This window comes from Cibotium barometz, chromosome 63, assembly GCF_041138505.1.
Source record: "Cibotium barometz isolate CiBa-2024 chromosome 63, ASM4113850v1, whole genome shotgun sequence".
Classification (NCBI taxonomy): Eukaryota; Viridiplantae; Streptophyta; class Polypodiopsida; order Cyatheales; family Cibotiaceae; genus Cibotium; species Cibotium barometz.
The window spans coordinates 12,282,643-12,426,821 of record NC_141108.1 but is presented as its reverse complement, the minus strand read 5'-3'; the positions used below and the strand labels follow the sequence as shown (position 1 = coordinate 12,426,821).

At 43.4% G+C, this 144,179-nt stretch overlaps 2 protein-coding genes across 5 annotated transcripts; both read left to right on the top strand.

Annotated features, from left to right (window-relative positions):
- The first annotated feature begins 55,673 nt into the window (after positions 1–55,673).
- Positions 55,674–65,449, top strand: LOC147603700 (fatty acid amide hydrolase-like). Of its 3 annotated transcripts, XM_086796150.1 has the most exons (20): positions 55,674–55,850; positions 56,199–56,308; positions 56,385–56,445; positions 56,619–56,806; positions 56,915–57,044; positions 58,304–58,381; positions 58,636–58,783; positions 59,141–59,253; positions 59,369–59,444; positions 59,617–59,688; positions 59,787–59,838; positions 60,132–60,221; positions 63,119–63,199; positions 63,295–63,398; positions 63,481–63,573; positions 63,755–63,823; positions 63,934–63,998; positions 64,307–64,368; positions 64,496–64,591; positions 65,196–65,449. In XM_086796150.1, exons 1-20 carry the CDS (start codon positions 55,760–55,762, stop codon positions 65,250–65,252), a joined length of 1,836 nt encoding a protein of 611 aa, XP_086652276.1. In that variant the 5' UTR covers positions 55,674–55,759; the 3' UTR covers positions 65,253–65,449. The 3 variants fall into 3 exon arrangements, 1 of the variants encoding a protein (XP_086652276.1); XR_015265555.1 differs by lacking the exon at positions 63,934–63,998 and having other exon boundaries at positions 65,196–65,238; XR_015265554.1 differs by lacking the exon at positions 63,934–63,998 and having other exon boundaries at positions 64,307–64,591; positions 65,196–65,247.
- A 17,104-nt stretch (positions 65,450–82,553) lies between these two features.
- Positions 82,554–143,942, top strand: LOC147603699 (fatty acid amide hydrolase-like). Of its 2 annotated transcripts, XM_086796477.1 has the most exons (21): positions 82,647–82,689; positions 82,734–82,841; positions 83,225–83,334; positions 83,423–83,483; positions 83,654–83,844; positions 83,957–84,086; positions 85,250–85,327; positions 85,598–85,745; positions 86,092–86,204; positions 86,362–86,437; positions 86,608–86,679; positions 86,784–86,835; positions 87,084–87,173; positions 128,851–128,931; positions 129,044–129,147; positions 129,241–129,333; positions 129,520–129,588; positions 129,683–129,747; positions 130,034–130,095; positions 130,219–130,314; positions 143,557–143,942. In XM_086796477.1, exons 2-21 carry the CDS (start codon positions 82,751–82,753, stop codon positions 143,611–143,613), a joined length of 1,839 nt encoding a protein of 612 aa, XP_086652603.1. In that variant the 5' UTR covers positions 82,647–82,689; positions 82,734–82,750; the 3' UTR covers positions 143,614–143,942. The 2 variants fall into 2 exon arrangements, with proteins under 2 accessions (XP_086652604.1, XP_086652603.1); XM_086796478.1 differs by lacking the exon at positions 83,225–83,334 and having other exon boundaries at positions 82,554–82,841.
- Positions 143,943–144,179: the final 237 nt, after the last annotated feature.

The following is a 144,179-nucleotide window of genomic DNA, read 5'->3' as shown; positions in this document are numbered from 1 at the left end:
GTTTCTAGCTGAGCTGTGTCCTAAAATACATTTCCTAATAAATACCTAATAAAGAGGGTATTTTAAAATTTTACAAAGTCAATTTAAAAAAACCGCTTGCATAACACTGCTAGCCTCACACTCTCATAATAGATAAGAGCAGAAGAAGCACTCTACTGCATAAGCATATAAGGAATCTCTCTCTCAATCATACACACAACCATACTTAGCACACAATGAGAACATTATTACATAAGAGAGAATTATTACACTTAGCACACAATGAGAGCATTATTACACAATGAGAGCATTACTACACAAGAGATCAATAGAGTATACTCTAGTTTAGGTAATGGGATGGTCTCCCTTCTCATTATAAACATGTATTATATACATGATCACCTTTTTACATGTCGTCACCCATGTATTATATACATCACCACATTTTTACATGTATACATGTATTATATATATGACCACCTTTTTACATGTATACATGACCACCTTTTTACATGTAGTCGCGCATGTGTCTAGGGTGCACGTGGTCTAAAATTACTATTTTTACAAGGTGATTCAAGCCTCAAATGTCAAGCCTCTATAACCATTTTCTCCTAAACATGAAGCAAGTGTAGGAAAATACATAAGTACCTTTAAAAAAAATAAGCCCATGGCCCAAAACTACTATTTACAAGGTGGTTCAAGCTCATAGATTTATATCTTCAAGCCTCAAATGCACTTAGTGTAGGAGAATACATAAGTGTACCAAAAATAAGGCCGTGACACCAAAAAATTGGTAATGTTAACCATAGTAGTGACATACTCCCCCTTCTTACTCAATTTTTTATCCTCAAAATCAATTAGAGTTGAAGTAGTTGAAGCACAAGGTTCTTTAGGTCAATGAGTTGTGTGGATCTATTTTGAAATAAGGAATTGAGGACCAAAAATGTGTCTCAAAATGTCTTCAATTTCATAAACAATGTCCAACCAAGAATCTTAGTTTGTAGAAATAATCTATTACTTAGGATCTTTGTTGAGATCGTACACTATATAATTTATTTTTGGTCTTCTTACTTGTGTGTGAGTGACTACCTTACAAATTAGATTGAAGAACCTAATATTTGCTTGTACTATTAGATCTAGGACAAGCATGAAGAAGTTGATAAAATTCAACATTGGCTTTGACATCTTATGTTCTTTAACTTTCTAAGACATGTTCAAGGCTCATGGGAGATTAAAAACCACACTAGGATTCTTTTATCTTAATTCACTAAATTCCTTCCAACTCTATTCCCTTGGAATTGTCATAAATGTTGGATTGATGTCCATTTATCTAGGAGCGTTATATGGGCAAGCCAATTCCTATATCCCTTAAACTGTTTCTTACACCACTTGAGTTTCAGGTCATCATAGGGCTTCTTAATGGGATTATTCATTATGCTATCAAGTCTATGGTATCCACCACCTCTATTCTCCTTTAAGGATGTCGATGCCACCAATGGAAAAAGAACCTATTGTGAATGGCCTTTGAAACCATGCATATATCGAGCACCTTGGATCGAATATTTTACACAATCTCTAAACTCCCAAGGACGTCCATTGTTAAGTGGATCATAACACTCAATATCAACACCCTATGGTGGATTTGTTTCCTTATCCTCATCACGTGGAGTATCTTCATTGTGGGGTCAAGAATGTCTACTTGCTTAGTGAGCCTTGGTAGTGGCACTTTCTCTTCTTTTACATCCTGATTGACACAACTGGGGGAATAGGAGTGATGAGGAGCTACATAAACTTAGCTCCCTCTCACTCTACCACTAAGTGGGAGGGGGCTAAGTAGTAGTAGTGAAGAGCTACATAAACTTAGCTCCCTACCACTCTATCATTGAGTGCAAGGGAGTTAAGTAGTAGTAGTGAGGAGCTACACAAACTTAGCTCCCTACCACTCTATCACTGAGTGGGAGGGAGCTAAGTAATAATTGTGAGAAGCTACATAAATGTAGCCTTCTCACTCTAAAATGAGGGAACAGTAGTGCCAAATATGAAAATCTAAGAGGTGATCACATGTCTACCAATATATTTCATTGTGGTCCAACGTATGTTGCAAGGCTAACTCATAGTCCGTGCCACTCAATCATCGCCTGATCTACAAACTTCACCTATGGCATCACACATAATTAATCGGATCCACTCCTGCATTAGATTCACTCACAATGTCTTTACACGCGTCGCATGTGTCTTAGAGTTAATCGAAATCGGGCATTTTCTAGCGAGTGCTTTTTGGGAATCGGGCAAGCAGATTCACAAAAGATACCCCCCATCAAGAGAGAGAGGAGCAAAGAGAGTTGGAGAGAGTTTCATGACATAATCATTTGAGATGGAGAGGGCGATAGAGAGCTAGAGGGATCTAAAATAGAAAAACATGACAACAGCACATCTTCTACATCAAGGTTATTGCTTCAAACTGAAAATAAAACCAAATTCATTCATGTACAGCTTCCAAATACAGAAATGTGAAAACCATCATCTTTACTGCTTTGGGCGCCTCACTTGTCCTCCGGGGTGAAGGCACAAAGTAAGCGAACTGTGTTCGTACCCTTCCACACTTCCTCTAACAAGACACACTCAGACGATTCATCAATAAAACCATAGGCTGGCCATATCGCAATTAAGCCCACCACTTTGGCCTTCACTTAAAAATAGCATCATCATTACCAAAGGAAGTGGAAAGAATGTGAGACCTTTCCATGCTTATGCACCATCTATGGTCTTTTGGTTGACCTCCACATTGGTGGCCTCTCTTTGGATAGACGCAGCAACAACTTCAATGCTAATATTTGATGAGACCATCACAAACAATACGAAGGAGGGTTTAGGGTGGTGTACTCTACTAACAAGGCTTGGTGGCAATGGTGATTAACAAAGGGCTTTGGAGCTTATCTCTATATTTATAGTAGTGGGAGACGTGTACTCTACTTTTGCAACAATAAACAAAATAAAAAACACATTTTGTCTTTTTTAATGTCAATAATAAAGGCATCTTTCCTCGAATTTCTACACCACAATAATAAAGGCATCTTTTGTACTGGGGAAGAGCAAGTATGTATTGGAATTTTTTTAATACATGCAATTTCAGATAAGGGGTTGTGTGTTTTGTGGAGCACCTTGACCCTCTCTCTTCTCTCTCTAGCTCATCATTCCCCTCTCATTTTCGTAAGATTTTGAACCAATGAATGGTCGTAACGTGAATACCATTCATCAATACATGACCACATTCTACAATACCATACCTACTTGCCCATAGCGAGAGAGGGGGGGAGGGAGAAAGATATTACACAATTGAACCCTCTACGATGAGGTTGCTTTCACAGAGGTTACAAAAGTCCCCAAATACTATAGGTCAACCAATAATTCATAAATTCAATTGTCTAAATTAGGGTAGGTTCTCCTACGAGACAAGGCATTGTAAAGCTCAAGGTCCGATAGGATAGGTTGGTGGACTCATATGGTGGTTCTTTGGAGGTTGCAGTTTTGTAAAGAACCTTGAAGCCCCACCACTACTCAGTGGGGTGGGCATAACACCTTCTTCATTCTTGCTCTCCACTTGGCATCCACCTTCCCATAATGAATATACCTCCTCGTCTATGAGGTTAGTTCCTATAGCAACTGGCCATATCTTCGGTGGTGGATTGGGCTTTGAGTCTATGTTGGTGTCTACAATATAGCAATGAAGCACGTGGTCAGGATAGAACTACATCCATTGTCTAATGAGACCATTAGAGTGCTTGCAATAGCCTGCAAATATGTGTAGGCACACCCTTCGCAGGTCTGGGCTATGTGTTGCGCACACCTCTTACCCCCACAAGGCGTTCCACTGCATTTGACTTTGATGCCAATGCATGTCCTTCAGATATCTCACATTGCTTCATTCACCTTGCGCTCAATGACACTACACTCTTTGACTTCCACTGTTCTTTCTAGAGTCCTGTATCATGCTCCTTAAAAACGATCTTCCGTGGCCTCGTAGCATACTTGTGGTCTCGTACATGTGCGTTATACTCTAGTCGATGTGTGGCCTCATCATCAATATCAATGACTACAACGGAGGTGGTCTTTTGTGACATGCACTTTCTTTGTCATCTCGGTGAGAGGGATAGGCACCTTATACATGGGTGTCCCTTCAATTGCCTGATCAACTGTTCGGACCACTTGGGCTGGGCTTGTAGACAATCGTTCTTTTAGTTTCTGCAAGCTTGGTCCTCTTCCTATGTGCTTGCCTTGAGAATAAGAGGAGACTGCCGTAGTGCTTTACAAAATTGCATTTTCCATATCGGTAGTACATGCATCGTAAAGAGAAATCTTATGTCTATATCCTTCCCCTGCAAGCCAACTTCCATGCTTGCTTTCTACTAGGTTTGTTCTTGGGGTTTACTTCTCTCTATTATTGTCTCTGATGAGACTGAACCCAATGTGTTATGTGCACCTCCCACCAGCTCAACCGAGTCCATTTGCTGATATATTCTTATCCATCACACATGACCATTGTGCCACCATTAATGTATCAATCGAGCCTCCACTAATGTAGCTTCACTGTTAGGAGCCATGCGCTAGTTCTCGCACATTGCTTTGTGCTCTCCTTGAGATGTAATGCACACATGCTTTGTTGTGTGGGAAACCATGCTCTTCTCCCAATGAAATAGGCAAGACCTCTCCCTATCTATCAGGACATTATTTTTCCCACCATTGAACACATGTCAAACTGCATTCCAGTTAGCCTAAGCCACGTCTTCCATGAAACCAAAGAAATATGCCCTTTCACAACCATGGTTTGCCATCACTTCATTAATACATCCCAGAACAAACATTAGGCCTCCATATCCTCCTCTTTCATTTCACATGTCACAATTGTTAGAAGATCCTACATGCTGCGTGGAAACTCTAGTCATTTATGATGTAACACACTTGACCAGCTCTAACTACTTTTATACTCTACATTCGTAGTATGCTACCTTGGAAACTCTAGTCATTTATGATGTAACACACTTGACCAGCTCTAACTACTTTTATACTCTACATTCGTAGTATGCTACCTTGGATCATACACATGACAAGCCATGGTCACCCAATGTGATGTTCTTCGAGTGTGGTCGAACTGTATCCATGCATGTCGCAGGCCACCCGAGCCGGTCCGTTACATTCAATTCACCAAATCTAACCCTAAAGCGGGTCCAATGGTGGATGGGGGATTTTTTTTGGCGAGAAAATTTGGGTGAGCAATTTCCCAAATATGGAACAGTACATCATTTTATCTCTCTCTCTCTCACTCTTTATTTATGTCTCTCTTATCTACCTCTCTCAATAGCAGAATAAAATTACTCTAATAAAATGATACATCCCAATAAAATGATACAATCTCTGAAAATAAAATTACTCCATGAAAATTGTTCTAATATAATGATAGCCCATAACATTTTTGCACATCCCATACATCTCTAAAGTTAAATTATGAACATGAGTTATCCACTAAACTAAATCAGGGTAAGTTTGTTCTCTACGTAGACATTTGGTCACCTCCCTTTCTATCAAAATTGATTGGTGAATAAACATATTTTCACTTTGGCTCAATCCCATGACTCTCATGTACTTGAAACACCAAGTTTAGAAGATTGAAACACCTGCACTTGTGTAACTTGTGCATTAATATCTAGTGCTTTCTTGATCCTTTTTGCAGCTTCTTTTGAAATGCATGTTCTGTATCTTGTGTGACGGCCATCTCGTGACATATCATTTCTGAATGTGTTTATGTCTTCTCTAGGCAATGGATTGTCATCAATGCAATGGTTTATCCTACAATGCAATGGCTTATCCTACACACCCCTAGAAAGTTGACATTCGATGTAGTTGCCTTTGTCCACATGTGACCATCATACTTATGAATCCATGCCTGCTTGAGAATTTACGGTGGCAGGAAACTCAAATATTACATCCCCATCATAGAATCTAGGAAGCTCGTTCACCTGAAACAACTGTGGTAAACGTCTCACTAGCTTTGTCAAAGTGTTCTCCTTCCTCATGTTCAATAAGAACTCTACAGTGCTTTTTGATTTCAAGGGTGAAAGTACTTCATGGTGGTCAGGTAATTGGGTGTATAGAGGCACTGCATCTAACACAAGTGTCTTCTATAGAGCAGATTATCATCAAAATTTGTTGAACTTTCAATATTCACATAATTAGAGGTACCAATTGATGTATTGGATTTTGAGCTTATAGATACCTCATATGTAAGAGATATGAGGTCATCAAGGAGGTAGAGGTCCTTACCTTCTATATCTTGTAGTAGTGAGACAAGGGTAACACGTGTCTCTTTATCTGCTGTGATTGATTGTAATCGCCTCTAAACCCTTGAACTGTGATGGTAAACATTTTCGAATAAAAAAATCCTTGTTCAATCACAAAGACTTTACCATTGCTCAAAGGCACCCTCATCTCACCTATTTCATTGTTGGGGAAAATAAGGTGCCATGGCCTCCATAATATATATATATATATATATATATATATATATATATATATATATATATATATATATATATATATATATATATATAGAGAGAGAGAGAGAGAGAGAGAGAGAGAGAGAGAGAGAGAGAGAGAGAGAGAGAGAGAGAGAGATGTGTGTGTGAGAGACAGATAAGAGGGATGTGTGCGTGTGTGAGAGATAGAGAGAGAGAGAGAGAGAGAGAGAGAGAGAGAGAGAGAGAATAACTTGATAGGAAGTCTTAAATAAATGACTATCAAATATCTCATATGTTATCGTTTGTATTAAGGTTAGGGTTAGGGTTAGTGCTAACCAATCTTACTTCCATTACGATGACAAATAAAGAGAACCTTTGGTAGAGCTACATGCATGCATGGGTGTGCATGCACAAGCATGTGCACACATGTGCACTTAGTGTAAAATAAAAAAACCATTATCTCCACAAGGGAGAAGAGCACATTGCTCATTTTATGGATCTAGATATAGAGGAAAGGCCTAAACATGTTTTTAAAGCCTAAAAAATATAAGCCTTGGTCCAGAGTTTTTTTACAAGTCATGGATGCAGGCACCCTCAAGTGCGCCCTCGGGACTCTTCTTTTGTATATGCATATGGCATGCATAAAGAGCCCTATGCATATGCATAAAGAGCCCTATGCATATGGCATTATTATCTCTTTATACATCTCTTTATTCATAACGTCTTGCATTTACCTATTTGCATAGCTGCTTGCATAGAGCTTAGGCACACCTTATGATAATGCCTATGTTTTTTAGATAGCCTATGCGTATATTTCAGCATAGGCTAGGCTTGTGCATATACATATGCTTATGTCTATGGACAGTCTTGTTCATATAAATATGCATAGACTAATGCTATGCATATGCATAAGTATAGCCTATGCATAAGCTTAAGCATAGCCTATACATACATTTAAGCATAGGCTAGGCTTATGCATGTGCATAAACATAGGCTAATATTCTACATAAGTTTATGCATGGCCTATGCATATGCATAAGCTTAAGCATAGCCTATACATATGCCTAGTTTCTATGCATATGCTTATATACACAAGTATTTACATATTTGATTAGTATTTATTTAAAGATGTCTTCTTTAGATGGTGTCAATGATGCCTACTCCTACAGGATTGATGACAATGGGGCATTATACAAAATGAGAAGGGTATTATGAAGGCGGCACGACACTGTGCAAGGGGGGGTGTCCGTGATTAGATGAGTGATCCTCCTATTATAGCGAGGGTTACTTTTTGGTTTATAGATATAGGGTACCGTTATGGGATAATGAACCATTTATAAGGGACTTTTTGGTTTATAGATATAGGGTACCGTTATGGGATAATGAACCATTTATAAGGGACTTTGGGGGTCATAGATCTAGGGTACCATCATGGGATAATCAACCATTTATAAGGGACTTTCCCCAAGCAGAGCCTACCCATATGGGTGCCCAAACCCCACCCCCTATGCCACACCTGGGGCACCGCAATTGGGTGGCTAGGTGGTGGAAATGCTGAGGGGCTCGGAGGCACTCTGACCTACAAGACACGCGAACCCCATGCGCGCCAGCCAAACTGGGATCTCTAGCAGAAGCTTGCTCAGCTTTCGATGCGTCCACACTACGTTGCCATGCCCCCCTTGTGAATTCAGCCTCGGTGCCAGCTCCACGGAAGTACACATTAGGCACTTCCTCAAAACATCGCGCTTGTACATCCAAGCACTACCTTTGCAGAAGTAGAGCAAGGTGACAAAGTAGTCGTTGCTTGCAGAAGTAGGGCAAGATGATGAGGTGCTTCCCTTCATAGCCAATCACCCATCAGGTGCTTCAACTATGGGCGATGCGTTCGACAAGGCAATCAAACGCTTCTTGTGAGGAACATTGTTGAGCAGGCTCTTTGGTGCGTGAAAGTCATTCATTGTCATGATGATGACCTAATTAAAAATGTTTTTACTTTTTTTATTTTTTAAAATACTTCCTTAGCTAAAAATACTTTTTAAATTTTAAATTTTAAAATTTTTAAAAAATATTCCTCATACTTACAATGACTAGTCATTTATATTTTTAATAGTAATGGCTTAGGATCCTTATGTTTTTTTATTACTATGATTTCAGTGCTAGTTTTGGATATGTATTCCTATGTTTTTTTTCATTATAAATGATTTATATGCATAAAAAAAATTCTTTCATGATAAAAGAGTGATTTTCAACATAAAGGATTTTTATGATGATAAAAGTGTGACTTTCATCAGAATTGAATTTTATGCATAATTAGATGCATATAGAATCTTTATAATTAAATAAGGGATCTCCTTAATCCTCTGTTTAATTTTCATAAAAATTGAAAAAACGAATAAGTAGATAATGTGTGAGAAGAAATGCTACCATTTCATATTCACTACGATGGTAATGAGAAAATTTAATTAAACTATCGAAGTCGGAGATCGAGATAAATGATTATTTTATTCCTCATAAGAAATTCATGTTTTAGAACTCTGTAAGTAAATATTCGTCGAACAAAATTTAGAAAAAGAGAAATTGAAATAGTACCTTTCGAGAAAGATAGTTTAGGAAGAACCTTTCCAAACCCAAACTCTAATTCAGACTATTGACCAAGACCTAATTCCTTCGTCAATTTCAATCAATGACGAGGTGCCAAGTTCAAGAAAAATGTACTCAAATCCCCCACCGAATCTGAAACTAAGTATCTTTTATGCATATGTTTATGCATAAAAATCATTTATGATGAAAATCACACTTTTAATAAAAAATATATTCTTTTATGCATATTTTTATGCATAGAATTTAATAATGATAAAAGTAACACTTTTATAATAAAAAAATATTCTTTTATGCATACTTTTATGCATAGAAATCAATAATGATAAAAGTAACACTTTTATAATAAAAAAATATTCTTTTATGCATACTTTTATGCATAGAATTTAATAATGATAAAAGAAACACTTTTTAAATTTTAAAAAAATATTCTTCTATGCATAAAAATCAATAATGATAAAAGCAACACTTTTATAATTAAAAAATATTCTTCTATGCATAAAAATCAATAATGATAAAAGTAATACTTTTATAATAAAAAAATTATTCTTTTATGCATACTTTTATGCATAGAAATCAATAATGATAAAAGTAACACTTTTATAATAAAAAAATATTCTTTTATGCATACTTTTATGCATAAAAATCAATAATGATAAAAGTAACACTTTTATAATTAAAAAATATTCTTCTATGCATAAAAATCAATAATGATAAAAGTAATACTTTTATAATAAAAAAATTATTCTTTTATGCATAGAAATCAATAATGATAAAAGTAACACTTTTATAATTAAAAAATATTCTTTTATGCATAAAAATCAATATGATGAAAGTAACTCTTTTATAATTTAAAAAAATACTTTTATGCATAAAAATCCATAATGAAGAAAGTAACACTTTCATTAGGGTGAACATGATGGATTTTCCCATCAACTTTGCCAAGCTGCCAACTCAACAAAGTTGAGAGAAATTATACCATGACCAAAAGAGAAGGGTTAGCCATTGTCTACACTGTTAAGAAGTTTTGCCATTATCTTATAGCGACCAAATTCATCTTCTTTGTAGACCATCAAGCTCGTCTATACCTGGTACACAAGCCCTTACGACACAAAGGATCACTAGGTGGCTACTTATCTTGCTTGAGTTTGACTTCACTGTTATAGTGTGAGGAAAGGCTCACAACATATCTTCGCAGACATGTCAAGAATCCCTAACGGCAAGCCGCCCGTGGGAGTAGATGATGACTTACTAGATGCTGCCCTATTTCAACTATGCTTAATTCCAAAGTGGGGCAAGGAGGTAGCACACTTTCTAGCTAACGCTTACCAGTGGTCCCCCTCCTAAACAAGGATCATGCCCGTCGCCTAATTAAATAGGCAATCCCCTACCAACAACTCATTGCAAGCCAACTCTATAGGCAGAGGAAAGATAAGATTCTTAGACATTGTGTCATGAAGACGAATATGTCTTCCTTCTAGAACAAGCTCACTCTGCCTGTGCTGGTGGGCACTTTGCAGTAGAGCAAATATCACTGCACATAAAGTCCTCACAGTCGGGTTATGGTGGCCCACCTTAATGTGGCAGATGCAGCACAGAATATGTCAAACGATACGGATGAATGCCAACATGTGGCAATTCCCCACTTTAAGGACAGCATGCCCCTGAACCCTGTAGTGTCCTTGTAATCATTTGAAAAGTGGGGCATCAACTTCATTGGGCCCATCAGTCCAGCAGAAGCCAGATAAAAAGTCGCTACCACAAACTATTGCACTCGGGCTACCCACCGTGAAGCTGATGTGCGATCGACTGCGAAATTTCTATATGAGTCAGTCCATCACACGCTTCAGTTGCCCCCCCTAGCGAGACAATGTAACACATTTCATTAACAATTTCATTAACAAGGTAATCCAATTCCTCTTACAAGAGTTCCTTGTCACTCATAGAAAGTCCTCGCCCTATTACCCTCAAGCGAATGGCCAAGCAAAAAGCATGAACAAAGTTTTGTGTGCCATTCTAACTAAAAATGTGGAGGCCAGCCATAAAACGATTGGGAACAAAAGTTGCCGCCGGCGGCAGCTATAGAACAAGGAAAAAAATAGGGGCGAATAATAGCCCATTGGCGAATATTTCTCTTATAGAGTTTTAGGGTGGGCGAATGGTATGGTTAAGGAGCTCATATTTGATAGCCCAAAAAACCTTAAGTTCTAATGTTTCAACATATCATTTCGCCCTCTCCATTGCTATTTCTCCTCCCCATCGTTTCCATCATTCGCCTTCTGAGCTGTGGGAGCCACCCGATCTCTTCTTGGAGGATCGCCCATCCTCCTCATGATGCTACTACATTACCACCACTCCTCGCCCCATCTCCACATTACCACCACTCCTTGCCCCATCTTCTTTCTTGCAATAATGAGGAGAGCGTATGGGCAGAACCCCTCTGGAGTCCGTTGGCGGAACCACTCCCTCTTTTGGGGAACTTACTGCATATATTTTGAAAGCCTTCCAGACTACCAGTGCGCCTTCTATGCTGTTGCCTGTATCGATTCTCCTTGCTTGCACTTTTGCCTATGCAAGCTTACTCTCGCAACTTCATCAAATAGTTTCTCAGTCGATCAACAATCAGTCAATTAGTTGTATTCCGGTCATCTTAACGTGCATCTGGATTCTGACGAGCTTGCAAATTCTTGACGTGCATCTGGATTCAAGATGGGGACATGTTCCAGCAACAAGGAGAGGAAGGGAAGAAAGCTTGTTTGAGGCAAAGGCAGCTCGCTCACAACCAGTAGCTGTCTCTCTCCAGGTACGTTTCGATTCCTTGCCCTGGCCGTGAGTTTTACAACCATTCTCTGTGGTGGCTTTGCTGCCTTTCAAGTGAGTATTGCTCAGTGTCTCTGCTCGGTCAGGTCCCTGCGAACATATATTGGTCTCATATTATGAAGTGGATATTTTTTGATTGAGTCCCGGACCAGGGCGTGTGCCGGTTGTCTGATGTGGTGTGATTTTGTGGGCCTGGTACGATTGCTTGAAATAGCTTCTATTTAATTGTGTTGCAGGTTGTTATCTGTGGTTTGGAATGGCGCCAAAAATGAAATGTGGAGTCCCTTTGTCATCTACCAGAGGACGTCTCACAGAATTTTTTCCTAGCTCAAATCCTAAGTCAGCCTCTTTAGAAGAGAATATGACCGAAATCTTTGATGCTACACCTCCGGTTGGTGGTGGTGCTTCTATTGTGCCCTCCACCTCACAGTCAATTCATGATAGCTTCTCACCATCTTCTTCTCATCAACTTGAAGAGGGGATACAAGCCCCTTGTCTGGATAATGAATCCAAGATAAAAGACAAGAAGAGGAAGAGGGGCCAATGGGTTATTGGAAGAGTGTTCCAATTGGAGTGGGTATCGAGGTTTCCATTTATTGAACCTGTGAAATCTAAGAATGATGAACCTCCAAAGTTTGCTAATTGTATAGCTTGCAGTTGGAAATTGGGTCGGGAGCTAACAATGCAATTGAAACTTGATACCATAGAGAAACACATAGGCAAGGTCTATGAGAAAGAGGAGGTTGATGGAGAGGTTATTAATATTGTAAAATGGAAGACTGCAAAGGAATGCCGCCATGTGCGATATATGGCTTTATATGAAGCCCATTTGTTACATTTGGAACAAGACAAGAAGGCTGGAGGGTTGATTCGACATTTGTATGAGAAGAAAATTGTTAAGGATGGACAATCTACAATTGCACAATTTGTGATTGTGCTACATATACTATCGATGGGGAAGCCTATTTGGCAGATTATCCTAAGTGGCGGCAACCTCTTAGTTTCCTTGGAATCCATGTCCCTGAATTCCCTACACATTATTGGAATGAGCCAAGTGGATGGGAATTTGCGAAGTTCCTTGGAGAAGTCATCAAGGGGAACTTGCAACAAAGGATAGCAGCTGCTACATTCATTGCGGTATCACTTGATGAAGTGACTGCTCGTGATAACACTTCGTGGGCATGCATTAACATTTATTTTGTGGAGAAGCATATAAGGCAAGTATGCTATCTTGGTATCTTCAAGTTGAAAAGAAGTGCAACATCAGATATTTTGACAAAATTGGTTATTGACGGCTTGAAAACACTTGGTTGCATGACTTTGGAGGAGATATCTAGAAAAGTTGTTTGTGTGGGAGTGGATGGTGCTTCAGTGATGCATGGGTGTCGAGCGGGACTATGTATCCAATTACAAACATCCTTTGCTCCTTACATGCTGGGCATCCATTGTATGGCCCATCGTACAAACCTAGCTTACAAGATACTTTCAAAATTTGGTGCTGTAAAAAAAGTGGACAATTTGGTGCGTAAAGCCTATGCCTTCTTTTCTAAGAGTCCAAAACGGTACAATGAATTTAAGATGTTTGCTGAGGGCATAACCCAAGGTCGGAAGTTGTTGAAACAGGTCAATACAAGGTGGATTTCTCTTATTGGTCCAGTGCAACGGCTCTTTGAGGAATACATGTCTGTTTTACGGGGGTTGTTTATGAGCTTGCCCAGAAAAAGGGAAAAGGCCAAGATAAAGCAAGGAGGTTGTTAGATCTTCTTAACGATGCAGAAACATTTCTATATTTGGGGGGTTTGTTGCCTATGTTGCATGAGATGAATGTTTTGATTAAGATTGCTCAAAAGAGGGAGTGCTACGTTATGGAATATACAACTGCACGAAGGTTGGCATGCCTTCAATTAAATACTTTGTATGGAGAAAGCTCAAGCTTTACTGCCGAGCAATTCGGGAAATGGAGATCTGTTTTAAATGTTGGCAGTCAAGATAGTTATTTAAAATACGATGATAATGGTAATCTGTGCATGGAAGTCAAAGGCAAGTTAATAATGCTTCACGTCAAGAGAACAGTGAATGGAGTTTACAAGTATCGGAGAGTTAAAGAATCAAATTTTCCAAATGTGATTGACTTCGTCAAGAAGAACCTGGTCTCCATTTGTGACACTTTGACAAATGAGATTCGAGAAAGGTTTCCAAGAGATGAACTTCTGGAGTCTATGGCTATCGTTCATCCTATGTATTGGAACAACACAAAAGACAAGCAAAATTTGTTATCTGATTTCACTAGCAAGGTGCGTATCATTTCGGAGCATTTTGGAAAAAGTGTGGAGTTGCATGGTGTTAAGCTAGATGGAATTTTAAATCCGAATGAGTTGGTTCAGCAATCTGGTGTATTTGGCCAAACCATGTGGGAACAATATAGTCTTTTTGATGAACCCTCAAAGCCTGAAGCAATGACTAGGTTATGGAATAAATTGAGTATGAGTGTATACTTGCAAGATCGAATGTCAGAATACTTCAAACTTGCAGATTTATGTCAAACGATGATACTTGGATCAATTGAGGATGAACGAGTATTTAGTAGCTTGACCTTCATAAAGAATAACCTGCGAAACAAGCTTGAGAAGAATCTAGACTCTTGTCTACGATTGTATGCTGCAAAGCCAAATTTAGAGACATTCCCATTTGAGGAGGCTTATGCTTTGTGGGATTCATATTGCCATAGAAGGGGTGGGAATGATGCATCACATACAAGTGCTGATGGTGCAAGTACATCATTTGATTTACAAAGCTTTCAAATTCCTTCTCTTTAGTATGGTAAGCATTTATCTCTTTTGTTTTTCTTTTGTTTCAATATTTTTTGAGCAAAACTATTTGTTCCTTGACCACATCTTTGTGTTGTTAGTTTTTAGAGACAATGAGGATGAGAGTCCCATTCATCTGTTTCAGAATTGTGTGTGCACCAGGTCCATGTGGGGGATGGTGGAAAAGCGGCTAAGGGGGGGATGTCTCCCCTTATTATCAGGTATAGTCATCTTTCAAAAGTTTTTTAGGTTTGACCTTGATGTGAAGAAAATGGTTTATTTATGTGTACTGAGCGAAATCTAGAGGGCTCTCTTTAACTACATTTCTTACATAATCCTCACCTGCCTATAAAGAATTGCTTATTTTTTCATCAGTTTTACATTATATAAAGCTTCACTTATGTATGATGCCTAGTTGGAGTTGTGCTACATAGGTTGATTGCATCTGATGCTTCACATACATATTATGCTTCACTTAGATATGATTAATCACTCAAATATGATGCTTCACGACATTCACATGCTTCTTTGATGAGAATGCATGCATTGATGAGAATACATGCTTAATATATGTTTCATATGTGGACTTAGTCATGCTCACTTGGTCCCTTTTTTTGTAAATGTAGTTGGGATTCATGGGGGTAGTTCTACTAATGATATGCTACATTTTTTTCTGCCATATAATAAACAGAGATGGTGTGCTGATGCTTCCTGCCATGGTTTCTTTTCTTCGTAGACATGCTAATGTTTGAAAACCATTTGTTTTTGCAGAAGCATTATTTGTATGATGCCCAGTGTTTGCATTTGGACCGTATTGCATTACTCCAGCTACAGGTTAGACAAGCCAAAGCGCAACTATCATGCAGCCCGTTATCTGGCTTCCTTGTGCACTATGCCATTTTCTATCTGGTATTTTGTGTAATAGGATAGAATTATTGTAATTTTGATAAAACTTTTCATGTTCATAAAGCTTTAGTAAGCTTTTGCAAATGTGGATAGACTTAACTATCTCAAAAACTAATGGTCTAATACAAACTACATATAGACTAGTTGGCTTCTTCCAGTTTAAAGTTTTGCTGTCCTTTTTTACTGAGACGAGCTTGAATAGAATGAGCTATAATGGGCTGTAACTTGCTGTAGTAAGAATGCTTGCAAGATCTAGAAAGAACATATGCTTTTTGGGATGTAAAATATTTTGTCCTCCTGGAATCATGGTCCATGGACTATTGTAAGAATTCTTGCAAGTTTTGGAAAGAACATATGCTTTTTGGGATGTAGTTTCTTAGCTTCACTATGTTTTCAGTTACTCCTTTTATGCATATGAGAAGGATTGGATATAGAAATATGATGCATAAAAATTAAAAGTCAGTAGAAAATGGGTTAAAGCTTGTGACCTGAAGGATAGCTTCCTGTAATCTTGACTTAGAGTTGATCCTTCCTAACACTTGATCATAGGGGCATAAAATTAAATTTTGGACTCATTTTTTGAGGCATGACTTGTAAAAGCGCATGTATACTGACTATAAGTTTGTCTTATTCGAGTTGTGGATTCTGAAAATCTATTGTGCCTCTATCTTGATGCATATAACATCAATACCTTTATCTTTTCTAAGAAGTGGACATGTTAATGTTCAATGTGGGTAGTCTATAAGATATTTTGGATTGTCTTCAATAAGAGTTTTGGAATGATTATTAACACATAATGCTTATGTTCTCATACACAAGAATATATATTTCAGACTTGTGTTGTGCTTACATGTTTTTATTAGCTTACTTTTGAATAATGAATTGCTTTGTTGAAGGTTTTGTATTCAATAGAATCTTAAGAGCTCCTTTTTTGTTAATGTCTTTTCACTTTGAGGATATATGGTCTCTTCAGAGATGGCATGCCTTTTCTACAAGCTCATGAGGGAAGGAACTTAGAAGAAATCTATAGTCAAATTGTCAGAAATATGCCATTCCTTAACTTTACACTTGAATCATGCAAAAAGAAACATAATTCATGTATGTTTCGTCATAGAAGAATGTTTGAAAATCGTCATAGGCTAGGATTTAGCTTCCTCATTTTACAAATCATAACATTGTACATCAAATAAAATTGCGTTATGTTTTGCTTATTTTTTAATCTTGAATTGCAACAAGGGAATCTTAGCAACAATTCTAAGAGATCAAAATGGTACCATTAGCATTTACATATCCACCATCAGCCTCAATACTTTCATCATCAATTATACTCTTAATAATCTTCTAATGTTAGAATTTATTATACTCTTAATAATCTTCTAACAATCACCATGTCACATGTAAGTATAATGAAATTTTGTATGTGCCTTATGTCCTTTGGAAACAATTGAAAATCGCCAATCAAGTTATATTGAGTTTTGAAAATTTTAAAATTCGCCAAATCCACTGTAATCTTTTTAATTTATTATCATGCATTCGCCAACCAAGTTATATTTTGAGTTTCAAAAATATTCAAAATTCGCCAAACCAATTATATTTATCTTTACAAAAAAAAAAAATAGCCCATTCATATATGTTTTATGAATGGATGTATGTCCTTAATTTTTTCCTTGCTATAGAACTTCCTACAAGGCAACTACCAATGCCACCCCCTTCAGTTTGACTTATGGTAATGAATTAGTCATGCCAATGGAGTTCTTGGTCTCAGCTTGTACATCGCTCTACAAGAAAATCTCTCAGGAAATGTCTTAGGCTATCGCCTTTTCGAGCTTGAAAAGTTCGATGAAACACACCTTCTAGCTGTATAGAGCATGATTGTCAAAAAGCTAAGGCGTAAACAATGGTTCGATGACCAACTAAAAGACAAACAAATGAATGATGTCAACATGGTCCTCCTATTTAGCATGAAGACACACAAAAAGAAACTTAAGATCAAAGGCTTAGGACCCTTCCTAGTCACTGAGATAACCCCACTCGCCCTTACCAATGATATACCCTCAACGTCAACAACTCCTCCACCCGTTATTCTCAGGCTACCTCTCAGAGTACTCCAAAGCCACCATCAACCTCTTCAGTTTCAGGTACTCCCTTGTCATCAGCCTCTGCATCTCCCTAGGAATCAAACGTACCCACCTCGCCATCACCTAATTGGAACCGACTACTCACTTTGGTGAATTGGACACACAATCAGTACAAAACCTGCAATGGGGTGCTAGCAGCATAGCCTAAGGGTACAAAACCTTACTCAGGGTGCCCCCCCCCAAAAAAACTATGCCCACGGCCATACCATTCGCATCCCCCTTTTGCCAAACCATTCACAACTTCAAATATGCCATGGCCGCACCATTCAGAAGTGCAAATTTGCCCCTGTCGTTCCAAAGTTGCCATGGCCATACCAACATCTAAGTGAAATGCCACGATTGTCCCATTTAGCATTCATGATGCCACGTCCGTTCCGCATGTGCCACGGCTGTTCCAACTTTTCCAACAGTTGCCACGATCGTACCTTCAGGTTGCCATGGCCGTGTCCTTATGAAAAAGTATATATATGGGCCCCACCCCCTCATTTCCTCATTTCAGCTCTCAGTGTAATGAAACTCTTGCCAATTTTTCTCACAAGTCTTCCTGTGCTCCCATCCTCTATCATACCCATGGCCGACACCTCGGACTCCTCCATGGAGGTCCTCCACCACCCTACCCTCAAGAAGAAGTGCCCTGACAAGGGGACACTTTGACGAATATGCCCGCCACCCCACACACCTTTCACATTTGGGGGAGCCACTCATGAAGCAGGTCAGTGGCCATACCGTGCACTCCCTGATGAATAACAACCATAAAGTCAAGCACAAGCTCCTTTACTTTACAGGGCCATGTTACAAGGTAGTTTTGGAGCAAACCCTATAGTAGTAACATGTCTGAAGCAAGGGCTAGGAGGCCTACCAACTATGGAGCCATGGGGGCCAAACCTATATAATTGCCTCTATTTTATAGAAAATTATGATGCTAACCTGCACACACGGGAGGTGGTCGACAATGAGGGGTAGCCATAGAGAGTGCACTTGAGTGTGGAATTGATCAGAGATGCCTTCTAGCTCCCATGGACCAGCCTTACATACGGCTAACCAATGCCCCAAGTTGACCAAGGGCACTTCCAGGGGTGCAACAAACAAAGGCGGAGTCAAATGGGCCAACATCACACAGGAGGAGCTAGTAATGCTAGCAAGGGTCCTGCAATTTCTTTTGACAACCCGATGGACAGACGGCTTCAGTCTGCTGCTGTGCAGCATGTCTACATTGGCCAAGGTACACCAAGGGCAGCCCATGAATTGGGTAGAATATCTACACAAGGAGCTCCATGAAGTTTTCTCCAACCCTCAGGGGAAGCTCACAACAGCCGCACTCCTCACCAACGTTCTCTATACCATGCTGCGAGTGGGAGGAGCTTCCTAGGGCCATCCAGCTTAGTGGGCCAGATGCCATCCCAATTTCCATGCCTCCAATGCCATCCTCTCCCCAACCACCACCAACAAAGCGCCCTCACCCAAACCCAAGGCAAAGAGCCAGTTCCCCCACCGCCCCCACCAATCAAGGCCCTACACAAGAGGAGCAGGATGCTGAACCAAAGTTCTCTACCATGCTGCCGGGTGGGAGGAGCTTCTCGTCGGGGCCATCCAGCTTAGTGGGCCAGATGCCATCCCAATTTCCATGCCTCCGCCACCATCCTCTCCCTAACCTCCACCAGGAAAGCGCCATCACCCAAAACCCAAGGGCAAAGAGCCAGTTCCCCCACCACCCAGTCAAGGCCCTACACAAGAGGAGTAGGAAGCTGAAGAGGCAAAATGCAAGGTTGCTAAGGAGGAGAGGTAGAAGCTCGCCTTTTTTTATCTAAATATTTTTTAAACCCCACCCTCGGATAGCTCAATTGACTTCCCTCCTCACTACACTGAAGCAAGGCCTCACTCTACTCACTTCAACATGCTAGAGACTCTTCGATGGGCCAGAAGAGGGAGCTTTTGGTCAAGCCAAGCATATGCCGAAAGTGTGCATGTGGCCCAAGGAGCAGTACCAAAATTTACACTGGGATTTTCTCACATGACCAGGGAGCTCATTACTCAAATGACCGATTGTATATTCCACCAGCAGGAGGTGGCAGTTGTGGCCTAATGAGAGATGTTACTACCAAAGCGAGGAGAGGCAAATCTCTGAAGATTTGTACACCCTCTCCACCATCACAGAACTCCAGCAACAACAACTCTAGCAAGCTCATGAAGCCACACAAAGGGCCCAAAACAACCTATCTTTAGCACAGGCCGTCGCCAAAGACTCCTAGAACCGAGCCACTGTTGCAGAAGAGGCACTCACAAAGACCCAACTCAATTTCCAGCGTTACAGGGAAATCTTGAAGGAGACACTCCTTGAGATGGAGGCCCCGCCCTGGATGCAGCCGAGGCCAAAGCAGCACACCCCCACCAACACCTTATGCCCCTTCCTCCAATGCAACAGAAAAGAAGGTGGATGCGCTTATGGATATGGCAATGGAGCTGCCCCTACTCGCCCTACCACCACAGAATCCCTTCCAGCTCCTCGACCTCCACTACTAGAGTGTCCAACTTAAACCTGCTCCAACACAAAATTTTTCTGGACGAGCCACTCTCCCACATGACCTATAACTATCTCCTCACCAAGCTCTCCCTCTCCAGCATTGCCCTCCTACCTCTATTTTTCTTCCAAGGGCTTATCTCTTTCACCTACCCCCAGATCTTCTACAAGCTTCCTGCCCACCCTCTCCAAGCCACCCTCATCAGCTAGTGTCACCTCCTCCGATTCGACCAACCAACAAAACTAGCTGATCTCATTGACCTCTCAATTCTCAATGGCTTGTGTCCATACCCCTACTCCTCACTCACAACGGACCGCCGATGCTCTCCAACATCTCCACCATAGGGGTTGGCACATAGTCAATTCTACATATCGCTCCCTCTGTGCGACAAACTCCCTCCATACTCTGTAGAGCAGGCCTTCTTATCCTCTACCAACGGTGCCATGTGCAAATGGAAGTAATGGAAGCCATGGGCATCATCCAGTTTGATGACTCACATGTGGCCTTCCCAATGGACTATACACCTGAGGAAGCTGCGGAGGCGAGAGCATTTTTCCGATCGCATGACCCCACCACCCTCATCTCCCCCACATCAACCGCCATCCCCTAGTCCCTCTCATTCAAGCACCAATGCTGATGGATTGGAGATGAAACGGAGAGCAACAGAGAGAGAGAACACACAGTTTGGTGGATTCTCAATCACCCTTATCTTTAGGCTATTCACTATATGAATGAATGGTACATCCAACTATACATGGGGTCTTGACCACATGGGCTATTCACTATATGAATGAATGGTACATCCAACTGTACATGGTGTCCTGACCACATGGACCTTTAACTCCAACAACCTCCCACTTAAAGGCCAATGTGCCTTTAAGGGAGAAAACCCAGTGGACATGCTATCCGATGCCCATCAACAGTCTACAATGTGCAAACTGCTCACAGAATAAAATCTTCGTAATAAGAAGATCTGCAGGGTTATCATCTGTATAAACCTTGACAAGCCTAATGCGCTTGTCCTCAAGCACCTCTCTGATGAAGTGATACTTCACCTCAATATGCTTTGTCTTAGCATGAAGGACATGATTCTGTGCCAACTAGATGGCACTCTGACTATCACTATGCAAAACTGGAACCTCTCTTGTAATGCTCAAGTCTCCCACTAGACGTGTAACCCATATAGCTTCCTTGCATGCCTCACTGGCTGCTGCAACATACTCTGCCTCAGTGGTAGACAAAGCCGTACAAGGCTACAAATGAGAGACCCATGAAACTGCACCTCCAATGAATGTAAAAACATATCCTGTCTCGTAGACCTTCTATTGTCTACATTCCCTGCAAAATCTACATCTACATAACCAAGGACAGATGTATCCTTCCTCCCAAAGCAAATGCACAAGTCTTTTGTACAATCAAATATCTCAAGATACTCTTCACTGCCTCCCAATGCTTCTTGCCAGGATTAGCCATATATGAGTAGACTTCTCGGCAATTAGCATATCATCCGCATAAAGGATCAAAATTAGAAGGTTGCCATCCAATGCCTTCTTAGTGTAGAGGCAATGATCTGTCTCACTCCTTGTATATCCCTAGGATCGCATAAAAGCATCAAACTTATGGTACCACTCCGGAGCTTATTTCAACCCATAAAGGCTATTCTGAAGCTTACATGCCATCCATTCCTTGTCCTACACAACAAACCCCTTTGGCTGCTACATATAGATGTCCTCATGAAGATCCCCATGCAAGAAAGTTGTCTTGACATCCATTTGGACAAGCTCCATATCCTCTCTGGCAACCAATGCAAGCATTGTACGAAGGGTAGTCATCTTCACCACTGGTGAGAAGATCTCATCAAAATCAATGCCCTTCTCCTGCTTAAAATCCTTGGCAACCAATCTTGCCTTATACTTAGGTAATGCATCTGCTGGAGACATCTTCAACTTATACACCCATTTGCATGGCAATGCATGCTTGCCTTTGGGCAATGAAACCAAATCCCAAGTTGCATTCTTCATCAAGGAGTCCATCTTTGACTTCATGGCCTTCTCCCACTTATGCTTGTCATCCCGAGACATAGCATCTATATAGCATGAAGGCTCACCACAATCTATCAACATGACATAGTCAAGAGACGGTGTGTAAACCTCTGTGGAGGACATGAGACTCTAGAAGATCGTCTCAACAGTGGCTCAACCTGAGCTCTTGGCTATCCCAATTGCATATCCTGCATAATCTGAGGTTGTTCACTTGGCTGTGGCTCTCCCACCTCACGATCTATGGATTGTCCATGCCTTGCATCATGTGGAACAGGCTGTTCATGCCTCGCATATGGTGTTGTCTATGAAACACCACTCTGCGTATCAAAACAGTCTTCTCTGACTTCTTGTGCATCTTGTCCTCATTGAAGATAACATCATGGCTGCGTACTATCTTCTTGGCCTCTGGATCCCACAATCGATATCCCATCTCGCTTGAATCACCATATCCAAGAAAAATGCACTTCGTTGACTTGGGATCAAGCTTGCTGCATTTTTCCTTAGTGATATGAACATAAGCTTCATAGCCAAATACACGAAAATGCCCATGAGATGGTGGCTTGCCTGACCAAGCCTCTTTTGGCACTTGCCCATCTAGTGTCTTGGTAGGAGATCTATTGATAAGATGCACTGCTATCTTGATAGACTCAGCGCAAAAGCCATGAGGTAGACCGACATTAGAAAGCATGTTTATATTCCTTTCTTGAATAGTTCTATTCATCTTCTCACAGCAACCCCATTCTGAGGAGGATTCTTAGGAGTAGTCAACTCTCGCTTGATGCCACGTAGCTCACAAAAATTCTTAAATGCATGAGAGATATACTCTCCTCCATTATCAGTACGCAGGCATTTGAGCTTCTTGCTCAACTGACTTTCAGCAAATGCTAAGAACTTCTGAAATGCATCAAAGACATCACTCTTCTTCCAAAGAGGATAGACCCACACTTTCCGTGTAGCATCATCAATGGAAGTAGCAAAGTAAGAAGCACCACCCAATGAGGTAGTAGGTCCACACACACCAACTCCAATGGTTCAAGCCTCTTCTTGATTAAAGATTTTATATGTGAAGACCGTGTTTGCTTCCCATACATGCAATGGTCACACATGCTAAAATCTGAAAAATTAAACACAGGAACATATTGCAAACCAGAAAGTATCTTCATTCCTATCATGCTCATGTGTCCCAACTGGAAATGCCACAATGAAACAGATGGCTGCTCAGTTACAACAATCACATGATCCTTAACACCAGACACATGCAAAGAGTACAAAGTTTCGGACTTGGAACCTCTAGCAACTACAAGAGACCCTTTGTTGATTTTCCATGAGTGATTGCCAAAGAAAACATGGTAACCACTATCATCCAATTGTCTAATGCTGATCAAGCTCTTCTTAAGCATAGGCACATGCGTACATTCATGAGCACAAGAGCTGAGTCATTTGCAAGTGAAAGATGCACATCTCCCACTCCAACAATGTCACAGGCATAATCATTTCCCAACCGCACACATCCTTTCCTTCCTGCATCATAAGAGGCAAACCACTCCTTGTGTGGAGTAACATGAAAGGATGCTCCAGAGTCAATAATCCAGTCTTGTGACATACCATCATCCGTGGTAACCAGAAATGCATCTGAGAAAATAGAGGTATACAAGACATCACCGTCATCACCATCACTGAGAATGGTGTTGACCTCCTCTATCCTTGCCTTAGGCTTCTCTTCCTTCTTGGCATCATCTTTCTAATTATTGCTCTTGCCTTTGCCTTTTTCCTTTTTCCACTTGTAGCAATCTGTAATAAAGTAGGAACTTTATTCAATAGGGTTAATAATGGGACAAGTCCATGTATAAAAGAGGGGACTTGGACCATGGTTGTAACTTTTGATGATCATTTTTAGAAATGGAAATTTATGTTTCTTGGAGCTCATGGCTTCTCTCTTGGCTTGTGGAAGGCTATTTCCATTCTCTTGGTGAGAGACTAAACACACTTAGGCATCATGTTTACATGGTGATTACTCATATTTTTCATGCATTACATCCCTTCATTCCAATTGGTATCAGAGCTCTTGATTTTGATCATGGGCATGCATGGGTTGTTGGGAAAATTTGCTTGAAAATTTGAGTTTCTTTTAATTTTTTTTCTCATTTTCTTGTAATCCTTGAGTGATTCTTGACAAATCTTCTCTAATCTTGCTTAATCTCATGGATATGGTGAGCATTTCATGAAAATTGCTTGAATTTTGAGTGATTTTGGCCAATTTTGCCATTTTTGGACCAAATTTTGGGCCTCTGGACCAAAAATTTGGGACAGTCGGGCCAAAACTTAAGGCAAGTGACTAATTGCAATTAACTTTTCTGCTAATCACGTTTAGTAATCATCTTCTTCTTCCTCAAGCTTTCCATAGCCATGGGATGCTCTTCCTTTACCCGTTTTGATGCCAAACCTTAGGGTTTTTGTAGAGCTTCTTGAGATCTTTCATTTGAGCCTCTTTCTTGCAAATTTTTTTCTCAAGATTTGGGAGCTTGTGAACCTTTCTCCATGGCTGAAAGTTGAGCTTTCATTGCCAAGTTCTACTCAACATAGATGGCTGCAAGCATCATATTATGGTGATTTCTTCTCTCAATGAGCATGGAGACTAGCAATGGGGCTGAATTTTCACTTCCACGTTGAATTTTGGGGCTGATTTTCGCTGATTTTCGTCGCCTCTTCCATGCCTCCTCCAAGCTATGAAGCTTAGCCACAAGCTTCATGAAGGATTGCTAAGTGTTTTAGCCCTTTTTGGTGAGATTTTGGGGAGCATTTCATGGCCAATGGAGAGGGAGAAATGGTGTTCTTTGGCTGCAAATCAGGGAGCAAAAAGAGGCTACGTTTTTCTTCAACAAGAGGCTTCTTCAACATTTTCTACCATTGAAGCTTTCCGGATGACATTGGTGAGTGGTTTGATCAATTTCTTGCAAGTTTGAAGCATTTGGTGGAGCTTGGGAATGGATTAGGGTTGGACACATTCAAACTCCCCTGATTTTTAAAAATTAACCATTAAAGCTTGACCATTCACATGCCAATATTGCTTCTCCATGCATTATTGATGGCAATGGTGAAAGGAATTGATTCCACATGAGCTTGGCCAATTCATAGATCACATTTTGGGGGATTTTCTTCATTATGTCTCATTTGGCATGCCATTGATGGAATAGCAAGCTTATGCAATGTTTTTGGAGTCCCTCATGCTCATCTTGATGCCATATGGACACTATGGATGCTATACATAGCCATGCCAATGCTATGTTTTACACATGGGCATAAGAGAGCATAAGTTTTGGAAGCATGCATTTGTCAATATGATGTGAAAGGGATTGTTGGAATGCAATTGCAAATGCCTTGATTGTGGTTAACAAATGCTTATGCAAATGCCATGGTGAGGGCATTGTGAATTGTTGGTTTGTGTTGGAGCTTTTGGATGATGGATTGAGGCATGAGTCCATGCTTTATTGATGAGTTCTAAATTGTAAAAGGGCATGAGTCATGCTCAATACTTGTAAGCCAACAAACTTGTTCTATCATTTGATATTATCCACATCATTTTGTACCTACACTCACCATTGCTACCACTTCAAGTTTCTATAGAATCTAGCAATGTGTGAGGGTACCTTGGCATTGGTTGGAGAGGCCAAGGGGAGAATGGCTTGAACTCTTTGTGCCGTGATTGCTTGGTAAAGCGGTACAAAGGGGGATTAGGTACACCGGTGTGAAGAAATGGCCTCAACCTTCACCTTGGAGGAAAATTTCTCAAGGGACACAAGCGACGGTTAACCATGACACCCTCATGCAAATGCTTGTACAACGGTTGGAGACCTTAGACTCCAAGCTTGATTCTCATTTTGAAACATTATCCTCACGGATTGGTGTGATGGAGGACAAGTTTGGGAAGTCTCAAGCACAAGAAAAGCATGGGAATTATGGTGACTATGAGCAAAGAAAAGGCAAGGGCATCTTGAATGAGGATTCCATGAAGGCCGTACAAGAGGATCCATTGGGAGCATCCACTCGGGGATTCATGGCGGATGCACGGAGACCTCTTGTCAAGGACATGTTTCCTCCTCCTTTTCATTCGGGTTTGTCTCACCTCAATGCATCAAAGGGTCCTACCTTTTCTAGGGCAATGCATTCAAGGGAAGAGGATGAGGTGTTTGTGAATGATGAGGAGATTGCACTCGATTGGAATCAAATGTCCTTTGCCCAAAGACAAAGGGATGCTCACGAGAAGTGGATGGAATTGTCGAATATCATCAAGAGGGATTACAAAGACTTTGCACAATTTATGGAGTCATACTCAAAGATGCAAAGATTCAAGCCCTCTACCCAACATGATAACCCATCCCACATATCTTCCAAGGATGTCAAAGACAAAATCTCACTATCAAAGTTCAAAGGTGACGGGTCATCTCCGCAAGAGTTGGAGGAGTGGGCTACCAAGCTTGACACCTATTTCCAACTTTACCCAAAAAGTGAGCGTGATATGGTACAATTTTCCTCCTTACATCTTGAAGATTATGCTCATCAATGGTGGAGGCACTTGGTCAAACAAGGGAACACGCCATCAACTTGGGAAGGATTGAAGCGGGAGATGAACTTGGCCTTCATTTCACCCTTAGTGCTCGACCGATACCATGAAGAATGGTATGAGCTTTCTCAAAAGGGGATGATGGTGAGAGGTTACATCAAGAGATTTTTGAAGCTTTCAATGTACGTGGAAGGCTTGAGTGAAGACATGAAGATGAAAAAGTTTGTGCATGGGCTTGAACACTTCATCAAGGCGGATGTGTCGGCTCAAAGGCCTAGCTCTCTCAAAGAAGCTATGAGGTTAGCCGAACTCTATGAGCCAAAGTACAAGAGGCCTCAGCCCATGACCTTCACCAAAGACACACTCAAACCAACCACTACTTCTTACAATTTTGGGAAAGGTCCTACCTCTACATTACCATCCTCTAATCCAAGAACTCCTACATCATTTGGGGGTGGACAACCAAAGAATGGGATACATCAATTTGATGCCAAAAAGAGTAGTGACTTCATGAAGAAGAAGCCCTTTCAACCCTTCAAGAAGACTCAAAGAATGGATGATCCAAAGATTGAGGAGTTGAGAAGCAAAGGGCTATGTTTCAAGTGCAAAGAGAGGTAGTCACCCGGGCATGTGTGCAAATCAAAGAAGATTGTGGCCACTATGATCCTCATGGATGAGGAAGAGAACAAGGATGACTCTCATGACATTGAGGAATGGGAGGATTGCAATGAAGAAGCACATGAGGAGTCACTTGAAGACCATTCTTTCATCACGGAGGATGGTGAGTTTCCGTTTGATCCGGGAGGTGGAGTTAAGGAAAGCCTTGTGGACGGAGACATGCCTACCAATGCAGAAATTTCAGCTTGCATATGCTCTATCTCACAAGAGTTGTTGGCGGGTTGCAAGAACCCAAGCACACTAAGGTTGGTGGGGACCATCAATGGGAGGGTTGCACATATTCTTGTGGATTCCGGGAGCACTCATAGCTTCATCAACTCTAAATCCATCAACTCTCTCAAACTCAACACAAAGAAGACACCTACAACGTTCCAAGTGCAAGTGGCAAATGGGGAAAGTGAGAAAACTAGCTTGGTTTGCCCTTCTACAAAAGGGTGTGATTGGTTGGCTTCACTTGGTGACATTCACATGAACCTTCAACAAGGTTTCATGAGTTTTCTACATCATGGGCAACAAGTGGTACTTGCTGCAAATGCACCTAAGAAGCTCTCTTTGATCACTCCAAGGCGACTCAAGAAAGAGATTAAGGCTTTTGGCACTATCTATGTGTTACATGTTACCCAAGAGGGGATGGAAGGCAGTGGACAGCACATAGATGAGGAAATGGCAACTCTTCTTAAGGAGTATGAAGATATTTTGCAAGTGCCAAAGAGTCTACCACCTAAGAGGGAGATTGACCATGCCATAGTACTTGAACCGAATACAAAGGTTGTCAACATAGTCACAGGGGACGGCGGGGACGGCGCCTAGGAACGCGGGGACGCCGTCACGGTACGGCGCAGGGACGGGGACGGACGGGGACGGACGGACGTCCCCTGTCTGGCGTTTCAAACCGGGGACGGCGCAGGGGACGCCGTAGGGACGGGGAACGGCTGTCGGGGGACGGCAGATAGCCGTTGCGCCGGCCCGTTTCTGGCCGTTGCGCCCGTTTCTGGCCGTTGCGCCTGCGTGCCGCGTGCCTGCCCCACTGTAGCCGTTTATGGCTGTTGGGCTTGGGCTCTACTAGCCGTTTATGGCTGTTGGGCCTTGGCCCTCTCTCTCTCTTGCCTATCTATATAAGAGCCCACAAGGCTACAAGCTGCCACACACAAGTTCATTGCTCATTGCTCATTGCTCAAGCTTCTTGAATCTTCTCAAGTTCTCTCGAGTCTCTTCCAACTTCCAAGTTCCAAGCTCTAGGGACTCGGGGTAGAGCGTGCCAATGACCTTGTCTTCGTCAGCGCGAACTTGCGAATGCTTTGCAAGAGCATGACCAAGAAGGCAGATTCCTTCACCGAGTGGGAGATGAGTCAACAAGAAGAGCAACGGGAGGATGAGGTGCAGGAGCAGCATGCCAGTGAGGATGAGACTGAGGATGAGCTTGATGCTTCTTTGGCAGCCGCACAAGCTACCCATGACCATGAGGCGAGCACTTCACGTGGATGATCATTCATGGATCATGATTCATGGGCCTTACTACTTAGCTCTAGCCTCTAGCCTCTAGCCTCCAGTCTTCAGCACTTTTTTGTCATTGACTCATTTGAGTCCGTCCTTGTATTTTCATTTTGCCTCCTTAAGGCTCCTGAGTCCTGACTCTTGAGTCATGACTCATTTTGTATCAGATATCTACTTAATTATTATCTTTGACTCAAAATCTTAGCATTTTAGTGTAAACTTGTGCTCATTTTGATGTGCTTCCAAAGTAGAATAAGTGCAGAGTAGAAAATTTTTTTAAAAAAATATTTTTTGAGTGCCGTTCCCTCCCCCGTCCCCGTTCCCTACTTATGGCCGTCCCCCGTCCCGTCCCCGTCCCCGTCCCCCGTCACCGTCCCCCGTCCCTTGTGACTATGGTTGTCAACAAGCCTCCTTACCGTTTGTCTAAGGTAGAAAGAGAGGAAGTGGCTAAGCAAGAGCAAGATTTGCTTGCTATGGGTCTTATTCAACCTTCACAATCTCCATTTGCATCTCCCGTTCTCTTGGTGAAGAAGAAGGATGGATCCTTTCGCAAGGTGAGATCATTTATGAGCCGGAGAGGGTTATTGGCAAGAGGACAAGAGAGTTGAGGAATCGGAATATTGATGAATACCTTGTCAAATGGAAGCAATTACCCATGGATGAGGCTACTTGGCAATCATTGGAGTATGTTCAACAACATGGCTTACTTGTGGATGACTTTCCGTACATGCTGTAATTTCTGGACAGCTTTGGGAAACTTTCAGGCAAAGTGAAGCAGAAACATTGCTTTCACTAAGTCATCAAAAGGCAATCTTTTGTGAAGACAGCTGGCTGAAAATGGTATTTAATCATTCAAGTGATTGGACATAAATGTCCCCTCTTCCATACGAAGATCAATGAGTTTCTTTAGCCAGTACACCTCGGAAGCAGCACTCTACTTCTCATAAAGATCGCAAAGCTTTTGCCATACACCATAAGCTCCTCCTGCAATATCCTTGACATTGAAGTACACTAACTTGGAGAGCGTCAGCATAATGGTAGAGTGAGCAAGCTTATTCAATTCAGCCCAGTCATTGGCATCCATATCCTCTGCCTTTACACCTTTGCATCTAATAGGCTTAACCTGCTTCTTTTGCACCAAGACATTATAGATTTGCTCCTTCTAGTAAGAGAAGTTTGTACCATCCAACTTCTCAATTTGAAGAGCGCATTCTCTGATGATGAAGCCATCACAACAGATGTAGGTGCAAACCACGAAGCAAACCAAAAAATGCAAACTGAGTGGCCAAACAAAGTTCTGGAATTATGTTGTCTGCAATGACTTTTCTTTGTTTTTGACAGCAAATAACTTCTGAACAGTAGCTCCAATGCAAATACTGTCAAGAGCAATATTGTAGCTCACAGATATCTCTACAACTTCTCTCTTGACTGCAGGTCCAAAATCTCTACAGATTCTCTGCTACCTGCTCACTTTGTTCTGCTATTACAACAGTCTGCAACAACTTTTTCTGTTTTGAACAAACAATATCTCTTCAACCGTAGCTCGGTTGGCAACGCTGTGAACAACAAAGTTGTAGCCAGAACATAGATCTACAAATCTCTTGTTTGCTGTGGAGACAAAATCCTCAAGGATTTTCTGATATCTGCTGTTGAAAAAACAACAGTCTGCAGCTCTCTGTCAGGGCATAGTAACTTCTGTCACCTGCATAAAGGCATCAATCACTGTTGTGCATCCAACTGAGAGCATCAAACAAATACACTGCAGGCATTAATTGCATCAAGTGCCTTATCACACCATTGGCAATTGACTGTGACACACCTGTAATAAAAGATATGCTCGTGTATACCACTTACTAGATAGAGAGAGCAGAGCTCTGTGAGACGAGGGTATGAAAGGGCCAGGGGGCGTCGCTTGTATGTATGAATGCAGGGGAGGTATGTTGGAGAATGTCGTTGAAGCCACAAATCTGCAATGTGTCGACTATAACTTTTTCTGTTTTTGCAGCTTTCAATGCATAATCCAGATGCAAACTCTTCCAAAAGAGAAATTGTAGCCTGTCCATTATCTCCAACTTTCCAGTTTAGCTCAAAGCTCGATTTTGTACGGGCTGGGAGATATTCGCTCTGTAAAATGACTGTTTGCAATAAACAAAAGAAAAAACAACAGCAACAAGCTGAAGCTTCTACTCACTGAATTGCTGAAATAGTAGGTTGTTTTTGCTCCTTAATGGTATATGCAGGTCCTCCCCTACTCAAGCCGAGCAGTAAATGCTCCGAAAGGAGAGGGCATCATGTTCTACTGGGTCCAAATAGTAAAAACGGGCTGTTTTTTTTGGCAAAATACAGCTCCCACGGGCAACCTACGGACAAGAGAAACCTCCCTATAGCAAAAACGCGGCAAACGAAAGCTTTTTGGGCAAGGGAGAAGCTAGGGGACCTGATGTAGAGGCTTCCCGGGGGGTAGATAAGAGAAGCAAGCTATGCCAGCAGGATCGTGATTGCTTTGATACCAGTTGATAAATTGGAGATGTAACGGAGAGCAACAGAGAGAGAGAGAGAAAACACAGTTTGGTGGGTGCTCAATCACCCTTATCTTCAGGCTATTCACTATATGAATGAATGGTATATCCAACTGTACATAGGGTCCCGGCCACATGGGCCTTTAACCCTTACAAGCACCCCACCACCACCACCCCTACCCCCATCTGGCACCTTAACCCTACCCCTCTTCGGAGCTCTTCCCCTCCTTATCATCTCCACCACTATGTTTTCCCACCCCACGTCCCTCACCTCCCGTCTTATCCTTAAATTTGGGCATGCACACCTCCATCTGGCACCTTAACCCTACCCCTCTTCCCCTCCCAATCATCTCTGCCACTACGTTTTCCCACCCCACCTCCCTCACCAACCCCACCCTCACCTCCCTTCTTATCCTTGAATTTAGGCATGCACACCTCCCTTGTTGTGATATACCTTCAACATCAGCAAAGCCTCCCCCCATGCTTCATGCCAACCTCGCCACGGGAGCCTCTTCATCGCCTACCCCTCCACCCTCGTTCACTAACTAATCACCCCTCTCCCCCACCCTTGGAAGAAGGTGAAATTATGTCACAGCCACTCAAGCATGAGGAAGTCGACCCTCCACTTAATCCATTCAAGCGGGACCCTCTCGATAGAAGGGTCCTGCCATCCAAATCCTACTTGGTCGACAACTCTAGGCGGCGCCAATCACCCGTGTCACAGATTGCATGGACATTCATGTCCTGCGTTTGCATTGCACATGGCGGCAAGAGCACCCACCCCGACAGCGTGGAGGCTACCATCGGCCACCTGCCTGCTCGCCCCATAACTTTCGATCTCATGGGCGAGCAGCCGGCCTGGAGGTGCCCTTTTCTACTTAAGCTCTTCATTTGGTAGATCTACTGCAAGGCGCCGCGTCCCCTTCGCATCAACCTAGAGTACCTGCCAATCTAAAGAAGGCGGGCTTGGAACCTCTTCCATGAGGACCCAAGCTGTAGTTCAACTTTCCATGGTTCGCTCCTCCGATGCCCTAGTAGCCCTGCACGGAAGAGACCATGATCAAGTACTTCCACAAGTTCATACGAAGATATGATTAGGTTTTAGACCCAGCCATGATAGCAATGATCAAATTCTTCAACTTGATCATCACACTGCTGGAGGCCTTCCCTAACTGGGACCACCACCATGATAGCAACGATCAAATTCTTCAACTTGATCATCACGCTGCTGGAGGCCTTCCCTAATTGGGACCACTACCACGAAGGCACACAGGGCTTGGCCTTCGACATCAACAAAGCGCTGACACTCAAGCAAATTTTTGGCTATTACAAGCACATCATGTGGCTGCTCGCTTGGTGCCTCCAAACGTTCGAAGACATGAGGGAGACAACATTTTGGACAAGCTATCGAGTCTTCCATCGGGCATCCCCTACTCCTACCTCACGCCACGACCTTATCCACACCTATTCGATCTACTACTACTAGATCCGGCCACAGCTCCAAGGACAGACCTAAATTAGGGAAGGGGGTATGTTAAACCACTCTGGTTAACATTACTTTTCAAGCACAGCCACGCTCATTGTAACTCATCTTTTGTAACCACACAAAGCGCTTAATGTAAAAGGGACATGGGATGACCGAGCTTATGGCTTGTTTTATGTCTGTCATAGGAAAGAGTTGTACATAGAGCTAGGAAGGCTCGTCTTGGTTGATAATCATAACTGCCTTCCTAGAGTGCCTCTTTGTCACCTCCTTGCAAACACAAAAATCCGTACAAATGAGCATCCATCGAGGGGTTAATTAAAAGAATGGAAGAGAGTATATACCACTTATAATGGCAGTGTCATTGTCTCTAAGGGATTCCCTAACCAAGAGCACTTTCCATTCAACCGTTAAAGTGCAATCAATCATGACCTATTATTGTCAGTAGAGTTTGACATGATACTAGAGAAGATGGAAGGATGACAACACATGGTTGGGAAGATGTTTGTTGTTTGGGATGGCAACCATCGTCTCAAAGCATGGCAAGAATGTGCAAAAACCAATCGAGTTGAAAGAGTTAAGGTTCCCAAGGTGATTTGTAGAGTGGTTCGATTCCTTGAGGAGGAGGCCGAGTTCTTGTTGGCGTTGTGCATGATAAACAAGTAAGTGGATTGTATCTTTTTTTTTGTGATTAAAATGAACAAACATCTTATATGTCATCATTTACCTTATTTTATATGCATGCAAAATTTCTGAGGTCACTACTACCATTCATGTGCCGGAACACAACGGCACATGATATATTTATGATGCAGAGTGTGTGGGCCTTTGCCGATCCATAATCATTGTTATCAAAGTAATTTCTGAGGTCACTACCATTCATGTGCCAGAACACAACGGCACATGATATATTTATGATGCAGAGTGTGTGGGCCTTTTGCCGATCCATAATCATTGTTGTCAAAGTTCAATAACACAAATCGCGCATGGACCGAGAAAGCTATTACTCATTGAGGACCTAACATATCAAAGTGGCTGAAGCTTCCCATGGCACTCCTCTCACACAATTGGTTTTAAGGTATGTGTGTGCCTCATTCTCAGACCACAAAAAAACCATGTTTTGATTTTGAAATATGTTTCTAAAACATAAATGCATTGCAGTCGGAGTTTTATGCCATGTACCAAGCCAAGGTCAATGGCTTCCCTAGGCGAGGGAGGAGAGAATACCTTTTGAATGTAGAAATGTTCAACAAGAGTTACAAAATGGCCCTAAACGAGACGGAGGCGCTATTTACTAAGAGGGGACATGGACTGGCACAAATTGCCAACCCCGACTGTGGCAAAGAGTTTCTCAAGAAAGTGATCTCGTACCAAGGTTGGGGTGAAAAGGCTAGCAAATTCACTACTCCTAAGCTAGCAGAGATTGCTCGAGCACATATTCCAGATGGAGAGTAAGATCTCTAACTCTCTCGGCACATTAAAATATTTTTTATACATAGGTAGAAACATAACACTGGTTCATAATGTAGGAAATGCAGGCTCTTTTTAACATATTAGCGGGTGGCGACTTTGCTATATGAGGGATGCCTAGATTCCACCATCCAACAGAGTGTTCTTCATGTGGATCCATCGTCACGTGTACTGGTTCTAATTGACCGAGTACACACTACAATTGTATGCAAAGTTGGAGATAGGTCACCCACCGCGTAGTTGGCATACACGAGAGAGCCGTAAACAAACTCTGGGGTAGGTATCATGGATGCCCTCAAATCTTATATGAAGACTCACTTTGAGAAGGTGTTCGTAAGGTGGAAAGGGAAAATGCGTGCCACCTTGGATCCTGACTAGTAACCACACCTATCATGCACGACACAACGCCTCTTGTACAGGTATGTAGTAGCATGCCACAATACTATTATTGTTATTTTATCGCATTAGGTGGTGGAGTTGTTATTGTTATTTTATTTGTTTGTTAGAGAATTTTAATGTTTCTGTATTAGGTGGTGAAGAAGTAGTGTGTATAATCGGGTATATATTCCCGAGCACCCTTCAGATATGCAGGGGTGCAGTTCGAGACAGAGGAGACGAGATTGTACCTCGAGGAGTGGATCGACGAGCTACAGGGTAAGGACACTTGGATACTATGCCCATGGTGGATAAACTACCCAGAGGGGGAGTTTCCTCCAGAGGTAGCTGAGCAGTTTCAGAGTACGTTTCATTGTGTAGGGTAGCACATTCGTATGAACTATGAAGCTTGTTTTTTGGGAGTTTAAAGTTCCTATGTTGGTTGAATGCAAGAGAGAATAAAAGGGCAAGAAGCCTGGAACTGAGCATCAATCAGCCCTCGAGAAGAAGAAGGGCAAGAAATCAACAAACGAGGAGCCTCCATCAGCCCCCACAACCGTGACAGCAATGCCCAAAAAGAGGTCACGGCTAGAGTGGGAAGGGAATGACATTGATGAGGATGTTGAGAATAGCCACTCTATGGATGATGAGTATGAGTCCCATGCACAAAGCGATGAGCAGGTGAGCCTGCATGGTGAGAGAAAAGAGCAGGGGTCAGAGAGTTCAAAAGAAGATGAAGCAACCCTCTTGGGATCCAGTAAGTGAACTTAACATGTTTGAACATTCATTAGTTCATTTATTAAACAACAGTAATAACATGTATTTGGTCTTATCTAAATGAAGACTACTGTCTACATGTGGTGGACCCTATGTGCACTTAGTTCTTAGGTCCAACATTGATCACCTCCATCTCACACTTTTGGGAAAGCAAAAACATAGGTATGATCTCTAACCCATGCTAGTGACTCTCTCCACTCGTCGTCATTATATCATTTGCAGTTCACTTATATACTTTGTTGTTCCAAGAATCTTGTAGTATTGTAAAAATGATTCATGGGATCTCTGACGAGGTGGGGAAGCATGGACGCCTTCGTTAGCCTTGGATGCCTATGCTTGGTGTGGGCCAATTTTCTAACAAATCTCTCTCTCTCTACAAGGATGAGGTTGTGGTTCCTCAATGGAATGTTTTTAGGGAGGTACTTGTAGATTCGGCTTTTGTACTTTTGTTACTGCAGAGTTCCTATAGGCCGATGGCACTATGGTGTGCACTCTACGTGCAAAGCACCTGGGGATTGTTGTGTGAGAGACAAGAACTTGGAACTTCACATTGTGAAAGATACTTGTATGCCATGTCAGAAGATGGCCAAGAAGAGGTGAGTGAAGGAGTGAGTGGTTTTTATTAAAGTGAAGCTCAATGATTTCCCTAGTGTACTTACTAGTGTGTTTATGTAGGTCACTGTTTTGGTCATCGCAATCTTCACACACCCCAGTGAGAGTACGTCCAGTCGTCCAAAGTATTATAGGCAGGGAGACAAGGTAGCTACATATTATTCAAGTTTCGAGGTGGAGGACGATATTGTAAGATTCCTCCCCAACCCCTCAAGATGTCCAGTATCTTCCCCTGTATAATCAATCCCCTTTTTAGAATAATAAAAGATCTTGTTTCTACCTGTTTTGACCTAGAGAGAGAAAAATATTTTAGAGAGAGATAATTCAATTTTTAGATATCTTTGGATGAAAAAATATCCTTTCTTATTAAAATAAATTCCCCCGAAACAGAAGTTTAAAAAGAAATTCCTAAGGTGCATTAGAAATAAATTATAATCTGCTCAAAAGACCTTAGCCTAAGGGTCCAGATTTTCTGAAAATTTTGGATTAAGGTTCTGAGGGACCAATAAGATTAATCCAAATGTAAGGAGGAGATGAATTGAAGAATAAAAGAAAAAACTCCCAAAAATGAGTAAATGCTCACATAAGATGAAGAGTGGACTAAGGACTAAAGAAAACATTAAAAAACTGAATTTTGACACCTCAGAGTGGGGATTCTCCCTCATGAAGGAGGTGCCTTTTTTCTCACTACTCCCCAATTTTAAATCAATTAAATGAGATATTTCATCTCTCCTCTCTCCTATTTCAAGTCTAGTTCTAAAAAGTAAGCTAAACTGACCCAAAAATGGTCAAAAAATTGACCAAACTGATCTGGAAAATTCTAGAATCAGTTTGCTTGGTTTGAGGCTCACTTTTTTCTATAAATAGAAGCCTCTCCCTTTGTAAAAGCTTAATAGTGTTTATGCACTGTTACTCTACTCCTACCCAGAGCCATTTACATTGAATTCTCTTGATAATTCAATTGTTTTTGGCTTAATCCTCCCCAAAGTAATTGGTGGCCACTCTTGCTTTCAAACAAGTCAAACAAGAGTAGAACCCTCAATCCCTCAAGCCAAAGGAAAGCTTACAACTCCATGTATGCTAATTTTTTTTACTTTTTAATTTTAAATCTACGATTTTCTTGATTTTATTATTTTTTTAGTTGATTGAAGTAAATTCTATGCTATGCCTTGATGAAAAGGCCACCTCTTTCTCTTCTTTACAATTCAGCCCTTCTTTATCCTAGAATGATTAACAAAAAGATTGATTAAACTTTTCTTATTGTTTACTCTCTTGGAAATTGAAAATTATGTAGATTAGAGTCCTTTACATCTAATTGGGGTTAATTTAAGTTGAAAATAGAATGATAAAAATGAGAAATGGTCAGCCTTACAAAGGAGGTTATGGTAAAATTTTCTTGAATTTTGTGAAAAAGAAAGTTTATTTTTATGTTATTCCAAAAGAGTAATTCCCACCGTTTGTGCATTCTAAAAGAAATATTCTAATTTACTCCATGTACATATTCACCTATGAATATACATGGATATCACTGATATTAATTATTAAGATTTAATTTCTATGCATAGAAAGATGCATGATAGAAATTTTTTTATTATAAAAGTGTTATTTTCACTGAATTTAATTTCTATGCATAGAAAGATGCATAATGGAAATTTTTTATTATAAAAGTGTTATTTTCATTGAATTTAATTTCTATGCATAGAAAGATGCATAATGGAAATTTTTTTCTTATAAAAGTGTTATTTTCAAATCAAAAAGGTGAAATCCTCCCCGTTTTCGCGCAAGGGAAATTTTCTCGGTTTCAGTTTCGGAATGACCACCAGATTAGTCTCGTGTCCGGACATTTGAGGGCGAGGCCCTGAGAGGGAAACCCTGCCCCGCGCAAGTGGAAGCTACTTCCACTGCTACCAACTGGGAATCCGGTGCGCGGAGGGGCCAGAGAGGTCTCACAGTTGGTATCAGAGCGCTGTTGTAAACTTATGAAACAGCAGTAGAAATTACTTTAAATTTTAAAGTAAATCTGGGAAATAATGTTCACTTGCTAAGGTTATGTTTGAAATGAATTCATAAATTGAAAACTCATAAATTGAACTGGATTTTTAGATGGATACCCCAAATATATCTAGCATCCTTGGACTTTCCCAGAGTCAGGATATGATCGCCTTTGCCTTCAAAAATCTCATTAACTATGCTACAACCCGAGAAAGGAGAGTGAGGCTCGCTCGTCACTTTGAGGATCTATACTTTCTTGATCCAGCAGAGCGACGCCAGCATATGTGGTTCTTCGGAGGGCAAACTATTAACGTCAATACCAATCAACGTCAAAGACTCAGGTAGAATATCTCCTAGCCATGATCTTGATAAGACTAGGAGTTATTCATTATGTCCAACTCTATAATCATTCACCCCGAAATTTTAGAAATTCTTGCCATATTTTTAGACTTGTAAGCCGCTTTATTCCTAGAAGTAAAATTACAGCACCTTTATCACAGTGATGAATCGTGTATATCATAGCATGTCTCCATCACAGTATTGCCTTTTTATGCGTACGCGATTGAGGCAGTGACTTTTGGAGCCGAGACGCTCTATGTATATATCAAAAACTTTTGATAATAAATGATGTTTTGCAAAAGATTCCAAATTGATTTCGTGGTTGTGAATATTGGTTAATAAAATTATCAGAGTGAATCTTGTTTTTAAGAATTATGATGGAATATTTATTTGTTTAAGAAATAAATCTCAAAAATTAAATAGTCATAAATCTGATGACAAAGTTAAGTTGACAAAAATCTCGTTTTGTCAGAATCATAAGGGGCACGCAGCCCGTGCTAGGCAGCCGGATCCTCTTACCGATGATGAAGAGTTAGATCCGGACCTTGGTAAAGCCCTGCACCAATCCCAACCTGGTCCCTTCAAGGGTGAAGGAGAACAGTTAGGAGAAATAGTGGAAAAATGGATCGAGGCAATGGAAGAATATTTTGATGTAACCGGTATAATGAGAGGAGCAAGATGGCTCTCGCCAGATTGAAAATTGTGGAAATGGCTATGGTCACATGGAGGAACCGTCTCGACCGAAATACCCAAACGTGGTCAGATCTTAAAGCTTACCTCAGGAAGAGGTTCTGTCCCCAAGGCTTCCTGGAAACCAAAATGAATGAATTCTTGGAATTGAAGCACGATAGCCGGACAATTAAAGAATACCATTAGGCATTTGCCCTTCTCCTCAAATATTCTCCACTTTTGGATGAAGAGCAGCTGATGGCCAGATTCATTTGAGGGATGAACGAGCATTCGATACTTTAGTGAAAAATGCAACCAATCTCAATGGTAGAAGCTGTCAAAATGGTAAAGGACTTTGCCAAAGCATTTGTTGTTAAGGTCCCGCCCACAGCCCGCACCATCAAACTTTAAAAGGTTCCAAACCTTGGGAAGTGCTTCAAACTTTCCACCCCCAAAGAGGCAGCAAGGCCCAAATCAGAATCAAGATGCTGGGAGATTCAGAAGTGAAGGAAGACCCTTCCCTCTCAGAACACTTTCTCAGGAGCCCCACCTTTCTCAAGGATTCAGAGGGATGAACTTAGAAGTGAGAATAGGTGTTTTGGATATCAGGGTTTCGGTCACCAGCTTAAAGACTGCCCGACTCCTGCCATGTCAAGAGGACAGGGAAGTCAAGGACCCAGAGTGTAAAGACCAACCCCTTCGTATCAGTCAAATCAGGGTCCTCATCAAAATCAGGGCAATCTGAGGAGGAATCAAGCTCAGCCATCTACCTCTGTTCAAAGTAATCTCAGAACTCCCTCCCAGAACTGGGGTAACCAAAAAGAAAGAGTTCCACCCCAATCTGCAGCACCCACCAGAGCAGTTACGATAGCATAAGTAGTGGAAGAGAAAAGAGGTCAGATTTATGCCGCAATTGAAAACCAAGGGCCGAATCATCAATTCTCCGTCATCCATACTCCAGCTGAGTATAAGGGTAAGCAATTTAAGCTTTTGATTGATTCAAGCAGTACTCATTTATTTATTTCCCCAGGATGCTTGCGTAAGCTAGTCTTAGAACAGAAATCAGGGAAACCTATGCAAGTTGAATTGGCCAGTGGGAAGATTCTTTTCACTCACCATGAAACAGACTGTATTCAGTTTAATCTAGATGGGAATGTAGCTGACTGCCAGTTCAGAGTCTTACCTTTGGGAGTTTTTGACAGAATCCTTCGAATGGATTGGCTCCACAAAAATCAAGCTGACATTCACTGTCATAATGGAACCATTTCCTTCCGTGACCTTCACGGAAACAAAGCTCAAGGAACCGGAATTTCAGGATCCCCATATCTGCAACTCATTTATGTTGTCAAAATGAATCCGGTAGACACAAAGTTAAAGGCTAAAGAACCAGAATGGTTAAGTGAGTATGATGATTTATTCCCAGCAGAGCTAATAGAGATGCCTCTGATTCGGGAAATAGATCATGTGATAGAATTGACCCCTTTTTTCTTTGGATTTTTTAATGAATCCCTATCTTTGTCCAAAGCCCTTGTACCTTTGTCTACAAGCTTTTTGCAAGCCTTTCTTTTTCCAGTAATTCTTCCTTTTTATTTGATGAAGCTTTATAATTCTCCAAAAATAATTTAAGTAACCTACTTGCTCCTAAAAGCTTTAAATAAAATTTTACCTTCAAAATTTTTTTTTTGTCCAAGAATTCTTCTCCTTGACAGCCCCCAAGCTCTAATATCACTGTCAAGATCTTATGACACCTTCAAACTCAAACATAAAAATTAATATAACATAGACTTTGCACAAATTGAAGACCAAAACTTCACGTAAACAGTTCAACAAAACAACATAAACCATGAAAGCTTGAAAATAGAGAAGAAGTCACCATCAACACATGGTTGGGTTCAGTCTCCCCTGGGTGAGTGTGGCCCATTGTACCGCTCACCCATATTTAAATATATCGATGCTTGTTATTTACAAAAAGATACTCTAAAAATAAAGCCTAATAGCTTTTTGAGTCTTTGAGAGTACAATCTCCTTCCAACAATATAGCAAGCCTAAATATAGAGTCATGGGTCAAAAGCATAATAGCTTTTTGAGTCTTTGAGAGTACAATCTCCTTCCAACAATATAGCAAGCCTAAATATAGAGTCTTTGAGAGTACAATCTCCTTCCAACAATATAGCAAGCCTAAATATAGAGTCATGGGTCAAAAGCATAAAAAATACTATTTGGTATGTACAAAGGTTTAAGGCTAAGGCCTTCCAAAAATATAGATGCCAAATATGAAAACCTAAGAGGTGATCACATGTCCACCAAGATATCTCATTGTGGTCCAACCATGTTTCACCCCGTTGACTAACTCATAGTCCGCCACTCAACGCCCGATCTAATACATCACATATGGCATCACACATAATTAATCGGATCCACTCCCGTATTGGATTCAATCGCAATGTCTTTACATGCATCGCACGTGTCTTAGAGTTAATCAGATTCACTAATAATCAATCTCACATAATTTTTACACGTCACAGGTATCTTAGAGTTGATCGAATTCACTCACAATCAATTTATCAATTAATATGCACGTTTCACACATGTCATAGCCGCGGTTGGATTCACTCATAACCAATTTGGGTCACCCTCTAAATAATTAATCGAATTTGCTCTTAATTTTTATACCACACTTGGGTCACCCAAGATAACAAGTAGTGATGAGAAGCCACATAAACTTAGCTCCCTCCCACTCTATCATCGAGTCTTCAACACTATCAACAAAAGATTGTACATTTGATTTTAGATGGAGATTTTTCAATGAACTTTGTAAAGGTGGGTTTAATATGTATATGGTGCATTAGAGATCCTTGCACAATGAATAGCTTGACTTTGATGTCTTGCTAATTACTAGCTTACACTTTAACTTTTTCTTTACTTCCTATTTTCCTTGAGACCCCTTTTGCTCCTTTGATGTCCTTAAAGGACCACCCTATTTGCTAGCATCCTTCTAGTTAGTATGTGTTTTCTTTCGTGTTCCTCGCCCTTATCTTTGGCATCATTGTCCTTATTGCACTTAGGATTTAGATTTTTGAAAAGATAAAAGGTGTCCTTTATCTTGTCCTCATTTTGATTATCCTTGGGATAAGCCACATGCTTGTGCTCAAACTCTTATACTTGATTCTACAAGGGCTACAAGGGGATAATAAAGCATAGTATATGCTTGGATGTACAATAGAACTATAGCCTTAGGATAATAGGGTGTATTGCATTGTTTCTAAAGAGTTTTGTAAGTTCTTTGTGCTAACCTCCAACTTTTTTCTTGCATCCAATATATGGTCTCTTCAAGGGGCTCCTTGAATATACAACATATATGTTGCCGGATGACTTTTCTAGTAAATCCTTACTCGGATTACTTCCTTTTATAACATATAATAGCCATAACCATGAATGAAATATATCTACCATGGGATGTGTTGGTATGGTTTTAGCACATCATGCATATTGTATAATGGAATGCATTGGTATGGTATAGATCACTTTTTATGGGTCTAGAGTTAGAGCACATCATGCATATTATACAATGGGATGCATTTGTAAGATAGAGCTCATAAGTTTTGTTACAAAATATATCAAATTGATATGTGTTCACTTGCTCAACCAACATCACATCAAATTGCACTATATAAACTTTGAGCATTTTCACATGCATGAGGAAGGCATGAGCTTACATCCTACAAAGGCATCTTTGCTAAGTCTACTTGTGGACTTCATTAATAAACCAAGCTTTCTTTGGACATCTTTGTGTGAGGACGGTGCCACTGTGTGTTCACCCTTTAACTTGGCAATTTGTGGCAACCCTTTGCACCCATCAATTTTTGGACAATTGCATCCTTTTCTTGAATCAATTGACATATTTCTTGGTGCCTTCTTGGGCCTCCTAGAGTTTTATACTTACCTTACATGCATCTTGCATGGCTACAAGGAGTTAGCCTTCAACCCTTTCTTGCTCTTGTTCAACACAAGCATCTATTACTTAACTCTAGCAATGTATATTCAAGATTCTCTTTTTGTTTTATGTCACTATCATGCATTCTTATGCTTTTAAGGATTACAGAGGCATTGCTAGAGCTTGTTTTAGACCAATTCTATTTTATTTTGGAGGACATCTAGAATTTGTAGCCAAAGATTGCAGAACCCTTACCCCATACCTCTCTCCTCTTCTCTAAGGCTTTTTTGTATAGTGTAATTATATATTCGCTTTGAAAAGCAATATTTTTGGTGATCAATAATCCTCTATGCCCACTTAGTTATCACTTTTAGGGTAATCACCATACATAAAAAGAGTGTATCTTAGCCAAAATTCTTAAGAATATTCCCTCTAAATTTTTTGAGCCTTTTTTCTAAATTTAGCCAATTTAAACAACGCTACCTCATACAACTTACTCTCTACCTTGTATTGCATCCTATGTGATGGGCTAGTGCTATTCTCCTCTTGAAGAAAGATTCAAGAGAAGATAATAGTAGCGTACATATTTCAGGCTAAAAGAGATCTTATGTGATAGCTTGGGCTCTACATCAAAGGCTAACTTGCCATATGTGTGGTAGCACCTTGGGGATGTCTTTGTAAGATTCCTCCCTCCAGCTTTTGAGGTGTGCAGGTGTAAGAACCTCCCCTTCTGATCTTATAATTATTCCCCTCTCTAAAATAAAAGAAAGATCCTGTTTACCCTATTTTGGCCTGGAGAGAGAAAATGTCTAGAGGGAGGTAATTCAAAATTGAGATATTTTTGGATATAAAAATCCTCCTAGTGTCTAAAATGGTTTCCCTTGAAACAAAAATTCAAAAAGAACTTTCCAATGTGTAATTGGAATTAATTAAAAATAGGTATAAAGGACCATAGTCTAAGGGTCCAGATTTTCAAAAATTTTTGAATTATGCTCCAATCAAGGTTCCTATGGACCAATAAGATTAATCCAAATGTATGGAGGAGATAAATTGAAGAATAAAAGAAAAACCCCCCAAAAATGAGTAAATGCTCACATAAGATGAAGAGTTGACTGAGTACAAGGTTTATTAGTTAAAAATTAAGAGATATTTAGAGAAAATGATGCATTTTTGACACCTCAGTGTGGGGATCTCCCCTCATGAAGGAGGTGCCTATTTCACATGTGTGGAGGAGTTTTAAACTAAAAAATAATGAGATATTTTCATCTCTCCTCTCTCTTGTTTCAACTAGATCCAAAAAGTAAGCTAAACTGACCTAAAAATGGTCAAAAATTGACCAAACTGATCTGGAAAATTCTAGAATCAGTTTACTTGTTAGAGACTCACTTTTTCCTATAAATAGAAGCCTCCCCCTTTTGTAAAAGCTTAATGGTGTTTATGCACTGTTACTCTACTCCTACCCAGAGCCATTTACATTGAATTTTCTTAATAATTCAATTGTTTTTGGCTTAATCCTCTCCAAAGTAATTGGTGGCCACTCTTGCTTCAAACAAGAGTAGAACCCTCAATCCCTCAAGCCAAAGGAAAGCTTACAACTCCATGTAAGCTAAATTTTTCTTACTTTTTAATTTTAAATCTATGGTTTTCTTGATTTTTTTATTTTATAATTAAGTAAATTCTAATGCTATGCCTTGATGAAAAGGCCACCCCCCTTCTCTTCTTTACAATTCAGCCCTTCTTTATCCTAGAATGATTAACAAAAAGATTAATTAAACTTTTCTTATTGTTTACTCTCTTGAAAATTGAAAATTATGTAGATTAGAGTCCTTTACATCTAATTGGGATTAATTTAAGTTGAAAATAGGATGATAAAAATGAGAAATAGTCAGCCATACAAAGGAGGTTATGGCAAAATTTTTTAGAATTTTGTGAAAAAGAAAGTTTATTTTTATGTTATTCCAAAAGAGTAATTCCCACCGTTTGTGCATTCTAAAAGAAATATTCTAATTACTCCATGTACATATTCATCTATGAATATGCATGGATATCACTGATATTAATCATTAAAATTGATTTTATGCATAGAAAGATGCATAAAGGATATATTTTTATTTCAAAAGTGTTATTCTCATTAAAATTGATTTTATTCTTAGAAAGATGCATAAAGGATTTATTTTTATTTCAAAAGTGTTATTCTCATTAAAATTGATTTTATGCATAGAAAGATGCATAAAGGACTTATTTTTATTTCAAAAGTGTTATTCTCATTAAAGTTGATTTTTATGCATAAATAGATGCATAAAAGGATTTTTATAAAAGTGTTATTCCCACTGAAGTTGATTTTTATGCATAAATAGATACGTAAAGAATCTTTATATTAAACATAGAATTCTCTTAAATTCTATGTTTAAATTCTATGAAATAGATGTGAATGAATGGATGGATGTTAGAGGTGATGAGATGTGAGGTGAATAGATGTGATGAGATGTGATGTGAATCAGATACATGTGAATGAATGGATGGATGGATGTGATGTGAATAGAGGTGATGAGATGTGAGGTGAATAGATGTGATGTGAATCAGATAGATGTGAATGAATGGATGGATGGATGTGATGTGAAAAGAGGTGATGTGATGTGAGGTGAATAGATGAGATGAGATGTGATGTGAATCAGATAGATGTGAATGAATGGATGGATGGATGTGATGTGAATAGAGGTGATGAGATGTGAGGTGAATGGATGTGATGAGAATCAAATTAGATGTGAATGAATGGATGGATGAATGTGATGTGAATAGAGGTGATGAGATGTGAGGTGAATAGATGTGATGGGATGTGATGTGAATCAGATGGATGTGAATGAGTGGATGGATGGATGTGATGTGAATAGAGGTGATGAGATGTGAGGTGAATAGATGCGATGAGATGTTGTTTGAATCAGATAGATGTGAATGAATGGATGAGATGTGAGGTCATGTGAATCAGGATATAAATGAATGATATGGGATGTGAGTGGATATATGTGAAGAATGGATGTGGATATGTATGTGAAAGAATGGATGTGGATGAATGAGATGAGATGCGTATGAATGAGATATGATGTGGATAGAAGTGATGAATGTGATGGGATGGTTATGAGAATGTATGTGGTGGATATGAATGAATGAATGTGATGGATATGAATGAATGTGATGGATATGAATTAATGTGATGTGATGGATGTAAATGGATGTGATGTAAATGAATGTGATGGACGTGAATAGATGTGATAGATGTAAATGGATGTGATGTAAATTGGGATAGATGTGATGTGAATGATTATGATGTGAATGATTATGATGTGATGAGAATGGGAATACAGATGAAATAAATGAGGATTGATATGGAACAATGTGGAAAGACGAGAGTTCGCTATAGAAACTGTATTTATGATGTGATGAGAATGGGAATACAGATGAAATAAATGAGGATTGATGTGGAACAATGTGGAAAGACAAGAGTTCGCTATAGAAGCTGTATTTATGACCTATTTTTAAAATGACTATTTTATGTCAAGAATGCTGGAGAAGCATTTTGATCGTCTTGTGAATGAGGTCGTGGAGACCTAATCTGATAAAGTTACAACAGCTGACGGAGAGTCAATGGAGGATGTCTCACGTAGCAAGGTCTTGGCCGAGGTCTTGCCCAGCCTCGGTTCGATTTAAATGGTGAGCTTCCGGTACGGTGGATGAGGGACCAAGGAAGCGGTCTATGAGTGAAGCGTTAGGTGACCTCCTGCGCGAAGGATCTTCGAGGGTGCTGACCATACGGTGCTCAGGCTTTGGGTCACCGAAAATACCCACATGTGTGTTGGGGAAGATATTGGAACAAGGAGTAAGAGATGTTTTCTAAATTCGGGCACGGATCTGGTTGATTGACCTTGCTGGACAACGGATGAGTCCATGGCTCTTTTATATGGATCTGTTGGTGGTTGATCTTGCTGATCTTCAATGGAGATTCCATTTTGATTTTTATAAGTGAAAATATTGCCGGTTACTATGAGCTAGGAACTATCGAAAAGGCCCCTGAGTGGTCAGGTGGTGAGCGTTCTGGTTGCCAATGATGCCATGGGTACACCGATGAAGGAAAAATTGGAAATTAGGATTCAACCGGATATTTTGGAGGATTATGATCAGTGACACTATGGTTTCATTAAATGATTATTTTAAAGACAGTTAATTCTGTGAAAAAGGTAATTTTATATTGGGTGTGTAAGTGGTGTGACTAGTTTTAAGTTTTGCATGAATATCCGGCTAGAGGGCCTGGGAACTCTTTTCCCTGGTACCTGGGACAAAACCTAACCAAATTTTTAAATGGATCCCATCACTGCAGTGGTTGGGCGGTTGGCTAACCCACGGGACTGGATGGGGTTAGGTGGTTGGCTAACCCACGGGACTGGATGGGGTTAGGCTGGACTGATGGATACCTAAAATGAGACTCAATTCTGTTATGGTACGATAGATAAAGGAAATCCCGAATAAAAATTGTTCGATGGAAAATAATCAACGGTTGTGCCTCTCAATGAGGAAAAAAGCGTTGGTCTCTATGATCCAAGTACAATCTTTTCCTTGATCTGACTATGGGACTTACGGGTTCGGTCAGATCAATTCAGTTAGTTAAGGCTTTTGACTACGTTAGAGTAAATTTTATCTTGGAGGAATTGCCCGTGCTTTCCGGCAAGGGAGTTTTTTCGGGTTCGGAAGAACCGATGGATTAGTCTCTTGTCCGGATATCCATGGGCGAGGCCCCAAGTGAGGGACCTTGCCCCGCGCAAGAAGTACTACTTCCGCTGCTAACACCCCTGAATTCGTTGCGCAGAGGGGACAAAGATCTTTCAGTCTTTAGCAAGGAGTAGCACACACTGTTAAATGGTATGCTAGCCTCTACTCCTTGTGTCATGCAAGCATGAAAGAACATGGTGCCCGAGATCTCTTCAAGGAGAAGGCTTTTCCATAGATCTCAAAGGGCATGGCATATGATTGCCCTCTTTTCTTCTTTGAGGTTTACTCTTCCTTGGTGTAGCATGGTTTGTTAAATATACAAGTTCCTTTTTTTAAGTCTTTATAAATAAAATTATTGATAGTAAGGTCTCTCTCTTTCTCCTAAGTGATGTTATACAAGTAAAGAGTTTGGTAATATGCTATGAGTGAGCTGCTTTAGAAGTACTAGTGGGGCATGAGAGGGTGGAGAGGGTAAAGAGTTTGGTAATATGCTATGAGTGAGCTGCTTTAGAAGTACTAGTGGGGCATGAGAGGGTGGAGAGTGTTTGGAACATTGGAAATTTTCTAACTTTTTACAAATCTATATAACTTTTGTTAAGAGCTTTGCATAACTTATTGTTAGGAATTTGTAAAATTTTGTAAGTGTTAGGAAATTGTAAAACTTTTGTTAGAGTTTTGTTACAACATAGATTTCCACAACTTTAGAAATGGGGGGTTGGAGTCATATTATAGGGATAACTTCTAGATTTCGACAACTTTAGAAATGGGGGGTTGGAGTCATATTATAGGGATAACTTCTTTGGGTGTAGAAGTTGGCTTATACACACTTCTATGGTCATACAAGTGCCAAGACTTACTAGGACTCTAAGATTTTTGCTCAAAAATGAATGGAAAGTAAAAATCAACATTTTGGAATGAGTCATGGTGGAAGTGTAGTCCAAATTGGGGACGTAAAGGTGGTTTTTATAGTTGAAGAATTTGGACTTCTACAAATCAAAGAGGTGATGTGGACTTAAGGAAGTGATTTTGAAGGCTCATTGAAGTAGGGATGATTTATTTGGTTGATTTCTTTGGTCAATGAAGTGAATGCGATTTCTATGACTGATGAAGTGATGATGACTTCTATGATTGAAGAAAAATTCAGACTTCTACAAATTAGAGAAAAAAGACTTCTATAATATGAGAAATGTGACTTCTATAAATCATCTATCTCTATGATACTATTGTTGTATATTTTTTCACCCTTCATCTACAATATTACTTAACTTCAGATCTTGGTGTTTATTACTCCACACCATTTTTTGATACTACTGCTATATATACTTTCACCCTCCATTTTGGATTTTATTTGGTAAGGTACTCCAAAACTCCACCATATTGCATGATTGGGAAGACTTCTTAAGTCTCACTATTCCTTCAGACAATTATTTGGTACTCCACACCATATTTTGACTAGTGCTGTATACTCTTTCACCCTTCATTTCCTATTTTGGTGTAAGGTACTCCAAGACTCCACCATATTGGATAATTATGAAGACTTCTTAGAGCTCAGATAATGTTTTCTCTATGCTCACAAGACCATAAATTATCTAGGCTAGTATAGAATAGTTCTAAACACAATGGTGGTTTTACAGTTATACAACACCCACACATGCCTTAACACTAGTTTAGTAGCTCAATAGGACATAAATATGTCTTTTCAACATTTACTAAAAAATTCATATGTTGTAAATGGGAGCAGTATTTTAGCATTTCTCTTCTACGGCATGTCTTCATGAATGTGGCAAACCTTAGAGAATTATTAAAATGACACAAATAACCTTAAATATAATTGATAAATCACCATAAGTAGAGGTATATCCAATACTATAATCCAAAGAGGTTACGAATTTACAAAGTAGGTTCCTACATGCAAGAAAAAAATGATCTCGACTCATTATAAATTTCTCCTAAACCTTACATAGTATTTAAGAGATGAGAGATAGATTTTTCATGACAAAAATAATATTTCATTAATAATTAATTCAATTTAATTTACTTCTTAGAATGTCTTTTTAGTTGTTGAGTCTTTGACACCCAAAATACAATAATAGTGTGAGCTTATATGGTGATTTACTTTAGTTTACTAATAAATCAATGTCTCCACTAAAGTAATCGATCAAGAATACATCTCTAAATGTTTTAATTTTGTTAGAAGATAAGGTGATAGTCTCAATTTTCAAAACTGCATTGAGAACAAAACAACGTATATAAACCCTTCCTTATATTTGAATCATCTAGTGAGAAACTTATGAAAATAGTGTTTATTGTTATATAAAATGACTAGATATTCCACTTAAAGCCTTACGAGATATTTAAAAAATGCATGAAATACTCTTTTATTCTATAGTAATAAATATGGTTCAAAATTTGTAAACTTTCATCTAAAACAAAGTGCCTAAAAGGATAAGTGTATATGCAATTGGCTCTCACAAAATGCACCACAGTAAAGCATAAAATTATACAAAGCATGTGTGCAAAATTTAGTCCTAGTCTATGACTGTTTGATTAGCTATAAAAATCCTCAAAGTTTTTTTTTGAGACAGCTAAATACCTTAGACCTAAATTTTGGAGTTCTAATTGGTTTTTGAGCCTAAGATAGATTGTATTTCACCGTATATACGTTTGTGAAGTAATGCATATCCCAAAACTTTGGATAGCAATGAGAAAGTGGCTAATTAAAGCCTTTGATCCAAATATAGTCCAAACACATTGCATTATGACTATAATTTAGCCTATGAATTTTTATGAAATTGAAAACCCTGAAGATAACCAATGCAATCCCAAAAAATCCCAAGTTTCTTTCACTATGTTCTTGATGATATGAAAAAAGGAAACCTTTGATATTCACTATCCATGTGTTCTAAATAATTTCATGAAGTTGGTTAGTGAGCAGGACATAAATATGTCCACGGACACTTTTCTGTCCTATTACCAAACTAGTGTTAAACTTCAAGAAAGCTCACTTTATCCCCCGCATGACATTCTTAAGCTACATTTATAATCATCTAAATGTCATGCAGATTTTCTATTAATCAATGATTTTTTCTTAGAATAAATTGATTATCTTCTGTATGTTAATTAAATTGAGATGTGGTATTGAATATCCTCTATATGTTAATCAAATTGGTTATGCTACATCATAAACATTTTCTAACTCCATAAAGCCAAAAGAATACATTTGAAGGTTATATGAATGTAAACAAAGGTATGAGATGATTCAAACCCTTAAATAAAAGGCTTTACTACAAAAAATAAGTTCAAAATATAATAGTAATGATAAACTAAACCACAAGGATCTTGTGTGTGTGTGTGTAGCCTCTACCCTAGCAAGACATCACACTAGGTGAGACACTAGGTCATCACCTAATGTGATGTCAAAATAGTAGTAGAACATAATTGGCCATGGGATGATTAAAGAAAGACACATATGAGAAGTTAATCTACAATTTCCTTTGCATCAAACCACCTTAACAAACATCTTATTATAGTGTCATAGATGATCAAGACGATGAGGAATTTCAATGCTCTCTACAACATGATTCCAAATCCTGTTGTGGTGGTAAAATTATCTGATTTTTCACTCTTATCATTGATTTCTCTTCCCTAATTGGAATATCCACTCTCAACCTATCTATGGTTGGCATCAATGAAGGTTCTACCCTTTAGCAGATGTTTGGATATTACCAAACAGTTCATTGTATTCTTGGCCACCACCACATATTGGCTTTGAATTCAAGAATCACTTTTAGGTGCCTTTCAATGTTTTCTCCCGCATGGCTTTGTCTTCTCTTAGGGCAATCACAACATACCAACTTGACCCTCGCCAATTTGGAGGATGGATTCTAGATTAGGGAGGGTGCCACATTGCTCAACATGGCCTTTGTGCATATGGATGTGCCTTTATATCTCTCATCTTACAATTCATTTTATAACAATATTTGGGATATTATGTGTAATACCATCTACTATTGAGATTATTATATATACATAGCCTGGGTTAAGCAATCTAGTTTTGGGCACCATGAACATTCCATGGGAAAAACTGACCATTGTACCGAGGCTTTCTACATAAGACATTCCATGAGCAACGAAAAATTATCCATAAGAGGCACATATAAGGCCTTATTTTGATAAGTAATGAGCAAACATGCGATTCCATTATCATAACTAAGTCTTCTTTATGAGCTTTCCGGGTAATAGATTGCATGCGTGGTTTTCTTCTTATGAATTCATGTGAGTGGATTGTGGTGTTGTTTATTTTGATTGTTTCTCTCTCTCTCTCTCTCTCTCTCTCTCTCTCTCTCTCTCTCGTAGTGAATAATCTTTTCCACCACCTTGCATGAAGTAATACAAGGCATTAGGGTTAAGATTGAGCTCTTCCATGACTCTTTTCCCTCTCTTGCAACAAGAACTCCATAGTGTGATAGCATATGGGGTGTGATTGAGTGATCTACGAGCTTATGTAATGCCAGCTACTACTATTGAGATTATTGTATATACATAACCTAGGTTAAGGAATCTAGTTTTAGGCACCATGGACATTTCATGGGCAACTGATCATTTTACATAAGAGGCACATCATATGAGGCTTTATATATAAGACATTTTGTTAAGTAATAAGAAAACAAGTAATTCCATTTATCATAACCAAGTCTTCTTTGTGATCTTGTGGTAATAGATTGTATGCTTGCTTTTCTTCTTATGAAGTTATGTGAGTGGATTTTGGTGTTGCTTCTTTGTTGGAGTTGAGATCAAGGTAACACACACACATAGATGTAGCAAGTAAGGAGATATAGATAGAATCACAACTCTCAAAGTAGATTGCTGAGAATTAATGAAGTACAAGTGAAGTCACATGATAAGATCACTTACACACACTCATAAAGTGTGTACATATGTTCAAGTCAAGAGATTACCTTATCCTTGTCGAAGCATGTGTTGTTGGGTCTTGCCTTCAAGTTATCACAAATGCAACTACCCTACCTCGGTTATCACGTCCTCACTCCATTGTCACACTGGAATGCTCCCTACTAAAGGGGTGAAGGGAGAGCTCTTAATGCCTAGATGAGGCAAGAAGTGATGATTCTTTGTGATGGTTTTGTCTCACAAAAAGAAGGGGAAGTAGAAGCTAATCAAAGAGGGAAGTCTACAATCAAACCTACTCAAGCATGCATCCATCAAGCAAACATGAATTCAAAAGCATACAAGTAAGCAACAAGAGGAAAGAAGGAGAGTTCACAAGTAAACTATTGCAAGGGAATGATTGTGTATTGTTTATTATCAAAATGACATATATATAAGTGACTAGTTTTCACATTAGTCCCTCCAAACTTCAAAATAGTCTAGTCTTTATTACTAGTCTTAAGGAACTATATATACTAAGTCTAGAGACTTTTTCTATTTGACATTAAGCGCAAGGTAAGGTCACTTTATATGTTCCAGTGTCGTCTTTACAAAGGTAAGATGATAAATTCGCTTATGGTAGGTTAGGTATGCGAAATCATGTTAACCAATGGAGTGGTTAACATGCCCCCCCCTTCCTAATGATTACATCCTCGTGTCACTCAAGTCGATGGTGAAGATGTTGTCGGGAAATGGATGGTCCAAGATACACCATAGAGTTGGCGATGAGGTTATGTGGTTAGTTCGGGATTGATCCATAGCTAGATGTAGGGTAATGTAATAGGAAGCTTTAGATAGCATGGATGGTATGCAGTTTATCAACACAACATGGGAAGTGAGAGGCAACGTAGAGGTGCTTCATGTTGGGCCTTGTTATGGGAATATATTTGAAGCCCTCTTAAAAATATTATTCTACTCTCTTAGATAATTCGGGGACGCTTGGATTATCTTTGCGTCAAGCCAAATCATGTTAATATCATGGGTGGTGCCATTATAAATATTAATACGTTTGGTGGATATTGACGTATGTTTGGGGCCTCCAATGTTTGTTTCAGTTTGTTTGTATGGAAAGGTGATTCCTGGGTTTATAGTTTGGGGCCTCCAATGTTTGTTTCAGTTTGTTTGTATGGAAAGGTGATTCCTGGGTTTACTTATACCTGGCAAACATGTGTGTGGTTATGATTTGTATACTTATGGAAAATTTGTTTTACCAATTTATTATTGGTTATTTTATAAGTGAAGAGGATTCCGAAGATTGAGAAGAAATTGCACAAATTTAGTACTTGGCACACCATTTTTATAAACAAGCTTTGTATATACATGTGCTAGCTTATGCACATTTTGATTTATTTGGAAAGCCTGAGTTTATCAAGCAGACTTAATCTTTAATATTTTTGTAAAGTGTGATATCTTTAAACCCTAGCCTTAATTTATGGGCACTCTATTTTTAACATAAAAGAGTGTCGTGCAAGAAAAGTACCTTTTTATATTTTTGGAGGCTATGGCCTAATTTAGAATAAAGTATCTTATAAATACTCATGTGTGGGGAGAGGCCACACACATGAGGGGGGATGATTGCACCCAATCTTCGAGTTGTGCTTTGTGAGCTAAGTATTAGTTGTGTTTCATTCAATAATGAAGAACAAAGGGATTAAGCTTCCATAGACTTGACTTGATTTCGTTGTTCCCAAGGCTTCTCGTTCCATTCTCGATATTCATGGCAATTTTTTTGCTTGCAAGAAGACCTCAACTTCATCCGGGTCATTGACCGGCTGGGTCGTGTGACCACTCAGAAAAGCAAAATAAGAAGAGTTAACCTCCTCCTTCTTCAACTTTCACAAAGCTCCACAAATAGTGTTTATTTTTTCAAATAAGGGAGTAGAAGCAATTCAATAGGCTTTCACAAAGAGGGCATCTTAAGACCACGTAAGCCCTTAATTTCCACATCAGTTTAAGGCACCTTCCTTAAAATGAAGGTCACCATAATCAAGGAACTAGTTACGCTATGGTGGTTCACTCAAACTCATAATTTTCAAAAAAACAACCCAATCCAACCCTCTCCTTCTTTTCTCTCTACCACACACACCAACCTCACTCAACATCCTACACCCAAGTAAGAGAAAATACAAGACAAGAAAAGTTGGTTGTTTTTTTCAAACTCCTCCCTCACTACCTAATTAATTTGTTTCAATACCTCATTAATTTGTTTCTCTCTCTCTCTCTCTATATCTAGCTTCGTCGGATAGTCCTTCTAAGGCTCTTGGCATAGTTGCTATGATGTAAAAAAACCCCTCTCTCTCTCTCTCTCTCTCTCTCACACATGAAGGATCTTCACTACAACAAATTGTAAACCTTCTTGTAATTTAAGTCACATAAAAAAAAAACGATACTTTTCTCTCTCTCTCTCTCTCTCTCTCTCTCTCTCACACCCCTCCATTATGCTAAGGTCTTGCCACCTCCATTGTGCTAAGGTCTTGCCATGTTTACATCGCTATACACTCCTCTCCCCCCCAGCTCCCTCCCCCCACACGCTCTCTCTCTCTCTCTCTCTCTCTCTACCTACGTCTCCTACGCACGCAAACCCGCTGTCTCTATTAGTTCGTCTGTTACGCTCCAATATGGATGATGGTGATTGAGCGAGCCAATTAGAGAGAGAGAGAGAGAGAGAGGTGGGTGTGGGTGTGGGTGAGGGTGGGGCGCGGAGGGGAGGGGAGGGGAGGGACTGGGGCAGGGGGCGGAGCTATAAATATTGACTCTAATTGGCTCACTTAACCACCATCCATCTAATTAATTAACATCTAATCATTGGGCTTCACTGCCCACTTCTCGAATGGCCGAAGAAGAAACGCCCTTCAAGCCTGTGGAGCTCATGAGCACAGACGCAGACAGTGATGTAGAATACATCCATGCTACCGTCAAAGGTAATTTACATTCTCCTTTTTACTGTTTCGATTAAACCCAGTACATTTTTTGATAATATGATTGTGTGGGTGAATTTCTTTAAGAGCTTCTATGTGAAGAGCCATTTGCAGTTGCTAATCAATATTAAGAAGGATTATATTTTCCATTTTTAATTTAACTAACCAAAAAAATATAATAAGACAAGGATTTCTACGTGAAGAGCTCTTAAGTGGAAATATAATCCATTCTTTAGTGCAGAAGGCCATCTTGTTTAGTTGTAATTAAATTGAGTACTCCATCATTAGATCACAGGTTTGAGTTGGCTTTCTACTTCACCATGGTTATGGTTCTGTATTTGTGTATTACAGTGCCCATCGTGTCAGGGCTTGTACTCAGATGCTTTGTTTGGACTCTTGAGGCGCGCATAGTAGGTGCATTGCTTAAACAGCATTTGAAGAATGCAAATTCGATAACCCGGGTAAAGTAGTCTCCATGGATACCTTCATTGTTTTGAGACATTGAAAACTCATGGATGGTATCATGCATGGTGGCAGGTCTTCATGAAGTCCCGTTATCACGAACCCCCTATGCACATACCACAATATCCCATCAAAGGTGAGTAAGGTGGGGCTCTTGAAAACGTGCAGATTGTAAGGTTCATTTCTTAGTGTGCCTTGATATGCAAGGCACAAAGCATTCCTTATCATTGTGGTCCTTTGCACAAAGTAGGCAGGTTAAAGGGTCAATGCACTACCAAGCTTTCAATTCACTTACATGTATCTGGACAGCTTGTGAGGAGCCTTCAGTGCTCCAGCTAGACCCGGAGCTCTCTTCTTGTGAGCGATTAGCATCGGCATTAGACTGTCTGGCTTCATCATCTCATGATGCCAATGGAGGTATGGTGGAACCATTTCATCGTTGGACCATCAGGGACTACTCCAAGGCATATACCTCCGGGACAGTCACACCTACAAGGGTATATTATATGCTTGTCAAAATTCTGATGGCTATTGATAGTGGTAGTGCCTTTTTGTGTCATATGGATAGCCAACCTTACATGTGCTGTTGCATATATGCGTCTCAGGTTGCAGAACGGTTTCTACTTGCTGTCAAAGAGTCCCTTCAGCCTCTGCCTGGCATGGGCTTCTTCATCAATTGCTACGAAGAAGATGTTCTCAAACAGGCTGAGTTGTCCACGGCTCGTTACAAAAAAGGTCTTTCTTTCTTTTTCGTCTTTTTTTCACCCAGTTGAATGCATCGAAGTGAGCAATTTAGATGCTTAAGTCATTAAGCTATACTTAATTTTGACTCTGACATTCAAATAAAGTGGTTGACTTTGATCTATTCTCCTCTTACTTCTGTGGATGTCAATCTTTTCTCACTGCGACATCTCTCTGTTGGTCCTTGGCCTTTGGGAGGACTTTCCTGCTAGTGCTTTACTCAATAGGACATGAGGGCTGCCTAACCCTTTTCCTAGATGCCACCGAAGAGGACCTCAAAGCCCCTTCCTCATTGTGAAGAGTCCGTGTAGTTGGCTTCCATGGATGCACATGTTGTGTCATTCCTGCTCTAGAGATAGCAATGGATCTGTCTCGGTGACTATTCATTCGAGAGAATCAGCTCCTTGTCTGACTTCCATGGGACCCGAGAAAGTGGAATTGGCAAGACCCCATGATATTCTCCTCCCATTCCTGCTACCCTTATTTGCCTCTTGCCCTGCCCAGGGTGCGGGATCTAGCTTCAGCATTGAGGAGCGTCCCTCACTCCAAACAGCATTTGTCAGCTCAGGGCATGATAGGTCTTAATCTTTTGGAGTTATGCAAATGGCTTTGGAGAAACTTTTACCCCTGCAAGATCTCCTACTTTCTGTAGCTGGTCTACTCATCCTAACCATCTAGGACCCCATTGTAATGTAATGATGTGATGGTAGGTGACCTTTCAGAGGCACAAGCTGCTCCTAGCTGCTCCTAGGTGTGGCCAGATCAGGGAAATTGCAGAGCTTTCACTGTTGGGATCTGATTAAGGGTTAGGTGTAGCACATACCAGTGCCGTTATCCTCTTTGTGTAGAGAAGGCCTTACTCCATGGCCCAGACTACTGTTCCCCATGTGATATGGCAGTCGTATGTGAAGAGATGTGATACCATGCAACATACGTACTATGCTGCTGGGGCAGTCTGAAAGGCAGTCGCCACATATCTGGCAAGTACCCACCATTAGGGCCATCCCAAGAGCTTACCTGAAGGCCATAGTCAACGATGACGTTGCTTCAAAGGCGTCTTTAGAACTCAGCGTCAGCCAGTACTGCTGTTTGTGTGGTTTGAGACCTTGCGGGTACACCCTACTACCCTAGCTGCACCAAAGGGGTAACCAGGTGAGGGGCCGATCCGGCAAGCTCCGCTTTCTTGGTTCATGCTTTCATGTTGTGTTGAGTTTAGGGGTTTCATATTTTTCTTCTCCTGCTTTTTGATGCAGGGCAACCATTATCCATTTTGGATGGAGTGCCAATAGCAGTAAAAGATGAGATTGATTGCTTGCCCTATCCCACTACAGGTAATGGCTCCATGTAAGCATGACGTCAAGCATGTGAGGTTTTGTAAGAGCCTAATACAGTACATTTGGTTTGACCATATTTTCATTGCACATTGCCACTAAAACTGTCTGACTCTGTCCGAGCATGTGGCCTGGACCAGGCAGGAACTGGGGTTTGAATCCTGCCAGCCTACATCCGTTTTTGGATGTCTATAACTAAATATATAAAGTCTCTCTCAAAAACAACTTACTTGACACACCACCACTACTGACAGGAGGCTCAAAGTGGCTGCCTAAAGTACGTAAAGTGAAAGATGATGCGGCATGTGTGCAACGCTTGCGCGAGTGTGGCGCCATATTTATTGGAAAGACTAATATGCATGAGCTGGGGATGGGGGCTACAGGCATCAATCCACATTATGGGTGCCGTATCTTCTCTTCTTTGTTACATTATTACTGCATATGCACTACCTCCACCTTTGTGTGGTGGGTCAGGAGGGTATAAGGGGAAAGCACCTGTGGTGGGGAAGATGAGCGCATTGAGGCGTAGAAGGATGTAAAGGGGTGGTGTTGGATGGTGGGGCGGGTAGGAAGGTAGGGAAAGTGGGTAGGATATATATATAGAGAGGAGGGGGAGGAGAGGGGGGAGTGGAAGGGGGAAGGGGGGCACAGCAGACCGTGGGGGTCAGGGAGTAGATCATATGATAAAGCTATCTCTGCAAACTTCTGTGGAGGGCAAGTATATGTGACCGCTTACATATTCTACGATTGATTTTGCAGTGCAACAAGAAACCCCTACAACAAGAGAAGATTTTCAGGAGGCTCTTCTGGGGGCTCAGCTGCTGTGGTTGCTGCTGGGCTCTGTCCGGCTGCACTCGGTGTTGATGGTGGAGGTATTACCATTGCTTTCAAATCTCCTTTTTAGGTACACCGGAACATGCAGTCAAAGCTATGCTAATATTTTCTAATAAGTAAATTTAGAAGAGTAAACTTTTTGTTGAACTCCAGGATCCGTACGCATCCCATCAGCTCTTTGTGGGGTGGTTGGCTTAAAGGGAACTTTTGGCCGGGTTTCATCTTTTGGGTACATAGATCAAATCTTTTCCTTCAACTCTTTTCTTGTGTCAAGGCTTCCTCCTTTTTATAAAATTTTTCTCCATTTTTTTCCCTATTACACATTTTATATGCATGATTATGGATGACCCCATTTAGAACTGGTGATTGCTGTACATAAGATCAAGTGCTTTTTAGTACAGGGTGCTGCCATTCAATTGGACTCTTGGTATCGTTGGAATTCATGCAGCAACAGTGGACGACGCTCTGTTAATGTGAGACATTATATTTAGCCGGTTTCCTATGCCCCACAAATCAGGCAATCATACATTTCCGTTTTTCTTTCTTATTGTTTTACGTGGACGATATGCAGTTACGCTGTCATAGGTGGGCGTATTCCCAGTGATCGCATGGTTTCAACTCTGGTATGTTGGTTTGAAGGCCAACTTTTGGCATAAACTGTGCGTGGACATGAGTATGCACGTTAGCATGTGGGCGTGAGCACACACATTAGCATGTTTGCATGCATGTGGGCGTGTGTGCGTATGCTGCATGTGCGTGTGGGCATTTGATGTGTGTGCATGCATGCATATGCGGGTGTTGGTGGGGGTGGATTAGTGTGTGATGGAGTGTGTGTGTGTCAGGACTCAGGGCATGTGGGAGTGGGTTCTGTGCATGTGCACGTTTGTGAGCCTCATGTAATCTGTTGTCATGACAGCCTCCGACCATCCTGCCTTTGCTCAAGGAATCTGGAAGGCCAGAAAGTAACAGCCTAATCAGCAGCATCAGATTTGCAAAATATACCAAGGTGTGATGTGTTATTTTCAACATTAGTTTTTTTTTGAAACAGAGATTTCTTTTCATGTAAGGGGTATTATTAAGAAAAGGGGTCATTTTATAGGCCAAGATTTACATACTAGGGGTTTTATAAATACCCATTTGAATGCAAGCATGCCTGCAAAGGAATTTGCTAACCTTTTTTGTCTCTACCTTCATTCATTCTATACATGTGCATAAAAGCTACTCTCTGTGTGACTGTGTGTGGATTACCTGGTATCATTATCACCAACCCAATCTGAATCACTGTATGCATAAAGTTGCAAGCTGCCTCTCCTAGGATAGAACAAACGAAAATTTAGGGCACCCTGTAGATAATGGAAAATGCGATTCACAGCTTGCCAATGCTGTGCCTAGGCTGTGCATGAATTTGCTCAATAGAGACACCCCAAAAGCTATGTTAGGCCTCATGTTACACTAGTAAATGAGGCATCCCACTACTTGGTTGTAAATTCCAGCTTCAAAAGGTTGACCAATGTCGTGCATGCTGAGCTGTAGAGTAGAAAGTAGCTTGTGGTCTTCCATGTGAAACCTTCTCAGCAAACTCTTTATGTACTTAGTTTGCTGCATAACATCTTTGTGCATAAACTGAATGCCAAGATAATAATGTAAAGGCCCCAAATCTGACATATCAAATTCAGCTTTCAAATCAGCCTTGAAATCTGAAATTTCTTCTTCACAAGTTCCTGTTATGAGCATGTCATCTACATACAAGATGACTATGAGAATATTGGCACCAATTTTCTTCACATACAAGGTGCTTTCAGGTGGACTAATCACATAACTCTGGCTGGTCAAATGAGCATGTATCTTATCGTACCAAGCTCTTGGAGCTTGCTTCAAACCATACAATGCTTTGTGTAACTTGCATACTTTATGTTCCTCGCCAGGAACTTCAAAACCAATGGGCTGATTTATATATATTTCCTCTTGTAAATCCCCAGTTTTTTGGTCGTCGTTTTATACATTGATGACATGTTGCTCACAGGCCCTAATGAGGAAAAGATTTCAGTCTTCAAGGCTAAATTCCATGTGTCATTTGAGATGACAGATTTGGACTCGTTGCATTATTATTTGGGCATGCAGGTTATGTAGCGTGATAATGGTATTGTGATGTTGCAGTCAAAAGTACATACAAAGGCTGCTTACAGGGTTTGGTCTTAAAGATTGTAAGTCTGTTGCTACACCAATAGATATAGGTGCTAGGCTTAGTCTCTAGGCTGCAAGTGAACCATTTGATACATCACTTTATTAGCAGGCTGTTGGGTGCCTCATCTATCTATGTAATACGAGGCCAGACATTCAGTTTGGGATCTCCTAGTTCAGCAGGCTTATGCACAATCCCAGAAGTAAGCATTGACAGGCTGCCAGGCAAGTATTTAGATACTTATAGGGCACTCAGTCCCTTGGCTTGTTCTATGCTAAGGGGGGTGATGTTCAATTGCATGCTTTCAGCAATTCCAATTCGGCAGGATGTTATGACACGTGAGTATTTACAAGTGGCTTTTGCTTTCACCTTGGTGATTCATGTATATCATGGCTCAGCTAGAAGCAACCAACAGTGGCCACTTCGAGGTGTGAAGCTGAGTACAGGACAGCTTTTACAGCAATTGTGGAGTGTGTGTGGCTCATATGCCTTTTGGAAAATCTTGGTGTGGACAGCAGTCTACCTCCATCTTCATTGACAGCCAGAGTGCATTAGCCATTGCGAGGAACTCAGTGTTTCATGCTTGCACAAAGCACAATGATGTGCATTATCATTATGTCATGGAGGCTCATGCAGGAGAGATTAGCCTCACTTATGTCTCTACACAACAATGTGATAAATGTATTCACGAAGGCTCTCTTAGGAGAGAAGTTTGAAGATCTTCGCAAAGCTCTAGGCTTATTGCCATTTGGAGATTGATCAACCACATAATCCTTGTACATGTTCACATCGTCACTACAGGGGGAATTTATAGCCATTTATCTAGCAGTGATGTGTGGACATAGGCTAATAATGGGCTAGGGCACTTTTTCCCTCTTTAGGAGGTTCTTTTCCCTAAGCGTACTTACACACTCTTATGAGTGTGTGTAAGTTACCTTATCATGTCACTTCACTTGTACTTCACTCATTCTCATCAATCTACTTTGAGTGTTGTGCTTCCATCTCTCTCTCCTTGCTTGTTGCATCTATGTGTGTGTTGCTACATTGATCTCCACTCCAACATAACCCTGGTTAGCCTTGGGACGTAATAGTTGGAGCTCACTAGACAGAGATTCCCTTCAAAGAGAGAGAGCAGAGCTCAGACTGGGGACATTCCATAGCCAACCATCACTAGTTTCTTCTAGGTACAGAATTACGACACCACTCAGTGATCGCAAGAGGCAACCAGCCATGCTGACCCATCTAGGATGGCCTGACATCACACTATGCCACTTCGTGGAGCACCTAGAGTCACACTGGACAGTACTTCCACTCGTCAGCTTCAGTGCACTTGGCTTCCACTGGCTCCTGGTTCACGACTGCCCTCTACATGGAATCTCCAGATCAGAGAGATCCTCCAGCACCACAGAGACACTTTCCCACTAGCTAGCTTTTATAGTCAATGATTTTGCTTTTAATATCAAGTAGTTAGTTAGATGTTTCCATGCCAATATGTATGGTAGATACTCTCTCAATATATGATCGTGATTGCATAGACCCTTACGGTCTTTTGTAGATGTTGATCCCTCTCTCTCTCTCTCTCTCAATTATATAAACATGCCAATATGTATGGTAGATACTCTCTCAATATATGACCGTGATTGCATAGACCCTTACGGTCTTTTGTAGATGTTGATCTGTCTCTCTCTCTCTCTCTCTCAATTATATAAACATTGATGCAGTGGTTTGAAGACTGTGATGGTCCAGTACTTGAGACTTGCCACAAGGCATTAAATGGCTTGCAGAAACACTATGGATGCAAGGTGTGGCTTCTCACTTTGGTGTCATACTTTCAAAATACTGATTGCGATGTAGAGTAGTTTTTGGTGGCAATCTCTGATTTCTTCGTTGCTGGAAGGTTGTGGAAGTGACTTTGCCTGAGGTGGAGGAGATGCAGATTGGGCATTTCATCACAATTGGTTGTGAATTCTATACCTCGCTTGGCCTGGACTACACTAAATGGTATGGTCAAGACCCTTTTCACCATGCAATCACAAGAGTTACATGGCTCTTCACACTTATGCAATGGGAATATATCTTGTAGGGGACTGGCAGAATCAGGTCTCGATACTCGTGCCGTGTTTGCCATGTACTCTAGTTTTAACAATCGTGAATTTCTTGCAGCACAGAGGTTGAGGTGAGGAACTAGTATCTTAACTGCAGGCAACATCATTGTTGCAGATATCTTTCAGCTTGGCATAGCTTACATACATACATGGATGCACGCATACATATGCACATAAACACATCTTACACATCTCTGGATGATAATAGGCGGGTTTCTAGCTTCACGAAGTTGTGGTCTTTTTTATGTGCAGGTATCGGCAAATGCACTACCACATGGAGATCTTCAAAAAAGCAGATATCATTGTGACTCCAACAACAGGGTAAGGGGAGGTTTCTGGGTCACTCTTCTTCCCTTTTTATGTTTTTTCTTATCTGAGTTCTCGTCATTCATGAAACCTGATTAAATTTTGGTATCAAACACGCACACCAGTTGTACTGCACAACCTGTACACGAAAGTGCTCTCAAATCAGGAGAGCTCGACTATGTCAATGGAGGTAATAAATTCCACTACTCTTTTGACTTACACATGGTTTGTTAGCTTGACCATATTACACCCACCCATCCCCCATCATCCCCAACTCCAACCCCCAACCCCACCTTCCCACACACCCCCTCCCCCACCAAACCCTCCCCCTGTCCTTTTGGCCGCAGCACCTGTGGGTGGGCGCCCCCCAAAAAATCCATGGGCTAGAATGTAAATACTGAACAAGATGATGTTTGTGGATACTTGTCTCCTTGGCTTATGCTATATATTCATAACACTACCCATTTGCATGGCATTGTGGTGTATGTGTGGGCACAGCAAAGCTGGCGCGATATCAATTTGCGGCAAACTTCCTTGGGCTGCCTGCGATTACAATACCTGTAACAGATTACTTGAATTCACTTTTCATTTTTAGTGTTTTTCTGTCTGAATGAGTTTACCTTTTTCTTTCCAAGCATTGCTACTCAATAGGGTTTGGTTTCATTTTCCATGGTGAAATTTGTACAGGTTGGCTATGATAGTGAAGGTATGCCGATCGGACTCCAGTTGCTGGGCCGTCCATGGTCAGAGGCTACATTGTTGCGAGTCGCTTTGGCAATTGAGGTGCAGAACTATCACCCTCTCCCACGTAAGGTGGAGGTAAAATAAAAGTGTACGGTTGAGATTAAGGCAAATCAAGGACTAGGATCAAATAGACAAGGGTTGATTTTTGCTGTTGAGGTGCAGAATTATCACCCTTCTCCCATGTAAGGTGGAGGTAAAATATAAGAGAGCGGTTGAGATTAAGGCAAGCAGAGGGCTGGGATCAAATAGACAAGGATAGAGCTTTGAAAAAGATCTAGGATGTAGATTCCATGTAAGTGGATGGTTCCACAACGCTGCCCAGATGAGAGTTGAGATCAAACCCCAACGTGAACGTGAATATAATATATAACTCGCAAAAAAAAACAAGATGGATGGTGGATATTTGACACGTGTAGGGTGGACATTTTGACCCATGGATGGCTAGGATTAGATCTTCCAGCTAGATCTCAGCCCTTGGAAACTTGTGAGGGCTGATGTCCCCCTAAATCCATATCCAAATCTTCTTAGATTAAGGGGATAAGTGACTCAATAGAAAAACCCTATGACATTTTGAAAACAGAAAAGTTTTTTATCCTTCTGTCTCCTAACAAGGATAATTTATTGATTGACTGATCGTTCACAGAAGCTCTGCATGCCTGATGTCAAGCGGCCGGGGATCTGCTACGACTTGCTGTCATAAATGTTTCTCATAGCATGAAAACCTCACCTGCAATTGAGACGAGGAATAAAGCTTGGACTCCGTTTATCTTGGAACTACTTCATACTTGTAATGCCTGTCCACAAGATCAATGTTGTAATGTGGAAAGAGGATGCTTCCTTTTTTCTGTAATTTTCCCATTGTAACCAAATAATACAAAGCTATTTAGACGTTGACTTCGTGAATCTGTTGATTCACATGGATATTGGATGTGTCAGTAGCATCTTGATAATGCTGATATCTCAAAGACAACTGGTCCCTTTATGTGTGTGAAACTCATGCTGTTAGAAAGCTATCTATTGCAATGGGCTTTATGGTGATGAATGAGATGGGATGAGACAGGTCCTAAAATGTCACAGCCAAGCTGATGGACCATATATGACCCCATATGATGGCAGAAATGGGACTTGAACCCTGGATCTCTCAATCGAAATCCTCGTTAGTAAAACCACTCTGCTAGTACTGCTTAGCATGAGGAAGTTCACAAAGAGCCCTCCCATACAGTCAAAGAAAAAAAGCATAGAGGAGAGAGAGCAATGAGGAAGTCCAAACAACACCTTCACACACTCAAATCAAAGACAAATAGATGAGATTGACTCAATGCTAAAAGTTGTGTTTTTAGAGTTGATCACATTTTGAAGGATGCCAAGTGTATGCCAAAAATAATTGTTTTTTTTGTAGTTTTCCTTTGCAAAAGGCCATTTTAAATGGGGCTTCGTGCTCTAGGGTATCTTTTCTCGAGTAGAATAGAGCCAAAAAATTATGTTAAATTATTGATAGATGCAATTTTTTTGTTCAATGCTGTACAACAAACACATTTTTGAAGGGTCTTCAAAAGGTTGCCCCTTTATTAATGTGAGAAGTGAGACTTCATAAAGTCCCACTTGAAAAAAGGAATTTCAGATTTGAATCATAGCTATTTTCCCTTGTTTTTAAACTTTCAGGATGCCTTGCAACATGCTATCATTTCAACCTGGGAGATGAAAAGAAAATGGGTATCACAATAAATGGTTTGCACTATTTTGATGCTACTTTAAGATGAAAAAATAACAGCAATGGTTGTTAGAAGTTAGCTTCCCTTCATACAATGCCAAAGCCCTCCCATCCTGATAATGTTTAGTATGAAGAAATGTTCTTACTTATAGTTCCGAGCATAGTTAATCAAGCAATAATCATGTATTCCCCCCCCAACCCCAACCCCCTCGGTAACTAGCCAAAGTCATAAATGTCAAGGCGGTCACATGGCATGTGAGAATGCACATGGTGCAATGGCGTGCTTGTGCTTGTGGGTGCCCGGGTAACAAATGTGGAGCTGACAATTGAGGAATGCATGGCCGTGGGTGGTAGTCATGGGCATGATCAAGTGCTCATGGTGTGAAGGCTAAATTATGAATGGATTTTGGTTAATGGGTGATCAACATAACAAATGTGGTTAGTGTTAGGAGAGGAGAGGCTCCTATGTTGTAAATCAGGCAAAGCCCAATAATGCAATATGGAGAATGAGAAGTATATATCGAGGACAAAGTTTTATGGGTTCTGACCTTGTGTTGTGTGCAGTTATGGTGAAAGAATGTTTTTGTATTCTCAAGGTGGTTGGTGGCATGCACATTGTCAAGCACATTTGGAGGTAAAAGTTATATCAATAAACCTCAATCCTATTATTTATAAGGTCTATCACACAAATACCTTACAAATATTAAGGTTACTAACCTTATGAGAATGCATAGAAAGAAATAAATATGTAAATGCTTGAGAAATTGAGGTGAATTCAGGTGGACTAGGTCAAGAGGTGACATGGCACCTGCATTTAAAACACCCCTCCCTTGTCTCATGCGCATGCGTGTGCTCACACACACATTCACACTTATGCATGCATGTAGATGCACACTTGTTTGTTCTTCATGCATACCCTACCAACAAACTCTATGTGTAGAATGTACATATGTCATAGAGTCACTATTATATAGTATTCAAACCCAAGATCAACATCGAGAGGATGAGTGTTGAGGCATTTATTGATTGTTACTTTTTGGCTTGTCTCACTTACCTTTTCTCAAGGCTCGACAAAAACCCAAGTATAGTGTAATTGCACCTTCAAAATAAAAAAGTACATTCAAAACTTGAGATTGAAGGTTTAAAAATTGGTGGTTTTTAGGAAACTTTTGTACTAATACCTTTGAAACTCAAACTATTACTTGCAATTTTTTGAGATGGAAAATTGTCACCTATTAATTAAAAACTTTTTTTTCGAACTGCCTTTTCTCTTGAGTATTCTCAAGGGAGACTTTTTATTAAATATTGTCTTCAAGGTTTTTTACACCTACATGAAAGGCTTTTCTCTACATTAGCTTGGGACCCTCATGTTATACTCCACCATGACACATACATTAAAGCCTCCTTCAATAAATAAAGGAACTACGATTATAAACAAAAACCTTAGATTTTGATTTTTTTCCTTACCAAATTGTTACATGCATATCCTTCATTTTAGTTCTCGTAAATCATATTCTATAATGGGGTAATTCCAACTTATAGCAAAATGTTTAGCTTAAATTGTGAGGTTGAGGAGTACAAAGGAAGTTGGCTTTTATGAAGGGTATCACATGTTAAGTATGAAAGTCACATGTAAAGAGCTAGGCTCATTTATTTGATCAAGTCATAGGGAAAGTGCGTGAGGGATAGATCATGTGGAATTATTCCAGTCAAGAGCTTACCTTAGCCTCACCAAAGCATGTGTCGTTGGTCCTTTCTCTTCGAGCCACAAATGCAACTTCCTAAAGTGGGTGCGCTAGCTCGTTTTTGTTGTGTCCTCACCTAATTGTTGCACCAAAATGCTCCTTTGCCAATGGGGTGAAGGAAGAGCTCTCTATGCTTAGATGGAGGCAACAAGTGATAGCCTCTCTCTCAAAAAGGTGTGAAAAGAAGAAGGAGCTAATACAAGAGGGAAACCTACAAAAAAATACCTATCTAGCATGCATCCATCAAGCAAGCAAGATTCAATAGCATACATGTAAGAAATAATAGAGAAGAGAACAACTCGCATTATTATATTATAAGGAATACATGTAAGAAATAATAGAGAAGAGAATAGCTCACATTATTCTATTATAAGGAAATGATTGTGTATTGCTTATTGTCAATACAAGTGACTAGTTTTTACACTAGGCTAGCCAAACTAAAAATGGTATGACCTTTATTACTAGTCTTAAGCAAGTAGGTACACGAGGTCCTTAGACTCTCCCTATTTGACGTTAAGTACAAGGTAAGGCGGCTTGATATATTCCAGCACCGTCTTACAAAAGAAAAGTGTGTGCTCAAACAAGTAAGATGACAAAGCACCTTATGGTAGGTCTGGTAGGTGACACCATGGTAACAATCTACAGAGTGGTTTGATATTCCCCCTTTCTACTCATGATATACGGAGTGGTTAACATCCCCCCTTCCTAATCGTGACTGCGTCCTCATGTCATCCAAGTCGGTGGTGAAGTTACTTCTGGGGTACACTAAGGTGCTGATAGTCCTACCATGGAGTTGGCATCAAGGTTAAGTCCTACCATGGAGTTGGCATGCAGGGTTAAATGGTATGGTTCAAGACCGATCCACAACTAGATGCAGGGTATATTAGTGAGAAATCGTGCATAGTCTTAGTGGTAGGGAGCCTGTTAAGGTGGCATGAAAGGTATAGGTGATGTAGAAATTCTTCATATGAGGCCTCCTTTTATTGTGAAGATGGTTGGGACCCTTTAAAATTAGGTAGTTTATAGAAGCAATCCACATCTTGTGATTGGTAGAATGATCACCAGGACCACCATGGAATGACTTGCATATGGGTAGATGGTGATCCAGATCTTCTTGGTGTGACATGATATTATACCTTGATCTCATAGCATGATGCCTAGAGAATGGTCTTCTTAGTGGTAAATATGTCGGTCAAGGTGAGGTTATGTCGGTGTTAAATTGAGTCAAAGCAACGGTTGCATGCATTGAAGCTCTTGGAGGTACCTCCTCAAGGTCGAAGGTGCTCTAGGCGATGGGTCTACCATGGGCTAGCTGCCATGGTCTACCCTTCCATAGACAAACCTGAAGGGTTGGCATTGATGAGGTTAGTTGTAGGTGCATGTGTTTGTGTGTGCCATGAGATACAAGATGTACTCTAAACTCAAAGATATCTCCAACTCTTAGCTTTTTTCGACTCTCTTTACTACGTTCTTTGACATTTACTCCACATCCCTTTTCTTGGGCAGACAAGATCATTAGATTATTGATGCATGGCAACATACTTTACACATAGAGCTATGAAAGGTTCCTACAATGATGGGTCGTACCATGGACCAGGCTTATGCCCTCCATGACCCCCCATCCAGAAATGTACCTAGATGGCTATTGATGATGCAACTTAATGTAGATGATTGGGATATCACTACCTATTGATGCGTCTCCTACATGTAGAGCCCATGTGTCGTTACATGGGCATGGAGCAAAAGGTGTGCCTATATAGAAGCTCTGTCCAATCAAAAACCCCATGCCCATGTACGGGTATGAGCAAAAAGATGTGCCTGTGTAGAAGCTCCCTCTGGTGAAAATTCCAATGCAATGCTTTTTCTTTGACACTTATTTGTCTACTTTCTTAAACTCTTACATAGAGTTTGAAGTAAGGAATTGTGTGTTGATGTACGTACCGAGGTTGGCCAATAAGGTGGGTGTGAATGTGGATGGGTAAGACCACTACACACATGGGAAAGTTTTTTGCCTCTTACTTCTTGGTGTCCATGGACTCCTTGTTATGGGCTACCGCACCTCCTAAGAGGGAACTCCACACATCCATAGTTGGAAGAAGAAATAGACAACAACTATCGTTGGGTACTTACAATGCTTCAAGCTCACGTCCCTTAAGGCTCTCCAAGCTCGCTTTTGGAATCTCCACTCCTCCGATCTCCACCTCCACTCTCACTCACCACCAGAGAGTTGCTCACACTACAATGCAAGGTAATCTTCCACTCACTCTCCCACACACATGCATAGAAGAGGAACATGCACTAGAGTACACACTCTCTCTCACACACACAAGACAAAGCAAGACCTCTCATAGCACAAAGGGGGATTGTGTGTTTCCGTTATGAGAAAATGCCTTTTATAGAACTGGCCCTTATTCATACTTGGGCGCCCAAAACTTACTAACTAAAGCCTTGGTTGGCCAGTATCTCATAATGTACAACATTTATAGTGCGTTTACATAACACTTATTAATGTCCTCAAACGGAGGAGCATCTTTGTTAATCCAAAATGGGATTAACATCCCCCCCTACCTGATGTAGGTTCTATCCTTAGAACCTTTACCTAGGTTGAAATACCTGGTCTCCGAACTCATGTCGATAGAAGTTACGGTGTGATTGAAGCTTTTTTTAGGGTCTATGGAATGTTGAGTGTGATGTCTAGAACCCGATGTCGACCATGTCTTCGAAAGTGACATGCATATAACCTGGTAGACACCAAAGGCGATGATAATAAAGCATCATTATGAATTCATTTGGGCCTCTGTTCATCTTGAAGCATAACTTCTCTGCCTCATATCCATCATACCTTTCCTTTGGTTGATCGATAAGAACTATGACGGCAGCCACTATGTCGGGAACTGGTATTCTGCATAGTAAGAATGATATCACCTCTTAATATCCCCATGACCAGTGATGGGTCTACGTCCCTTTCCGTATTTTAATGTATAAAAGTGAGGTCTCCTAAGCTTAGGCCTTCTATTAGATTTATTTCATATTGTAGAAGAGAAAGGGTTAGTGTAGACAAAAACAAAGTTAGGGTTTGAGGAGGGGCCGGAAGAGTCATTGGGCAAAGAGCCTATCTCCGAAGCACGCTCGATGAGTTGCCATAATTCATCAGATTGTTCCTCCCTTTGAGGCCTGCTCGAGTGCCAGCCTTTGCTCTAGTTCTTGGATCCTGGCATCTTTCTCCTTAAGGATCGTTGAGATGGCTACCTCACATACTTCCCTAGCTACTGCTAGTTCTACATATCTTCTGTCATCTTCCTCGTGAGCTATCCTAGAGGTGGTGGCATGAGTGTGAGCTTCCTCGACTTGTTTAGACGCTCTTGTGCCAAGGTTTGGTTGTTGGCTAGCTGTTGGTTTATATGTTCAAGTACCTGTTGGTGGTTGGTTGATCATCTGTTCCATTTCTTATGTCTCTTGGCACTTATAACCTCATTGAGGCTTCGAATCTTCTCTGCGTGTGCCTTGTTTAGCTATTCCCTTTTTGCCTGAAGGTTAACCACTTTATGTTCCAAGGCAGCAAGTGCTTCTTTAAGCTCTTTGATTTGATGTGTATACCCTTTTTCTTTAGCTTGGAATGTGGCATGTGCATCCCTTAGCTGCTATGTGTGCTGTACCTCCTTCTCTTTAGTGTGCGCCACCTCCTTCTGGAGTTACTCCTTTGCTTGATCAACTTGTGCCTTGAGCTCTTCATTTTCCTTGGTAGTTTTGACTATGGTCTTGCTTATTAATATCCAATTGTTCTCCTCAATGCTTTGCATCCTTGCTTTCTATTCTTCGGCTACCTTTAAGCTTTTAATGAAGATGTCTTTGTGTGTGGCATCGGCTGCAGCTAATTGATCTTTGAGAGCTTGTACATGGTCTGTTGTGTCATGGATCAACTCTGTGTTTTTGTCATGAAGCATATGAGTGGTCAATAGGTGACAACGCTATACCCTTTGTTCATGTGACCATAGATTCAAACTTGTTGAGAGGCTAAGCCATTTGAGTCATAAAATTGGTGCTGTAGTGGCATATCCAATCCTTCCATGCTTTCCTTGAGGAAGGTACTTGCATCTGTGGGCATCTCCATATACTCGAAGAAGGATCTTGCGCCTTGTATGTTTCTGAAATCTAGTCTCCGTCTCTCACTTGGGCTAGGGCCTTCTTCGATACTTTTTTGCTTGTCAGCCTCTAGTACTTGTTCTTACCGAGCAGCTTTTGGATGTTGTGATGATGAGGCTTCTTTGTCCTCGTGTGTTATAGTTCCTTGTGGCATTTGCTGTTCTTCTTTTTCTTGGGGTGTACCTTTTTCACATGAGGATGACAGATTTGAGAGTATTGGGTCATGTAGAGTTGAAAGGTTTTTGAAAACCAAGGTGGTGGGGCTAGAAGGTGGTGTTGGGAGGAGCACTGACTCTGGAACCACGAACTCCGAGGATAATTTCTCTGTGAAGCTTATGCTTTCAATTCCCAATTGGGGGTCAATGGTGGTGGTTACCTTCACTGGTGGGTGTTCTACCAATGCTACCTCATATGATGCTATGTCTTTGGCCACCTCATCTTCCAAGCGCTTGGTCTCTACTTCCACTTGTTGGTGGCTGCCTCTCATCTTCTTGGGTTTCTGTGGCTTCTTACCTTACTTGGCTTCTTTGGTTATCTCCTTTAGGATCTCTTTTGTGTCTTTAAGGATAGCTTGTCCTTCCTGCAACTCTGCTTTGAGGTGTGCCGGATCCTTCATGACCTCTTGTTGTGCTTGGGCTTGTGATTCTTCCTGTTCCTGAGTTCCTTGGGATAGTGGAATGTTTCCTGCACGGCTAAGTATTTTGGTGAGAATGTATGGATTGCACACCCTTGACTGGTGTGACTTGGGGTAGTTTTCCATCTCCCTGTGGATATACCATGCCCAATCCTCCTCTTTCTCCTCGTGGACCTTGGCAATTCTGTGAAGTGGTACCCTATTGTACGTGTCCGCTGGCTTTACTTGTAGTCATTGACATAGCGCAGTAGGCTTGTTTTGCTTCTTCCCGGATGTTTTCATATTCAGGCCCATTTGAATTGTATGCCATCTTCTTGAGCATGTCCTCCATTGGCATTTGATCTATGGGATGAACATGTGACTGGATGGGGGGGGCAGTGCCTCTCTTATCATCCCCTCAATGATGAGTACCTATTATGTAGATCCATCTGACTTTTTTATTGTTCCCCGCTTTGTATTCCTGTCATATGTCTTGAGGAATTCTGCACATAGTGATTTGTTGAACTTTTGGGGGAGTACCTCTACCATCTTGCCTAGACCCACCTTTTCCAGCTTAAATTTCATGTTTGTGTCCTCTAGAATCTGGAGGCACTCGTCGGGGCTGTGGCATTGGAATAGGATTTTTCCTTGATCTGTTTGGAAGTCTGCCTAGAGCATTGTACCCTTTAAGTCCTGTGCATATGGGCCAAGGTATGTCATCTTGTTACCTCATGGTGCTCGCTTCTTCTTTGCGCGGGCTGGAGACCCCATGGTGTTGGCTTGAGTGACGGCTGGGTTTCCTTCAAACTTCGGGTCGGAGATTTTTTAGGATGCCATCTCTAACATTATCAATAGAGCATCAATCATTGTTGACTGGTAGGAGCTTGTGTGTGAGTGGTGAGTTAATTGGTAATGTATGATGGGAAGAGTGTTAGTAAAGTGAGCAATAACAAAATTGGAGTGATGTGGTGAATTAGCAGGGTAATTAGTTTATGCCATGATGTAGTAGACTGTAGTTCATGACGTGAAAGCTTAACATGTGAAAGGTTAAGGCGTGAAGTGTTAAGGCGTGAAGTGTTAAGGCGTGAGAGCTTAAAGCATGAGAGCTTAAGGCATGAAGTGTTAAGGCATGAAAGGCTAAGGCGTGAGAGCTTAAAGCATGAAGCACCAAGGCACGAACTAGCAGATTCATGAAGGGTTAAACCGTGAACTAGCAGATTTGTGAAGGAGCGGGTTACAGTTCACGGCTTAAAATTTGTAATGTGTGTTAGTAAATTTCTATTGCATGAGCTACTTATTAGTAGGAGGTAGAGCAGAATCATTAATTGGATATGCGGGAAACTGCAAATGATGTTTTGATACTGTGAAATAGCAGAAGGCTATTTCACATGTTGAAACCGCACATTTGTTATGAGGGAAAGTGGAAGAACTAATCACATGGGGAGAAAATAGCACATGGGAGGGGAGATAGTTGGAGTAGATGCAATCACATATTTAAGCATTTCATGCACAATCTCAAATCATCGATGATTGAAGCAAGCATAAGGCATTGAGCTCCTACCTGAGATAACTTTGGTGAGCAGTAGCGAAAAGTTGGAGGACGGAGAGCACACGATGATTGCAAATCAAGCAGATGCAAAGAAGACGACTCGAAAATTGATGATGAAAATGCACAAAAAAGGAAATACATGGTATTTGTGTTCTAGGCCATCTTTATTGAGCATGCCACATGTCTGTAGGACGGTTCGGAAGGTTTTTTATCATTTCATGGCATGAACTGTCATGAGGTGGTTCATGACGTGGAATAGTCCAAAGTGTTTCATGGTGTGAAACAACTTTAAGCGGTTCACAACGTGAAATAGCCGCATTCCCTTATGCATGCAAATGTTGATTCCTTATGGAGTCCTATATGCTCAAACGTTCCAAGGCCACATGATATACATTTAGAATAGTAGAATTGTGCACGTGAAACATATGAACATGTTTCACGGCATGAACTGCATACCCCTTTACCTTATACCCATTTGGAGTTTTTGTTTGGAGCTAGGTATTCTTTTTCACCCTCCTTCCTTTTATTGCCCACAGGAACCAAGTTTGCACTTGGGAGCTGGTGGGTATGTGATGTTATAGCCGTTGTAGTTCTGAGTGAGAACTTCTTATCTTTCCTTCCATCTAGTGGAGGAGTACATTTATCGAATCCTGGTGAACCTGTTTTGTTTCATGTACATGTGCGTGCACATCTGCATTACCCTGGTCCACAACTTGGCCTCGAGGGGGTCACTCATAAATATGTAAGCGTAGCACATGGGTTTAATAGAAGGGATTTTCTAAGTCCCTTTTTTACACATTTTTTACATACAGAAGGGCACCACTTAAAGGGGGTATTTATAGATTGAATAGAAAAAGGGTGTGTTTTATTCATGAAAAATTTACAGATAAGGGGTTTTTAAATTAGGCCATGAACGCACGTGGTATAGAGAGTTTACATATATTGAACCCCCCCGTGAACCAGCCTCAGTTTGATATCTTTGGTGGGTGACATTGGATGTGCCATACTCCTTTGTTTACTTGGTTGATCAGTTTTCTTCTTCTAGACCCATTTTGGTGCTGCCTTGGACACTTGACTTATCTGGGCCTTGATTCTACTTGTGCCGATGGCGTCTCCTTTGTAACTTTGGGGGTAATGCCACATTGGGTCTTGTGTTGGTTTTTGGTACCCATACTTTTGCATTTCCTTGATAGTAAACCTGTGCTGTTAGTAGGTCTTTTCTTACCCACCTCTTCTGAACGCTAATTGGTGTTCGGGCGTGCTTAGGTTGTGTCTTCCTCTCCTTGGTTTGATCCCTTTGGTTCTTGTATTTGGAGTTGTCATTTTTGTGATACCCACCATGAGGTTTTGTCACTATCGTAGTATCCTTGGTATTGAAGCCAGGATTTGGGAACCCACTATTGTCTGACGGGATACATTCACTGCCTTTTCTGTGGTCCTCTCTTGAATGGAAATGCTGGGTTGAGGTGGAGGCTTGAGCTGTTGATTCTTCTATTTTGCTTGGCATTGGTGGCTCCATGTCGCATGTAATTGCCTATTTTCCCTTCTTCAAGGACTCCATAATGGGATGGCAATGGTGTCATTGCCGTCGTTGAGTTGTATTACCCGTTTTTTCCATTGGATGTAATAGTTACTGGAGCGCAAATCTAGGATCGTCCAAGAATCATCTCCTCTTCCATGGTTCCTGTAGGCATAACAAATGCCTTTCCAACCAAGGGATTATCTCTGAATGGAGATGTTAACATTCAAAAATCCCATTGTTTGTGTAACTGATAAATGCAAATTGTGAACTTGTGCACTAGTTTCTTTTCTAGGTGGGGTTTGTTTAGAGCTACCCATGTTTCATACGAAATCAAGTTATGACTCGATCCCATATATCAATCAATGCAATGCTCTTTGTATGACTACCCTTTGTAGCGACATTTACACTGAGACATGCTAGCTCAATATCCAGGTCATCCTCTTCAAGCAAGGTGAGTGAAGCCATGCTTACATATAACGTTCTCCCTTGGAGTCTGTTTTTGTTTGGCTTCCCTTGCCTTGGCTTCCTCTTGCACTTGTCTGATTTTTTCCTTGGCTAGCTCTTTCTTGTGTTGTTTTAGAATATGCTCTTGTTCGAGCATTTCCTGGGTCAGGGGTCTATAATATTTTTTGAGTTTACTTCTGTTAATGTATCCCTCCATTTCTACCCCATCGATGGTTTCGATTGGGACTAACCCTCCATTTCTACCCCATCGATGGTTTCGATTGGGACTAACCCTGGAGGGGTGATTTTTCGGACACTCTAAAAGGTCTAAACCCTCTGTAATTCTTTTTCTTTTTCTTGGTGCTTCCAACACCATACACGAGGAGACGAGGTCCCCCGTTTCTAGTTTTTTGTGTTTTAGGTTATGGTGAAACCAATATTTTCTCCGCAATTTCTCGACCATAAGCCCATGTGATGCAATCAATAGGGTTTCATTGAGTGTTTCTAAGTCAATGAGCCTCTCGGCTAAACGCTTTTTTTCGTAAGCCTTTCTTGTACCTCAATACGCAGACTCAGGGCTAAGAATTCTATAGGCATTACCGTATCAATGCCATAAGCTAAACGAAAGGGAGTGTATTCCATCGCCACCTTATACGATGTACGATAGGCCCATAGTGCAATAGTGAGCTTGTGTTCCCATTCCATGCGATAGGCTTCTAAGGTCTTGGTCAAGAGACAACACATAAAATCTTGTTAGTGCTCTCAGCTTGGCCATTTTCTTGTGGATAATAAGGTGATGATTTTTGATGGATTACAAGGAATCCCATAAGTAAATGTTCAATCACTTCATTGATGAAATGTGAACCTCAGCCCACTGACTAATTCTAGTGGGCAGCCATATCTTGAAATGATCTGTTCACATAAGAACTTGGCTGCAGTTCGAGCATCATATTTTTTAAAGGCTCTCGCCTCTGCCCACTTAGTGAAATAATTCGTTGCCACACGATCACATAATGAGCTTGGGAAGGATACCTTGCTAGACTAATGGGTCCAACAGAATCAATACCCCACTTCTCAAAGGGTTGTCTCACAATTACAGGGGTAAGTGGCATTCTGTCCTTCTGTTGTGAAATAGCAAATCGTTAACATTCCTCACATCTTTTCACGATTTCTATGGCACCCCGGATTAACGTAGGCCACCATAACCCTACTTAGACTAACTACTTTACAAGTGGTAACTTCCCCCAGCAAAATGTTCTCTAGCTATTCCTGAGTGTGCTTCTTCTAATATCGTGATGAATTCATCTTCTTGCACACATCCCCTGAGGATATTGTCTTTGCCTACTCGCTTGTATAGTTCTCCCACAATCAATTGATATGGTGTGGCTAGCTTAATAAGCCAACACATCTTATCTTTGTTCAAGGGCCGATCTTGCGGAAAACCATGATCTAGGTACTCTGATATTTCCTTGCTCCATTTAGGCACCATATCAATTTTGAACAGACATGCATCTGGGAGGTGATCATTAATGCCAATTGCAGGTTCTCCGTTTGGGATTCTAGACATATGGTCTACCAAAACATGTTGTGTTCCTTTTCTCACTATGACCTTTAAGTTGAGTTCCAAGAGTAGAAGCAACCATCGTGTGATTCTCCCTATGGTGCATGGCTTATTCACTAGATATAATAAGGCCTGGTGATCACCAATATGCATCCTATAGCGAAATTTGACGCATCAATGTGTACATGGAATACAAGGTCCCAGTTGGGTGGTCGTAAAATTGGGGCACTAGCCAGTGCTTTCTTCAACTTATCATATGCTTCTTGGCATTCTTCAATCCACTCAAAGATAATGAGTAGTTTATATAATGGCCTGGCAATTTCAACATAAAATATGATGCATCGTCGTCGATAATACCCAACGTGTCCCATAAACCGTTGCACACCCTTATAGTTTGTTGGTGGCTGGGGGTAATTCCAGGATCAACTTCACTTTTCTCTCATCAGTGGAAATACCATTCTTTGACACAATGTGACCTAAGATTACAACATGTTTGACCCAAAATTGCCACTTTAAAGGGTTTAAGGATATGCAATATAATCGTCATCTCTTAAACACCTTCCTTAAGCAAGCCAGGTGTTCAGTCCATTGTGAGTGTGCACACAGATCATCAATGAATACCTCAAGCCATTTTTGCAAGTAGTCCTTGAAGGCCGTGCACATCAATCATTGGAAAGTTGCTGGGGCATTAGTGAGGCCAAAAGGCAAAGGCATAATCTTATAAGCATAGGTCCCCCACATTGTGTTGGTTATCTGGTGCAATGGACACCTGATTGTAGCCTAAAAACCCATCTAAGAACTTGTAGGCTTCCTCCCCTGCTACCCATTCTAATACATGCTCCGTGTATGGTAAAGAGGGTAGTTGTATTGACCTTTTTGAGATCAACACAAACTCTTAGCTTTCCATTCTTCTTTGGCATGATCACGATTGGAGAAATCCAATCTGTGTGCTTGATCTCATAGATGAAATTCGCAGCAATGGGCTTATCAATTTCCTCCTTTATTATAGCTGCATATTTAGGATTCATCTGGTGGTACACCCTTCATTGCCGTATATTTCTAAGCAAAACAATCCTTGAACTCTTTTAGAAGAGCAATGAGTTCTTCTTCTTCAGCCCGTTAGGTCGTTAGCAATGTAGACAAGTTTGGGATCCTCCCCTAGCTGTATAATGTCTATCTCCTTAACTTATGCTGGCCCATCATAAGATGTGGATTGGCCGTTTTCCTTTACTCTTTTGGCCGTCAATTAGACCACCTTTCGTTCATCAATGGTGTAGGTTCTGAAATGGTCCGGCGCACTGAGAGCACATCTGGCTTGTCTTCCTCATCATATTACGTCCGAGTCCTTGCTTTTCTTGCCTCTCGCTTGGCTTTAACCAGACCCTTGTTTCGTTTTCTTCCCTCTCCTTTGTTGAAACTCAATAGTGTTTTTAACACTGTTACCCTGCCTCTCCCAAGTGCCAAAAACAATGAATTTTACTCATAATTCATTAGTTTTTGACCTTCCCTCTTCCAAAAGATTGGTGGCCACTCTTGTTTCCAAACAAGAGTAGAACCCTCAAACCATCAAGCCAAAGGAAAGCTCTTAAATTATCAATGTAAGTTGGAGATTCTTCTCTTTTCCATTCTTTTTATGGTTTTTTATAGTTTTTTATGATTTTTGTCTTCTCTAAATGATGTTATGCCTCATTGCAAAAGGCATTCCCCTCTCTTCTCTAGTAAATCCAACCATTCTTTATCCTAGGTGAATGATTGATTTAGATATCCAAATAGCAATGCTAGATAAATCTTTTAAAGTTTAGCTTTTTCTTATGTCTCAAATGAAAGCTTTTATCCTTTTGCAAACACTCTTTTAGCAAATAGAAAAGACCTTGTGTAAGCTTGAGTGAAGTGGCTAAAGCTAAGGCTTTAACTTAAAGCCTTATAGAACGTTAAAAGCTTTTAGGTGCAAAGTTTTTAAATAGTAAAGCTTTTAGGCTTTAATAAACAAATCTTGTATACTAGCTTTGAGACAACAGGCTAGCAATGCTAATGACCAAGGATGAATCAGTGGCGGTAACATGAACGACGAAAAACGAAAAAAAATAGTCTAGAAATTTTTTGAATAAAAACGTTGAAAGGGAAGATTCGCCCCACGCCTTAGATTTTGCCAAGAATCCCAACTTTGAAGCTCTTATGATTTTGAGAAGAGAAAAGTGATGCTCACTCCTTGCTAATTGCATGCAACTTCTGATTTTAGAGAGGTAGAAAGATGAGAAAGGTAGTTTTGAGTTTGAGAGTGGTTTTGATGGAGGTGGTGAAGAGAAGCTTTATCCAATATTCAAAAAGTATTTGCTATTGTCCAAAGCTTTATCCAATAGTCAAAACCCTTTTGCTATTGTCCAAAGGTTCCCAAAAAACATGTATTTTAACCTTTCCAATTCACATGTACTTTTAACAATGCCTTGCATCCTTTTGCCTCTTCATGTGCAATGATTTCTTGATTTGTTGAAGCCTTAAGAATTTTCATAAATGATTTCCTTGATCTCCTTTGCTCTAAAAGCTTGCGTTTAAAAAATGCTTTGACTTTTTCCTAAAAATTATTCTCCTTGGGGGTGGTCCCCCAATGCTTTGATACCACTATCAGAACCTTTCAGACACTTGGAAAAGAATTCTATTTCTCAAGCACAAAAATTAGAGCAAACCATAGACTTGAAACAAATTAAAAGCATGAACCTTACATAAATAAAATAAAATAAACAAGAGAGCTTGAAAATAAGAGAGAGATCACCGTTGACACAAGATTGGGTTCAATCTCCCCTGATACTACTCATATTTATATGTATTAAAGCTTGCCCATTGTACCACTCACCTATATTTATGTGTATTAAAGCTTGTCCATTGTACCACTCACCTATATTTATGTGTATTAAAGCTTGTCCATTGTACCACTCACCTATATTTATGTGTATTAAAGCTTGCTTTTCAAAAAGACAAAATAAAGCATAAGAGCTTTTAGAGTTTTTGAGCATACAAGCTCTTATAGAAGTATGGCAAGCTAAAATTATTAAGTCTTAGGCCTATCAAAAGTACAAATACTAATTAGTATGTACAAAGGTTTGATGCCTTGGCCTTCCAAACACATTAATGCCAAAATATGTAACCATAATAGGTGTTCACATGTTTTCCAAAATATAATCGTGATCCAACAAATCTCATCGTGATCCAACAAATGTTTCATTTGTCAACTAACAAATAGTTCGCTACTCAATCATCGCCTACATCAAAATAATATTAATTAGCACACAAATCTGATTAAGCACACCAATCTTAACTATATCATAATAGAGGGCCAACATTGTAGATAATAAAAAATTCATTACATTAGTTAATTGTTGACTAACCTTCGATTTTAAGATTTTTGAATCTTAGGGTGAAAAAGTTAATATGTGGGCCAAATCATTACAACCTTCTCTCTTTGCTTGCAGCATGCTATCCACTTTTCTCTTTTTGCTTGCAACATCATCTCTCTCTCTCTCTCTCTCTCTCTCTCTCTCTCTCTCTCTCTCTCTCTCTCTCGCCATCAGCTGTTCTTCTCATCCAGTAGTGGCTAGTATTTGAGGAGGAGAGCGAATGCCTGAAAGTAACTCCTTTCATGTCTCTTGACGAAGAAGAGAAGAGAAGTTGAGACATCCAGTAGTGGCTAGTATTTGAGGAGGAGAGCGAATGCCTGAAAGTAACTCCTTTCATGTCTCTTGACGAAGAAGAGAAGAGAAGTTGAGACATGTGAGCATGCACTTGACACCATATTCTCCTTCGTACTTTTGCATGGCATGCTATGGGTGGAGAGACAACAAAAAGGTTCCCCCTTATGCTAGAAGGGCATGCAGAGGAGAAGTAGGTCACATGTGTGCTTAGGAGGAGCAAGGGGTGAATATGCAAAGGAGGACGAGGGTGGGGGTGAGTGGAGGCTCGAAATTTTTGAATCCCTAAAAATTTCTTCATGATTTTGAAAAAATATCTATGGACGTAGATTTTTCATAGCTATAGCCGTTTGGGAGATAAAAACTTCCTCAGTAATTAGAGTGATTAGAGTGATAAGAATCATTAAACATAGCTGATTAAACGCATTAACTTTGAAAAGTGATATAAATAAAAGGTGTATCCCACACATAAAATATCCTTGACACATATATAAAATATTCCTGACACATACACCATGTGTAAATAATGATTGCATAGGTGTCCCCACTTGACCATAGAGGTTATGACTAACATGTGTGTGCCTGCTACACAAAACTCTCTCTTTGTGTGTGAACTCAAATCTCTCTCTCTCTCTCTCTCTCTCGCTTTGTGGACTAGTATCTACCTGTACACAATTACTAGAAACTATTAAAGAGAAACACATCAATCTTTTACCCTTTCTAGAAAAAAGATTGGACGTCATTTTGGTTGGCATTCTGATGTAACACCCTCTTCCCCCTCCCCCCCTTCTCTTTCTCCTGTAGGTCCCAAGTGTTAGAAAAAACCGTCCTATAGTATAATTTTCATGGCTCAAATTGAACCGGTTACGCAGCTGTGAATTTAAAGATTCTAAATTTGGAAGTTTTCGTTATTAATCTATGCATTTTTTTCTCGAAATTTTATTTTAATTATAAAACCGATTAACCTATGCATTTTTTCAATAAAATTCGGTTATTATTTTATTCACTTAAAAAAAGTATTTTTGATCCTTGTTTTTTTCACGAGTTAGCGAAGAAGTACATTTGTGACACCGCCCCCTTCCTTCGTCTCTCCTCCTCGCTCCCTTCTTAATCAGCATCCATCTCCAACTTTCTCACTTGATCACCATCCATCTCTAGTTGGCTCACTTAATCACCATCCATCTCTAATTGGCTTCTGTGATCGCCCGCTGCTCCATTCAGTCTCAAATGGCCGAAGAAGAAACGCCCTTCCAGCCTGTGGAGCTCATGAGCACAGACCCCGACAGTGATGCAGAATACATCTACGCTAACGTTAAAGGTAATGTAATTTCTCCTTCTTACTCGTGTGCGAGAGGTGAATTTTCTAAACTTAATCACAGCGTTAATTATATACGCTTCATGGTCCTTAGCCGTTAAATTGAGGTTTATTTTTAAAACCCTTTTTTCTTCTTCTGCGTTTCTAGTGTTTTTTCAATCTGCCGTATCAACTGTTAGAATTAAATGAAAGTTAATTTTCCTTTTAATGTGTTCCTAATATTAAAAAGGATATATTTTCCCATTTTCCATTTAAAAAAGCAAAAAATGAGTGCAGAAGCCATCCTGTTTAGCTGTAATTAAATCGAGTACTCCATCATTAGGTCATAAGTTTAAGTTGGCTTTCTACTTGACCATGATTATGGTTCTGTATGCTTTGTATTACAGCACCCATCATGTCAGGATTTGTACTCAAATGCTTTGCTTGGACTCTTGAAGCACGCATAGTAGGTGCATTTCTTTTACAGCACTTGAAGAATGCAAATTTGATAACCCAGGTAAAGTAATGTATCCCAGCATCTGCATGGAGACCTTCACTGTTTTGCAAAGTCAAAAACTCATGGATGGTATCATGCATGGTGGCAGGTCTTTGTGAAGTCTCGTTATCACGAACCCCCGATGCACATACCACAATATCCTATCAAAGGTGAGTAAGGTAGGGCTCTTTCAAAACGCGTGGATCTCGTGTAAGGTTCATTTCTTAGGGTGCCAAGGCACAAAGCATTCCTTATCATTGTGGTCTTTTGCACAAAGTAGTTAGGTTGAAGGGGAAAATGCACTACCAGGCTTTCAATTCACTCATGCATTTCTGGACAGCTTGTGAGGAGCCTTCAGTGCTCCAGCTAGACCCGGAGCTCTCCTCTTGTGAGCGGTTAGCATTGGCACTAGACTGTCTGGCTTTACCATCATCTCATGATGCCAACAGAGGCATACTGGAACCATTTTATCGTTGGACCATCAGGGACTACTCCAAGGCATACACCTCACGGACAGTCACACCTACAAAGGTATGTTATATGCATGTCGAAATTCTGATTCTCATTGATAGTGGTAGTGCCTTTTTGCGTTTCATATGGATACCCACCTTACACATGTTGCATATATGTGTTTTTGTCTCAGGTCGCAGAACGGTTTGTACGTGCTCTCACAGAATCCCGTCAGCCTATGCCTAACATGGGCTTCTTCATCGATTCCGACCAAGAAGATGTTTACAAACAGGCAGAATTATCCACGGCTCGTTACGAAAAAGGTCTTTCTCTTTTGTCTTTTTTTAATCTGGTTGAATGCATGAAAATTAGTTATTTAGATGCTTAAGTCCTTAAGCTGTACTTAATTTTGACTCAGACATCCGGAGAGTGGTGGACTCTGATCTATTCTCCTCTTACCTCAGTGGATGACAATCTTTTCTTTCTGTGACATCTCTCTGTGGGTGATTGGCCTTTGGGAGGATCTTCCTCCTAGTGCTATATCAATAGGACATGAGGGCCTCCTAATCCTTTTCCTAGATGCCACCAAAGAGGACCTCCTTGTTGTAGGAATCCGGGTAGTTGGCTTCCATGGTTGCACTTGGTACATCATTTCTGCTCTAGAGATAGCAATGGATCCGTCTTTTGGACTATTGATTTGAGAGAATCAGCTCCTTGTCTGACTTCCATGGAATCCAGGAAAGTGGAACTGGCAAGATTCCATGATATTCTCCTCCCATTCCCACTGTCTTTCTTTTCCTACTCGCCCCACCAAGGGTGAGGGATCTAGCTTCACCATTGAGGAGCGCCCCTCACTCCAAGCAGCATTCATCAGCTCAGGTCATGATAGGTCCTAATCTTTTGGAGTTATACCAACACCTTTGGAGCAATTTTTACCCCTACTTTCTGCATCCTAGCCATATAGGATCCCAATGTAGGTAATGAGGTGAACTTTAAGAACGTTTGGCATGTCTTGTGCCAGCGGATGCTCCTCTTTGTGAGGAACACGATCCACCTGGTGAGTCTGGATGCGGCGCCTGGAGCACAATGATTAGGTGTGAATTGGCAGTGCCAATGGATCCCTTTAGTTCCACTTCTTTGGGCCTTAATGCATTCTAGCCAGAGGCTTGTTCTTGCATACTGGAATTGCCAAAATGGATACGCGGCAACTAGCAAGGGGCAATATTTGTATGCCAGGTACGTTGAATTGATGGTGAAGATGCACTGCTAAAGACTGCACTGGTGGTCTGTTGTGAGCAGAAAGAAGAAAGAGCCGGGAGCCACATGACTGTGCTTGCACCCCAAGCAGTGTGGGAGCGCATGCCCAGCTGTTATCTAATGGCAAGATGCACCCTGCTATTCCAGATTAGGGGTTGCTGCAGCTGGTTCATGTTTTCATGTTATGATGAGTTTAGGGATATTTATCTTTTCCTGCTTTTTTATGCAGGGCAACCGTTATCTATTTTGGATGGAGTGCCAATAGCTGTAAAAGATGAGATCGATTGCTTGCCCTATCCCACTACAGGTAATGGCTCCATGTAAGCACGATGCACAGTATGTCAAGCATGTAAGGGTTTTGTAAGAACCTAATACAGTACATTTGGTTTAATCATATTTTCCATGCACATTGCTGCTAAAACTGTTCAATTCTGTCCACGAGCTGATAGCTCACTGGGCAGGAAATGAGGTTCAAATCCCACCAGCCTACACTCGCTGGTGGGACATCTATAACTAAATATATAAGTTTCTCTTTCGAAAAAAAAAATACTGCTTGACACACCACAACTACCAACAGGAGGCTCGAAGTGGCTGCCTAAAGCACGAAAAGTGAAACATGATGCAGCATGCGTGAAACGCCTGCGCGAGTGTGGTGCCATACTTGTTGGAAAGACTAATATGCATGAGCTGGGCATGGGGACCACGGGCATCAATCCACATTACGGGTGTTGTACCTTCTCTTCTTTGTTACAACATTACTACATATGCACTAGCTTCATCTCTGTGTGGTGGGTTAGTAGGGGTTAGCCTTTGGTGGGGAAGATGGGGGGATTGGGGGGTAGAAGAGTGTAAGGGGTGGTGTTGGCTGGTGGGGCAGGTAAGAAGGTAGGGAAAGGGGGGTAAAATACAGAGAGGGAGGGGGAGCGGAAGGGGGAAGCAGAGCTTGGGGGATTTGAAAGGATAGGGTAGATTATATGATAAGCTATCTCAGTAAATTTCTGTGGAGGACCAAGTCGGGAGAGGTATAGAGGTATATGTGATCACTTCCATATTCTACGATTGATTTTGCAGTCCAACAAGAAATCCCTATGACAAGAGTAGATTTTCGGGAGGCTCTTCTGGGGGCTCAGCTGCTGTCGTTGCTGCTGGGCTCTGTCCGGCTGCACTCGGTGTTGATGGTGGAGGTATTAACAGTGCTTTCAAAACTCTTTTTCGGGTCCACTGAAATATGCAATCAAATGTATGCTACTTATTCAGTACCCTCTCCTGTAACAAAAAAAATGTACGTTAATTTTTTATAATAAGTAAATTTAGAAGAGTAAACTTCTTGTTGAACTGCAGGATCCGTGCGCATGCCATCAGCTCTTTGTGGGGTGGTTGGTTTTAAGGGCACTTTTGGTCGGGTTTCATCTTTTGGGTACCTTTATCAAATCCTTTCCTTTCACCCTTCTCTTGTGTCTAAGATTCCTTTCTTTGATAAAATTATTCCCTATTACACATTTGATTGCATGAATATGGATGAGCGAATTCGGAACTGGTAGGAAAGTTGCGATTGGTGTACATTAGAGAAAGTGCTATTTGCTACAGGGTGCTGCCATTCAATTGGACTGTTGGTATGGTCGGAATTCATGCTGCAACAGTGGAGGACGCTCTGTTAATGTGAGAACATTACATCCAGCTGGTTTCCTATGCACCACAAATCAGGCAATCATAAACTACATGTCCTTTTTTCCTTCTTATCATTTGCTTGAACCATTATGCAGGTACACTGTCATACATGGCCATCTTCCCAGCGATCGCATTGTTTCAACTCCAGTATGTTGGTTTAAGGCCCAACTTTTTGTGGGGCATAAGCATACGTGTTAGCATGTTTGCGTGCATGTGGGTGTGGTGTGTGTATGCAGGTGGTTATGGGTGTGGGTGTGGGCATGGGATTTGTGTGCTTGCATGCTTGTTCGGGTGTGGGTTGATGTGTGTGGGAGTGTGGGTGTCAGTGAGGTGGGGATCCACGGTTCTGTGTGTGCGCATGTTTATGAGCCTCACATCAACTGTTGTCATGACAGCCTCCAACCAACCTGCCTTTGCTTAAAGAATCAGGAAGGCCACAAAGTGACAGCCTAATAAGCAGCATCAGATTTGCAAAATATACCAAGGTATCCTGTATGATGATGATGTATATTTTTCAACAAAAGGGTTTTTTGAAATAGATACATATTTTCATATGAAAAGTGGAATTTTATAAAGAAAAGGGGTCAATTTATAGGACATGCTAGAAGTTTTATAAATGTCCATTCGAATGCAAGCATGCATGCAAAGAAATTTGCAAAGAGTTACTCTCTCTCTCCCAGGGGAGAAGATATACCTACGGGATGATCTCACCAAAACCCAGGTAGAGCACAGACAGGTGAACACACCCAAGGTGCACGGGGCCTGCAAGCCGGGGAAGTGGGCAGTATAAAGGGACAGGTGAGTCTTCATCATTGAGCAGCATCCCAAATAGGGGCACGGGGTCTGTGGACCCACTTGGAGCTGGCATTTTGGAACTGCAATGGGACACTATGGTCGGATGATGCAAGTTGTTGCATCAAACTCTTCATGTAATTTAGGTGAGTAGAGAAATCTTGATCATGTGATATATCTAAACCAAAGAATTTGATTTTTAAAACAATTTTAGAAGTTTTATCCTTAGCTCCAAGTACTTAACTTGTTGGGTATTTTGGAGCTCGTATGTGTGTCCATCTTCTGTATGTACCTGTGTTTGTGTACCCACTTGTATTTGTGTGTGAACTGCCCCCAAAAGGGCTATGTATATGGGTGTATCCACCCTATGTGTGTGTGAACACACCTTATATCTGGATAAGATAAGTGTGCCATGTGTCCTGTGTTTATTTGTGTGAGTCAGAAATTAAGGCTTCTAGTCTACAAAAAGGCATTGTACTTGGTGATTACGATCAATCAAATCACATCATTGAGTTGTGCTAGTACTGTTTTCATTACTTGATCATTGTTACATCTCTCTCTCTCTCTCTCTCTCTCTCTCTCTCTCTCTCTCCTGATTATAGGTGGGCTGGACTGTACGAAGGCTGGACAGAGAGCAGGCTGGACTGTACGCTGGTTGGGCAGTTGACAGGCAGTGCACAGGGCTGAACAGCAGGCGCTTATCCTCCTTGCGACAGCCCGGCGCACAGGGACTACAGCTGCTCATCTTCCTCTCTCTAGGCAATTGGCTGGGCTGCATAGAAGTGCAGTTTTGGACTGCACGTGGCCAGGACTGCAGGCTGGCAGAACTGCCCCCCCCCCCCCTCTCTCTCTCTCTCTCTCTCTTGCTGTTCGCTTCTCTGTTTGCTTCGCGCCTTTGTGCGTAACCGCCGCTTTCACCCCTGCTTGCCGCCCTCTCTCCCGTTTCCCTCTCTCTCTCTCTCTCTCTCTCTCTCTCTCTCTCTCTCTCTCTCTCTTCGCTTCGCTGTTCGCCGCCCGCAACTTGTTAGTCATCTCCTGTCTATATTCATACACCAGGGCCTCTGTTGTGGGTGTGCCCGCCCTGTATAAGGTGTTTTATCATTTTTCCACACTCCTCGTATTTTTCCCTATTTTTTCCCATTTTTCCTAGTGGTGGGGAGGGTTGCCAGAGGGTGCCAGGAGCACTCCAGTGCTGGCCGACTGCACACAGGTCAGTCGTGGGCTACTGGACAGCTGGCCGACTGTACTTTCTCAGTCGTGGGCATCACTCTGCTGGCCGACTGCATTTATGCAGCCATGGACATTATTCAGCAGTCGTGGGCACTTTATGTGCTGGCCGACTGCTCTCCTAGGGATGTATATATAGGCCCCTTGCCCCCACCACTTCCTCATTCAGTTTTTCCGGGATCTTGTGTATAGAGAAGAGTTTACACACCTATCTCTCTGTGTTTCTTGTGCTGTTTATTTTCTGCAGTCTACTTGCTCTTGTCTACCCAAGTTTGGTTATCATTTCCGCTGCATATTCTGGCATGGTATCAGAGCCCTAGGCTCTAGACAGATCTTGGGCGTTTTTCTGAGCAAGAGGGGGAGCGTTAGGCTGTTGATTGGTGGACTGTTTTGGGCTGAACGGGAAGAGAAGGTGCAAGAGGAAGGCGGGCTTAGGTGCTGGACAGCCACTTGCAGGTTTACAGATTTTTTTTCCCACCCACCCACCCTTTCAGGTTACTCTCCGCGATGGCAGATTTACTAGAGATGGCTGAGAAGCACGTGAAGATTCCTACTCTCCCCACGTTCCCAGTGGATCGTCAGTTGGACGGGTCCAATTACGGCATCTGGAAGGTCATGATGGAGTCGGTGCTGGAGTCATATGACCTTGCTGATTTTATCATCATCGGGGTTCCACGGCTGGAAGCTGAGGAAGGGGAGTTATTGTCGACGAGGAAGGACCGAGAGGCACAGGCACATGTGGGACCGTGTCAACGCCAGGGTCCGGTCGTTTATTTTCCTCAATGGCACACCACAAGTGATCAATCATGTGAAGCACATGACGCTGGCGAGAGGCATATGGGAGCACTTGGCTTCTTTGTATAACAGGGTATCCCCCATGAAACGGATCTCCTTGGAAGTGCAGATGTGGGTTATGAACCCTGCAAAGTCTTCGATGATGCGGGAACACATCAACAAGCTGCAGGCCCTTCAGCAGGAAGTCCTACAAGCTGGGAAAGAGATATCATCTGAAGATATGGCCATCAGTTTGCTTTCCCACTTGCCTGGTCAGTATTCTGCTTTCTATTCCTCGTTGATCACGAGTGGCAGGCTCAACACCATTACTTGGGAGGAGCTTGTGCCAATGGTCTTGGACCAGGAGGAACGTTTCACGAACCCTCCTCACGGCGGAGGTTCGGAGGCCTTAACTGGCCAACGATCGAAAGGCTGGAATACCAACAAGGGCAAAGGGAAGGCTTCACCGGAGAAGTCTTCTGAGAAGAAGCCTGATCCAGAACGAGAGAAGCTGAAGGTCGAAAGATCTTGTAATGATTGTGGCGAGAAAGGCCACTACTGGAGGAAGTGCCCTAAGCGGACAGGGAAGAGTGCTGATTCCTCAGCCTCAGCTGCAAAGACCCGGCATTTGTGCACTTAGAGATGGTGGGCTCCGATGCTTCATCATCTTCAAGCGAGGAGGCAGTTGGCTTCACCGCGAAGGATACCCGGGAATGGATTCTCGACAGTGGTGCTTCCAGGCACATGACTCCATCCCGTGACTTCTTTCTGGATCTGAAACGGCAGTCAGGTCGTATCTTTATTGGCGATAACTCCACTATTCCGATACATAGTGAGGGCCGGATGGAGATTATTCCCGACGGCAAGGGGAGCAAGCATGCTTCCCGTGTTCTTTATGTCCCTGCTCTGGGTTTTCATCTTCTGTCAGTGCATGAGGTATGTAAGACTGGCTTTCGGGTGGAATTTGAGGAGCATTCAGTTGCTCTAAGGGACCGTGAGACTGGCAAAGTTGTCTGGGAAGGCGGTGTGGAGAATGGCATCTACAAGCTCTCTGCACTCTCCTCATTGACAGGTTCTTAGGTCGGAGATTTGTGGCACTTTCGTTTTGGCCACTTAAATGTGGATGCTTTGAGGCGCGCCTTCTGGGACCAGATGGTGGTTGGCTTGCCAAATGTTGGTAGTAGGCAAGGACGTTGCAGCTCTTGCATACGTGGTAAGCAGCACAGGGAATCCTTTCCGAAGCAGGCTTCCAGGCGGGCTTCGAAACCATTGGAGTTGATTCACACTGACTTGTGTGGACCTCAGCAGATACCATCTTTGGGAGGATCTCTCTATTTCATGCTGCTTGTTGATGATTGTACCAGATTCACGTGGGTCTACTTTCTCACCCAGAAGGACCAGGCTTTTGCTCGGTTCAAGGATTGGCACGTGATGGTGGAGAAAGAGTCTGGATATCAGGTTAAGACTCTCAGGGCTGATAAAGGAGGTGAATTCTCCTCGACTGTATTTTTCAGGTTTTGTGCAGATCATGGCATCAAAAGGGAATTGGCCAATACCGGATCGCCTTCGGAGAATGGAGTTGTTGAACGTAAGAACAGGACTGTGGTGGAGATGGCGAGGACCATGCTGGAGCATCGTGATCTTCCTCGTCCACTTTGGGGTGAGGCTGTGGCAACGGCTGTCCATACCATCAACCGCTCTCCGACATCTTCAGTACCCCATATGACTCCATTTGAGGCATATTTTGGCAGGAAACCCGATGTCTCGCACTTCCGTGTCTTTGGGAGTGATGCGTATGTACATATTCCGAAGAAGCAGAGGGGGAAGCTTGACTCCAAGTCCCGCAAGCTGGTATTTGTGGAGTATAACTCTCTTTCCAAGGGATACAGTTTGTATGATCCAGAGAGGAACGAGATTGTCGTCAGCCGGGATGTGGTCTTTGACGAGCATGTTCCAGCATCCACTGTCGAGGAGCCGCCACTTCTTGGAGATCCAGAGGAGTCTGATGATGATTCCCAGTCTATCATTCCAATTGATCCACCTCAGTCTTCACAGGAGGTTGAGCCCGCAGTTGGAGTAGAGCCCCCGCGATCACAGGAGGCTCCACGATCTGTTCGAGTACCTAGGTGGTTGTTAGACACCCTTTGGGAGTCAGGTGTCACGGAGCTACCCTCCGAGTGGACCACAGAGGACGGCCCTCGAAGATCACATCGAGTCCGAGATAAAAGCAACACGGCGGAGCTTCTTCAGGTGAACTATGCTTTGATGTCTCGTATCATGCGGGATAAAGAGCCCACTTCCGTAAAGGAAGCCCTTTCACAGGATACTTGGAGGAAAGCCACGCAGGTGGAACTTGATGCCATCGAGAAGAACAACACTTGGGAGTTGGTACCGAGGCCGTCGAAGCGGTCAGTCATTGGTGTCAAATGGGTCTTTAAGACCAAATACCCGTTTGATGGGTCGGTGGACAAACACAAAGCCAGGCTTGTGGCTAAAGGTTATGCTCAGCGGCCAGGCATTGACTACGAGGATACCTTTGCACCGACAGCGCGGATGTCCACGATTCGGACTGTTCTTGCCCTTGCTTCTTCTCAAAGGTGGCCCGTGTATCAAATGGATGTAAAATCTGCGTTCCTTAATGGTGACCTGCAGGAGGAGGTGTACGTTGAGCAGTCTCCACAGGCTTTATTGTTCCAGGATCGGAAGGGATGGTTTACAGGTTACGTAAGGCCTTGTATGGTCTTAAGCAGGCTCCCAGGGCTTGGAATCAGAAGATTGATTCCTTCTTTATTCGGACTGGATTTCAGAGATCGGTTGCAGATCCGAACCTGTATCTCTTTCGGGAACGCGGCATGGTCACACTTATTATCCTTTATGTGGATGATCTCATTCTCACCGGCGGTCATGTGGAGCACATTGGAGTGACGAAGGCTGCCTTGTCAAAGGAGTTTGAGATGACCGACTTAGGCTTACTCCACTTCTTTTTGGGATTGGAGATCTGGCAGACCCAGAGGGGGTTTTTCGTCTCTCAGCAGCGGTATGTTCATGAGTTGCTTGAGGCCTTTGGGATGGAGAACTGCAAGCCTATTACTTCGCCGATGGACCCGAACACAAAGTTAACCGTTACAGATCCTTGTGAACCAGTTGATGCCTCGCAGTACCGGAAGTTGGTTGGTTCATTGATCTGGTTGCTGAACACCAGATTGGACCTGAGCTTCTCCGTGGGGCTGTTGAGCTCTTTTATGCAGACGCCATTGAAGTCTCATTGGGACGCAGGATTGCGGATCTTGCGGTATCTGCAGAGTACGAAGGATCTGGGACTCTTTTACACAGGAGGGAATGGAGTCAAGCTCCAAGGTTGGAGTGACTCAGATTGGGGAGGAGATCCAGACACGAGGAGATCTACTTCAGGATACAGTTTTACCCTCGGCTTAGGAGCAGTTTCTTGGAGCAGCAAGAGGCAGCCAACTATTGCCCTTTCTTCGACAGAGGCAGAGTATCGGGCTGCTTGTGGTGCTGCTTGTGAGGTTGTATGGCTGCGGAGGCTGCTAGGCGAGATTGGGTTTCCACAGAGGGAGCCCACAGTCATCCAGTGCGATAACTAGAGTTGTATAGCTATTGCTCGGAACCCGGTTTTCCATGCCCGGACCAAGCATATAGAGATACAGTATCACTTTGTACGTGAGAAGATCTTGGCTGGTGACATCTTGCTACTTTATTGTTCGACGGAGGACAATGCGGCGGACCTCTTCACGAATTCTCTACCTCAGGCTACGCTCAGGCGGCACTCCAGCTCCCTTGGGTTGGTTTCACAGCCAGGAGCTGAGAGGGGGGTGTTAGAAGTCATCTCCTGTCTATATTCATACACCAGGGCCTCTGTTGTGGGTGTGCCCGCCCTGTATAAGGTGTTTTATCATTTTTCCACACTCCCCGTATTTTTCCCTATTTTTTTCCATTTTTCCTAGTGGTGGGGAGGGTTGCCAGAGGGTGCCAGGAGCACTCCAGTGCTGGCCGACTGCACACAGGTCAGTCGTGGGCTACTGGACAGTTGGCCGACTGTACTTTCTCAGTCGTGGGCATCACTCTGCTGGCCGACTGCATTTATGCAGCCGTGGACATTATTCAGCAGTCGTGGGCACTTTATATGCTGGCCGACTGCTCTCCCAGGGATGTATATATAGGCCCCTTCCCCCCACCACTTCCTCATTCAGTTTTTCGGGGATCTTGTGTATAGAGAAGAGTTTACACACCTATCTCTCTATGTTTCTTGTGTTGTTTATTTTCTGCAGTCTACTTGCTCTTGTCTACCCAAGTTTGGTTATCATATCCGCTGCATATTCTGACACAACTCTCCCGCCTTCGCTTCGTTACTATCCGCCTTCTGTTCGCGCCTCTGTGCTCGTCGCCGCCTTCGCCCCTGCTCGCCGCCCTCTCTCCTGCCTGGGCTGGCTCGCTATGCTAGCCCGTCTGCCTTTCCGCTAGTCCCCCCACCTCCCTTTTCCTCGCTAGCCCCCCCCGCCTCCCTTTTCCCACCCACCCTTCCTCAGGCCCCCAAGGCAGCAACATAACTCTCTCTCTCTCTCTCTCCTCCCTACCTGTGGGAAGCGCTGCAGAGTAAGCTCGAGGAATGGCTCCGAGTCTCCAAGAGAAGCTCGAGGCCCTCGAGACGGCAATGAAGGCACTAATCAAGGAGAACAAGAAGACATCCGATTCCAACCTCAATGAGGTGGAGAACAAACTACACCGGCACATCATGGCCCTCGAAGCACGGGTCACGGACCTTGAACAAGAGAACACAGCACTCAAGGAGGAGGTGAGTGCATTGAAAGTGGAACTGGTAGCCGTCAAGAACACGGAGAAGGAAGAAGGGGAGATCAATGACAACACTCTCATGGACATCAAAGAAGAGATCTCCAAGGAGATCACAAAGGACATGGAGGGAAAACTCGAAGCCAAGCAGTCAGGATGGGTTGAGGTGGTTTCACACCACCATTGAGGAGGAGAAGATGAGGCATGCCCACCGCCTCAACATTCGAGTCACAGGTATAGCAGAGACACCCGACTCCACTCCTGAGAAAGATGGACAGCTTCTATGCATGAAGCTCGGCTATAGGGAAGAGGACCCTCTCCCCTTCACCAAAGCATGGAGAGCCAGGAAAGACTCAACACGCAAGCGAGCCCTCATCCTACAGTTTGCAGGAGAGACGGAGAGGGTCACCTTCATGAGAAAGAGGGTGATTCTATGAGGATTACAGGGAGATCCCATCTATTTGGATGACGACCTTACAAGGATGCAGATAGAACACAGGAAAACATGCATGCCGAGAGTCCTACAGGCCCGGAAAGAGGGCAAGAGAGCATTCTATCGCGATGGCCGTGTCATCATCGATGGCAAGGCCACCGATTAGCGCCAGGCGGCCTATGGGACATCCGCTATGGAGGATCTAGATTCACAGATACACATAGCAGTTTGGAACTGCAATGGAGCACTTTGGACACATCCTGGGAGGATGGAGGAGGTCATGGAGGGATGGGACATCATACTACTTACAGAGACGCACCGGAGCCCAGAGAGGGGGACTACCCAAAGTAGAGGGCTATCAGTGGGAGTTTACATACAGGGGGACCACACAGCAGAGCACATCGAGAGGATCTGGAGGTATAGCGGTACTCTTCAAGCGAGAGCTACAGGAGCACCTACAGGTGGTAGCACGTGACCAGGAGGCTAGATACATGTGGATGAGACTGTAGCTCTCAGTAGACAGGGTGTTATACATTGCTCTATGTTACTTCTCTCCTAGTGGATCGAGATATGCCATGACAGCAGAGGATGAGAGTAGAGGCGAGGAGGAGGACACTGGGTCATTGGGAGAGTCACCATATGTAGCCCTTTCAGATGAGATCATACACTACTCCAACTTGGGGGAAGTTCTCCTTATGGGGGACTTCAATGCACGGACATAGAGCCGACAGTGCGACATTTATGATTTCGAGCACCCTGAGGTGATGCACACACTAGAGGCAGAGGACACGGGAGCTTGCAGGGTGTCAGAGGACATGGGGCCGGATAACACCAGATATGGTCATCACTTCCATCTCGTTATTTATAACGGGATGAGACTGTGGCAGGATTCAGGAGCACTGACATGCTTTCCACGATCAGGGGGGGTAGCAGAGTGGACTACATCATGGGGTCCATGGAGACCACACAGGTAGTGACATCTTTCACCATCCCCCCCTGTCCTATTGGTGCGGATCACACATACCTCTTACTGTCACTGGCGAGCTCCACACCAGCACCCACACAGCCCACACACACATCGCATACAACTTTCTACTTCACCCATGACTTGGCAGACATATATGAGCATCATGTATATGACGGGCTATTCCAGATGGATCCCTTGTCACCTCTAGACACACTCACCACCTAGCTGTCATCTCTACTACATACGGCCGCCACCCGCAGCTTCCCCCATCATACACACATTGCACACAGATAGATCTGGGAGCATGGCCCAGAATTGGTGGTATGATGATGAGTGCAGAGAGCTATATAGACACCTCCGTGCCTAGAGAGCACTGGGGACCATTACACAGAGACAGGCGAGCCGACAGATGAGGATCCTCACACGCCGTAAGAGGCATGCATATGAGGAGGCACAGTACTGGGATATATACCACCTACTCATGAGTAGAGATGCAGCCACTGCATGGCGCAGGATGAGAGAGCCTCGCCCTCGTATCCCGATTGAGGATCCACACACATGGCACACATATGCAAAGAGCCTCTACCATATCCCTCAGCAGCCGTCCATACCACAGCCACAGGAATCCCGCCCTACCACCTCTACTTTCTTTACCGCCTCGATGGTAGAGAGAGCTATCCGCCGGTTTTACAGCATGGGAGATCGGCTGACCACACAAGTATACAAAGTGAGCATCTTATTTATGCAGTTGACACATTGGGACCCTTTGTTGCTCACCTCTTTAATAGGGCACTAGTGGAGGGCCTACCAGCTGAGTGGACTATGCACACCATCGTGCCTCTCCCCACAAAGCGGGAGACATGCTAGCCCCAACAACTACAGGACTATCATGATTGGTCATACGTTGGCCAAACTTTATGACGCAGTGCTCGAGGCAGAGTTGAGTCATATGCAGAGAAGGAGGGACTTTGAGCACCAGGGCAGGCTGGATTCCAACGAGCTTTCTCCACTATTGACCATATATTCACTCTGAGATGTCTGATTGACCAGGCTAGGGCGCGGGAGAAGAGATTATACTGCTGCTTTGTGGATTTCCACAAAGCATTTGACACGGTGCCACGAGAGAGACTCTTCCAGCGCCTACAGTCATTGGGGATCCCATCAGAGATGGTTTGGGGCATCTATGCTTTATATGAGCAAGTCTTCGGGCGCATACGATGCCCCGGGGGGCTATCTGATGTTATTGCTAGCACCATAGGTGTGAAGCAAGGATGCCCACTCTCTCCTACACTATTTGGGCTATACATCGATGAGGTGGCTGACTTCATTGGTCACGGTGGTGGGGACGGGGTAGACATATGAGGTACCACAGTCCACATTATGCTATATGCAGATGATATTATTCTGGTCTCTGAGTCGCGGATGGGACTATAGCACCATCTCCATGCACTCCATGACTTTTGCACACAAAGGGGGCTTATAGTGAACCTTGGGAAAACCAAGGCCATGATTTTCCACACCTCAGGGTCGAGGTGGTAGACTCATGTGTGTACCTGGGGATTACATTTACGACTCCGCCAGGAAGATTTACTATGGCGCAAGCAGCCAGGGATAGACTCACACGAGGGTATGCAGCTCTGGCCATGCTAGAGAGACAGTGTCACCAGGCACACTTCCAGGAGCCCTGCACGAAGGGGTGGTTGTTTGACACACTAGTCACCCTTGCTTTGATGTATGCTGCAGCAGTATGGGCACCTGGGCTCGCCACCTCCACATGGTCTAAGATAGAGAGGCCTCAGATTCTCATGCTTTCACGGATGATCCGCAGCAAACATGACATTGTCCGGACGGAGTTTGCTGCACCTCCTATGCTAGTAGAGGCCCTCTTCCAAATGATCTGCTTCATACAGAGGATCAGAGATATGCCATCAGATCGACTCTCACATAGAGCTTTTGAGGCGTCCAGGCAGCTCGCAGAGAGTGGAGATAGGAGATCATGGTATTCACAGATGATACAGTGGCTCACTCAGCATGGTCTTGACATAGATCACCTATACATGCACCACACATCCAGCTCTCTCACAGTGAGAGGAACAGAGTCCTTCGGCAAGATTTATGGCAGCGATACACTCAAGAGACTTGGATTACACCCAGTCAGTCTCTACCGCCGAAGATGCTATACTAGAGAGATCAGGTTATGCGTATCTCAGCGGATGGATTCATACAGAGACCTGGATACATGGATGTGTACATGCCTCACAGTGCCCGAGTGGTGATTGGCCAGCTCAGAGTGTCATCACACTAGCTTGAGATTGAGGCAGGTAGGGTAGCACGGATCCCCAGAGCAGAGAGGATATGTAGACTATGCCAGGAGGAGGTTGAGAGTGAGGAACATTATGTATGCAGATGCAGAGCATATAGTGTCATTAGAGAGAGATACACCACCATCTTCAGTGGACATCCCTCACTTCGCTAGATCATGGAGTCCATAGACCAGCGCAGATTTGGCCTTGCTAGAGACACAGCACCACAGAGAGACACTGCTACGGACTCATACCACAGGCCGAGGTGGGCGACAGCTCCAACTCACTGATTTCTTCCAGAGATCTATCCCAGTGCCTATCCTGACACAGGAGGGGGTTACACTTCAGCGTGATGCGGACCTCTGAGCCTGACGGAGACGGAGACCGAGAGCACCAGGCTACCAGACTCCGAGACTACATCAGAGGGAGATCACAGAGATACGGGCTCGACATCAGCACCATATCCAGGAGCGGCCAGTTCACTTACACTCACACCTGGAGATCATGCTCTGAGGTATTTTTGCCTCGCCATCGTCTATGTATCACATATTACACCCCCATTATGGTACTGGTTGGAGCTAGACAGATCTGCATTGCATTCTTGTATACCCTGCGCATATAGGTTGCATACTGAGCCTCTAGCAGAACCAAGGAGCCAAAAAAGTTATGTATTGGCTCTCTATCAGTATACAGGACACCATGATTGGGCACATTCCATCCATCACCCCCCCCACTAGCTCAGTACTTTCATAGTTTATTTCATGTTCATTTTGTCCTTTTTTTTTTGGACATCCAGAAGACATTGACAGTCGTACATTGACTTGTCTCATAGGTCGAGTTCGGCCTCTAGTAGACATTAATACAGCTTTCTTTCTTTCTTTCTCTCTCTCTCCACCATGGAGTTCCACCCACCATAGTCTTGCTGTGCTGCTAACTCTAGGTTCTTGCTTACAAATGGTAGACTCACCATTTGTGAGTCAGAGCTAGACTCACCATTTGCACCTCCCGTGCCATGGTAGTCTCTTGTATCAGAGTAAGATCGAGGCAGCGAGGCGAGCACTTAGTCACCTTCGTGGCTCCTAACTTGGATAAACTAGAAAAATACGGAGCCTTTTATGACACAAGGCACATAGAATGAAATTTATTGCAAATCTTTTTGGGGGGATGACCCGGGCAGAGGACCCATGATTGAACACACATAAAAACATAAATATTTAGGAAAAAAAGATAAATCTCCCAAGTTGGGAGATGCTCCCCGCACAATTGTTGCACGCATGTGTGCACACTCCTGCTCTTTAATGATGTTGTTGGTGAAATTCTTAGCAAGAATGACCCGAAAAATAATGTTGATGTAGCCCATGGGAATAGTTGCTTAGGGCGTTTAGTCCATGACTCTCAAAGCTGGAGTCTTTATTTTTGGATTAAAAGGTCAAATTGGGTTAAAAACCCCAATTTGTAGGCTACAGATGCTTCAAATTGTGAGGCAATTTATGGATTATACAAAGCCCCAATTTTTACAGGCAATTTAGGGATTAATTAAAAACCCAAATTTGGAGGCTACAAATGCTTCAAATTGTGAGGCTACAAATGCTTCAAATTGTGAGGCAATTTATGGATTATACAAAGCCCCAATTTTTACCCCAATTTTTACAGGCAATTTAGGGATTAATTTGTTGTTAATTGCTGATTTTTTCAAAAACCCGTAAAATTGAAGGTGCTTGTGACTCAATTTGATGCTAATGGTTCAATTTTGCAGAAAACCCAAATAATATCGATGCAGGTATCTTTAATTAGTCAATTTTGGTTAAAAATTGAAAAAGCCCTAAATTGTTTTTTGTAGGAATGTTTTATTAGAAGATTTTCACCCTCTTGAAGAAAATTCCCAAATCAAAAAATTTTTTTTTTTGGGGGGGAAAAATGCAAGTACGACGTGTTGTGGTCGGCACTAAGTTGGGGTGACCAGGTGGTGGCGGGTTGCAACAGAAGGCTTCAGTCAATGCTACTCACAGTATGTGAATATTGACCAATAGATGGCGGCCTGGGCACAGACGGGCAAGGAGGTGGAGGCGAAAATGAGGAGGCGGCGGATACCAACTGAAGGTAGACAAGCAAGGAGGCGGAGGCGAAAACGGGAAAGTTGCCCGGCAAAGCCACGCCTGGAACCTAATGTGGCCACTTACGGTGTATTAACACATTAAAAAAAACAATGAAGACGTGGCGTGTGATGCCGAGTTCGAAGGCGTCGAAGGTGGATTCGTTTTAGAGGCCGCTGTTGCATGGGTTAGGTGGTAGCATCTTCTTTGCGGTAGGGTCTCACCACCTTCGCTCCGAAGGGAGGTTTGTTGGGTATCTTGGAGCTTGCATATGTGTCCATCTTTTGTATGTACCCGTGTTTGTGTACGCGCTTGTATTCGTGTGTGAACTGCCCCCAAAAGGGCTATGTATATGGGTGTATCCACCCTAGTGTAACATTATTCATGTATGTGTGTGTCATGTGAACACTTGCCTAGGTGTGAACACACCTTATATCTAGATAAGATAAGTGTGTCATGTGTCCTGTGTTTATTTGTGTGAGTTAGAAGATAAGGCTTCCAACCTACAAAAGGCATTGTACTTGGTGATTACGATCAATCAAATCACATCATTGAGTTGTGCTAGTACTGTTTTCATCACTTGAGCATTGTTACATCTCTCTCTCTCTCTCTCTCTCTCTCTCTCTCTCCCACCATGGCGTTCCTTGGTGGGTGGAACTCCACCATGGAGTTTCACCCACCATGGTGATTACGATCAATCAAATCACATCATTGAGTTGTGCTAGTATTGTTTTCATCACTTGAGCATCGGTACATCTCTCTCTCTCTCTCTCTCTCTCTCTCTCTCTCTTTGTCACCATGACGTTCCACCCACCATAGTCTTGCTGTGGTGCTAACTCTAGGTCCTTGCTCACATAACTCATCCCATGCATTCTTCGATGTGTCCAATTTCCCATAGGAACTCTTTGCACCATATATATAGCATGTATTTTACCTTTGTCTGCCATGTGTCAAAGCACTCCCCCATGGTGTTTTTGTTAAGAGAAGTGAGTTTTAAATCAAGAATGTTAAATCACTAATGATTTGTAGCGAGGGGTGTTTTTGCTAAGAGAAGAAAGTGTTAAATCACTAATGATGGATTTAGCTATTTACTAATGAGGCTTAGGATCAAAGTAGCTCTGATACCAGTTGTTGATTATGATGTTTGGATAGCTTAGGGTGGATAGAAGTGATGCTTAGACATGATGTTTAGGCATGACAAGCACACTAAACATTGTGAGCTACATGAATGTGAGGTGGTTAACAGTAATGACTCCAAAATAATCATAATGAGGGCAAGATGATGATAATGGCACACACATAGATCTAGGCATGAGTGAAGGACCAACAGGTCCTAGGGTTAGGCAATGGCTGCAGCAGCTATGGGGGTTGAAACTCCATAGCATGGAGAGAGAAATGAAATGAAATGAAATATTAACGTCCTCAAAAGGCCAAAATGACCTATGAGACCAAAAAGGTTACAACAATTGGTGGATCTGATATAGTGTCTGTGTAAGAAACAACTAAACACCTAAGTGAAACTGAAACAACAACTATGAGGAAAAGTAAGGTACTAGGAGCTCCTAATGGATAACATATGGGAAGGAAAACTCCAGCAACAAAGGTAAGCATCATATACATCACTATCCAAAGATGTCTCTCATCGGTCGATGGCGGATATCCTCAATGTCCTCCATGGTGAGTACTCTGACTGGACGTCTCCCATGCCGTGCTAGTATGGTCTTGATCCTCTGTTGTAAGCTGCAATGCCTGCTGGCCTGCTGACTGCTCAATCTCTGGTCGAAAGATGTCTATAATCTGCCTCTGTAGGTGTCTCTCCCTCTCTGATCCCCTCCCTCTCACGAGAGAGAGAGAGAGAGAGAGGGGAGAGAGAGAGCTAAAGAGAGATAGTGATGCACGAGTGTTGGGCACAAACTTACATAATGCTTATGAAACCGGCCTTCAGAAATTTGACGGGCGATGAAACAAACACTCACACACAAAACACTTCAACACCTTTGAGGACCTGGAAAAGAAAACAAACAGGGGGAGCTAGAGTGCTGTTGCAAAAAGTACACGGACACCGATTGGCCCCAAAACGCAGTGGCGCCCCTTGCGGTATTTCTTTACTTGATCAAATTTGAGTACAAAGTACAACTTGTAGAATCCTCCACCAATAGGATCCCTTATAGTTTCATCCAGGTCTTTCACACGAGTGCTTAGCAAGCCTTACCCCATGTCTTCTTCATCAAGAGCCATTCACAAAGCCTTAACCCTTGATCTTTGTCTTCAAAAAGCCTTCAAGCTAAGTGTTCGAGGACCTCGTACACACTCAAGGCTCAAGACTTACTAGCCGGCACCTCTCAAGGCGCCCTTGCTCTCTTGCAAGTCTACCTTAGATGTGTCCCATGATCCAAGTCCTTCCACTTGCTAGCCAAGGCACTTTTCGTAACACCCCTTGCTCTCTTCGTTAGGAGAGCCTCACAGCTTTCACTTCACATAAGCCATACTCAATAGAGGCCTTGACTTTGGAGGGATTGATAGCGATCTCACGGCTGGTGCGGGTGCCTTCAGTCGAGGCTCCCTCAAGAGGCAGTATGATGTCCCGTAACAAAAAGGTGCTGCATGCGAGGGGGCGAAGGGTACCCGGTGAGCTTGTCCATAGGCCCGCTCCCATCCCGTTGGTCTAAGCCTGTCCGGTCTGGCTTGGGAGATGCCCCAGCGATGCGGCTTGCTCCATGCTGCAGAAAGCCGCCCGCCTGGCTGCTTCCACACACGCAGCCGCCACTAGCATATGGCCTGCTCCACGTCCGCCAGCACCCGGCTGGTTCGCTGCTGTGCGCCCATCCCCTACACCGCCTTCCCAAACCTGTGGTACGCCTTCTTGGACTTGCTTTTTGGTGACTGGCTGTTGCCATGCATCCCCACCCATGATGCCTTCTCTCGGCCCTTGTGACTGGCTACTGTCGTGCACCCCCAGCCAACGCCTTGCCTTGCCTACAGCGGTGCCTCAGTTGCCGTGTGCTAATGACCAGCCAACCAAAGAGAAGAAGCGCCATACACCACCACCTCGACTCTACCACCCTTCGCTTTATATCAAGGATGCGATTCAATTCGCTTTTCTCGAAAAACTAAAAGCAATAGCAAAAGCACATCCTCCAAATAAAAATTATTATTTTAAATCATCCAAGGTTTTAAAACCTTATAAACTTTAACACGGTGGACACACACATGAAGCTCCGAATATCCCAACAAACTCTCCTTGGGAGCAAGGGTTGTGAGATCCCAACGCAAAGAAGATGCTACCACCTACCCCTTCAGGCTTAAATGGCTTCCCAATGAATGGATAATTCTTGATATTTCAGCCAAAAGGATGCGCATGGCAAAAAGAGAGAGAGCCAGCCCCTTTTTATAAAACCAATAGGCCAAATTTGCCTTGCTATTCCCCTTTTTCCCAAAATAGCTGGACTTTGCCCAAAATATCAACTTTATGCTTTCCTTGTACTCCAAGTTTTTGCCAAAAATATCAACTTTTATGCTTTTCCTGGCTTGGTGCCCAAGTTTCATCTAGGCGCCTTCTTTTGTCTACTTGTCCACACCCAAAATAATAATATGACCAGCCCTTCATGTGAAAACACTGACCTGCAAATATAATAAGTCACTTTAATGATAAAATCTCATGGTGCTCATGCTGTATGGCCATCTTTCAGGCCAAACCATGCGAGTAAAGTACTCTAGCTTTCTTCTGTTGAAAATCCTCGTTCACACCTTGGTTTTGCCCAGCGTCTGAATGATCATGACTAGTGGAGGGACCAAATGGTGACACACAGAGCTGGGAAGCTCTAAAAGAATGTGATTGTAGCCATCATCGAGCTTCCAAGAGTTGATAGCTCTCTAGCCGCCAATAGTGTGAAAAAAGAGGAGGAGAAGTTTTTGAACGTTTAGGGTTTTTTCATTTTTACACTTAAGGACTTTCTCCTTTTAAATTGTCCACACTATCTTTTGGGCTCTTCACACCTTTGGTCCAAACCACATTACTCTCTTGTCCACAACACATTTAGTTGGGCCTTATGGGTGTCTCGCACGTAGCCTACATCATTGGGATTTTTGTTGGGTTTGTACATACTCGAGCACGCTTTTGAGTATTTTTGTGAGTTTGTACACGCGCCTTGGGCTTATTCACATGCGGTGTGAGTTGTGTGCTTTGTAGAGTGTTCATGTATTTGGGAGTACCTTGTGGAGGGCATTCACTCACTTAATGTTTTTTATGGGCTTGCTCACATACTTTGGCACATTGTGGGCTTGTTTCACACACTTGGGGATTTTCTAGTCTTTGTTCGTATGCATTTGTGTTTTGCTAGCTTTCGTTCGTACACGTAGCACGTTTTGGGCTTCTTTTACATATTTTTTGGGGGATTCTATAGAGATTGTTCATATGTAGTTATGGGCTATTCATTTTATTACTATCCTTTGCATGATTGCCTTGCTATTTAGCATCATCATTGTTGTTGACATCACTATGACATTATCTCAGACTCTCATCAGTTGACATCTGCTCACGCTCTATTGAGATGGCTCTACTTGCTCTATATTGAGCTACCATTTCAGGTCACGTGTTGCATATCATTTGTCGAGTTCACACATACATTTGGCACCACGAGATTCCGGCCTTTAGATCTTTCTTCACCGACATCATGCTATGATGAGGCAACATATTCATGTCATCTATGGATGTATGAGCTTGAGGGTTTATTACCTAGCTAGTTCAGACATCTACTCAATGGGAGAGCTGTATGTGCCAGATGGTCCTCCACACATGGTGATTTTCTTGTTGACTTATGTGGCTATCTTGACACGGACGATTCAGCATTGTTCGCTTGGGATGATGTGCGTGCAGACTTGAGCGAGTGCCCTACACTCGTGAGTAGTTATGATCATGTCCCTCAGGATATGGACTATTCAGATGATGATGATGTATCACACCCACATACATATGATGGTATACCGCACTTATGATGATACACATGCACATGATGTGTCACGTGCATCCCGTACTTGGATGCCACGTAGACATATCTGAACAAGAAGGTGCAGGACCTGGAGTGGAAACTAGTCCCATGTGAGCCGAGTCCGGGACGAGTCAGCTAGGGTTCCACTGTACACGTCCAAGGTTAGGTGTGCATTGTCTTGCACATGAAGCAGTGCCAGTCCGTGCTGTGAGTCTCCCTCTGGAATGATGTCAGATGATTTGCGTGTTGGGTTTGCAACCGGATACGAGGCGTCTGTAGAAGCATGTAGGATTGCATGTAGGATGGGGTCTAGCCCATAGGGCTACCCTAGAAGAGAGTCTTAGGCTCTTGTAGTGGGCATGGGGTAGGCTTTGTGCCACCCCAAGGGGCCAGGAAGGCCCCAAGCCTTGCCCACCAACCCATAGAAGTGGTGGGCAGGCTGTCAGACAGCCCAAGCGGGCTTGGCCATGCAGCCGCAGGCCTATGGGCCAGCCCAAGCAGGCAGCCAGGTCAAATGGCTGCCCAGCAGCCAGTCAGCCATGTATGGGGGCTGCCCATACAGACTGCGCAGGGCTCCCCAGCAGCCCAGAGCATGCGCAAAGTGGCCACGCTTTAGCCAGTGTGAAAACGATGCATAAAAAGGAGTTTATTGCTTTTGACCAAGTTGTGGAGGAAAATAAGAACAGGCCGACCAACAACAGTTAGGGGTATAAATACCCAAGGCATAATTCAATCACTTCATCTCATTATTCACAAAGGGTTGCTGCGTTCCAACAGCCAAGGGGAAGTGCTCAGCCAAGGTGAAGAAGTGCAGGTCAAGAACCAGTCTTTATTTGAGACTTACATCATTCTAATAAAGCAAATACACTGGTATCAAAGCCTTCTTCAAGTGTGAAGATTCAGCCAGAAAAAAAGAAAGATTTTTTTTTCTCTCGCTTGTGTGGTTTGTTTCTAGACTCCGGCAGACCACCCCTTTCAGTGTGACTGGACGGTTGGTTTTTAGGCTTCGGAAGCCTCTGAACTTCGGAACAAAGAGCATCAGGCGGTCCTTCGAGGGCGGCATACATGAGTATGCATGATATGTTCCAGCAAATGATGCGAGCAATCGCAGAACAGAGCACCAAATTGGAATAGCAAAAGGCGCAGATCTTGGTCTTGGAAGAGCGCACCCGTTTTCCAGCCCCTTTTTCTCCATCTCCTCCTCCCTCTCCTTTTGTTTCCTAGATTTCGATAGTTGATCCTCTACTGAATGACCCTTTTGAAGGGTTACAACCGCAACCGAGTTTGACGCTCGAGTTGCAAATGCGAGCAATGGAGATTCGATTTGATAGAAGGCCGTGCGGTAGCATCCCGTGTTGCTGCACAAGACGACGCATGGAACACGAAAGATATTAGACACACGAATGACACCAGCAGCTTCCTCGAGTCATCCTCCTGAGAGGATGAATGTAACTCGCGGCGCCTAGGGGACTAGGGCCTTTGACACACTTGTTGGTACCATCAATGCATATTAAAACACTTGGCCATAGCCTTAACACATATCCATCATCACTTTGCATAAAAGCCGGACAAAACATCCACAAATGCTGAAAATGGAGCTTGCACATGTGACACCACATAGAGGTTAGAATGGGCCGACCCCCCCCTTGGAGTATTTTATTACCCAAGGAGAATAATATCATGTACAAGCTTTGAGGGCCTTACTCTCCCCACGGGAGATGCCAGATTATCCATATACAAATGCCATAACACAGCCCAACACGAGGCAACCAAGCCGGAACATAGGTTGTAGAAATGCCGAGCCAATAATATAATCCATATACCTCTGTGTGGGTACTGATTCTTTCCCAAAAACCACGGGTCTTCATGCAATAGAGCTGGTATAGCAAGTACAACGCTCCATTCAGCCGGTACAGTAGGTACGGTGGTTGGTACAGTAGGTACAATGGTTAGTACAGTAGGTACAACAAAACAAGTACAAATGTTGGTACAACAGGTACAATGATTGGTATAGCAAGTACAGTGGTTGGTACAGCAAGTACAAAAGCTAGTACAGCTAGTACAATGGCTGGTACAGCCGGCTCAATGGCTTCAGTATTTCTTCGCGATGGAAGCCTCCAAAACAGTCCCCAACAGCCGGTATTCTTCATAGGCAGCCTTCAAGAGAGAGAGAAAGAGAGGAGCAATCATTAGGGTAGCCTGTAACGGTGGTAGAGGCTAGTGTGAAGCAAGAGAGCCTCATTAATGAAGAGAGAGGGCTCCAATTTATAGATTTGGGCCTCCCATGAGCTAAAATGGCAAGAGAAGGCTACAATGACAAGTGGAGAGCCACACAATAGCTGGAGTGACAAGTGTGAGGCCACTTGTCTCACTTTGATCCACTTTTTGACAAGTGTGAGACCACTTGTCTCACTTTGATCCACTTTCTTGCCACATGTCCCAATCTAAGAGATGGGTTCTTCCATAAGCTTTACCTCTAAAAATATCCCAACTAGTAGACATTTTGTCATAGGCACTTTGCCAACTTTTGGTATCTGCTCAATTCCAGATGTAATGACGCGAACAGAATTTTCATCGGAGTCGGGCCAAAAATAGCAACTCTCCTAAATTTTAGGAGTGTCGTCCTTTGTATTCTAGGATAATCCCCCATTCCCAAAGCTTGCACTTTCCAAATATTTAGACATCCTGGAGTCCACTAGACCCCTTTCATACTGAGAAATGTCCACCACTGTAACTCGCGGCGCCCGGGGGACTAGGGCCTTTGACACACTTGTTGATACCATCAATGCATATTAAAACACTTAAACATGGCCACAGCCTTAACACATATCCATCATCACTTTGCATAAAAGCTGGACAAAACATCCACAAATGTTGAAAATGGAGCTTGCATATGTGACACCACATAGAGGCCGGAATGGGCCGACCTCCCCCTTGGAGTATTTTATTACCCAAGGAGAATAATATCATGTACAAGCTTTGAGGGCCTTACTCTTATCTCGGGAGATGCCGGTACTGTGGCTAGTATAATAGGTACAACAAAACAAGTACAAATGCTGGTACAAAAGGTACAATGATTGGTATAGCAGGTATAGTGGTTGGTACAGTAAGTACAAAAGCTAGTACAGCCGGTACAATGGCTGGTACAGCCGGTTCAATGGCTGGTACAGCCGGTTCAATGGCTTCAATATTTCTTTGTGATGGAACTTTGTCATAGGCACTTTGCCAACTCTTGGTATCTGCTCAATTCCAGATGTAATGACGCGAACAGAATTTCCATTGGATTTGGGCCAAAAATAGCAACTCTCGATTTAGACCACTAGACTCGATCTTGTTGGAACTTTGTCATAGGCACTTTGCCATAGGCACTTTGCCAACTCTTGGTATCTGCTCAATTCCAGATGTAATGACGCGAACAGAATTTCCATTGGATTTGGGCCAAAAATAGCAACTCTCGATTTAGACCACTAGATTCGATCTTGTTGGTACGGGACTAGATGACATGAAGCACACGTACATGAATTCCGAGGAATTCGTTACACAGTGGAAGCAAGCATTGGATGCCACGTGATCATGCCACTTTTTGATACGCGATAGTTGGCTTTTCTACAAAGGCTGACTTTGTGTCATGAAGTCGTTTAGGGCAGCTCTTCTCCACGACGCCCATGACACCATCACAAGTGGTCACCGGGGCATGAATTCAACTTTGGAGAAGTAAAAAAGGCAATATTGTTGGGCGCGATGTGTTCACTCATGTGTAACACTGTGACATTTGTCAAAAAGTGAAAGCTCCTCGTGGGAAGAAGATAGGGTTGTTACAGCCTTTACCAATTCCCGAAGGACCTTTCCAGGATATATCGATGGACTTTGTCACAAATCTACCTCCCAATGCGGAATACGTAGTGCTTAACTATTGTTGATAGATTTAGCAAATTTGTTATGCTTATTCCATGTAGGGCCAATGTGACCGCCGAAGGTATTGCCCATTTATTCATTTGGCATTGGTACCCGATAGGCGGGATACTAGGACCATAGTGTCAGATCGAGATGCCAAGTTTACCAGTCATTTCTGGAGGGCATTGTTTGATAATTTTGGTACTGAACTGAATTTTTCCAGTGCATTTCACCCACAGACTGATGGTCAGACAGAAATCTACAACTAGTTGGCATTTGATGTGCTGAAGTGTTATGTCCACGATTAGCAAGGTAAGTGAGAATCACATTTGCCTTTAGTTCAAGCAGTTTTGAATGATTCATTTTCTTCAGCTATTGGTAGGACTCCATATGAAGCAGTGTTTGGAAGACCATTCTAGTCGCTATTGACCAGAACCTCGTCTTTAGTAAAGCAAACAGAATGACGGAGTCTTTCTAGGAGATTTTGGGATCAGTTAAAGATAGGTTGGCTAAAGAGCAGGAGGCCTACACTCCACAGGCCAACAAAGACCGAAGGGATGTGAAGTTCTTGAAAGGAGGTTGGGTTTATCTTCGGAATATGAAGCAGATTCTGTAAACAGGTGGGAAAGCGATGCCCAAAGTTATCGTTCAGGAGCTTCGGACCTTTTTCTACCCAAAGAAAGATCAACGAGGTGTCAATGAAGTTGAAGGTACCTGTGTTTGAGCAATTAGGCATAGGGCGTGGAGTAGTGATGATTTTTTTGAAGGCGAGTTTCTAAAGGAGAGGCATGATTATGTCCATTGATCATATCTTTAGTGGATCATATGATGTAGATCTTGAGATTTTTATATTTGATCTAGGTATCTTCTTAGATCTAGTGATGATGAAGATTAATTTATCATGGGATATAGGTTATATATGTTGGCTGATGTGAGAGAGCTTTGCAAGAGAACATGCACAAAGACACACACAATCAAGCTCAAAGAAAAACGTGAGAGGTTATAGAAAATGTACTTAATAATCATGGAATGAAAGTACAAAGTACTAAAATAGTCTAAGGCTGCATGATGTGTTCCACGTCAGTTGGCTGAAACCATATGTAGGTCCGATCCCTTCAGAAGTGAAAGACAAAGCGGAACCAAATATAGTTGATGAAGCTGAAGTGATGGTTCTAGAACAGATTCTTTTGCACCACTTCAAGCATGGCTCAGGCCGAAGACAGACAGTTCCTCACGAAGTTTGAAGACCAAGGGTCTCACGAAGCGGTATGGTTTGACAAAGACTTCTTGGATGACTATTAGGCTTTATTGACAGATTATTTCGAGGCTATGCAGCTTCGATCAAGTTAAAAGTAGAAGGGATGTCACGTGCATCCTGCACTTGGATGCCACGTAGACATCTGAACAAGAAAGTGCAGGACTTGGAGTGGAAATTGGTCCCATGTGCGCCCAGTTTGGGACGAATCAGCCAGGGTTCCACTCTACGCGGCCAAGGTCAAGTGTGCATTCTCGTGCTCATGAAGCAGTGCCAGTCCGTATGGTGAGTCTCCCTCTTGAATGATGTAGATGATTTGCGTGTTAGGTTTGCAACTGGATACCAGGCATCTGTAGAAGCATGTAGGATTGCATGTAGGATGGTGTCCAGCCCATAGGGGTACCCCAGAAGAGAGTCTTAGGCTCTTGTAGTGGGCATGGGGCAGGCTCTGAGCCACCCCAAGGGGCCAGGAAGGCCCCAGGCCTTGCCCACCAGCCCATAGAAGTGCTGAGCAGTCTGTTGGCCAGCCCAAGTGGGCTTGTCCACGCAGCTGACAGGCCTATGGGCCAGCCCAGCCAGGCGGCCAGGCCAAATGGCAGCCAGTCGGCCATGTAGGGGGGCTGCCCATACAGACTGTGCAGGGCTGCCCAGCAGCCTAGAGCATGCACAAAGTGGCCACCCTTTAGCCAGTATGAAAACAATGCATAAAGAGCAATTTATAGCTTTTGACCAAGTCGTGGAGGAAAATAAGAACAGGCCGACCAGCAATGGTTAGGGGTATTGAAACATGCACGAAGACCGACAGCCCAGCCAGGTGGCCAGGCCAAATGGCTGCCCAGCAGCCAGTCGGCCATGTAGGGGGGCTGCCCAGCAGCCTAGAGCATGCACAAAGTGGCCACCCTTTAGCCAGTATGAAAACAATGCATAGAAAGCAATTTATAGCTTTTGACCAAGTCGTGGAGGAAAATAAGAACAGGCCGACCGGCAATGGTTAGGGGTATTGAAACATGCACGAAGACTGACACCTAGCTCCGGGAACACCTATAGGCATGAGTTGGACTAACCTCCCATCCATAGCCACCGTCCGGCAGCTCCCCCGTGCTGGGGTCCTGCGTCCCAGGTCATGCACTTGCACTGCTAAGACCAAGGCGTCCAATACCACCTGGCCTCACCCCCTCGGGGTGATCTCGTGCTACGCAAGGCCCTCGGGCTACTTGCACTAGCTCTCCAGCTAGTGGGTCTCCTATATAGAATGAGGCCTCCGGCCTCCTCTTATAAAGTGAATGGCCACACACACTGGCGCCCGCACGGACCCGGACACCCAATCTGACTCAGCCCTAAGGCTAGACCAACCCACCACCTACCACGTGGATGTAACATATTTAAAAAAAAGACTTGGCCAAAATTTTTAAAATTTTGGGCCTTCTTCATGTGAAACTTGTAAGTTTAGTAAATCACATATAAAAACTTACAGAGAGCATAAAAAATTGTACAGAGCTTGGATTTCCTTTTTGGAAAGCACTCTCTCACCTGCAAACTCAAGCACGCACCCGCACACATACACACACACACACCTTCTCGTGCACGTGCTGATGCCGTGTGCAAATCTCCCTTGTCTTTTCGTGACTGAAAAGAGGGAAAAAAAGCAAATTCTCAACACTTTTCGAGATGGATTGTTTTGAAGTGGGTACCCAGCCTCAAGTTCCTCTGATTAATACTCCTATCCCCTTCACTCACTCCATTTAGTCATGGATAATGTTAAGTTTTGAGCATCGTGTTGCCGCCCTGGAGAATGCGAATGCTCAGACGAACATACGTATCGTCTCTTATGAAGCGGCCATGCAAGGCTTGAATTCTCGCGTTGCCCCTTTGGAAAGTACTGAGAAGTCGACGACTCTCAGACTTGCCAACATTGACAACCTGTTAAAGCAAGTGCAGACGCAGCTTGCTCTTGCTACTCAAGTATCACCTCGTCCTTTGTCAGGGCCTACCGCTACACTCCCGTACAAGACTACTCATTTTTCTGGAGAGGAAAAAGACTGTACGGAGTCTGCGGTGAATAATTGGCTTAATCAATGGACAACTTATTTCGATCTCCATAGCGAGACTGATGGATTTAGACGATCCTGCTCTACTTGAAAAGCAAGGCACTCACTTGGTGGTGTGATATGTTGGAGAAACCTACAACGTGGAAGTAACAGGTATAAATACCCAAGGCATAATTCAGTCACTTCATCTCATTATTCACAAAGGGTTGCTGCGTTCCAAGGGCTAGGACAACCAAGGGGAAGTGCTCAGCCAAGGTGAAGAGGTGCAGGTCAAGAACCAATCTTTATTTTAGATTTACATCATTCTAATAAAGCAAATACACCATTCGTAGTGGGGGCCCTACAAAGGGTATTCGGGACCCAATACTATGTCCTCTTCTCCCTCTCTCCCTCTCTTTCTATTTCTGCACATATCTCTCTATTGTGCGTTATCTTGGTCTCGCGAATGATTGCTGAATTCTGAGCATTGAAGTTACCAATTCTTCCACCGAGCTTCCGCTTGTTACATGATGATATATGTGATAGTGATAGTGACAGTGGTGTGTGTGAGTTAGATCATGTGAATATGCGTACTATGGATCATGCTTGTGTGGTCATATGTGATGGGGACCATGCCTTGGTTCAGTTACGAGATGATTCATGTGTTGAGGGCATGGGTTTACCTACAATTAGGCATGATACATTAGCTCTTGATCCAGGCATTAATTTGGATTATGAGGCATTCTTTTGTGATGCTCGTCAAAAGAATGCTCGTGGATGCCTATGCATTGACATGGATACCAGTTTTTGGGCATTCATTTTTGGTCATATTGGAGATTCTCTTGCGAGCAATACGGCACACCATCATGACACATTCGTCTTTGACCTTGGTGGGTATTTAGACTGTGATCTTGATGGTATGATTGATGGATTTCCATTTGATCCAGGCATCCTTGTTGGTGACCACCTTTTGACAGTGCAGTGGCGTTAGTTCACATTTGATCTAGTTGGCCGTTGCACACTCGTGACTAGGGGTGATACGACTTACCCTTTCGATCCAGGTGGCACGAGGTCTAGGGCGTTGATTGTGCAACTTTTTGGTTTCCCATTTGATCTAGGAGGTCCTTACATCATTCAAGTCGCATTTGAGTGTGTTTGGACTATATGTTCGATTTTTGGCTTTTGTATATAGCCTTTGTGTATGTTTTTTGTACATGACCACCCTTTGATTTCGAGGAGGAAATCATTGTAGGAGGGGATGGTTTGTAACAAAGGGATTTTAGGCTTGCACATGCACATGGGGGATGGGCCTAGGGCCTAGGCACATGGGGCTTAGGAGCATTTACACATGCGGTATTAGGGCATGAGGGCCTTGGGACTATAAAAGGCACTAGCCCCAGGGTGTTGATACCCTTTTGAGACCCTTTTTTATACCTTTGAATATCACTTGACATTGAACACCTTTAGACTTTTATGCCTTTCTCTCTAATCAAGTCTAATCTAGACTAATCCTAGGTTAATCTAGATATTTCTTTCTTTCACCGCATGCAGTCAAAACCTATTTGTAAACTGGTTGCGGAGGGTATGAATGATATTTGTCAATATGTCACAGATGGACTTTGCCGGGCAGGGGGGGTGGGTTTGCGTTTGAGGGTGCCCTCAATGGTCTCGCTGCAGCGCGCATGCCAAATGTGCCTTGCCGCTATGCTGTTGATAATCTCCCATCTCTGACAAGTGCCAGGGGACCATGCCTCTATTGGAGAGTTGAGGATAGAGTCTAGACTCTATCCTACAATGTGTGAGCCTAAGGGCTTGGCCATTAGCTGCTGTCTCCTCATAGTGGAGGGTGGGCCCTGCTTCTGTGATGATGCGAGAGGCAGTCCTAGAGGTAGTGAATAGGCTAAGAATCCTCTGCCATACCTACTGGCTTTGGGGTAGTCCTAAAGGCACTGCGACTCTTGCAAGTGGCTGCATCTCATGCACTGTGCTAGACGACCACCGATGGCCAGCGACATGTCCCCTGCTAAACTCCTGTGAGCCATGTGGCAAAGGAATAGAGTGACCTTTCGAGGGTGGAAGCTATCCAGAGTCGCTTCCAATAGTCTCTGAGGAAGCTAGGCAAAATGTCTTGGGAGGACCAGTGATCTGCTGAAGCAGGTGTACCATCAATCTCATGCATCTATATCCGACGGCCTAGCCTTGCTGAGGAGTTAAAAAAGGGGCTGGGGTTCTCATGGCTAAAAGGGTTTATCCCTTCCACTCACGGGGTCCCACTGAATCCGTGTCAAGGGATGGCTCTCCCAAAGCTAGAGTTGTGAAATGGTGTCTCAGCACCATCATTTGGGTGAATGGCGACTTGGTTGTAACTAGTGAACCCAGCTGCATCCTCAAGAAACCTGTCCATGAATGGAAGAGGAAGAGCCATCTTTTACAATCATTTTGTTAAGAGAGTGGAAATCTACACGTACCCGAATCTTGTTGGACTTCTTCTTGGGCGTGATGACCATGGGGGACAGCCAATTGGAGTGCACAATTGGCAAAATGATGTTGGCAACCTCCATCTTTTCCAGCTCCAACTTCACTGCTTCAGCATACTTGGGATTCAACATGTATGCATGCCTACGAACAGGATGTGCACCTTCTTGTAGGGGAATGGTGTGCACACCTGTCTTCTGGCACACCTTGTAGGCCTTTGTAGGTCCAAGCAAAGACATCTTTGTAGGAGTGGAAGAAGGCAGAGGCTTGTGCAAGCAGGGCAGGGTGGTTCCACAACTAGGAGGCTAGTAAGATTGGCCGTGGCTCCTCCACTCTGCGGAGGTAGAGAGCTAGGAAGCTCACCTCTGTGGGCAGCCTAGTTGAGCATGGTGGGTCATAGACTGGCTTTGGCAAAACGCAAGCAAGAGATGGAGAGAAGAGAGAGAGAGAGAGATAGCTGAGTTTCAGTATATTCATAATGTACAAAAAGGTGTCATCTTTGGCAATCCCTAGGCTGCCTTGAAAAGGTAATCTTGGACTCCAAAAAGCCCTAGTTTAACACTTAGCCCATAAGGGACTGAATGACTCAACAAATACTTGGCTGAGTCTTTTATAAGCACATGGGACCAAACTTATGCTGACCGACTGCTGTCGGCTAGCAGCAAAATATCATAAATATTTCATCTGTTTGCTGACGGTGCCTGTAGCCCCTTGGAACCACCTGCCAACCTGATCTTGCATCCACAGGATGCCTTTCTTGTGTCCTCTAGCACCTTGCTAAAGCCCTAGTGACTCTGTTTATCTGCTGCCCTTCAGGAAATAGCCCTAGGATTAGCATGTACATGTCATGCGCATGACAACACCCACATGGTGCACCTAAGGTCGGCCAATTAACAAGAAGTATGCTCCTTGAACCTCTAGAAGGTGGATGACCACAAAGTGAAGAACAAACTGAGCACCATCCATCTTCATTAGTACTTCCTCTACCAGGCCCAGGGAAGTGACCTCACGTTGATTGGCCATCAGAACACAGAAGTCGGCAGGCCGGGTAAGCTGAAGTCAACAGCGTGTAGGGTGAACTCACTGACTCAGGCATCAAGTATATCATGCCTCTGAAGGCATAGCAAACTACCAAAGTTCAAATCACCAAACCGAGCATGCCATAGCTCGGCATTTGTCATATCAGATGTGGCAGCGACTGCAAGTGCATCATGTGCAGCTCTCTTATATACATCAAGCCTGTAGAGGCCATGACACGAAGTACCAGATGCAACAATGATGACTCTGTCATTGTAATCATGTACAATGCATTTGTCATCAACAAAATGGACTACTAGGCTGGACCCAACAATGGCTGAAACTGGCAAGTGGTTTTTCTTAATTCTTGGCACATACAATGCATTATAGAGTGTGATTGTCCCACCATTGACGGCAATGAGCACAATTTGACCAACTCCCATGACATCATATGTGGAATTGTCAGCACATGTAATAGTACCCCCCCCTTGGGTGCAAATTCCAATGAAGTAAGAAGGATAGTTTTATCGAACCTGTAATACCCATTTGTCTTGAGCATAGTTAGTAGATTCCTTCTTTTCAGCACTAGGTGCTGATGCATCGGCCACAGACACACTAGAGTCTTTCTTCTCTTTCTCTTTAGCAAGCCTCTGTTAGCAGTCATCTCCTGTCGGTACCATAGGGAGCGAGGGCCTCTGTTGTGGGTGTGCCTGCCCACTTCGGAGTAGTCTCCATTTTTTCCTCATTTTCCATGTTGTTTTCCCAGTTTTGCTAGTCATGGGGGGGACTGGCCGACTTGCCTTTTGATGGCTGACCAGCTTCTTGCTGCTGGCCGACCTATCACGTATTGGCCGACTCATCCTTCTGCTGGCCAACTGGATGTGATTCAGTCGTGGGCTCTCATGGGACTGTCGGCCTGTTTTCCACAGGGCCGGCTGCAGCCCCAACCCATATATATAGTGGGTCTTCCCTCCCCACATTGTTGTATCAGTATTGTACCGGATCTAGTGTATATAGCAGAGTTTATACAACTTTTCTCTCTCTACACTTCTGTGTTTTCTTTCTCACAGCAGTTGTCTCATTTCCGCTGTGCATTCCGACATGGTATCAGAGCCCCAAGTGGCTTGAAGCTTGGAGACAGTGAGAGCTTGAGGGTTTGCTATTTTTTGGTGCTGATTGGCGAACTTCTGGGCTGTTTGGGACTTGGAGAAACATGTAGAATGTGGCCATCATTGTTGGACAGCCACCTTGCATAGTGTTTGCGGCCTCTTCTTCATTTTTTTCCCATCCACCCTGCCTTCACAAGACCTTGTGAACCCTTGAGATGGTAGATTTGCTTGAGATGGTCGAGAAGCATGTGAAGATCCGTACCCTCCCGACATTCCTAGTGGACCGACAGTTGGACGGGACCAATTGTGGATATGGAAGGTAATGATGGAGTCTGTCCTAGAGTCTTATGATTTGGCTGATTTCATTGTGGTTGGAGTTCCACGGCCAGATTTGGAGGAGGGTGAGCTTTTACCTTCTACTAGGAAAGAGCGGGAGGCTCAAGGCACAGTTGTGGGATCGTGTCAGTGCCCGTGTGTGTTCTTTCATCTTCTTTAATTGCACATCCCAAGTGATCAATCACATCAAACACGACGCTGGACCGAGGGATTTGGCAGCACTTGGCTTCTTTGTATAATAGGGTATCACCCATGAAGCGGATTTCCTTGGAAGTGCAGATGCGAGTGATGAATCCTACTAAGCCTTCGATAATGCGGGAGCACATCAACAAACTCCAGGCTCTTCAATAGGAGGTTCTTCAAGCTGGGAAGGAGATATCTTTAGAGGATATGGCCATCACTTTGCTGTCTCATCTCACCCCTCAGTATTCAGCTTTCTATTCTTCTTTTATCACCAGTGGGAGGCTTAGCGCCATCACATGGGAGGAGCTTGTGCCGATGGTTTTGGATCAAGAAAAGTGGTTTATGAACCCTCCACAGGGCGGAGGTTCTGAGGCTTTGACTGGCCGGCGGTCGAAAGGCCGCAACAACAACAATAACAAGGACAAAGGAACGTCTTCACTGGCGAAGTCTTTTGAGAAGAAGCCTGACTCAAAGCGTGATGGTTTGAAGGCCGAGCGGACTTGTGGCCAGAAGGGTCACTATTGGAGCAAGTGTCCTCAACGGACAACCGAGAAAAGTGCTGATTCTTCAGCTGGAGTTGCAAAGACTCTAGCTTTTGTGCACTTGGAGATTATGGACACATGTTTCATCTTCTTCGAGGAGGGAGGCAGTTGGTCTCACCGCCAGGGATACTCGGGAGTGGATTCTTGATAGTGGTGCTTCCAGGCACATGACTCCTTCCCGAGAGTTATTACAGGATCTTCGACGGCAGACATGTCACATCTTCATTGGCGACAAATCCACTATCTTGATTCACAGTGAGGGTAGGTTGGAGATTATCCCTGATGGCAAAGGGGGGAAGCATTCCTTCCGGGTTCTTTATGTCCCATCCCTTGGTTTTCATCTTTCGTCAGTGCATGAGGTTTGCAAGGCTGGCATACGGGTGGAGTTTGATGTGCATTTTATTACTCTCCGAGACAAAGAAACAGGCCAGGTTGTTTGGGAAGGCGGAGTGGAGAATGGGATTTATAGACTCTTAGCACTCTCTCTTTACAGGTCCTCAGCTAGGTGATTTGTGGTAGTTTCGTCATGGCCACTTGAATGTGGATACATTGCGGCGGGCTTTCCAGGACCAGATGGTGGATGGCTTGCCAGATGTTGGCAGCAGGCAAAGACATTCCAGTTCTTGCATTCGTGGTAAGCAGCACAAGGAGTCTTTTCCGAAGCAGGCTACTAGGCGGGCTTCGAAACCTTTGGAGTTGGCACACACTGACTTGTGTGGACCTACGCAAACCCCATCTTTGGGAGGTTCCTTGTACTTCATGTTGCTTGTGGATGATTGTAGCAGGTTTACATGGGTTTATTTTCTTTCCCAGAAGAACCAAGCCTTTGCTCGGTTCAAGGAGTGGCATGTTATGGTGGAGGAGTTTGGATTGCAGGTAAAAACTCTTCGGATTAACAAAGGAGGGGAGTTTTCTTCTAATGCTTTTGTGCGGTTTTGTGTGGATCATGGTATCAAGCGAGAGCTGGCCAATACAGGATCGCCTTCTGAGAATGGAGTAGTTGAGCGTAAGAACCGGATTGTGGTGGAGATGGTGAGGATGATGCTAGAGCATTGTGATCTTCCTCGTCCACTTTGGGGAGAGGCTGTGGCTACAGCTCTCCATACTCTCAACCGATCTCCGACGACTTCAGTACCTAAGATGACTCCATATGAGGCTTATTTTGGCAGGAAACCAGATGTCTCCCATTTTCGTGTTTGTGGGAGTGATGCCTATGTTCACATTCCAAAGAAGTAGATGGGGAAGCTTGACTCGAAGTCCCAGAAGCTTGTATTTGTGGGATATAATTCTCTTTCCAAAGGCTACAGGTTATATGACCCAGAGCGGAACGAGGTTGTTGTCAGCAGGGATGTTGTCTTTGGTGGGCATGTTCTAGCTTCCATTGTTGATGAGCCACCACTTCTTGGAGAACCAGATGAGTATGAGGATGATTCCCAGGCTATTGTTCCAGCTAGCCAGCCTCAGTCAGTTGTAGAGGTTGAGCTCAAGGTTGGAGATGAGCCCCAATAGTGGCAGGAGGCTCCACATTCTGTTCGGGTACCAAAGTGGTTGTTGGGCACCATTCGGGAGTTAGGTGTTACAGAGTATCCCTCCGAGTGGACCATAGAGGATGGACCTCGAAGATCACACAGAGTTCGTGATAAAAGTTAATCAGAGGAGTTGTTACAAGCGAACTATACTTTGATGTCTCGTATTATACGGGACAAAGAGCCCACTTCCATTAAGGAAGCTCTTTCCCAAGGAGACTTGGAGCCATGCAAGTGGAACTTGAAGCCATTGAGAAGAATAACACTTGGGAGTTGGTACCGTGGCCGTCAAAACGGTCAGTCATTGGTGTCAAGTGGGTCTATAAGATCAAGTATACGTCTGATGGGTCGGTGGACAAGCGCAAGGCTAGACTTGTGGCTAAGGGCTATGCTCAGCAGCTTGGCATCAACTATGAGGACACCTTTGCACCAATAGCGAGGATGACCACGATTCGGATAGTTCTTGCCCTTGCCTCTTCTCAGCGGTGGCCGGTGTATCAAATGGATTTAAAATCTGCATTCCTTAATGGTGACTTGCAGGAGGAGGTGTATGTTGAGCAACCTCCAGGCTTTGAGGTTTCGGGATCAAAGGGGATGGTTTACATGCTACGGAAGGCCTTGTATGGTCTTAAGCAGGCTCCCAGGGCTTGGAATCAAAAGATTGATTCCTTCTTTCTACGGGAATCAGAAGATTGATTCCTTCTTTCTACGGAAGGGATTCCAGAGATCAGTTTGCAGATCTGAACTTGTATCTCTTTCGGGAACGCGGTATGGTCACCTTGATTATCCTTTATGTGGATGATCTTATTCTCAGTGGCGGTCATGTGGAGCACATAGCTGTGACAAAGGCTGTCTTGTCAAAGGAGTTTGAGATGACGGATTTAGGCTTACTCCATTTCTTTTTGGGATTGGAGATTTGGCAGACCCAGAGGGGGTTCTTTGTTTTTCAGTAGTGGTATGTTCATGAGTTGCTGGAGGCCTTTGGGATGGAGAATTGCAGTCTATTTCTTCACCGATGGACTCGAATACCAAACTTACAGTTAATGATCCTCGTGAGGAGGTTGATGCCTCCTTGTATCGGAAGCTTGTTGGTTCATTGATTTGGTTGCTGAACACCAGATTGGACTTGAGTTTTCCAGTGGGGTTGTTTAGCTCATTCATGCAGATGCCTTTGAAGATTCATTGGGACACAAGATTGTGGATCAAAGGATCTTGGACTCTTCTATGACACTAGAGGGGGAACGACAGATGGAGTCAGACTCCAAGGTTGGAGTGACTCAGATTGGGGAGGAGATCCAAACACGAGGAGATCTACATCAGGCTACGGATTTACCCTCGGCTCAGGAGCTATTTCATGGAGCAGCAAGAGAGAGCCAATTATTGCCTTGTCTTCTACAGAGGTAGAGTACCGGCCTGCTTGTGGTGCTGCTTGCGAGGTGGTGTGGTTGCGGAGGTTACTTGGCGAGATTGGGTTTCCACAGAAGGACCCCATGGTCGTCCAGAGTCACTTTGTTCGTGAGAAGATTTTGGCTGATGACATCTTGCTAGAGTTTTGTTTGACAGAGGACAATGCAGCGGACCTCTTCACGAAGTCTCTACCTCAGGTGATACTCTGTCAGCACTCCAGCTCACTGGGGTTGGTTCCACATCCAAGAGCTGAGAGGGGGTGTTAGCAGTCATCTCTTGTCTGTACCATAGGGAGTGAGGACCTCTGTTGTGGGTGTGCCCGCCTAGTTAGGAGTAGTCTCAATTTTTTCCTCATTTTCCATGTTGTTTTCCCAATTTTGCTAGTCATGGGGGGTACTGGATGAGCTGGCCGACTTGCCTTCTGATGGCCGACTGGCTTCTTGCTGCTGGCCGACCTATCATGTACTGGCCAACTCATCCTTCTGCTGGTCGACTGGATGTGATTCAGTTGTGGGCTCTCTTGGGGTTGTCGGCCTGTTTTAGAGAGGGCTGACTGCAGCCCCAGCCCATATATATAATGGGTCTTCCCCCCCCAACATTGTTGTATCAGTATTGTACCGGATCTAGTGTATATAGCAGAGTTTATACAGCTTCTCTCTCTACACTCCTGCGTTTTCTTTTTGTCACAGCAGTTGTCTCATTTCCGCTGTGCATTCCGACAGCCTCTTCCTGCATTCATTGATATAGTGACCTGCTTTGCGACAATAGTTGCATTTGCCCTTTTCCTTGGGCTTTTCGTTGTCACTCTTATCTGCATCTTTGCCAGAAGAAGTGGCTGATCCACCTTTTGGCTTATAGCCACTAGCACTAGGCGCTTTGCCTTTGCCCTTGCCTTGGGCAACAAAAGATTGATCCCCAATCCTCATGCAAGACCTGTTTGTCCAGGAGAGACAAGAAAAGGCATTGCATTGCCTTTCATGAACAACCTGAGAGCGGTAGCAAAGCCGTGATATGAATCAGGCAATGCATTGAGTTTATAGCGACAAGAGAACTGTCGTGTATGATCTCATCAATATTAGGAGCTGCTCACGAAGGTCTTTCACCTTCACCAAGTACTCATCCATGGAGTCACCCTCATCCAAACACATCATGTCCAGCTGTATTTTTTAGGTAGGCAACATGTGCCTCATCGTGCACTTGAGAGAGTGCTGCCAAAGCATCCCATGCTGACTTAGCAGTTACATGAGAAAATATGAGGAATGATGCTCCTCCTCATTGAGAGGGCAATGAGTGCATGTGCCTTAGCATCTCTGGCATCCCACTGTCTTTAATCTACAGTAGGGGGTGTGGGTGCTTGAGTGACCAGTGATAGAAGATCCCGTGGTGCCGGATGTAGATGTGCTCTGGTCACCTGTATTAGTAGGAGCAGCTTGCTGCTACAAAACTGGCGAGAGAGGTCGGGCCTCCTCACCTGAACCGCAGCCCATAGGTCCTTGGCAACCAACAGGTGCCTCATCATGTATGCCCACAGTGGGTAGTTAGTCCCATCCAATTTGTTCTCAGTTGTAAGCATGCTGAAGACATCATTGTGCGCCATTTTAACCTGCAAAAGATTCTCTGTTCCACACTTCAACAATACATTGCAAAAGCAATGTCCACTGAATGCAACTTGAATGGCTATGAAGTGGCCCACTGGTGGCTGTAAACCTGCAAATGTAATGAAAATACTTGTGTAGGCATAGAGATTATTGGTCAAATGTTGAAAAGTGAGTTGCCGGTGGCCAATTCCTGAAATCACCCAAATTGTACGCACCAATGGCAGTTCAATTGCTTGATTTTCCCCAAAAATCGGAAAAGCCCCAAATTAATTTTTTCTCTGGAAGTCTGCAGGTACATAGGTACAGAGACGGCAAAGCTGACGGCTGAGGTTGGTAGAGGGCAGTGATGGCAATACTGGCGGTGCTGGCAGTGGCGGGCGCTGCACAAGAGGCGGTGGAGCTGACTGTGCTGCTGGCGGCACTGTACAAAAGGCAGCGCAGATGGCTGTGAATGTTGGGCAGGCAGCACAGAAGGAAGGGCAGCAGCTGTATGCATTGATGCACAGCAGTAAAGAGGCGACTGTTCATTGTAGCAATGGAAGCACACAGTAGCATGGAAAATGGATGCCAAATCGGATCTGATACCAAATGTTGGGACTAGGGTTAGGGTTTGCAGCAATGCGTGCGCGTGCGCGCGCGCGCACACACAGAGTGAAACAGTTGTAAGCAAGGGGGCACAATACTCGATGATGATTGAGTGTACCACAATGCTAGTACAAATAGTGAGAGTGGAATCACACAGCGGCAAGCAGCAATGCAGAGGCGAACAACAATGGGCAGCAATAGATGGCAGCGACCTACAGAAGATGTACAGAAAATGGATGCCAAATTGGATCTGATACCAAATGTTGGGATTAGGGTTAGGGTTTGTAGCAATGCACAACACACACACACACACACACACACACACACACAATGAAATAGTCGTAAGCAAGGAGGCACAATACTCAATGATGATTGAGTGTGCCACAATGCTAGTACAAATAGTGAGAGTGGCCTAAAGTACAAAAGTCACTTTACACACACACTTTTGCAAAAAAGTGAGATAGAGTGTATTCTTGTACATGGGGAAAAAAACCTGCTAGTGAGGGAAAAAGTGCCCTGGCTGGTTCTAGAGTGTTCACTCACCATTGCCCATGGCATAGTAGTTGTTTACACACCTCATCCTCAAAAGTGAGTTTCGGCATCGTGCAAGAGAAGTAGAGGGGGAGAGAAGGTAAGATCGGGTATTCCTGCATCAAAAAGCAGAAAACAAAACGTAATTGCTTCAAGACGAGAGAAGAGGGCTGGTGCTGTTAGAAGTCATCTCCTGTCTAGATTTTTACACCAGGGCCTTTGTTGTGGGTGTGCCCGCCCTTATCAGGTGTTTTATCATTTTTTCCCACTCTCCGCATTTTTCCCTTATTTTTTTCCATTTTTTTGTGGCTTGGGAGGCAGCCCTGTAGTGGCAAGTGGACACTGAGCCTGGCCGACTGCATCTGTGAGATAGCCGACTGCACCTCATGAGTCGTGGGACTCTCCTGCTGCTGGCCGACTTATCTTGATGCTGGCTGTTTGTGTTTTATCCGGTCGTGAGGCTTCTTGTGTCCAGTCGGCTGCCTACAGCAGGCCGACTGTTGATGTGGGGGCATATAAATAGGCCCCCAGCCCCCATACCACACTTGTATCATATTCGGGATCTTCTTGTGTATATCAGAGCAGAGTTACACGCCTACATCTCTCTCTCTCTTGTGCTGTTTTTCTGCATGCGTTTTTTGCTCGTGTTCCCAGATCTGGTCATCATCTCCGCTGCGTATTCTGACATGGTATCAGAGCCTAGGCTCTAGATAGGTCTTGGGATTTGTGTGAGCAAGAGGGGGACTGTTTTGTGGCTGATTGGTGGACTGTTTTGGGCTGATCGGGAAGAGAAGGTGCAAGAGGAAGGCGGGCTGATTTGCTGGACAGCCACTTGCAGGTTTTAGTTCTTCTTTGTTCCCACCCACCCACCCCTTTCAGAGTACATCCCCGCAATGGCAGATCTGTTTGAGATGGCCGAGAGACATGTGAAGATCCCGACACTCCCCACGTTCCCGGTGGACCGTCAGTTGGATGGGAGCAACTACGGCATATGGAAGGTGATGATGGAATCTGTTTTGGAGTCTTACGACCTCGTCGATTTCGTCGTTGTTGGTGTTCCACGGCCGGAAGTAGAGGAAGCGGAGTTACCGTCAACCCGAAAGGACCGGAAGGCCCAGACACAGATGTGGGATCGTGTCAACGCCAGGGTCCGTTCGTTTATTTTTCTCAACTGCACACCACAGGTAATCAATCATGTAAAGCATATGACGCTGGCGAGAGGTATATGGCAGCATTTGGCCTCACTTTACAACAGGGTATCGCCCATGAAGAGGATTTCCTTGGAAGTACAGATGCGGGTTATGAGCCCTGCAAAGTCGTCGACGATGTGGGAGCATATTAACAAGCTGCAGGCTCTTCAGCAGGAAGTTCTTCAGGCTGGGAAGGAGATATCGTCAGAGGACATGGCCATAACGTTGCTTTCGCACTTGCCCTCTTCGTACTCAGCACTTTACTCGTCTTTGATTACCAGTGGCAGGCTCAGCACCATCACGTGGGAGGAGCTTGTGCCCATGGTCCTGGACCAGGAGGAACCCTCCTCAGGGTGGAGGTTCGGAGGCCTTCACTGGCCAATGGTCGAAAGGCCGTAACTCGGGCAAAGGGAAGGCTTCATCGGAGAAGTCTTCTGAGAAGAAGTATGACGCTGACCGCGAGAAACTGAAGGCAGAGAGGACCTGTAATGATTGTGGCGAGAAATGCCACTATTGGAGGCAGTGTCCCAAGCGGAAGACCGAGAAGGGTGAAGATTCCTTAGTAGCAATCATGAAGACTCCGGCTTTTGTGCACCTGGAGGTGATGGACACCGATGTTTCATTTTCTTCAGGCAGGGAGGAGATTGGAGGACTCTCCGCAATGGATACTCGGGAGTGGATTCTCGATAGTGGTGCTTCCAGGCACATGACTCCTTCTCGTTCCGGTTTACAGGATCTCTGCAGGCTTTCTGGTCATATTCTTACTGGGGATACGTCCACTATCCCAGTTCACAGTGAGGGCAGGATAGAGATAGTTCCCGATGGCAGAGGGGGGAAGCATTCCTCCCAGGTGTTGTATGTTCCTGCACTTGGTTTTCATCTGTTGTCAGTGCATCAGGTTTGCAAGACTGGCGTACGGGTGGAGTTTGATGAGCATTTTGTTGCTCTCCGGGACAAAGCGACAGGCCAAGTGGTTTGGGAAGGAGGAGTGGAGAATGGAGTTTACAGGCTTTCAGCACTCTCTCCCAGGTCCTCAGGATTGTGATAAGAGTGGCAGTCTGGTAATGGCCACTTAAGTGTGGATACGCTGTAGGTGCAGGCTTTCCGAGACCAGATGGTGGATAGCTTACCAGTAGATGGCAGCAGTTGGCAAGAACTTTCCAGTACTGATGTTGGTAGTTCTTGTGTTCGTCAGTCAGAGGAAGCTGAACAGGTCACTTATGCTCTGATGTCTTGTAGTGTTCGGGATATAGAACCTCCAGTAGTTGAGGATGTTCTTTCTACGGGGACCTTTCGGAAAGCCAGGCAGGTGACAGGTGCTTACTTACAGAAGGAGGTGGTTTCTCCAGGCTTTGTGGTTCCGGATTCAGAGGGGGTGGTTGACAGGTTTTATCAGGTTTCCAGGACTTGTTTGTGCACCGTAACAGGTGCTGATCCTTGTGAGCAGTGTGATGTCTCTATGACTCAGAAGCTGTATGGTTCATTGATCTGGTTGATGGACACCAGATTGGACGGGAGCTTCCTGATGAGGCGGTTGAGCTCATGGTTGCAGATGTCTCTTTGGGAGGGAGGATTGCGTTTCCTGTGGTTTCTGCGGCATGCGAAGGATCAGGGACTCTTGTACACAGGAGGGGGATTGTTGGATGGAGTCCGACTCCACGGTTGGAGTGACTCGGTTTGGGGAGGAGATCCGGACACGAGGGGATCTACTTCAGGCCCAGGAGCAGTTTTACGGAGCAGTTGGAGACAGTCATCTTTTGCCTTGTCGAGAACAGAGGCAGAGTACCGGGCTGTTTGTGATGCTGTTTGTGAGGTGGTGAAGATGCAAAGGTTGCATGGCAGGTTTGGGCTTCCACTGGCGGAACCCATGGTCATCCAGAGGCACTTTGTTCGTGAACAGATCGTTGCTGATGACATCTTGCTGGAGTTCTGTTCGACGGAGGACAGTACGGTGGACCTCTTCACGAAGTCGCTCTCTCAGGATTTGCTCAGGCAGCACCCCAGCTCCATGTGGTTGGTTTCACAGCCAGGAGCTGAGAGGGGGTGTTAGAAGTCATCTCCTGTCTAGATTTATACACCAGGGCCTTTGTTGTGGGTGTGCCCGCCCTTATCAGGTGTTTTATCATTTTTCCCCACTCTCCGCATTTTTCCCTTATTTTTTCCCATTTTTCTGTGTCTTGGGAGGTAGCCCTGTAGTGGCAGGTGGACATTGAGCCTGGCCGACTGCATCTGTGAGATAGCCGACTGCACCTCATGAGTCGTGGGACTCTCCTGCTGCTGGCCGACTTATCTTGATGCTGGCCGACTGTGTTTTATCCAGTCGTGAGGCTTCTTGTGTCCAGTCGGCTGCCTACAGCAGGCCGACTGCTGATGTGGGGGCATATAAATAGGCCCCCAGCCCCCATACCACACTTGTATCATATTCGGGATCTTCTTGTGTATATCAGAGCAGAGTTACACGCCTACATCTCTCTCTCTCTTGTGCTGTTTTTCTGCATGCGTTTTTTGCTTGTGTTCCCAGATCTGGTCATCATCTCCGCTGCGTATTTTGACAGGTGCGTCCTCCTGTGCTCCTCAAATCTACAATCTTCACAAGCTTCCAAAGAACACACGAAGAAAGAGGAGGCCTGGTCTCTAAGCTTTTAAAAAGCATGCTTTTTGCTTATTACTAATAAAAGAGAGAAAAAATGAATTTTAATGTATGCTTTTAGTAAGTACTAAGTGTCCTAAAATAACACTTCCATGCTTTCTCTAGGCACCTTGTAAAAAAGAAAAGAAAAAGAAAACTGTGTGCCTGTATGACCAGCTCCATCGCACCCTGCTGTATGGTCTGCAGTGCGTGGTGTACGGCCATTGTACGGTTGTGTTACGACGAGCTTCTGGTGCGCCTGTGCGGCCTGCTTTACCTGCACCGCCTGCTCCATCTGTACGATCAGCAGCAGTGCTGCTGTACAGGCAGCACATATATGGCCTGCTGCTGCTGCTGCTGCTGCTGCTGCTGCTGCTGTACACCCTCTTTACGGCCAGCAGTGTCTAAGCTATGCCCAAACATGGACACATCTACGCAAAAGTATCTGTGCCAAAAAGCATCTGCAGGCGCTCTCGTCTCCTCCTCCTATGAACCCACTCTGACCTCAAGCATGCACATGCATCAAGAACGGTACCTCATCTAGAACATGCATCAACCCAAAAACGTTAGATTCAGAGGAATACCTGTTTCTTGCACAAACCCTAGAAAACCAGATTGGAAAGCTTACAGAAATCTTACTCCATGCTTCACCTTGTGCCTCTCGTTGGTTTAAGGTCGCTATGATACCGATTGTCAGGGGTTTGTTGCGACCAAACCCTCTTGAAGATCCCCTAAACATCAAACATAAGCATCGTTAATCCAAATTAGGTTCCGTAGGCTCGAGCTCACCACCCAACCATGGATCCAATACATTGGATCACCCCCGAGCATAAGGATCAAGGCTCCTGTGCATACAGATTCACACCAGTCAGTCAAGGTGTCCCTTACCACCAAAACCTGCCCTAAGGGGCCATCGGTAGACGCTCTACATCATCTATGGGCTGGTAGGAGCAACTCATGGCCCAGGTACAAACCATCATAATAACAATGCAATAACCTACTCGTCACATAATCCTCAGTTATATAGCTTTTGCCAATAAAAGCTTTACTTCTGGGATTATTACCTATTAGCCTTGACCCTTATAAGCAGCCAACATTTCCTAATCCCTAGGCTCGTAACCCCAGATTAGGTTGTGTAACCGTATGGTTAGCATCATGTAACCATTACACGGAGGCCTCAGGATGCACCTTGGCCCACTTGTGATTTACAGACTCTTATTCCAGAGGCCGATCAGAAGATGCTGCATGGGTATTCATATGTCTACGCCCACAACACCATGCACATTTGTATCAGTTCACCCTTCTATATAGCTTTTACAATCAATGATTTTCCAGCTTTTATTATCGAGTAATTGGTTAGATGTCATGCCAATGTGTGTATGGTAGATACTTTCTCTGTGGTCTCACAGACCCTTATGGTCTTTTGTAAGATGTTAATCTCTCTCTCTCAATACATATAAACATTGATGCAGTGGTTTGAAGATTGTGATGGGCAAATACTTGAGACTTGCCACAGGGCATTAAATGGCGTGCAGAAACACTATGGATGCAAGGTGTGGCTTCTCACTTTGGTGTCATACTATAATACTTTGAAAATACTGATAGCGATGTAGAGTAATTTTGGGTGGAAATCTCTTAGTTCTTTGTTGCTTGTGCTGGTGAAAGGTTGTGGAAGTGACTTTGCCTGAAGTGGAGGAGATGCGTCTTGCGCATTACATCACAATTGGTTCTGAATTCTATACCTCGCTAGGTCTCGACTACAACAAATGGTATGGTCAGGATCCTTTCCACCATGCAATCACAAGAATTTCTGGCAGGGGAACCTTGGCTTCACACTCATGCAATGGGAATGTATCTTGTAGGGGACGGGCGGAGTCAGGTCTGGATGCTCGTGCAGGGTTTTCCATCTACTCTAGTTTTAACAATCGTGAATTTCTTGCAGCACAGAGGATGAGGTGAGGAACTGGTACCTTAACTGCAGGCCACATCATTGTTGCAGATATCTTTCAGCTTGGCATAGTTAAGAGATAGCATACATACATGCATGCATGCATATATACATACATGCATAAACACGTTCTATACATCTATGGATTTTAGTAGGCCTCACTAAGCTGTGATTTTTTTTTTTTTTGGTACAGGTATCGGCAAATGCACTACCACATGGAGATCTTCAAAAAAGCAGATATCATTGTGACTCCAACAACAGGGTAATGGAGGTTTTGAGTCACTCTTCTTCCCTTTTTTTATTTTTCTGGATATGCCATCATTCATGCTTAAATATGCAAACACATGTGTCAACAGTTGTACTGCACAGCCTATACATCAAAGTGCTCTCAAAACTGGAGAGCTCAACTATGTCGATGGAGGTAATGAATTCCTTTTATCCTTTTGGAAGCATAAGACACACACAAAAAAGTAACCATTACTCTTTCGACTTACCCATGGTATGTTAGCTTGACCATTTCCCTTTTGGCCCCAGCACCCATGGGTGGGCCTGCCCAAGAAATGTATGGGCTAGTTCCCTTCCACGATGTAAACCCAAACCATACTGAACAAGATGTTCATGCTTGTGGATACTTGTCTCCCTGGCTTATGTTATATATTCATAACACTACCCATTTGCATTGTGTTGTGGTGTATGTGTGGGTGCAGCAAAACTAGTGCGATATCAAATTGCGGCCAACTTTCTTGGGCTGCCTGCAATTACAATACCTGTAACAGATCACTTCGATTCACTTTTCCTTTTGTGTTTTGCTGACTGACTGACATTGGCTCTCTTTCCTAGCATTGTTACGCAATAGGGTTCAGTTTTATTTACTGTGGTGAAATTTGTGCAGGTTGGGTATGATAGTGAAGGTATGCCGATTGGACTCCAGTTGTTGGGCCGTCCGTGGTCGGAGGCTACATTGTTGCGAGTCGCTTTTGTCATTGAGGTGCAGAACTATCACCCTTATCCCTTGTACGGTGGAGGTTAAATACAAGTGTAGGGTTGAGATTAGGGCAAGTGGAGGGCTATTATTAAATAGACAAAGGTAGAGCTTTGAGAAAGATCTAGGATGGAGAATCCACGTTAAGTGGATGGTTGGTAGTGGGACCTCTTGTGGCTATCCCACCACGCTACCCAAGTGAGGGTGTCAGTTCAAACCCCAACACCTAAGTATATATTTTATGTAACTTACAACCAAAAAAGAAGTGGATGATTGGGATTAAATACAAGTAGAGAGTTAATATTAGAAAGAAGTGAATGGTGAATATTTGACATGTGGTGGTTGAAAATTGCACATGGTTGGCTAGGATTAGATGTTCAGGCTTGAGCTTGGCCCTCGATCTTGTGAGGGCTGATGTCCCCCTAAAATCTTTTATATTTTCCCCAAAAATAGATCCTTCCATTAGTTAAAAGAAGTCTGCCAAAAGGTGTGATACAACTCTGTCCAGGACTGTATAAACAATGAAGAAATGAAGGGGGGGCTCCCTCCATGCCTGGCCTCTCTCAGAGAGAGGCTACATGGGATGGCTGAGTCGATGCTGTGGCACATAATGGAGGCGCTGCACAAACCCAGGAGGTGCTCCTGCTGGGTCTGCTAAGGAAGAGGACGGAAACGCCTCCAAGTCCGGCCAGAGAAAAGTCTACTCCAAGAGTAATGAGATCGGGCCCCAATCGAATGGCTGGTCGGAAGGCGGAAGAGAGGTTTCCCAGCGATGGGCTGGCGCTCTCGGTTCTCCTCGATGCGCGGGGAAGCCTGCATCAGAGTTGGGCCGAGGGTGTACCAAAGTGCGGAAAAGGCTGGGGGCAAATCTGTTAGCAAAGTACTGAGATTTCTCAAGGGAGCTGCAGAGAAGAAGCATCGCAAATCCGGAGTCCAAGGGCCACCCCGGGATGGGAGCCGAGATGAAATGTGGTTCAAGAGAAAATCCTTCCATGGATTTGCCTCAGGCTGGAGACCGCGGACTATCAGCTTGCCCAGAAGGGCTCTGCTCTACACTGCAGGGTTGATGAGGTCAAGGCCGTCCTGCTCCTGTGGCTGAACAAGCATGCGCTAGGCCACCTTGGCCCTTGCGGGCTTGCTATCTCCTCCTGACCAAAGAAAGTTCTGGATCAGGCGTTGCACCTGGCTAATGGAGGAGCGTCGGAAAGCCCAACGGGAGGTGATGTACCACATGGTGGTGAGAAGGACCTGGTTGACCACTATGTTCCAGGCCAGCAATAGAGAAGTGGGCTGTGCTCCAATAGAGAAGTTTTCTCTGGATGCTCAGGAGAAGGGGGCGATTTGCTGCTCCGCTGTGATGTCAAAACCCACCTGACACTCGAGGTAGCTTATTGGGGTGCCCAGAAGGATCCACTTAAAACTGTCTACTGGCCTCCAAGTCGTGTGATTTCTGAGCACTTTGCCAACCCAGGAATTACATGACTTGTGCAAGTTGATCCATGCTTCTGAGGCGAGGCAGAAGTCCTCTATCGTTGTCGCAAAACAGTGAAGGTTATTCTCCGAATCCTCAAGGTGTGCAGCAGTATCATTAGCAAACTTGGAATCAAGGAGCTCCACGAAAGTGCGAATGGGGAGGCAAAGACCTGGAGTCCTGTATCTTGCCCGTGAAGGTAGAAATGCATTGCTTCTGCCATGAAAAGGAATAGGAAAGGTGCAAGTGGGCACCCCTCTGGCACCAAGCGCAAAATGGCAAAGCTGTCACCTCTCCCTCCCTGGATGAAGACCTGACTGTGGGAGTTGGAGTAAAAGGCAGAAATGCCATGGACCCAAGCTGATAAGAAGCCCAGACAGAGCATGGTCCCCTCCCAGTCCAAGCAGTCGTATGCCTTCTCAAAGTCGAGAAGGAGCACTGCAAGGTCCTCGCACCAGTATTTATACTCCACTCTGTGCTGAGTGGCGTGGAATGTTTCTAGCTGGGGGTCTGCTCTTGCAGGCGCTGAAGGGAGGCAAGGCCACGGAGAAGGCCCCTCTTGCGCTCTCTGAGAGCACTGAGTTGCTCCTGGCTGTTGTCTTGAGGAAGTGGCTGACCAAATCTCCTCGATCCGCCTAACTATGGCAGGATCCTGAAGGAGGAGATCCAGGCTGACTGCTGACAATCCTGGAGCCAAGGGTTGGTCGAGTGAAGAATCAGCGGGGCATGGTCAGAGAAAGTGGTGCCGGCAAGGAGACTCGCCATGCCGCCTTTGTCACATCCCCATTCATCTACATAGAAGCGATCCAAGCGGGACAGGGTAGGGCAATCCAGTCAGGGGTCAGGTTGGGAGAAGGCAAGGCTGTGGGGCATCCAACCAAACTCCAGTAGGTGCCACATGTCCTGGCCTCTGATGTGGAAGGTAAGCTCCTCCCAGGCGGAGCACTCGGGTCCTGAAATGGTAGGGTCCAGGCTGCCACCCCGGCGGTCCTCTGGGTCCTCCAGTACGTTGAAGTCTCCTCCCATGCACCAAGCATCAATAGGAGGTAGACCCTGGCGCACCTGAATGGCTGTGTGCGCTAACTAATATTATACCAGTGCACACAGCTGATTAAACTTATTAATCCTAGAAAATGATGTGCATCCTATACACAAATATTGACCTGATCTACATACTTCACATATGGAATTAAAATAATGGCATCACCCACATTCCTATGTGAGAGAAATGATTGCATGGGCGTCCCCACTTGACCATAGAGTTCACATGAATCTAGAATGTGGTGCGGTCTGTTGCTCGGTTGGGAGCGTAAATGTGGAGACCAAGTCTGGTCTCCCCAACTTGGAGAATCTGTCACCATTTGGCCACCCAAATGGTTCACTCTTGCTTTCACACTATGTACATATTGGATTGGTGTCCATGGCTTATGGAATATGCCTATGCAGGTGATTGACACGTGTCATGCTGTATAGTTGGATATGATATTCCGCTGGGACTTGATGTTATCATGCCCGGAATATCTGGAGGACTTGGCTTTCCGCTGGGACTTGTGCCTTTGTGTACATGCCCGGAAACGCCTGGAGGACTTGGCTTTCCGTTGGGACTTGTGCCTTTGTGTACATGCCCGGAAACGCCTGGAGGATTGGCTTTCCACTGGGTCTGGTATTACATATACTTGCCTGGAAACGCCTGGTCTTATATGGTTTCATGAACGGAAATTGCTCATGCCAATGCTGCATTGCATAGCATCTTTATGTGCTTGCCTGCAAATGAAATTGCATGCTGTTTTCATGCCTGTATGACCTATGTGTAGTTCCGGGTAAGGGGACGCCCGCCCGTGAACCGTGCGTGTGAAACTGTCTGCTGACATGGTTGTGTGGCATGTGAACAGGTGGTAAGTATTTCCCGATCTAGGCTCAAATAGCCCTTAGGACTTAGCCAATATTTATAAGTGAGTGCGTTCCCATTTCATTAAAGTTTGGGCGCCCAAAAGTCACTTATAAATTATGACCTCTTCCAAGTTCACACTCACTGAAGTCCCGAGGCGGACAAGACTCAATGTCCAGGACCTAATCCTCCCCTTTTACTCATAAATGGGCATCTCCCCATGTCCCTTCACCTGATTGGACCCCAATTCACTTACTTATTAAGAGAAATTCGTGTTTTCTCTTCATGAGGATTTTTGGAGGCTGAAAACTCTGTTTTTCCACCATTTCTCTCCATTTCCAAGCTCTCCATAGCCATACCCAACTTGCTAGGGTGTTTTCCAAGCCTCCAAGAGTGTTTCCAAGTGCTAATCACTCTCCTACTCACTCCCAATGACTGAAATTCAGCAAAACAGCTCTCATTTTTGCTGTAATTTCTGGTCTTTTTGCTGAAAACCCTAATTTCAGCCTTCCTTTCTCAAGTTGAACCATAGGGGAAGCTTTCCCAAGGTTCCCTTCATCCTCTTGAAGACTTTTGTCGCGAAGGATTGCGGCAAATCGAAGATATCAACACTTCTAAAGCTTCCAACGCGAAGGCTTCCGCTTGCAACAACTTCTATGAAGACTGGTAAGCTAATTGGACAATGTGTTGTCATTACTTACTCAGTAGAAGGACAGGACTCCTTGTTTAGCCACCCTGTGTAGTATTTCTCTTGTCCTATGTGCTCTTGAAGATGTTGCTACCTTGCTTGGTAGAACATAGAGCCAATGGTAGAGAATATGGGCACTGAAGTCGGGCCGGGCATCAAGGCAGCTCCTTGGTGATCTACATCGACATACCATTGTTTTCTAAATGCTAAATTTCATATGCATTGGCATGGAGGATTTAGCAATGGATGCCCGTGAAGCTATGTATTGAATTTCTCCAATAGTAATACAATTTACTCAAGGGAGGGGTCGGCCGTTCCGGCTCATTGTGTGTCTCTTGTCAAATTCAGCAATTTTACTTCTTGTATTTGAGCAAGTGTCCTTCAAATCTTAGTGTATTTAAGTGTATTGATTAGCATTGTGTTCAACCAAGTTACATTGGTATCAGAGCATACGGTTCTCTTTCACTTCTATCGTGAGAGACGATCACCGTGAACACTAGCTATCTCTACACTTAGAACATTATGGATAGCCATACAATGAATGTTGGAGATGCTAATACAAGAGGTAGGGACAATGAAATGCATGCCTCCAATGCTTTACAGGATGAGCAAACTCATGTGGTGCACAATAGGGAACATGAATATGTGGGACAGCCGTCCCGTGGCAAAGAGAAGATGCAAGAAGAAGAGTCCATAGTTTTGAGGGCTGAACTTACTTGTATGCAGGCTCTTCTCCATGCACAACAAGAAGAATTGAATCTCTATCGCCGCGAGGATCCATTGGTACATGATCGTTTGAAGGCCAAGAAAGCTGAATCTTATATGGATCATGCAATGGCAATGATTGCTCAAGAGTTGCACATGCAACCGAGGGATGCAGCACGTGCATACTTGGCTCGTACCGAGGATGCCTATGCAGAAAAGGCAACCATCCCACATGTCTTGGAATCCCCACTGGTGCCCGAACAAGAACTTATGTCTAAGAGGATGAACCTCCATGCGATGGGAGAGGAACGATCAGTGACTTCACGCCATGCAGGAATACCTCATGTAGCCCGTGAAGGATACAATGTTTATGGTAGTGGTCAAAATGTATGTCAAATGCCATTGCCGGCTGAAAATGTACATGCACAACACATGCAACATGGGCTGCAATTTTCTGTTGGTGCAGGTATTCCGCGTATCTCTCATGCCACTCATGCCTTCGAGTGTGCTTGTGAGGGAGAAGTTATGGCTGAAAATGTATCAATGCATGTTGAGGGGCCAGCCATGCCTCATGCTTACAGGGCACATGTATCTATGCCTTATGCATCACCTTTTGGTCCAAAAATGATGCGAGTCACAGGAGCTGTCCCAATGGACAAACATGGGGGAAAACATGTTGAGATGCACACACATGCATCAAAGTCTCGTGACTTCAAAGCCGGAGACAAATCTGTGAAGTTTGACACATATCATGGGGAATACGATGCATCAAAGACACTTGCTTTTATTGCCAAGTTTGATATTGCTTTCAGTGATGAGGATTTCACTCAGAAATCCATGATCCGGCATGTAAGCATGTTCATGAAAGGCACTGCTGCCCATTGGTGGCTCACGGAGAAGTTCTCACCGAATCCGGTTAGATCATGGGAAGAGTTCAAGGAGAGGTTTTATGCTCAATTCTTGCCTCCCAATGCATTGAATGAGATAACAATGAAGTGGGATTGGGTAAAGCAAAATGAGGGGGAATCGGTAAATGCATATGTACAAAAGTTTTGGAAAGTGCTTTTGGAGGTGTCTCCATTTATGCATGTCACCGAGGCAGAAAGGAAGAGAAGGTTTCAATCGGGATTGCAACCCGTGTACAAAGCGGGATTACAAATGTATCCTGGTCATACCTTACACCAATTAATCGCAGCCGCCACCGCCACCGAGCAATTGGAACTCAAATTGAGTCGATCCAATAAGGCTAAACCCTCATTTCAAGGCAAAGAGAGGGCTGTCCAAAACCTGCAAAATGATGGACAGCCACCTAAAAGGGACCAAAACCAAGCCAAATCAGGTCCAAAAGCTGAAAATAAGTTTGCTAACAAGCGCCCTTATAAGCCGGCAAACTTTGGTCTTAGTGCTGAGAAGAAGGAGCAATATATGCGTGAAGGCAAATGCTTTACTTGTGGCAGCACTGAGCACATGGCAAGAGCATGCCCAAATAAGAAGAACAAAGCTGAAAATGCTAATGTACCGAAGCCTAATGTGCATATGGTTCCGGATGTGCAAGGCAACACTTCACATGATAGCAAAGATAGGGTTGTATGTAAAGCTTGGGGACAGCTCAAAGATCAACCCGCTTTGTTCATGTTTGATGTGATTGTGCATCGGAGAATTTCATATCCACTCAGATGGCAGCTGCTTTGGGTATTGAAGTGGAGGACATGGGTCCTCAAATTGAAGCAGGGGCTGCCTTTGTTGGTAGAGAAGTGCAGGTCATGCCTATTTTTGGCAAGTTGCGCATACACATTCAAGGCTATGTGGATCATGAGGATTTTCTTGTGGCGCCTTTGAATGGCTGTGATGCATTGCTTGGAAAGCCTTGGCATACACGTATTGATCCGTGCAAGGCTTACAAGACTAACAGGATCACCTTCATACATAAAGGCCGAGACCATGTAATTGATGCTGGTGAAGAGGGTGATACCATTCCCCTTGTATCTCATGTACAAATTAAGAAAGTAATGAAAAAGAGTATTTTTGCGTACTTGATTTTTGTACGAGATCCTATTGAGAAAACTAATGTACATGTAAACACTCTTTGTAATGATAGGCTGAAATTTTTGCAAGAGCACAATGATTGTTTTGCTGATGAGTTACCAAATGAGTTACCACCTGTACGACCGGAATATCATCGCATTGATCTTGTGCCGGGTAGCTCACCACCTAATAGGCCAGCCTATCGTGTAAGTGCATCCCAAAAAGAGGAGATCATGAAGCAAGTGAATGAGCTTCTTGAGAAGGGTTTGGTTCAGCCAAGCTCTTCCCCATATTGTTCACCCGTCCTCTTGGTTCAAAAGAAGGATGGATCCTTTCGTATGTGTGTGGATTATAGAGCTTTGAATAAGCTTACCATCAAGAATCGGTTTCCGATTCCACGCATAGACGACATCCTTGACAAGTTGGATGGATCGGCATGCTTTAGCCGAATTGATCTCAAGAGTGGATATCATCAAGTGCGTGTAGTGCCTCAGGATGTACACAAAATTGCTTTCAGGACAGCATTTGGGCTTTATGAGTATCTTGTTATGCCTTTTGGTCTTACAAATGCCCCGGCTACATTCAATAGAATGATGGATCGCATATTCTGTGGGTACAGGAAATTTACAGATGTCTTCTTTGATGACATCCTAGTCTTCTCGAAGACCGAAGAAGAGCATAAAGCTCATTTGGCTATTGTTTTTGAAGAGCTCCATAAGCATAAACTCTTCATAAATGCAAAGAAGAGTGAGTTCTTCTTGTCAGAGATACATTATCTTGGGCATATTGTGTCCAAACATGGAGTGCGGATGGATCCTGCAAAGATTGATGCAATTCGGAATTGGCCCGAATTGAGTTCGGTGCATGAGATCCGCAGTTTTCTTGGATTATGCTCTTACTACCGCAGGTTCATTCGGCACTTTGCATGGATTGCTTCTCCTTTGCATGATTTGACAAAGAAGAAGGCCGTGTTCAAATGGACTAATGTAGAGAGAGATGCATTCCTCAAATTGAAAGATGCAACTACTCATGGTCCAGTGTTGATCGTTCCAGATTTGCAAAAGCCTTTTTGTGTGGAATGTGATGCATCTGCAAATTGCATAGGGGCTGTCCTTAATCAAGAGGGACATGCCGTGGCTTATGAGAGTCGTAGATTGCATGATGCAGAGCTATCTCTTGGCATTTATGAGAAAGAGCTCTTGGCTGTAATTCATGCACTTACTATATGGAAACATTACCTTCTTGGGGTTGATTTCACTGTGAAGACAGATCACCAGAGTTTGAGATATTTTCTTACTCAAACTAAATTGTCAGAGAAGCATATGAGGATGGCCAATTTTCTCTCTATGTTTCATTTTCAGATCTTGCACACCCCGGGAAAGAAGAATGTAGTGGCCGATGCATTGTCACGAAAGCCGTATGTAGCAGCTATCTCGGTTGCCTCTCATGGGGACTTGTCTACCATGCGTGATTTGTATCATACGGATGCTGATTTTGCCACTATTTGGGCTGATTTGATGGCTGGTCATGCACATGCCTCATATGTGATCAAAGATGGTTATCTCATGAAAGATAATTGCCTATGTGTGGTGTCTGACATGAGGCAAAAGGTTTTGAATGAGTGCCATGCTCCTGCATATGCTGGTCATAGAGGCATAATGCCTACTACGCACATGATTGAGCGGTATTTCTTTTGGCTAGGTATGCGGAAGGACATAGAGGCACATGTACGTGCATGTATCACCTGTCAAAAGATCAAATTTGATAGGCAAAAGGCACCAGGTTTGCTTCAGCCATTGCCTATTCCCACGCAGCCATGGGAAAGTATTACAATGGATTTCATTATGGACTTGCCACGTACCCAACAGGGTAATGATGCAATTTGGACAATTGTGGACAGGTTTAGCAAGCAAGCTCATTTCTTGCCGGTCAAAAAGACCATCAAAGCTGAGCATATGGTTAAAATATATCTTGCACAAGTGTTCAAACATCATGGAATGCCGAAGTCCATTGTGGGGGATAGAGATCCCAGGACTACAAGTCTCTTTTGGCGGGCCTTATTTGATAATATGGGCACCAAATTGGACTTCTCATCAGCTTATCACCCTCAAACGGATGGACAAAGTGAGGCTGCAAATTCAGCCGTGTTGGATCTCTTGAAATGTTATGTGGCGGATCAGAAGTCTTCTTGGGAGAAGTACTTACCGCTTGTGGAATTTGCATACAACAACACGGTGCATGCATCTACGGGAAAGGCCCCGTTTGAGATTGTTTATGGTAAGGTGGTTTTGCCACCCTTCCTTCGCACAAAGGATGAGATATTTGCAGCTGATGAGTATGTAAGAGACTTGGATATTGCTTTTGCTCAGGTGCGGACAGCCATTACAAGGTCACAAGACAAGCATAAAAAGGCTGCCGACAAGCATAGAAGGCAATTGGATGTTAAAGAGAATGATTGGGTATTGCTGAAATTTGAGAAAGCAAGACTTGCAAAGAGGCCTGGCAAAGAGGGTGCATATCCTAAGCTTGCAACCAGGTACTATGGGCCTTTTCGAGTGATCGAGAAGATCAATGAAGTGGCTTTCAGATTGGCATTACCTAGTCATTGGCACATACACAATGCTTTTCATGTGAGTCTCCTTCGCAAGTATGTAGGGCCGGAGCCCAGTGAAATGGTCATTGAGGATCCACCACAAGTGGATGAGCTTGAGGAGATCTTGCAGCCAGAGCAGATTGTGTATCACAAGGAACGCAAGCTTGCTGCAGGCAAAGTTGTGAGGCGTTACCTTGTGAAGTTTAAGAACTATCTTCCCATTGATGCTAAATGGGTAGATGAAGAGTTCTTCAAAGATTGCCCGCATGTGCTTCAGACATATTTGGATGCATTTCAGTTGCGGGCAACTGTTTAGAAGCGGGGGGGAATGTCACCATTTGGCCACCCAAATGGTTCACTCTTGCTTTCACACTATGTACATATTGGATTGGTGTCCATGGCTTATGGAATATGCCTATGCAGGTGATTGACACGTGTCATGCTGTATAGTTGGATATGATATTCCGCTGGGACTTGATGTTATCATGCCCGGAATATCTGGAGGACTTGGCTTTCCGCTGGGACTTGTGCCTTTGTGTACATGCCCGGAAACGCATGGAGGACTTGGCTTTCCGTTGGGACTTGTGCCTTTGTGTACATGCCCGGAAACGCCTGGAGGATTGGCTTTCCACTGGGTCTGGTATTACATATACTTGCCTGGAAACGCCTGGTCTTATATGGTTTCATGAACGGAAATTGCTCATGCCAATGCTGCACTGCATAGCATCTTTATGTGCTTGCCTGCAAATGAAATTGCATGCTGTTTTCATGCCTGCATGACCTATGTGTAGTTCCGGGTAAGGGGACGCCCGCCCGTGAACCGTGCGTGTGAAACTGTCTGCTGACATGGTTGTGTGGCATGTGAACAGGTGGTAAGTATTTCCCGATCTAGGCTCAAATAGCCCTTAGGACTTAGCCAATATTTATAAGTGAGTGCGTTCCCATTTCATTAAAGTTTGGGCGCCCAAAAGTCACTTATAAATTATGACCTCTTCCAAGTTCACACTCACTAAAGTCCCGAGGCGGACAAGACTCAATGTCCAGGACCTGATCCTCCCCTTTTACTCATAAATGGGCATCTCCCCATGTCCCTTCACCTGATTGGACCCCAATTCACTTACTTATTAAGAGAAATTCGTGTTTTCTCTTCATGAGGATTTTTGGAGGCTGAAAACTCTGTTTTTCCACCATTTCTCTCCATTTCCAAGCTCTCCATAGCCATACCCAACTTGCTAGGGTGTTTTCCAAGCCTCCAAGAGTGTTTCCAAGTGCTAATCACTCTCCTACTCACTCCCAATGACTGAAATTCAGCAAAACAGCTCTCATTTTTGCTGTAATTTCTGGTCTTTTTGCTGAAAACCCTAATTTCAGCCTTCCTTTCTCAAGTTGAACCATAGGGGAAGCTTTCCCAAGGTTCCCTTCATCCTCTTGAAGACTTTTGTCGCGAAGGATTGCGGCAAATCGAAGATATCAACACTTCTAAAGCTTCCAACGCGAAGGCTTCCGCTTGCAACAACTTCTATGAAGACTGGTAAGCTAATTGGACAATGTGTTGTCATTACTTACTCAGTAGAAGGGCAGGACTCCTTGTTTAGCCGCCCTGTGTAGTATTTCTCTTGTCCTATGTGCTCTTGAAGATGTTGCTACCTTGCTTGGTAGAACATAGAGCCAATGGTAGAGAATATGGGCACTGAAGTCGGGCCGGGCATCAAGGCAGCTCCTTGGTGATCTACATCGACATACCATTGTTTTCTAAATGCTGAATTTCACATGCATTGGCATGGAGGATTTAGCAATGGATGCCCGTGAAGCTATGTATTGAATTTCTCCAATAGTAATACAATTTACTCAAGGGAGGGGTCGGCCGTTCCGGCTCATTGTGTGTCTCTTGTCAAATTCAGCAATTTTACTTCTTGTATTTGAGCAAGTGTCCTTCAAATCTTAGTGTATTTAAGTGTATTGATTAGCATTGTGTTCAACCAAGTTACAGAATCAGCGACTGTCCACATCACGGGACAAATCATGCTTTTGTCCCACCACCTGGGAAGCCATGGACTGCCCTAGACTGCCCTACTGAGACGCATACTCGACCCTGGTTCTGGAGGGACCCAACAGCAGGGGACCAGTAGGTGTGGTTCCTGCCGGGGGGAGAATCTTGCCAACAAGGATGAGTGCGATTGGCAGTGAGGTGGTGCTCCTGAACCATGATAACATCAATGGTTCCCTGCACGAGGGCTTTGTGAAGCTCTGTCGTGTGACGGTAGCCTTGCGCCTCTTGCAGAAGGCGCCTCCCATCCCTCGAACATTCCATGAGACGATCCTCATGGCTGAAAGTTAGGTGACGTGCCACGGCCAGTCTCTCCATGGGCAGGTTTGGATGGGGAATAGTGGCAGTCAGGCGTGGGTGGAGCCACTCCAAACATGCTGGTGTGCAGGCTGAGAGGTGTATCCATTCCTCCCAAGCCTGCTATGGGGCCTCCTCTGGCGTGACCACCTCTCGGTGGAGGTGTTTATAGACTCCACTGTCTGCTGTGAAGCTAAGGTGGAAGTAAATGAAGAGATGAAGCCTCTTCCTCCCTGGAGGAAGACTAAAGAGCTCCATCTTGGCAGTCTCCAAGGAAGTATTGATGGCGTCTGTGACCCAGATGTCACCCACCATCTGAGAGTGGTAGACAGCCTGGTTCTGGAGGGTTCAGGTCACGGCCCCTCATCATCCCACACTGTCCCTGGGGCCACGCTCAAGGGAAGGAGAAAACCACCACTCCAACATTGGCAGGGGTGGGGAGGGGGTACATGACAATACAAACCTGAAGGGATGCACGATCTTCTGAGAATTCTCCCACCTCCACTCAAAGATGGCAGAAGAAGGCATAGTTCCTGAACCCTGTAAAGACGGGGGGGCCTTCCTGGTGAAGCTGGGGCTGTTATGGGGGAGGAGAGGATCTGGGTCTCCACGGGATGTGAGAAGCTCTCGAAGGATCTCCAGTGGGGGGTTCCCTAGAGGGAGGAAGATTGGGCTTCCCTCTGTGCTGAAGAAGGGCGGGGTGGGTGGGGGCGGTGGGGTGCGGGGAGGAGAGGGTCTGGGTCTCCACGGGATCTAAGAAGCTCTTGAACGATCTCCAGTAGGGGGTGGCCTAGAGGGAGAAAGATTGAGCTTCTCTCTGTGCCGAAGAAAGGGGGGGGGGGGGGGGGGGGGGGGGGCTGTCCAATGATAGAAGGAGCATCCTGGAGGGAGAGAGGCTGAGATGGCTCTGGAGCGGGGTGAGGCTGGTCCAGCTCCTTGGCAGAGGGGAGGAGGGCGGTTGATGGTGATGGCATGGTGGGTAATGAGTTGAACGCAATTGTGATTTTTTTTATTTTTTTTGGGGAGGGGCGCGCGGGGGGGGGGGGGGGGGGGGGGGGGGGGGGGTTTGTGGCGGGCTGAAGGCAGGCGGAGGGCTGGCCGCAGGCAGAATGGCTGGGTGAGGGGCGAAAGGTGGGCGGAGGGCTGGCAAAGGGCTAGCTGCAGGCGGAATTGCTGGGTGGGGCGAAAGGCAGGCAGAGAGCTGGCAGGAGGCTGGTGAAAGGCTGGCCGTGGGCGGAATGGCTGGGCGAGGCAGGGAGGGCAGGCGAAGGGTGCAAAGGAGGAAGGCGGGCTGGGGGTTGAACAGTGCGCAGGCAGGGTTAGCCTGGGAGCTCCAAGCTTGAAGCTTCCTCTGAGAAATGGAGTGACTTGTCTTTTGGGTTCTTCTTCAGAGCAAGAAATCATGTACAAATCTTCTTAGATCAAGGGGTTAGTTGTCTCAATAGAAAAACCTTCTGTTATGTTGAAACAGAAAAGCATTCGATCATTTTATCTTCTAACATGGATACCTCATTGATTGATTGATTGTTCACAGAAACTGTGCATGCCTGACATGAAGCGGCCGGAGGTCTGCTATGACTTGCTGTCATGAAATGTTTCGTTCAGCAAGAAAACCTCACCTGCAATCGAGATGAGAAATAAAGCTTGGACTTTCAACTAAGAATGAAATCAAGCTTGGATTCATTCAACTCAGAATGAAATCAAGTTTGTAATGCATCTCCACAAGATCAATGTTGTAATGTAGAAAGAGTATGCTGCTCATTTTTCTGTAATTTTCCCATTGTAGCAATAATTCTTTATGGTATCTCAATAATGCCTATTCAAACATTGACTTCATGAATTTATTGACTCACATGGATATTGGACGTGTCGTTAGCATCTTGATAATGCTGTCTCTAACATGCCTAATTTTGTTGAAAATCTCAAAGACAACTGGTCCCTTGTTATGTGTGTGAAACTCATGCTTTTAGAAAGCTGATGACTGAGGTGAGATGAGCGACGGGTCCTATAATATCATGGCCAAGCAGACGGACCATATACGATCCAAACGATGGCAGGGAATGGGACTTAAACTAGGGGTATTTCAGCAAGATCCTTGTCGCAAAGCCACTATGCAGTGAGGAAGTTTACCAAGAGCACTCCCATACGGTTAAAGCA

What these genes read in the sequence shown, in the direction of transcription:
- LOC147603700 (XM_086796150.1), top strand. Translation starts at nt 55,760, where the DNA reads ATGGCCGAAGAAGAAACGCCCTTCAAGCCTGTGGAGCTCATGAGCACA. An exon ending in ATGCAAATTCGATAACCCGG is followed by an intron (nt 56,309 to 56,384) that starts GTAAAGTAGTCT and finishes GCATGGTGGCAG; the next exon opens with GTCTTCATGAAGTCCCGTTA. An exon ending in ACTCGGTGTTGATGGTGGAG is followed by an intron (nt 59,254 to 59,368) that starts GTATTACCATTG and finishes GTTGAACTCCAG; the next exon opens with GATCCGTACGCATCCCATCA.
- LOC147603699 (XM_086796477.1), top strand. Translation starts at nt 82,751, where the DNA reads ATGGCCGAAGAAGAAACGCCCTTCCAGCCTGTGGAGCTCATGAGCACA. An exon ending in GTGGAGGACGCTCTGTTAAT is followed by an intron (nt 86,680 to 86,783) that starts GTGAGAACATTA and finishes ACCATTATGCAG; the next exon opens with GTACACTGTCATACATGGCC. An exon ending in GAGTCGCTTTTGTCATTGAG is followed by an intron (nt 130,315 to 143,556) that starts GTGCAGAACTAT and finishes GATTGTTCACAG; the next exon opens with AAACTGTGCATGCCTGACAT.